The sequence below is a fragment of the Diabrotica virgifera genome, chromosome 10 (genome assembly GCF_917563875.1).
Source record: "Diabrotica virgifera virgifera chromosome 10, PGI_DIABVI_V3a".
Taxonomy (NCBI): Eukaryota; Metazoa; Arthropoda; class Insecta; order Coleoptera; family Chrysomelidae; genus Diabrotica; species Diabrotica virgifera.
This window is the reverse complement of record NC_065452.1, coordinates 105,194,448-105,338,626: the sequence shown is the minus strand read 5'-3', so window position 1 is coordinate 105,338,626 and position 144,179 is coordinate 105,194,448. Positions and strand designations below refer to the sequence as shown.

The following is a 144,179-nucleotide window of genomic DNA, read 5'->3' as shown; positions in this document are numbered from 1 at the left end:
ACCCCGGAATTGGTAGATTTAGAAAAGATTCCTCTTGAAGAATTGTTTCAAGTCGATTCTTTTCAATATGATTCATACTTGTAAAATTTGTAAATTGTATATTTTTATGTATTAATAAAACACATGTATATCAACATATTTTTTTATTTAAAACCTTACACAATTCTATTAATACCATAATTATTGAAAAAGTCGAACATAGAGCTATATATAATAAAATATTGGAGATATGACTGTATCCTTTCTAGGTCTTTCATTATAAAGTTCTAGCCATTTGGAGTCACTGCTTCTACCACTCATATGTCTAAAACGCAATTTATATTTAGTGCTATTTAATGGTATTTCAGCTTGTAAAGTTGGTAAAAAATTGTTTCCCGGGTATGATTTCATTCTTGACCATGTCTCAGGCCATGTTTCATTTAGTGTACCATTACTGTCAAAGCACACAAAAACTTCTCTAACATTGATGGGTTGCTGAATTAAAAGCAGATTTCGCAGAATTGCTTGTAAAACAATAAAGTCTAATGATACCATCTTAATAATCTCTACCAAGATTTGAACATCTATTTATAGTAAATCTAACTTTGGGCGTGGGGAGTCACATGTATATGGTGGAGATTCCATTAACCCATCACGATAACCTACGTTTCGATGAGATAACCCCATAGGTCTAGTCTCACTACAAAATACACAAAATTCAAATACCAATTTCCACCCTTTAAATATTAAGCTTCTTGGAATAAGTTTAGTTCCAGACATTTTACGACAAATAAGACAAAGCTTTTGTTGTACACAATAAAAGGGGAGTCTCGTTTCCCACTCGTCACCACTATAGTTAAATAGATCGTCAAAATTATCCACATCTTTGTATGACATATTTGAACACAACGCGTGGTTTCACGTGGCTTACAACGATCTGGTTTATGATGTAGCTTAACAAGTTTCAAAGGGAATGAGTCACGCAAGCTGATCACGTCTCGCGTATCTGGTAAAGTCTAGGAGTGGGGGATAGTGACCCACACATTTGCAACTGGTGTCAATGAGAGAAGGGAGGATATAAGAGTACAGAAACATCGATAATGTAAACAGTATGTGCTCAAGAAGGCTTCGTGAACGTGTTGAACAATTTAGTAAAGGTATTAACAGAATAAAACGTGATATTTTAGTTTATGAAAAAACAAGAAATATTAAACAGTTAGAGAAGAGTATTAACCAGTTAATAAGAAAATATAAATATAAGGAATATATGTTTAAAAACTTTTCACGACTTAGTATAAGTGATGCGTTTGCGTAGTGGAAGAGTTTATCCTCCTGAAGAAGAAAATAGACTATTTTTTGTTTCTGCAATCGAGGAGCAAAAGTGGATAGATTTGGTGTTTAAAAACATTAATCGTTTTAACAATAATGGAATGTTGCCAGAAAAGAATTGTGATGAATCAACACCCGCAAAAACCTTTATACCTGTTTACAGAAGCAGAACTACAAAACTTTACCATACCATACATTAGAAAATCTGTAGATCCATATGAACTACTTCAGTCTTGGCATCTCCTACCCCAGAAATTTGTGCAAGATTTTGAAATTCGAACTCGACTTCCGTGTTTTGTTCATTTCAATCGTCCCGAATGGAGAACAGAGGAAGGTACTGCTCCTGCTCAATCCAGTTGCCGTTTATGCAGATTTGCACTTGAAAATTTATATAACAATTATATCGGTTAAATAAAGTACTATTTTTTATTAAGGTTTTTTTATTAATAAAACAAAAATGTAAAAAAAATCTTTATTGCATCATAAAAGTATCATACAAATAAAATACGTTAGATAACGCACATACACTATTATTATTGATATGGTAAGGACATTTAGACTCCATTTTTTCCAAACCTGGTTGTTCATCAAATTCCACAACTGGAGCTAAACTATACTTTTTTATATACTGAGACTTTTCTCTTCCTTTAACATAGACGATATCGACATTACTTGTCAAGCATTGGATAATATTATGAACTTGATGTACCGGGGTAAATCCATGATCCCAGTTAAGACCATGATAATTATTCATTAACCATACAGCTTGTTTATGAAACTCTGGATTCAGCAACCTCATTGGATATGGTGGTTTGAAGAAATGATGACTAATTTTTTGACCATCATAAGTGGCCAACTCTTTTGCGATAAATTTATTTTTCTCGGTATTAAAACCTTGTACATCTATTATTAGGTGCATGTTAAAGTCTGTCTTTGTATGGTGTCTAACCTATATTTATAAACCTAATTTGACTCATGCGCATGAGAGGGTTCCCCATATAATGTCATAGCCTCATGACTTCATTATGTACATATATGTTAACTTGTCCAGCATAATATAAATATTTAGTTTTATAATTGTTTTACTATTTTAGTTAAGGGATTATACGTAAATTCTTTTTCGTGTAATATCAGACAATAAGCAGAGATATCAGAGGTTGTTGGGTCATCTGTCTCAAATTCTATACGTAACACAACAGACCCCGATTGAATGATTTCTTTTTGACGAGAGCAGTCAATATGTATAAGCGGGGCAATCATTTTAAAGTCATGTGGATTAAATATAGGTTGATTCAGCACCATGTGATAATAACTTTCTTGAAAATTAGCAAACATTTCATAAAGTTTTGCAAATCTATTTGTTTTAAAATCTATTTGTAGGTCATTATAAGGATATCTTTCAGAATTTAAAAACACTTTAATATTTTTTAAATTGCAATGATCAAATTTACTCATATCTTTTGTTAATTTCGATTTTCTGTTATTTTGGAAAGCAACAATGATGTGACGAGGTGTTTCTATTTTCGTACTAGTGCGCACAGACCATGTATGGCGGGTAGAGTTGTTTAGAGCAGGATATTCAATCATTTGCCATGAGCGAAATTTAATAGGAAGTTCTTGATTTGTATGTGAAATCTTATTAAGCCGTAACTGTTCTTGTATACTTGGTGTTACATGTGGAACCTCCCAATATAATTTATTAATATCAATCTTCGGTCGTTCGCTTTCATCTTCGCTTACTACGGCATCAATATCATCATTTGATCTAATAAGTATTAATTCCATTTTTAAATTCATTATGATTCTCGTAAAATCTTCGAAGAAACCTGATAGCAGTCGTAGAGGTATACATACGTTAAAGTTTCCATTTGAATCCACCAACACACTGTCTTTGGGGACTTCATTATTAGTTTCCAGTCTACCTCTTTTTGGAAACCATCCCGAGTTTTCCAATTGCAGGCTTTGGTTTTCGTTAAGACTAAGGTAGTTTTTAATACTTGATACTAAGCCTACATCACGTACTGAATCAATTACTACCCCATTTAATTCAAAACGTATTTCACGAAACAAGTAAGCTATAGCATTATTAATAAATTTTAGTTTTGTTGGGACTTTATTATCGTGGGTAAGAAGTTGACCTTCGATATAGAGATAACTATTTGCCGGATATGTGTATGCATCTAAATCTTGAATTGGAATACGTATTTCATCATTATAACCTAACTTTCCAGGGATGTATGGTTGATATGTGTGAAATTGATACTCTTCAATAGTGTTGTCATTGAAAGGTTGACCAGTAACATGTAGAATTTCCATTATATTAAGACTTTAAGTCCCAACGATTGCAGAAAGTGGCGATTTGATGATGTTATTGTTTTGGAAGGTAATCTCCTTTTATATGTTTTTGGTATAGATGGTTTTTTAGAAGGTGATCTCCGTTTATATGTTTTTTTTATAGATGGTGTTACTATTTTAGAAGGTGATTTCTTTATATATGTTTTTGGTATGTGGGAAAAAACTAAAACCATTATTTATATACGTTTTCTAAGATGTAAATTTACTGTTACCTCTTCTCCCCCAAAGTTAATAAGTTTACCTGCTTGGTTAATAATCTTTACTGTAAGGTTGGTGATTGTCTTGATACCAACTGGATAATACAAAATATTTTGAGGAGCATCCACTATTTTATACCCAATCGGTACTGTCGGAAAGAACTGATGGATGATGTGAACTGGATTCCCATTTAAATAGCATCCCGAAGCAATGTTACAATCAACACATAGGGTGTTTGCCCCCCATATTTCTACGGGTTTATCTGAAACATGTGTTTGGTTTGGAGCTAGTTGTCGTGATTTAAAACCAAATAATAGTCCAATGGAATTTACGGGGAGAAAAGAAATTTCTCGGTTACTCTTAATAACAACTTTTGAAGTTGATAATTGTGGAGTAATTTCTAAAGTCGCATCATTATCAATCTTTTTCATGTTTTCTTGAATAAGCTTCGTAATATCATCCAACTCATAGGCCCCCTCAGGTAACTTGTAGCTATGGGTAAAATTTTTAAAATGCCAGAGAAAAAGGTTATTGCTTTCATCAACATTTGGAATAGTATTAAAACTATAGAAACTGGTTAGACCAATTTCATAATCAAATTCATCGTCGAGGTAAATTGGAGGATTAAAATTATAGCTCAGATTTGAAGAGCTTCCAGTAAGCGTAAAGTTTAAAGACATTTTACGCAGGCAATTAACATTATTTGCTATTTATAGTAGTTGAATAGAAAATCTAATGAGTAATGACCGCACTTGTATGAATCGTTTTGGATTTTATCATAGTTGTAATATATTTGTACATCACCATTACTTAAAAAATATTTGATTACATTTTGTGGTGGAGGCAAATCCCCATACGAATCAAAGTAAATTATATGGGATTTAGATTTTGCATAGGCTACCCAGTGTGTACCCTCACCACGTTTTGAATCTAAATTTATAACACCACACTCGTTTTTATGAATATTTTTAGGTAGCATGTCTCTCATAAATACACCTCTAAAATATGGCAATGTTTTACCATACTTCATTATATCTGTATTTGTTAAAGCGTCATGAGGAAGGTTTAGTTTTTTGAATACGGTTTTAAGTGTAATCCATACCCTTTATACGGTCTTAAATACAATCCTTTGCCTTTTTGTTCCATGGCTAAATTATGGCGTTTTTGTTCTTCAAGATTCATTCGATTAGCTTTCGCATCACCGATGGCCTTGTAAATTCCTGCACCCATTCCTCCAACGGCTCCGAGTGCGCTTAATAAAGGTAAAAGTAATGGTAGAAATCCTCCCTTTTTAGGTGCTTTAATTATTCGTTTTTTTTTATTTATCCTTTTCCGAAGAGAACCACCTTTTTTGCGTTTAAGACCCATTCCCAACTTACGTTTTCCTTTCATAGCTGTTGTTATAAACCAGGCGGCTGCTTTTTGTCCAAACGGGGTGTCTTTTGATTTCACAATATTCCACGCTTTGTTTTCTAAGATTTTATCCGCTTCGTGTCTGGTTGATAAATCACTATGTTTAGAGTATTCAATATCGTGTTGTTTACAAGCCTCGTCTAGTTTATTGATTCCCTTATCCCCTCGCTCCAATCTCTGTTGTAAACGAGTTCCTGGCCCACAATATGAATATCCGGGAAGATGTAGTTCTAGAGGGAGCTTGTTAATGAGTGAGTTTAATAACCCACGTCCTTTTCTTTTAGTAGTTCGTTGAAACTTTTTTTTCATGGTCTGCCTCTTATATATATAGGTGTTGGGCTATATATACCCAAAGTTTTAAACTCATTTTCACAATGAAGATTGAACCACAAGAACTCTCTCTTCCCATTACAAACCACGATGATATTACCAAAGAGCTTCAGGTAGAACATAGTTATCTGTTCAATGGGCTCAAAAGGGTTCTAATTGTTGGACCAAGTGGGTGTGGCAAGACTAACGTATTATTGTCTTTAATTGAACATCCAAATGGTCTTAGATTTGAAAATATTTATTTATATTCCAAATCTTTGTACCAGCCAAAGTATATATACTTGCGAAACTTGATTGAGCCTATCAACGAAATTGGGTATAAAGAATATAATGATTCCATTAATGTACCACCTCCTGATGATATTAAACAAAATTCAGTAGTTATTTTTGACGATATTCCGTCATGTGATCAAAAAATTATACAAAATTATTATTGTTACGGAAGACATAAACACTTGGATTGTTTTTATCTGTGTCAAATTTACAGTGCGATTCCAAAACAATTAATTAGAGATAATTCTAATTTACTTGTAGTTTTTCACCAAGACTTTACGAATTTAAAACATATCTTTGATGATCATGTAAATATTGATATGACTTTTCAACAATTTAAGGATTTGTGCTCATTCTGCTGGAAAGATAAACATGGATTTCTTGTCATTGATAAAGACTCCCCCAAATCTAATGGGCGATATCGGTGTGGGTTCGATAAGTATATAAGGCTGTAAAGAAGTGGTTTAGAATACATAATGGATCCCAAAGTTGCACGAAAACTGCTGTTATCGCGACAAGCATTAAAGAAAAAGTATCGCAGTTTAAAAAGGGATATAGCTCAAACTCAGTCTACATTAGAAAAAAACTATAAGCCAATTACTCAACCACTTAATGAACTTTTACACAAACTCGATACTGTTCCATCTATTAAACAAGAACCAAATATTAAATACGAACCACTCACACCAAAGGACTATAAAATACGAAAATCTAATTATCGTTTAGCATTTTCATCTCCAAATAAGAGTGTATTTTTTGAAAATTCATCTCCAAATAAGAGTGTAACTTATGAACAATCGAAAACACCTACTAATTTTGGAAATGAATCTATTATTCCGAGGGAAGTAACAATACAACCAGAAGAAACTTTTGTGTCGGAAGGACAAGCAAATACCACGGATGAGGATATTAATCGGTATTTTGAGGATACACTTAGAGAATTTAATGAGATGATCAATAATCCAGTTGTAATGAAAAAATTTTATGATAATTATACTTCACCCTTGCCAAAGAATTATATTAAAGCTAACATTGAAGACACTGAAGGTAATTTCGACCACGACCTGGGAATTTACCACGACCTTGAAACTGAAAAATTTTCTATTGGAGATTCTCAAATTACTTTTGAAGGACCTGACTTAACTATCAACGACGTTACATATCGCGGAACACCTGGTTTATACGAGCTTTTATTTAAAGCTAATCCCGTATCGTTTAAAAAAGAAGATGTTAATGAGTATATTGATATATTACGTAGAACAAATGCGATACATAGAAACAATAATCCTGCATTACCTACAAAAAGTATTCCATCAAAAATAAAGGATAAATATAATTTTATTATTAAACCAGCTTTGGAGACTAGACCTCAACCACCTAGAACTCGTTTAAATTCGCTTCCTGGAAATATATCAGGAATAATAACACGAAACCTAGCTAAAGAATTATTGAATAAAAAAGGCGGTGCACTTTACAAAAAATATAGTGGCAAACAATTAGAGTATAAATACTTTGATGATTTTAATGAACTAATAGAAAGATTACAACTGCTCTTAGCATCACTGGCTGCAGGAAACGACGGAGTGGTGAATGAAATTATATCTATAATTGAGGAACTTCGAGAAGGTGGTATAATACAGTAATGCCTATGAATAGATTTGGAAGTCATTTTTTAAAAAGTTGTCAAACTCCTGATTTATCTCCATCACCATTATATTTTGTGTGTGATCCTTCTTCTTTCTATAGTAAATGTGTGTTAACTTTCAAAGGAACGAAAGAAACAAAATTGAACAAACAATATTATATGTTAGAAAGTGGTTTATTTTCATACCAATTTACACTAAGTGGTATTGTTGATCAAGTGCAAATTAATGTTTCAAGTGGAAATGTAATGATAACCTCTAAATCAGTTAATACAGAGTATAAATATGAGCAATTACCAGGAGTAAAGATTTTTAAAGGTGATACAATTTCTTTTAAACTAGATAAAGATTCTACTTTTGTAGTTTATATTACTCTTCGTTGTCCTTTAGAAAAAGATGTCAAACATTAAATCACAAGTCGTACACGAACTGCATAAACCGGCAAAAAAAAAATTTAGACGGAGACATGTAATCATCAAAGGATTAAACGATCTGATTCAAGCAGATTTAGCTATAATGATTCCTTATGTAAAAGTAAATAGTGGATACCAATATATTCTCGTTGTTATTAATGCGTTTAGTAAATTTGTATGGGCGGAACCGGTTAAAAGAAAAACAGGGACTGAAATTACTAAAGCCATGGAAAAAATTTTAAATCAAATGAAGAAGACACCAAAAAACCTTCAAACAGATTTGGGTAAAGAGTTTTACAATTCTCAGTTTCATGAGCTCTTGAAGTCACGTGGTATTAACCACTACAGCACATTCTCGACTTTAAAAGCCTCTATTGCTGAGAGAGTCATCAGAACAATAAAATCAATGTTGTGGAGGCAGTTTAGCTTGCAAGGTACTTACAAATGGGTGAATAATCTTCCTGATATAGTTAAAAAGTACAATAATACTAAACATTCAACCACAGGTGCCATTCCTAGCAAAGTTAATGAAAAGAATGCCAGGAATATAACAGCATATACTTACCTTAAAATCATTGACCCTCGAAAAAATAAATACAAAGTTGGTGATTACGTCCGAATTTCGAGATATAGAAATTTGTTTACTAAGGGTTATTTACCCAACTGGACAAATGAGATTTTTAAAATAAGAAAAGTCAAGCAGACAAATCCAGTGACTTACTTACTAGAAGACTCACGCAAAGAAGAAATTCAAGGGGCGTTTTACAGCGAAGAATTAATGAAAACCCAGCATCCTGATGTCTACTTAGTCGAGAAGGTATTGAAAAGAAAGGGTAACAAGGTGTTTGTGAAATGGTTAGGGATGGATTCTACTCATAATTCATGGATTAATAAAAATAATGTATTATAATATTAAAATAAAAAACTTTTTTTACAAAAAAATATTTTTATTTCACTTGCGTAAATAATTCAACATACATACAGTTTTTGTTTATATCTACATATTGGATCATATTTTTCTACTTACGTAGATACTTAATAGCAAAAACACAAAATGTACCACACTAAAAAGCACATTTACATATAAATTAATTTTTCCATTTGGTTGATTGTTTTCGGTTTGGATTTCTTTAGTGATCTGGTATTTCGGAAATTTGGAGTGAATTATTTGTGCAAAACTACAGTTTGGACTAAATTTGATGTGTTCTTTATACACATCATCAGTAGACAACCAATGATAAATTTCTACATGACACCAAAAGCACCTTACAATATCTTCTTTTTGTAGATAGTAAAATCCATATGCTGCTAACTCAATCGAAGGAACCAACCCCCTCCAGTTTTTAAATGTGGATAACCTTCCATAAAAACTATTCAGTTTGTCTGACTCGTCTTCTAGACACATGGTGACTATTAGTTTTTAAAAGATGTGCTCCTACATATAAAATAATTTATTTCTGTAGTGGAAGGGGTGTGGTAAATTAATATATTCAATTTTTATATAAATATTTATTTCTATGGCTTACATCTAATACAGGATTAATAATTTTAGCAAGTTCTTTTATTCTACTTTGAAATCTTACTCTGTCAGCAGCCACAAACTCCCAGTACCTTGTTCTACAGGAACAAGTTGATTCAATGTAGTGAATACGAACATTTTCATTAAATTTGATCATAGAGTAGCTCTGGGTATCTATGAATTAACTCGAGCGCCATACCATAAGTTGTTTTATTTATATTCTTTATTGGTTCCATTATTTGCATCCCAGATTCAATAGGATTATTTGAATCAACTCCCGTCTTTAGTATTTTTAACGAGCTGATAAAGTTTTCCTTTTTCAAAGTTTCCAAAAGGTAGTTAACTATTGGAAGTGTTGTCCACAGCGATACAATGGAATTGGCACCCAAAATTATCTGTGACTCACCATTGGTAACTTTCACAACTGACATGTGGGGCAGATGCATGAACTCTAGTTGTACTTTACCATCATTAATCGATTGTTGTGGATTCCCTGCCATAAAACTGTCAATTACACTTTTATGTGATAAAAAGTTTAACCACTCGGGTTCACTAAACAAAACGCGATCTTGTTTGTTACCACTGATAACAACTACCGGTTCAAAATTTAATTCATGTGCTAGGCAAACAGAAACAAATTTTGAGTTCGATAGGTTCAGGTAAAACCGGCGTTCACCCAGGACTACGTTTCGATATGTAGCACTCATTTTGGAATTATGATCCATGTCTGCACGTCTCGGGTTCTTATACACAATAACCCTCCCCCTACTCTTTCCACTACCTCTACTTCTCGATGTTGTCTAGACACACCAGATGCACCAGGTCGATGACCTGCTCATTTTGCTAGTACAATATCATATGTTCCCCCTCCCTTTCCTCAAATAGTGTTGGTGTTACCTACTTAATATTCACCCTCTTACCTAATTAATATGCACCCTCGCTAGCGGATGTTCACCTAATTAATATTCCACCAATTTGCGCATACAAATACACACTACTTGGGCACATCAGGTAATTTGATGTGTGGTTATCACCACAGTTGCAGCACTTGACTTTGTTGATTTGTCCTTTTGGTAAAGGACACAGTCTTGTGCTGTGGTCTTCTGCGCATTTCATGCACTTGGGAGCCCTGTAGCAGTTCCTGGCACTGTGTCCGAAGGACTGACAGTTAAAACACTGAGTAGCTCGTTGAGGTCTACTGTATGTATCCCACCGTACTCTAATGTTTTGGATCCCTGTCAGCCTCCTCACTTCTTTGACGTCTTGGGTTTTGGGTACTTGTACCAAATAGGTGCTGCCATCTTCTCCACTCTTTGGTTTTAGTACCGAGATTTTCGCCTCGATACCTGCTTCTTTCAGTTCGTCGGTCATCTCCTTGATATCCATTCTGGGTGCACCTCTCATGATGATCTTCTTCGTGATGTCTTCTTTCCTGGCGTAGGTGTGGAATCCTTGATTTTGTGCAATCAAGTTTTCTTTTACTTTATCATAGTCCGCTGTGGTATAGGTGAACACTCTCGTGCCACTTCTACCTGCAGGGGCTATGGAAAAGTTTTTGTGACCAAGCAGAGTGGTCAGGTTCTTCACTAAGTTAGTATAGTGACCGATTCCGTGCTGGAGCACGATTGGTGCTATTCTAACTTTCTTCTCTGGTTGCTGCGTTGGGTTTTCATTTCCCTTGTTCTGCTGATCTGGTCGTTGGAAAATCTCAAACATGTTTGAGGTCGGTATTCCTGTTGATGTTGATGCTCTTGCACGTGCGTCTGTTACGTTTTCGGTGTTGGTTTTCTTTGTTATCTTCACCATTTCGTATCCGTCCTGATCCATAATTTCGTTGGTGTTGTTTGCCATCGTGTCCTGAGAGTTGTTTGTTCCTAGTGAATCTTGATTTTCGTACGAATCTTGATTTTCGTTCCTTTCTGTTATTTTTGTCCCACCTCTATTCGAGGTTGACCTGATGTTCTTGGCTGTTTCCTTTACTAAATCTTTTCTCAGATTAGTAAGGTTATTGTTTCTAGGGGTGCTAGAAACCTTAATGATTCTGCAACGTCTTTTTGACGTTCCAAACGCTGGTCCTTTGTTAGTCTTAAGAAAGACTATTTAATTTGTGTTAATCACGGATTTCTCCGAGACCTGAATTTTTTCTAAGTCCCCAAATTCCAAACTGCTCAGTCTACCGTCCGACCAGTTTGATATACTCAAGAACTTGTCCTCGGACGCTGTTCAGTCTTTGACCAATCAGCGCGCCGGGAGCATCTCTGGCCACTTTTTCAAAACGCGATTGGTCCGATCGCTTGGGAAAATCCATCTCCTACGTCATAATCCCTTGAACAAAGGAAATATCGGGTATAAATGGAGGTGGATTTTTCTCATTTCTTCAGGATCAGTAGGAGTTCAGCGTCAGACGCTGAACAGTGCAGACGCGTACGGAGCTGTAGTACCGAGGAGAAGCCGAAGTAGTGGGGACGACTCGACCTTGCTGATCTTTTCAGATCACCGTGAGTAAGACACGGTAAGCGGGAAGAGAAATCCACGCGCTTAGGCAAAAACCGAGAGGCAAAAGCGACATCTTTGGATGTGATTAACCGAGGGAATTTCATCTTTCATTGAGTTCTCTGGGAGGTCACAATCCAGGACTAGCCAGTGAAGAAGCGAGCGGGCCTTGTGCCTGTCGGGAGCTATCTGTGCCTCCGTAGGAAGGACAATGTAAGGTGTGGATATTTCTGTATTTCACATCGGACAGACCCGGACACCTGGGCCTGATAGCTGAGAAAACGCAAGTGGAACCCTCCCTAGCGCAAGTTAGGGCGTGAACAGCCGCGTAGGTCCCTGGGACGGCACCCAGAAATTGGATGAACAGCGGTTCATCCAACCGAAAAAAAACAGAGTCTTCTAAGTGAAATAATGTCGTCTTCTGAAAGCAAAGAGCTTTCACCGAGCAATTCCGCTCAAAATGATGTCGAACCCACCCAACCCGAACTCCTCTCGAAATCAGTGCATGAGTCGTCTGACGACGATGCTTCTGGTGACGAATCCGCCCCTAGAGCCTCTTCCCCCAAGTCGGAGATGGAGGAAGAGTACTCTAGTTCTGAAGATGAACTAATGCCTGATAATAAGTTCTCCGATGAAGAGGTCAGAGTAGCATACGAAGACCTCGAAGAAACCCCTCAGGTTTCTTCAGAAAATGAAACCCGCGATTCTGAAACCCCTCAGGTCTCAGAAAAACCCCAAGCCCGTGTAGAATTCGACACTTCGAATAGCTGCAACCGACGCCCCGAGGAAAAACAGGCAAATAAAAGGCCTCGTAACCCCTCAAGCCCTACCCAAAATCCTGAGCTGAAAAAAGCCAAAGATTTAGATGCGATGCAACGATCGATCGACGAAATGATCGCTCGGCTGCATCAGTCCGAAATTGCCAGAAAGCAAGACCAACAAGCCTATGGCCAGCAAATTGATCGATTAATGGAAGAGCTACAAAAGCTCAACGCCATTAACGCTCAGAAAGACGAGGAAAACCGAGGGCTAGTCTCGAGGTTAATGAGTCTTACGCAAGGACCAAAAGCTTCCCCTGAACCCACCCACGATATAGCATCTACGAATGCGAAGATCGAGGAGCTCATCATGAATCTCCAGAACTCAGAAGCCATAAGACAGAGGGAAAGAGAGAGACATGGTAGAGAAACAGCTGAGATGATGGCCGAGCTAAAACAGCTGAGGGCCACGATCGAGCAAAAAGATCTAAGAAATCAGGAGTTAGTCGATCAGCTGATGAGACTAACTGCTGAAAAGCAAGGCCAAACCCCAACTCCCTCAGATGAAGTACCCATAGAAGTTGTTATGGAAACGGAAGAAGGTACTGAATCTGGAAATGACGGTGTCTATGAGTTTCCTAAATATCGTAAGAGGAAAAACAAAAAGACAACCAGCCAGATCTCGCAGAACGCGCGTAATAATGACATGTCCGAGATCCTTTCAGAGGCAAGCGATGCCGAAAAGGATCATGAGTCAAATAACAGAAAAAAACGACGAACTCAGCCTGCCACTGTTAAAAACACCAAGCCTGCTGAAGTAGCTCAAGTGATTATCCATCAGCTCTCTGATGATGAAGAACAAAAAGCAAAGGATAATCTTCAAGAAAGACAAAACAGAAAAAACAAGAAGAAAACAGCAGTAGAAGCCAGCAAGGCTTCAACAAGTAATGCAGTGGCAGAGACTAAGACCTCCACAAGAAAAAAAAAACCACCAGCCATTATCTTAAAATCTGTTGGTGAAAGCCAACGGATTTTAAGTAAAGCAGCGACGAATGGCATTGGCTCCGTGAATAAATTCGCGAAGTCAGGCAGGTCTATAGTTATCCAAACAAACGACAGAGAAGGTTACCTCGGGATGTTAAAACTCCTTGAAGACCACACACCAAAAGTGGAATTCATTGCATACCCGATCGACGCTGAAACAAACAGGGCAAAGAGAAAGATCATCAGAGGCCTAAACACAGGATTAAACCTGAAAGCTTTAGGTGCAGAGATCGAAAAAGAAGGAATCGAAGTTCGAAAAATCGAACGGATGATTTCAAAGAAACCGGATAAAAAAGAGCTACCTCTATACATCGTAACCATCGGTGAAGAAGACGAAAAGAAAATGGCCCAAATCAGTAACCTCTCCTACATGAAGGTAACAATAGAAGACGAGTTCAGAATTAAGAAAGACGTTCTGCAATGCTTTAATTGCCAGAACTTCTATCACGGCTCTAGGGCATGTCATTGCGAAGCGCGTTGTGTGAAATGTGGTGAAAATCATAAAACATCTGATTGCGAGAAAGACCGGGAAACCGCAGCGAAATGCGCTAACTGTGGCGAAGCTCACACAGCAAGCTACAGGGGATGCAAAAAAGCACCCCAAAAAAGGTCCAAAGCTCCAACACCACCAAAGAGCAGAGGTGCACCTAGTGCACCTACTAGACCGAACGTTAGCTATGCCAATGCGGCAAAAGGTAACGTTCCCAGCACAAGCGCTCCCCTAGACCAAAATGCAATGTTGTGCGAAATGAATGCAGCTATGCAGAACTTCGCCAACATGATGCAAAAAATGGTTGCAGCTTTCGATGTGATGAAACAATTTAACAACACCGCGTAATGTTGAACAACCAGTTGGACGAACTTAAAATTGGGTCATGGAACTCGGGCGGGCTTCGTTCGAAACTAAACACACTAGACGAGTTTTCCAACAGACTCGATATAGATGTCATGGCACTGCAAGAAACTAAACTCACCGAAAAAGTGAAAACCAAGTTCCCGGGCTATGACATCTATAGAACTGACCGGACAGGGAGATCTGGTGGCACGGCCATTATGGTGAAAAAAGGAATACAACACCAACATATTCCAACACCAGATGGCCTGGTCACCATGGAGGCTACCTTGGTGCGGATCACTGCGGCCAACCATACACTGAAAATAGCTTCGGTGTATGTGAGGCCGCTGGATCCAGTACTGGGAGAGGATCTTGATCTCATCCTGGACTCAGACGAGCCCACTGTGATTATCGGTGACTTAAACGCGAGGTCGCCCAACTGGTTCGACAGACTAACCAACTGTAATGGCAGACGGCTCTGTAACTATCTCGAAAACAAACATAACACTATTGTAACTGGACCTACAGACCCAACATGCTTTCAGGGAGATAATATCCCAACATTCATAGACATTGCAATTCTTCACCAGGTGGGATTACAACACGAGATAATAACGGCAAACGAGGGAGACTCCACACATAACGTAATAGTTATGACACTTGGGGCAATAGATTTGAACCAAGTAGAACCACGTAAAAAGAAGACAATAAACTGGCAAAACTTCAGAAGAGTGATGAGTGAGAACATTGGTGCAATACCAACAATAAATAACATAAATGAACTGGAAGAAAGCATAATAAAACTAGAACAAACAATACAAAATGCAATGGAAGTCAGCACAAGAACCGAAAACATAGCTACACAAAGAGGAAGATTCAGAGAAATATCAATCGAATTAAAAGAATTGATAAGAGAAAAGAACAGAAGAAGAAGAAGAGCACAACGAACTCGAAACAGAGAAGATAAAAGAATTGCAAATGAATTAGACAGGGAGGTCAAAAAACAGTTACAAGAGCACCGAAGCGAATGCTGGGACCAATATATCCAAAGCTTAAATCCGAATAAATCTGCATTCTGGAAAGTATCAGCAGTACTTAGAAACGATAGAAAACCGATTCCACCTCTACACGGAGAAACAGGAATCGTATATACAGACGAAGACAAAGCAGAAGCCATGAAAGATACACTAGAAAAGAATTGTGAGAAAAATTTCCATCAAAGGGAAGACCTAGACTTCACCGCAGAAGTCGAAAATAGTGCAAGAAGAATAAAAAGAAGAAAAGGCAGAATAGGCCTTGAACACACCACCCCAGAAGAAATAAGAAATATAATCAAAAGGGCTAAGGCGAAAAAAGCACCAGGCCCAGACAACATCACAAATAGGGCAATTAAAAACTTACCGACCAAATTAATAGTGTACATCACAAATATCATCAACGCAGTACTGAGACTAAGATACTTTCCAGATAGATGGAAAGAAGCTCACGTAATAATGATCGGAAAACCGGGGAAAAACGGGAGCTTTCCTCAAAACTACAGGCCAATAAGCCTGCTATCATCGATAAGCAAAATAGCTGAAAGAGTAATACTCAAAAGACTCCAAGAGGAAACCGAAAGGCTAGGAATACTCCCCGAAGCGCAATTCGGATTTAGATCAGAACATTCTTGCGAACTCCAAGTACTAAGACTGACAGAGTACATCACGAAAGGCTTCAACGAGAAAATGTACACAGCAGTTGCATTTCTCGATGTCAGTAAGGCATTTGACAGAGTCTGGCACGAGGGCCTAATCTACAAAATGAACGATTATGGATACAGTGGGGCGATGACATGTCTTCTGGCTTCATACTTGGCCAACAGGAGGTTCAGAGTTCGGATAGGGGAAACCCTGTCTGGGGTCGGGACCCTGGAGGCGGGTGTGCCGCAGGGAGCCGTGCTGTCGCCTTACCTGTACACCATATACACCGCAGATACACCTAAAAGCAACAGAACGATCCTAAGCCTATACGCAGATGACACTGCTATAGCAGCATGCAGCAGAGACCCAGACCTGGCAGCAAGACATGTACAAGGAGAACTAAACCGACTATTACGATGGTGCATAAAATGGAAGATTGCACTAAATCCAGATAAAACTCAGGCCGTCATGTTCCGTAAAAGATGGGGAACACCGAACACAGAATTAAGCTTGGATAATAACCAAATAGAATGGGAAAACGAAGCTAAATACCTAGGCGTAACGTTAGATAGAAAATTAACATTCACACAACACATAAAGCTAACGGTAAATAAAGCAAAAGCACTAAGGAAGCAACTAGCCCCAATAATAGGGAGGAGAGGCAAATTAAACATCAAGACAAAACTCAGAACAGCCAATAGCATAATTCTGCCAACCCTAACATACGCATCAGCAGCCTGGGGACACACGTGCAAGTCCAACAGGAAGAAATTACAAGTCTGCCAAAACTATATAATCAGAGAAGCCCTAAACGTGCCCAGATATGTACCACTGCGGTACATATACCGGGACACAGACCAGAAAAAAATCCTTAGGACCATGGACGAAAAAGCGTATGACATCTTCACCAATGTGAGAAATCACCCCAACAGGTGGCTAAGGGAATTAACAGATTATGACGAAAACGTTAGAACGGTACATAGACGGCCTAAACAACAACTTTTGGGATATAGACTGGTCCCAGCAGAAGAACGTGATGTCTGAGATAGTTACAGAGTAGTCAAACCACACCGCGCAATAAAGGTAGAAAAAAAAAAAAAAAAAAAAAAAAAAAAAAGATCATGCTCTGGGGCCCAATCGATGTTAGATGATTGGACGCCAGATCGTGCTCACCAAAAAAATACATAAAATACACTAACCCACAAAAAAATATATATATAAAACTAACAAAACACCCTTTATTGTCGCAATCAAGTTAACATTAAGTATACTTTGAAGATTAGTGAACGCTGACCGTACCCACTCGGCTCATACTCAACATAAAGGGTACAAGGGACCCATCAGGTCACCTTGTACAAGCCACTTAGGCTTCAGGCCCTTAAGGCAGGTCGAATGAGAGACCTAACCATCGCGAAACTCTGAGCATCGAGACCATGGGCGATAACCATGGGCTCGATGGCCAGACTCATCGGGTGCTCAGCTGCCGAGGAGAACAAAATTTATTTTGCCAAATCGGCAGCTGAGTGACCGAGCTCACTACACGGTTTCCCCGCGGAGTGACATCAATCTAGGTTGATGTCCCTCCGCGAGGAAACACACTCTTAGGGACTTCAGTCCAAACTCATGTCAATACCAAAGTAGAATCAGTAAAGTAAATAGGGAGAAAAGCTACACAGCTACCCCTACAGTGAGGTGGCCTAACCACAACCATGCTAAAGCGAAGGGTGTTTCTCTTTCCCAAATCACCCGACGCAAAGATCATAGCCTCCTCGCGTATGTCACACGTTGGGGAGGGGTGGAGGAAAAACCTGGGGGTCAGATAGGTACCGATCCAAAATGACTTGCTCTTTTGGAGCGTGACCGGTCTGATTTTCGGACATGTGGGTCCCGTTGACTAGCAGCGGTACACACATGTTCCTAGGGGGTGGGATGATCGGCGAGTGTGAGTGAGTCATTTCTTCAGTTCGAGATTTACCTCGTAATCGAAGACTCTTGGGTTCGGTGTAGTAATACATCCACCTAGAATCTGCCTTTTTATTTCTTTGCTATTTTATAAATGTGAGAAGACTTGAATATTTGTTGATATTTTTCTATATTATTTGTCTTTGGTGTTTATTCAGTGGTATCTCTGCTTGCAGACCACGCACTTGAAAAACACATTTATTGTGCCATTTTATAGTTGCACGCATTTTATTACTGTCTGAAAATTGTCTCTTATGGTATTTCTCTTGTAGATCACGCATTCGAGACGTTTTCCCATTTACTTTATCATTTATTTTGATATATGTATTTTGTTGCTCTAAGTCGGTTCCTTCCGTAAGTTAAGGAAAAACTTAGAATTATTTTGCCATTTTATAGTTGCATTTATTCTATACTTACTGTTTGAAAATCGTTTCTTATGGTATTTCCTTTGTGGATCACGCATTCGAGACATTTTCCCATTTACTTTATCATTTACTTTGGTATATGTATTTTGTTTCTCTAAGTCGGTTCCTTCCGTAAGTTAAGGAACAACTTAGAATTATTTTTGCCATTTTATAGTGCATTTTTCTATACTTACTGTTTGAAAATCGTCTCTTACGGTATTTCTCTAGCAGATCACGCGTTCGAGACATTTTCCCATTTTTACTTTATCATTTATATTGTGATATATGTATTTTGTTGTTCTAAGTCGGTTTCCTTCCGTAAGTTAAGGAGAAACTTAGAACTATTGTGCCATTTCATAGTTGCATATTATTTTTCTGATTCTTGTTTGTCTCTAAGCCTTTCTTATCGAAAGTACTTAGAGATATTTACCGTGTAAATATCCGAATATTTTTGTACCACTGCCCTAGTGATATTCCTACTACGGTAGGTCACACACCTGAGCAGTATCTCACTCAAGGCAGCGGTATTTTCCTTAAGGAATCAAGTGCTTGCCTTAAATAGCTTTCTAGTGCCAGCATACGTTCTGTACGCACTCGAAAAATTAATAACACTATGGTAGATACTCGTAGTACATCCCGTTCTAATTCTCAGGAACGGAAAACCGTCCAGGAGTCCGGTACAGCCAATTCCACGCCGTCCAGCGACCCTAGGGAACATGGCGCCCAACCCAATAACGACCCTACGGCCCACTCATCGACTGAGCAGCCGAAACCGGTATTTAAAATACCCACCACGTCATCCACCTCTGAGGAGCAACAGTTCATGAACCGACTCCTCCAGGCGATGACGACCTTTTCGCTCATGCAACCCACGGTCTGGATCTCGAAACCACCCAAATTCACAGGGAAAGACACAGAGATCCCGACAAAGTTCATCCACAAGGCAGAAGAATACCTCAGAAAACATGAAATCGATGAAGACGACTGGACAGACTTCCTGCTGGAAAAGTCACTGTACGGAGAGGCACGACGATGGGCAGAGAGTCAACTCACATTCGGGATTGATTATCGGATGTTTAAGACTCGGTTTTTGGAAAGATTCAACAACGCAGCCATCCTATCAGCCCTCACAGTCAAACTCTACGGCCAACGACAGGAAGACGAACCAGTCGACCAGTTCATTCCAAGGAAAGCTGCCCTGTTCAAACGACTGCTACCTGACATCCCAGAGGACCAACGCTGTCGAATCATAGCTGAACAGCTGGACCCCCAAATCAGAGCCTGCCTACGTCTGGGAATGCCTAAGACAGAGGACGACCTAATCTCCATAGCAAGGGAAATAGAAGGTGACGTCCAACATCTGCGTGCTAGCAACCCCAGACAAGACAGGCGAGATAACCAACCACCCAGACGCTCCGAAACAATCGACGATTGGCGGAATAGGAACCCCCACAGACCCGAACGTCACCAACAGGAGCGTCAACGTCAGGAGCAGTCGGAAAACTCCAACAGGGGCACCAACTAAACCATGTGGAAGAACTGGTGCCCCAACTAAACACGATCTACCTGCCGATTCAGCCAGAGACGATCCAGTCAACGCCCCAAAGTAAAACCGTCGAACAACTCGACGACCGTCTACACCAACCAGCCGAGATGGAGGTGATAGACGAAAGCCCAAGAAGCCAGGTCGAGGAAGACCCGCTCCGAGAAATACCCCAACCAAACACGATCTACCTGCCGATTCAGCCAGAGACGATCCGGTCAACGCCACGTTATTCGCTACACATTCGTCAATAACGGAGAAGAACCGTGATATGAAAGGAAACGGCAATTGCATTTTATTTCACCTCGACCACCACCGATATTCTACACGACGTGTTTCGAGCTCATGTCAAGCTCTCGTCAGGAACATCTAGGTGGATGGCCGAGGTGTAAGAAAATGCTTTTGGCCTTTCTGGTAATAATAAAATAACCAGACTTCAGTACACTTGGTACGACATCTATATTAATTAAACGAAAAGATTTCTCTGGTATACAGAAGAAATCTTTTCCGTAGCGGACGCGAAAATGTAAATTTCAAAGTCTTCATAAAAGACGATGAACGACAAAAGACACCTCTTTGTGTCACAGATTTGTCTACAAAGCCACGTTATTCGCTACACATTCGTCAATAACGGAGAAGAACCGTGATATGAAAGGAAACGGCAATTGCATTTTATTTCACCTCGACCACCACCGATATTCTACACGACGTGTTTCGAGCTCATGTCAAGCTCTCGTCAGGAACATCTAGGTGGATGGTCGAGGTGTAAGAAAATGCTTTTGGCCTTTCTGGTAATAATAAAATAACCAGACTTCAGTACACTTGGTACGACATCTATATTAATTAAACGAAAAGATTTCTCTGGTATACAGAAGAAATCTTTTCCGTAGCGGACGCGAAAATGTAAATTTCAAAGTCTTCATAAAAGACGATGAACGACAAAAGACACCTCTTTGTGTCACAGATTTGTCTACAAAGCCACGTTATTCGCTACACATTCGTCAATAACGGAGAAGAACCGTGATATGAAAGGAAACGGCAATTGCATTTTATTTCACCTCGACCACCACCGATATTCTACACGACGTGTTTCGAGCTCATGTCAAGCTCTCGTCAGGAACATCTAGGTGGAACATCTAGGTTTTATTATTACCAGAAAGGCCAAAAGCATTTTCTTACACCTCGACCATCCACCTAGATGTTCCTGACGAGAGCTTGACATGAGCTCGAAACACGTCGTGTAGAATATCGGTGGTGGTCGAGGTGAAATAAAATGCAATTGCCGTTTCCTTTCATATCACGGTTCTTCTCCGTTATTGACGAATGTGTAGCGAATAACGTGGCTTTGTAGACAAATCTGTGACACAAAGAGGTGTCTTTTGTCGTTCATCGTCTTTTATGAAGACTTTGAAATTTACATTTTCGCGTCCGCTACGGAAAAGATTTCTTCTGTATACCAGAGAAATCTTTTCGTTTAATTAATATAGATGTCGTACCAAGTGTACTGAAGTCTGGTTATTTTATTATTACCAGAAAGGCCAAAAGCATTTTCTTACACCTCGACCATCCACCTAGATGTTCCTGACGAGAGCTTGACATGAGCTCGAAACACGTCGTGTAGAATATCGGTGGTGGTCGAGGTGAAATAAAATGCAATTGCCGTTTCCTTTCATATCACGGTTCTTCTCCGTTATTGACGAATGTGTAGCGAATAACGTGGCTTTGTAGACAAATATGTGACACAAAGAGGTGTCTTTTGTCGTTCATCGTCTTTTATGAAGACTTTGAAATTTACATTTTCGCGTCCGCTACGGAAAAGATTTCTTCTGTATACCAGAGAAATCTTTTCGTTTAATTAATATATATATATATATATATATATATATATATATATATATATATATATATATATATATATATATATATATATATATATATATATATATATATATATATAGTGGAAGACTTGTAACGTGAAGCGATCGATATTATGTATCTAACTAGGTACTGTCTTTTCCGTAAAAATGTATATCTTGGCAACATCCTGTTGTTGCCAAAGTGATGTTTAAGCAATGTTTTTGACCTACGGGGGTCAAATTGTCGTTATAGTGTAAGGAATAAAATATATAAATAAATCGGATTACTGAAAATCCGACAACGGTGCCAAGCTTAAAGAAGTGTACTAAGCGAACATTCACGGATTATACCTAGAAAATGATAGCATTTCTAGGTGATGCCAAATGACTGCAACGTGAAAAGATGCCAGTTTAATAGCGGGATGTATATATATATATATATATATATATATATATATATATATATATATATATATATATATATATATATATATATATATAGAAAGAAATTTAGGATATTGGGTTATGCAGCAAATGAAAAGTGTACTCTTTCAAGTTTCTTTAATCCAAGCTTTCGGTTATGATTATAACCACCATCAGGGTGCTACAATGATATTTTTTCTATGTAAAAGAATATGAAAACATGTATGAATAAATAGTACTTACAAACTTATTGAGGATATTTCAAATGTGATGTCATTGAGGAGAAATGAGATGCAACTTGATCAATGGTCATGCCGATGCCTCGAATCCAATATTCTTTTACATAGAAAAAATATCATTGTAGCACCCTGATGATGGTTATAATCATAACCGAAAGCTTGGATTAAAGAAACTTGAAAGAGTACACTTTTCATTTGCTGCATAACCCAATATCCTAAATTTCTTTCTATTTACTGTCAGCAAAGACTTCTTGTCTTCTATATATATGTATATATATATATATATATATATATATATATATATATATATATATATATATATATATATATATATATAAGAAATACTGGATATTAGTGACTGTCAATATCAACAAACAAGTGGTTTATTAGGGTTGTAGTCAGAAGTTTGGCCAGGATATCAAAGAAACACTCTTTTGACTTTTTGTCTAGCTTTCGGGGTTGTTTGACCCCTTTATCAAGACTCTGTAATATAAAACAAAAATGTAAGTATTTTAAAATATTACATTGTTTTAGTAAACCTACTAGTCGTTGAGATTATTAAAAAGAAGCTTGATGATGCTCAACATTTCAAATTAACACAAATATTGAAAACAGAAGACAAAGGACACAATACATTTTAAAATTTTTGAATAATTAGCAGAAATACAATAATTATTCTGTCATGTTGACCTACTGATAATGTAAGTCAAAAACTCTGACACATAGAGAACAGAAAGAAGAAACAATCAAATTAAAAAGTATCAAATTAAAAAATTTGTCTTCTGTTTTCAATATTTGTGTTAATTTGAAATGTTGAGCATCATCAAGCTTCTTTTTAATAATCTCAACGACTAGTAGGTTTACTAAAACAATGTAATATTTTAAAATACTTACATTTTTGTTTTATATTACAGAGTCTTGATAAAGGGGTCAAACAACCCCGAAAGCTAGACAAAAAGTCAAAAGAGTGTTTCTTTGATATCCTGGCCAAACTTCTGACTGCAACCCTAATAAACCACTTGTTTGTTATATATATATATATATATATATATATATATATATATATATATATATATATATATATATATATATATATTGATGTGATCTTGATTATTGATATGAGATAATATTCTTATATGTCATTTAATTTAATCAATGCATTAATCATAATCTAATTAATTTACCAGATCACATATCAATATGTTTTCAATCTCAGGGCGAATTATAAAATTAATTACTTACTCTCGTGGCTTCTAAGTATTTCTCAATGGTTCCTAATCGGGATAGGAAAGAAAAGAGTAAAATAATACACACATATGGGTTACAATTATAATCAAAATATTGTTTATTTTATTTAAATGGCAATCACTGCTTAATATTTGCTAGATCTTTTTTTTCTTAAACATAACATTTACAAATGGGAATCTTATTTCCTTTTGGTTTCCAATTGAAAGTTTTTATTAACATTTAACTATTAGGATTTATTAGCAACAATTCTATTTAAGTTTGATGAAGCTTTTCTGATATTATTTATTATGTTCTTCAATTTATAATGTGGTATTTAATACGAAAAACCCATACATTCATGTCCAAACAAATGAGACTGACCTTTTTCTGGTGAACTGAGAATGTCTTCACACAAGACCCGTTTCCTGCTATCCTTGGCTGCGATCAAAACCTCGTCCTGGCTTTCAGTAATGTTCTCCTTTGAAAACTAGCTCGTATAGCTCTCGTACCTGCTTCTGTCGTGATGCTGTATTCTACCTTTTTCGAAACTGCAATCAGCTACCGGGACACTCTTGGCTCAAGGAGGTTCTTTTACTCTCAACCTGGCCTACCTCTCGTTCCACGATAGATACTCCACACTCACGGAACTACACCGGCTTTCTCACTCTCCGTACACTACCGTCTACTACTGGACTTCACTTCTCGACAGCTCAAAACATTCTGATCTCTATTTTCAGTCATTCACCTACTTTCTAAATATCCCTTCCAGATTCACAAATCAACCTTCCACCACCAACTCTCATTCGCAGTATTCCTCAAAAACCAATTTTTAATCTTTCTAAATATGCTTAATGGATTTCAAAAAAAAAATAGTTAATTCCCATTCTAAAATTACTTTCTACTATTTACAAAATTTAATGACCTATTATCTACTTCAACTGAGTCTTATTTAGCATAGGCTAATGATCGAACCTTCCGCGAACAACGATAATGACCTATTATCTCTTTCAACTGAGTCTTATTTAGCATAAGCTAATGATCGAACCTTCCGCGAACAACGATAATGGTACGCGCCATTCACTTTGTTTATTCTCGGCGCATTGTCCCGAGTTCCGTAAGCTTTTTCTAATCACTTCTTAAAATTAAATATAACAATTTGTTGTATACAGGTTGTTCTAAATTTATATGCCCGTGGTTGAGAAAATTGAAAATATTTTATATTAAATTGAATTCTGTTTATAATTATCAAAATTTAATTTTCATATCAAATAGAAATATAACAAATCCCCGCCTTGTATTCGATAAAATTTATCTGCATTTTTAAATAAATTTTCTCGAGGCAAAACCAACTCCCTGTATATTTCCTTACTTTAATCTACGTCTTATATCCTAACTTACTATCTACTTCATGTATCTGTCTTTTATTCGTGATATTTGTATACATCGTGAATATTATAAATTCCTCGGATCTTTTCCGAGTTCCTGTGCCTCAACTCATAACTATTTATCCCATTTTCATTATTCACGATGTACGGGCCTTCGAAAACAGGCATCAACTTTGCGCAAATGCCCCCAGGAAGATTTGATACTCGTAATGCCCTCACGAGTACTTTTTCACCCTTTTGGAAAGTCACTGGTCTTCTTTTTCTATTTTGTTCCTGTCTTTGGATATATTTTTCGTTGCTTCGCCGTAATCTTCTCTGTACGGTTTCAATCACCTGTTGATATTCTTTTGGCTCTTGGTCTTCCCATGGCCTTATCGGCAGTACACCCTTCATGATGTATTCTGGGGTCTCTTTTGTTACTGTGCTCGGAATTGTATTTAGATACCTTTCTATTTCCGCCATTTTCCTGTCCCAGTGGCGATGTTGACCATCTGTTGCAATGCGAAGAAATTTCGTCACTTCCTGTATGAATCGTTCCGACGGATTACTCTGTGGATGCCTGATGCTGACAAAATTTGTCTCTATTCCTCGTTCTCGAAGTTGTCCCTTGAAACGATCGTTTCGGAAATACGTTGCATTGTCCAGTAGAATCTTTTTTGGTGTTCCTACTATGGCTATAAAATTGTCGATTTTTCTTAATATTTCTTCCACCTTTGTGGTGCGGCAACTATATAATTTTACGTATTTTGAAAACACATCCACCATTACCAGAATATGTTTGTTCCTTTTAGTGGTCATAATTAGCTCGCTTAACATATTTATTGCTACAATGTCTAGTTTGTTTCGGGCTTCAATATTTTTGGCAACATTTTCGTTTTTGAAATTCCGACTCTTATATTTTTGACATACATCGCACTTCTGGGTAATTTCCTTTGCAATGCGGTAATCCTGTCGGCTGATGTAATTTTCCCTAAAAACGAGCCAAACTTTTCTGCTACCGATATGCCCATTGTCCTCATGTAATTTCTTTATTATCTTTTCAGCCAATGACTGTGTCACTAAATATAGTTCCTTTCCGTCTATTCTCTTAAAATATATGTTATTTTCTACTTCCGCTCTTCTTTTCTCTCTTTCCTCTAGGTCTTCTTGGTTTGTTCTTATCTCATTTAACGAATATATCCCTTCTTCTTGTATTAATCTATTTAGTCCCACCTGTAGAGTAATTGTTTCCTTTTTACCGGTGTCCTCATCCCGTGTTAGAGCGTCGGCTATTATGTTGTCTTTTCCTTTTATATATCGGAACTCAAAATCATACTCCTGTAATAATAGAATGCCTCTATGTATTCTATTATTTACTAATCTATTCTTCATGATATGTACTAAAGCTGCATGGTCTGTTTCGATTGTGAATTTTGCTCCCAATAAGTAAAACCTCAATTTGTTTACGCAATATAGTACACTGGCAAACTCCAATTCTGTAACACTATATTTTCTCTCATGTGTTTTAGTCACTCGAGATATAAAACATATCGGCACTTCTTGGTCGTTTTGTATTTGAGACAGAACTCCTGCAAATTTTTGTATGGACGCATCAGTTCGGAGTATAAAAGGTAAATTGTAAATGGGGTGGTATATTTTCGTTCCTTTTGCGAATTCTCGTTTTAATGTTTCGAAAGCTTCCTCCTGTTCTTCTTTCCAATTCCATTTTATTCCTTTTTTAAGCAATTTTATCAGAGGGATTTCCTTTTGGCTCAAATCGGGAATCAGTTTTTTAAAATAATTAATCGTGCCAAGAAAACCTCTCAATGTTTTCAAATTCGTTGGTCTTGGGTATTCATCTATGAGCTTGATTCTGTCTTCGGCTAATCTTACTGTTTTGGTGTCCAATTGAAAACCCAAATAAATGACTTCTTTTTGAAAAAATTGACATTTTTCAATGTTTAATTTCAATCCCGCTGTGTCCAATTCTTCCAGAATTATTTCTATGTGTTCCAGATGACTCTGAGTATCTTGTGAAAAAATTAATAAATCATCGATATAATGAACTATGAAATCTTCATGGCGATTCAAAATGGTATGTAGAGCTCGGACGAGTGCAGCACAAGCACTCTGCAATCCAAATGGCACTACCTTAAACCTGTAGACAATACCATCAATAGAAAAAGCGGTGTAGTTTCTACACTTTTCAGCTAACGGTATCAACCAAAAACTGTGTTTTAAGTCAATTTTTGAAAATATGTGTGACCCGGTGATTCTTCCAAAAATGGCCTCGATGTTTAGAGGTGATTCATATTGTGATACATTGTGCTGGTTTATATTCCTGGCATCTAAACATAATCTCAATTCTCCATTGCTTTTCTTTACTATCACAATCGGGTTAACATACGGTGAATCACATCTTTCGATGATTTGATCTTCCAACATTTTATTTATTTCTTCTTTCACCTCTTGTCGATACTTGTATGGAATCGGGTAAGTCTTTGATCGAAAATTTCCCAAGTTTTTCACCTCAAATGAATGTTCGTACTTTTTAGCCACTCTGTTTTCCTCATTGATCAAATTTTCGTAGTTTCTTAACATCAACCGCAATTCTTTTTCTTTCCCTTCTCCACATATCAATTTTCTGTCTTTTTTCTCAGATTCTTCACACATGTTTACCGTGCATTCTGCATCCTCGTTTGCATATACCTCCTCTTCAAATACCACTGTTTCAATCATATTCTTTTCACTTTCATTTTTTAGCTTTATTTCTTCTTCTCCTGAGCTCGTCTCTTCTTTTGAGGAATCCCAGGTTTCCTTTGTTTCTGATACTCTCAAATTTTCTTCTTCTGGGCTCAACTCTTCTTTTGAGGAGCCACAGGTTTCATTTTCTTTTATCTTTTTCTGACCTTTTCTCCTTTTTTTTCTTTGTCCTTGCTTCGCTGCCAAATTCATTTCCACTGTTTGTTCTTTACCTGATTCGTCCGTATTTTGTTTCTCATGTTCCTTGTCCTGTTCTTTTTCTTTTTCTTCTGTTAGTTTCATCGTATTATTTTTAAAATCTATCACTACATGTTTTTCTGCCAATTCGTCAACTCTTACTATCCTGTCATGTGACATGTTTGGCATTATTACACATTGTAGTGCATACATATTCTTACCCAGTCGTACCATTACTCGTATGCCTTCATTTATAGTTGCCAATGTCCGTTTGTTTGCGCCCACTAAATTTACCCTAGGTATTTTGTAAATTAAATTTGTTAAGTTAACTTCTTCTATTAGTTTTCTGTTGACCAATGTTATTTCAGATCCAGTGTCTATCATAATTTTAATTGGTTTCTCGTTGATAAATCCATCCACAAATTTTAAATTAACTCCATTTTTCTTTTCGTTGTTTCCTGCCAATTTAATAAACTCCTTGGGGTGACAAAAGATTCCTGTTTGATTTTTGGTTTTTAGTGAGCGCCGTCGTGAAAAGACGCCGGTTGCTCATCGTTGTTTATATTTTCGTCATAATGTCTCTCTCCGTCATATTCATCTGTCTGGGTATTATTTACTTCTCTTCTATTTTCTCTTGGTCTGTCGGATCTGTTTCGGTTTTCTCGATATCCCTGTTCATTTTGTCTACCATTATTTCTGTTTTCTTGATTTGAGCGTGTGGTGTTTCTATTCTGGTATTCTCGATCTCTGTCCTCATTCCATTGCCTATTTCTTTGTTCATAATTTCCTCTTCCGTTGTCTCTATTTTCGTTTTCCCCTCTGGGATTAAAATCTCGTCTTGTATAGTCCCTCCTATTTTGATTTCTATCTCTGTAATCTTGTGTTTCTCGGGGCCTGTAATCTTCTCGTGACCTTCTTGATTTTCTTTCTCTTAGACGTGATTCTCTTATTTGTAGGAATTGGCATAAACTATCTATGTCTTTGTAATTTTGCAATGTGATATGGTCTTCCAGCGTTTCCTCTAAATGTCTTGCAATCAGTTCGACTAATTGTTCCGATGAGTAATTATATTGCAAATGTTTTGCATTATTGTAAATTTGCAAAGCATATGTCCTTTCTGATACACCCATCCTATCATTGTATTTCCCATTTTGCAATTCCTTGTTAATTTCCAATTGTTGGACCTTTCCCCAGAAATAATTCAAAAATTTTTGTTCAAATTGTTGCCAATTGCCGAATTCTTCTTCTTTGCTATCGAACCATAGGCTTGCTTCATATTTGAGATGGTTTCTGATAGTTTCTTTTGCTGTTTCGAAATTTCCGATGTGTTGTATTTTCTTTTTCAGGCTATTTATGAACGGCACTGGGTGTAATCTTCTTACATCCCCGCCAAACCTTATCTTCACGTCATCTGTGCTATGTATAACCATTTCTCTTCTTTCTCCTACATTTTGTTGCGTCCGGTTTTCGGTGACTTGTTTTTCTATTTCTGTGATTCTTTTTTCCACTTCTTCTCTATCTACTTGAATAGCATTTTCCAACTTATTTTCCAAATTTTCTAGTTCCTTTTTCTGGCCATTCGTTAACTCCTTTATTTTATCTTGAATTTTCATTTCATACTTTTCTATGCGTTCCTCCATTTTCTTGTTGTTCTCTTCTATGGCTTGTTTTGTTTCCTCCTGATTTTTATCCATTGTCCTTTTTGCTTCATCCATTTTTTGTGATTGGAGTTGCATAAGTTGTAATATCTTTTCTAATTCTGACAATTCTTTTTTTCCTGTTTCCATGATTGTTGTGTCTAAAATATCTTCTTTGTCTGAATTATCCTCTTGATTTGAATGTTCTTTTTGTTTTTTATTGTCTTTGCTTTGGCTTCTTGTCACAGACATTTGTTTTCAAGAAGTACTGTCCCCGCCAAATATGAAATTTTACTAGTATGTTACCAAGACGACTTTTTCTCACCCAAATATTATAAATTGTCAATAAATATATCAAATGTAAATATCGTAAAAATAAAATATTAAATCAGTTATGTAAAATTTGTACCTAAAGAGATCTAAAATTTTATGTTATCAAATGTAAGTATCTCACTTTTTACCACAGGCATATAAATTTTCAAATACCGGCTTTACTCTTTCTATCCTTCAAATTTGCCACTAGAAATACTTTTCCATGCTTTCCACGTTGGACGACAGTTGATGTGATCTTGATTATTGATATGAGATAATATTCTTATATGTTATTTAATTTAATCAATGCATTAATCATAATCTAATTAATTTACCAGATCACATATCAATATGTTTTCAATCTCAGGGCGAATTATAAAATTAATTACTTACTCTCGTGGCTTCTAAGTATTTCTCAATGGTTCCTAATCGGGATAGGAAAGAAAAGAGTAAAATAATACACACATATGGGTTACAATTATAATCAAAATATTGTTTATTTTATTTAAATGGCAATCACTGCTTAATATTTGCTAGATCTTTTTTTTCTTAAACATAACATTTACAAATGGGAATCTTATTTCCTTTTGGTTTCCAATTGAAAGTTTTTATTAACATTTAACTATTAGGATTTATTAGCAACAATTCTATTTAAGTTTGATGAAGCTTTTCTGATATTATTTATTATGTTCTTCAATTTATAATGTGGTATTTAATACGAAAAACCCATACATTCATGTCCAAACAAATGAGACTGACCTTTTTCTGGTGAACTGAGAATGTCTTCACACAAGACCCGTTTCCTGCTATCCTTGGCTGCGATCAAAACCTCGTCCTGGCTTTCAGTAATGTTCTCCTTTGAAAACTAGCTCGTATAGCTCTCGTACCTGCTTCTGTCGTGATGCTGTATTCTACCTTTTTCGAAACTGCAATCAGCTACCGGGACACTCTTGGCTCAAGGAGGTTCTTTTACTCTCAACCTGGCCTACCTCTCGTTCCACGATAGATACTCCACACTCACGGAACTACACCGGCTTTCTCACTCTCCGTACACTACCGTCTACTACTGGACTTCACTTCTCGACAGCTCAAAACATTCTGATCTCTATTTTCAGTCATTCACCTACTTTCTAAATATCCCTTCCAGATTCACAAATCAACCTTCCACCACCAACTCTCATTCGCAGTATTCCTCAAAAACCAATTTTTAATCTTTCTAAATATGCTTAATGGATTTCAAAAAAAAATAGTTAATTCCCATTCTAAAATTACTTTCTACTATTTACAAAATTTAATGACCTATTATCTACTTCAACTGAGTCTTATTTAGCATAGGCTAATGATCGAACCTTCCGCGAACAACGATAATGACCTATTATCTCTTTCAACTGAGTCTTATTTAGCATAAGCTAATGATCGAACCTTCCGCGAACAACGATAATGGTACGCGCCATTCACTTTGTTTATTCTCGGCGCATTGTCCCGAGTTCCGTAAGCTTTTTCTAATCACTTCTTAAAATTAAATATAACAATTTGTTGTATACAGGTTGTTCTAAATTTATATGCCCGTGGTTGAGAAAATTGAAAATATTTTATATTAAATTGAATTCTGTTTATAATTATCAAAATTTAATGTTCATATCAAATAGAAATATAACAATATATATATATATATATATATATATATATATATATATATATATATATATATATATATATATATATATATATTATATTTATATATTTATATGTATTTAATACATATATCTTAGTCAATATTATAAAATTTATTATGAAATAGTTATTTTCCTAACAAGTGCAGAAAGTCATACTTTTCCGCACACGACTGCAGTTTGCCGAACGACGCGAAGCGGGAGTTAGGAACAATATTTTTTCTGCGAGTCCTTAAAAAATGACCAAATCTTAATCAATTAATTTAATTAATATGAAAATACATACACAAATTAATTTTTTGACAAGGTTGTCAAAACCAAAGTTTCAGCATAATTGGTTAGCATGACGATGATCGATGATCTTGGTTTCCATGGGTCCATGACGACGATTCAAAACCACTGTTATTCTCTACTGATTTGACTTTCGAATATTATGTCAAAATTATTTTATTTCATCGAATTCTCGCGTTAATTTCATTAAAACATGAACACAATAAGATATATTTGAAATAAATTAGTAAATAATATCTAAATATTAGTTATTGCATGTATTATAATTACTTTAAGGCCATATTAACATATCTAAATTAACACGCTTGCGGAAAAGTAAAACGTGTGCCGAAAAGTAAAACGCGTGCGGAAAAGTAACACGCGCGCGGAAAAGTAAAACTTTCTAAACTAAAATGCGTGCGCGAAAGTAGACATTTTTGCACGCTCGTAGAAAAAATTTCTAATTATCTGTCTGGGAAAAAAATTAAATCACTTGGTATGAGAGGGGGGGCCGATCGCCCCCATCGCCCCCCCTTGGATCCGCCACTGCCGTGCGAGCCGTGCGCCCGAACAGGGCGCCAAAGGTTTGGGGCGAATTTCCCCCCTCCCAAAAAAAATTAAAATGCGATAAATTATTTAAATTATGTCAATTTTTTAAGCCAATTAGTCATTCACTTATAATGAATTAGTAATATTTCAGAAAGCCTTAGTAAGTTTTAATTTTATTATAGACAAATACTTTCCATGTTCAGAATCATCCAGGAGGTCTACAATTTCTTTGCAGGATCACCACATCGTTGGGATGTTCTGAAACAACACGTAACAAACTTGACCCTGAAACCTTTGAGTGAGACTAAGCGGGAGAGTCGAATTAATGCGGTTGTGCCCAATATGATTAATCCGGTAATACTATATTATTTATCTATGGTTGTGCCACTGAGATATCAGCTTGGGGAAGTCTATGATGCGCTTTTTAAACGTAGTCAAAACCAAAAAAGGCTAGACGCATATGCAAGAAATACAGCTACAAATTTGGCCAAAAACTTGAAAGATTTCCGATTCATCTGCTGCTTAGTGACGTGGCATACGATTTTGTTTAAGATAAACCTCATAAGCAAGAAACTTTAGGAGGTTGACATGGACATAGCAAACTCTCTTGCTTTGATTTCTTCAACGAAGCAATTTTTTCAAGAAACAAGGAGTTATGCAGGATTCAACAGAATATTAGTCGATTGCAGCGAAGTGGCGGAAATGATTAAAGTTGACCCAGCATTCCCTAAATAAAGTGAAATGCTGCCGAGAAAAAAGAAGAACATGATTTCTTATGAATCAAGTGATGAAACCAGGGCCGGATCTAAGCTACTCCGTAAGGGGGGCAAGTTTAAACTTGCCGCCCCCTTTATTGAAAAAATGGATGCAGATCATAGCATAGGTGTAGGTAAATAAAAAAATAGTACATACAGTTTTATTGGAAAGAATGAATTTAATTGTACATTTTGGGTTTCAAAAATATACTTATTAGTTATTACAAATTTGCAACATTACTATATACTTCATTACGGCAAATCCACAAAAAATAGGGCTAGGTATACTAACTTTCTTGATTCATAAACCACCTTACAAAGGTAATTGTATTTTACGGCTTTTTTTAGAAACAAATACTTGTATTACGTCATCAAAACTAATGGTAGATGCACGTTTGTGCTCAATAGCTATGATGCTTTGTTGCAGTGAGCCTTTGTTGCTCCATTGAATTTCTTAGCTAGTTTTTTACTATTTTTAATTTGCTAAAACTTTTTTCTCCCGAAGCAACTGATACTGGGATAGTTCGAAATATTTGTAGTCCTGTTGTGATATTGGGATAACCCTCATCAATTTTATTTTTTAAAATTATGCCAAGAGTTACTGAAGCATTTGCATCCTTCAAGTTAGGATCTACTGCCAAATCATGGTTCCTTAAACTTTCAATTTCAAATACAAAGTCTATTTTGTTCATGTCTTTCCTGTAAGTATCCGCCAATAGGCCTGCCTTCACCTTAAGGTCAGAGATGTCCATTTCATCGATTCGATATCTATTCAAAAATCCAAACTTTTCATTGACATTTTCCAAAGCTTTGAATCTAGTACTTAACTCTACTACCAATCTGTCAATGATTTCTAGCATTGAACTTTTGAATAAGTCTTCTTGGGAACGGTTAACAACTTCATTCTCACATAGTTCGTCAAACATGGCTTTTTCTTCCTTTTTCTTTTCTCCTTAAATTCTTCAGATACGTCGTTTAAACTAGCAAGAAGCTTAGCTTCATCAAGGGCTTCTTGTGGCGAAAAATCTCTAGAAGATTTATTAAATTGCAGAAGTCCCTGCACGTGTTTTGCAGCCTGATCAACTGTTAAATCGTCGTTTTGAAGAAACTTCTGCACATAATCAATCCTTTTCAATTATTGGGAATACCAGAAACAACAAAATGCTATGAATTCAAAAGTTTTCAATTTTTCCAGTAAGGACTTGGACCCGCTTTTGGTATCAGATGTTCATAGAGGGTCGTTAAGTAGTTCTTCCAATGCCAGTATAACTTTACCAAAATGCTTATACACAGCTTCGACGGCCTCTATTCTTGCGGACCATCAGGTTTTACTTTGTGATTTGAAAGTTATGGGTACGTCCTTTAGCATAATGTTGTTTGTCGTACTACTCGAGTTATTTGAAACCGTTTAAATCTGTTTTTTTTTGTCGTTTGCAAAAAAATTTGCCGCCCCCTCAAATTTGCCGCCGGGGGCACGTGCCCTCTTTGCCCCCCCATAGTTCCGGCCCTGGATGAAACAGTTCTTGATCCTGAGATCGTGTTCAAAACTAAATTCTTCTACGCGGTCTTGGATCAGTGTATCTCTTCTCTAGGAGACAGATTTGAGCAGCTTCGAAACTATCACCAACTGTTTGGGTTTCTACATTCAAAGACCACAAGTGATGACAAAACCTCATTAAAATGCTAAAATGCTGTAAGGACCTACACATTGCTCTCACTTATGGCCAGCACAGTGACATTGATATAGTCTTCAACTATATTCTGAATTGAAACTTGTCAACAGCATGATTCAGAATATCGAAAAAGAAAACAAAGGCAAAATCAAAGGCCCAGTTGACATGTTGAGCTACTTAGCAGACAATGGATTTATGGAGAAGTTTCCTAACCTGTGTGTAGCACTGTGAATCCTTCTTACTCTCCCAGTGTCTGTCGCTAGTGGAGAAAGGAGTTTCTCCAAGTTGAAAATAGTAAAAAATTATCTGAGGTCTTCCATGGCGCAAGACAGATTGGTGTGACTAGCTTTGATGTCAATTGAGTTTGCAGTGCTCGAGAATATTGATGTTAATGCAGTTATAAATGAGTTTGCCCAGAGAAAATCTAGGAAAGTTAACTTTGTTAAACTTAACCTGTACCATAAAAACACAATGTCATGTCTCATTGCCTTACAAGGCCTACCAATTTATGTCCAAAGCTCAACATTGTTATTTTCAAGTTTAATTCATTTTCAAGTTCAATTCTTATTAATTTAAACCTATTTTTTCAATATTACGTTTGATAAATATCCATAGTCATTAAATTTGTATAACCATTTTCGAAACTGTATTCAGGACTTGTAAATAAAATCTAATTGTATAACTTGTCAACTTGTAATTCAGAGGAGCTTCTTGGAGAATATCAAAGTGGTTTTAGGCTTGGTCGATCAACAACAGACCAGATCTTCGTGCTAAGGCAAATACTGGAAAAAACCAATGAATTCAATATCGACACATACCATCTTTTCTTAGATTTTAAATCGGCCTATGATAGTGTCCTAAGAAATAAATTGTATGAAGCCATGGATGAATTCCACATCCCTGATAAACTGATAAGATTGGTTAAGGCTACAATGCGTAAAGTCGTTTGCAAAGTCGAAATACAGGGCGAACAATCACAGACGTTTGAAACGAATCTTGGGCTGCGACAGGGAGATGCACTGGCGTGTCTCCTCTTTAACATAGCTCTGGAAAAGGCGGTCAGAGATGCCCGAATAGACAACAGAGGAAATATTTTTATTAAATCATCTCAAATTTTGGCATATGCCGATGACGTGGACCTAGTTGCCCGCACAACACGCAAACTAGAAGAAATGTATACCACCTTCTCAAATGCCTCAAAAAATATGGGCCTGAAAGTAAACGAGGAGAAAACTAAGATGATGGCATCAACACCCAACAATAGACCCAGAAACATCGGTCACCAATTCTCTGTTGATAACTCTACCTTTGAAGTGGTGGACAAATTCACATACTTAGGCTCCCTGATCACCAAGGAGAACGTCATGACGGAAGAAATCAAGCGAAGGATAATCCTAGCGAACAAATGCTATTTTCGACTGAGTAGACATATGAGAAGCAGAAACTTAAGCCAAAAAACAAAAATAACCATATACAAAACCCTTATACAACCAGTTTTGACATATGGATCGGAGACATGGACCATCTCCAAGGCAGATGAAAACCTTCTGCTTATATTTGAACGAAGGATCCTGAGAGGCATATTCGGTGGCATCTGTGAAAATGGTATTTGGAGGAGGAGGAGGTACAACTACAAGATATACCACAGATATAAACATATATTTGGTGGTAAAGACGTAGTATCTCTTATAAGAATAGGAAGACTAAGATGAGCAGGACATCTAGCAAGATCACAGCATAACAACCCTCTTAGAAGAATCCTTATATCACAACCTGTGGGAAGTAGAAATAGGGGTAGGCCAAAACTTAGATGGAAGGATGGTGTAGATGAGGATGGGAGAAAAATAGGCGCAGCAAACTGGCAACGGTTGGCAATGGATAGGACTGACTGGCGTAATAGACTTGGGAAGGTCGAGGCTCTTTCATAGAGCTGTAGCACCCTTGGTGATGATGATGATAACTTGTCAACTTAAGTTCAAATAAAACATATTGTATACTACCTTACACACAATAGTACCACAATAGTAATTCACACGGGTGAAATATTACCCACGGGCCGGCTCTGCCCAAGACTGACAGAACTGGAAGAAATTAGGGAAGTCCTATGTTTAACTTTGGATGCAGAAGGCTGGGTGATGATGGTGATTGTACAAGTTTTAGATGAACTTTCGCAGAACGCACCGAATTCTAAAACCAAAACAAAAGCGTATCAGCTCTGCACGATGGCAACTACTTCAATATACCTACATAGTGACACTTTTAATAATTTCTGCTTATTCTGCCAAACTTGAGCTCGTGTGCTATTAATCATCATTATCAAGGCCTTGATGAATGTTTGCCGCTCTTACTTAGAGCTCTTTAATTCACTATTGCGGTGAATCACTCCGAATTTTTCTTGTCTGTTGTCAAAGTGAATTTTCTTCCACTCATTTCGATGTGTGCATAGTTCCCTATTCAGTTTCTCACTTTCATGATTTTAATATCTGTCATGACCTGTCCTCCCATCTCTCTCTGGATCTTCCCCTTAGTCTTTCTAGCTTCGATCTGGTGATCTTCTTAATCAGTAGGTCGTTATTCCTTCTCTCTATGTGTACCAGCCATCTCAGTCTCTGCGCTTTAATAAATCTAACTATATCTTTTCCTTTCATTATGTTTCTTAGTTCATGGTTCCTTGTTGCCTTGTTCCTCTCATTTCTTCGTTTCCCATTCTTATCGGGTCCATAATCCGTCTGAGGATTTTCCTTTCGAATATTGTAACTACTAATCTGATTACAACTGTATATCTTCAATTTTATATTTCTGGATGTTCTTATTCTTCATTAGCCTATTACTTTCTTGACCGGCTGACACGATCGTGAGCTCATGTTTACATGGCTATCAATATCAAAATAAACATACTTTTACTGGGAAAGATCATATCAATATGTTATGTCTATCATGTATTATCAGCGTAACTGAAATTATTTAACGATAGTAGTTAGTTAAAGATTATTTTGCAATAGAATACCTACTCTATAAGATGGCTGTGTATTTTGACGACAAAACCGATAAAGGTAAGTAATAGCTATTTGTATAACAAGGGAGTAAAGTGCTACTTTTCCTCCCGAGAATGAAGTTTACTGCCCGACACGTAGCGGAGGGCAGTAATCATTCAAGGGAGGAAAAGGCACTTTACTCCCATGTTATACATATGGTTTTTCTACCTTCCTCAAATAACAAGTCATTTTTTCATTTTTTACTTAATTTATTTATGTAACTAACCAACAAAATTTATTAGAACTAACAAGTAGGTACAATATAACTGTCAACTGTCAAATATAAGTCAAATTATTAATGTAAACATTGTTAAATTAGAATAACAATTTACTGTTTTTTTACCATTCTGCAAAATACAGAGTGTTTTTAAATAAACGTTAAAATGTATAGATACTTACGTAATAGAAAATAGGTATTGTACAGGGCGTCAATAAGTTATATTTCATGAATGAAATACCATGACGTCACTTTTACTTTTCCTCCCTAGGGAAGAAAAATATTTTCCTCCTTAGGGAGGAAAAGTACAACTTTACTCCCTACAATCAGGTCCGGAAAAGTATACTTTCGGTAGAGGTAAGTGGAAAAAGATATTTTGTTTTTTATAAGTACAGTAAAACCTCGATATAACATATAACGGACCAATTGGGGGGACGGGATGTCCGTTAAAGCCGAAAATCCGTTGTGTAAAAATATGTTTATGGTTTTTTCAATTATGTAGGTACTATATTATTTAGATAAAGTGTACTAATCTGTAAAAAGGAATACAGTTCTGTTCGCTACTTTTTTACTTTTCTACTCCATCTAAAAACTTTCTACAATATACTCATTTGGTTGACAAAATTATTCACTGATTCATGAGTTGAATAAGCGATGTATTTTTTAGCACAACATACAATTAAAGTTGCCATCTTCTGAATATAGAATACTTTCAGTGGGATTAGCAGGAGCTTTGTCTAAAATCAATAAACATTTCAACTATTTATTACAAGTTTCTTCTCCTGAAATTTTCTCACTGCAGGTACAAATCATTTAAAAACCAATTTTTGAAAATATCTTTGTTGAACCATGCCATCTTAGAGCTATAATATGAAACGGGCAGATCATACTTTTTGATGATTATATCTTTGACAACACTAGATTTACCAACAATTATAGTAGTCAATCCATTCGATCCATCGGCGTTAGCACAAAGCAGTGCCGAGATCCTGTCCTTGTTGTTTTTCCTTCTAGATTTTCATATTTTTTGCATTCAATTTTTTTTTACATTTGATCTGATTTTTTGTCCGTTATATCCGAAGTGCGTTAAATAGAGGTCCGTTCTATCGAGGTTTTACTGTATAATAATAATAATAATAATAATAATAATAGCGTTTTTTCGTACACATCTGGCCGTTGCGAGTAGTACTGCTTTCTGCATGGTCTTATAAAGATGTTCATTATTATTATCCAGATTTAGCCATACGGCTCACACTCCCTCTAAGGGGAAAATTGACTCATCCCAGATACCTACGGTATCAAAAGGATTGAGCTCTGGTGGGACTCTTTCCGTGTTTTCGAGCCCTAGGTGACTTGGTATGATGGAGTTTCTCCCAGAAATTTTCGTACGAAATAGAAGCGCATTATAGCGTTTATTGCCCAACAGTTACCCATTTACAGAGCAAATTTTACAATGATTTTTATAACAGCACATACAAATAAAGATACTAGAGGAACTGGTCCGAATATGGGCTATGTATTTAATATTGGCCCCCACAATATCTATGAAACAAGTAGAACCATCTGTTAGAAAATGCCCAAATATACTAGAAGGCCCCTCTTTTGTCATATATTTACAGATTCCTCGACCAGTACATATATTGTTGTTACACAGTGTAGACCAGTGGCTTAACAAACTCCGTCGGGGCCCCCCCGCAGAATTTGAAATGGGGCCCCTTTTAACCCGGGAACAGTCACGCCGTTAGAAAAAATCCAACTTTTTATCATTTTCCGTGATAACTTAATGAAAAATTTTGCAACATAACTTTCCACTTGTAAGTGCCTTGAAGAAGATTGTAGTAATGCGTATAATTTTTTTAAAATTTTTTAATTTCATTTTTATTTTTTTTTGGAATTTATGGCTTTGGTGGGAAACAATTAGTTTTAAAATTGTTAGAAATAGATATTTTTAACATAACAAGCAAACAAAAATATTATAAAATTGAACTTTGTTTTAAATTCGTATTGTTAGATTTTGTTCTACGCGCGACTGCTTACGTGACAGAAATGAGCGCGACTGCTCCCGCGTTAAACAATTACTAAAAACGACTTATTTAATAAAAACTTTTTTGTGTTAGCGTTATCATTCACTGTTCATAACAACTTACATTTCTCATCTTTATTGGTATACAGATCCATTCCAAATAAACAACTTATTTTGTTGTTTTCTGTACAACTTACCTACAATACATTTAATGACCAGCTTTAAAAATAGTAACTGTTAAAACAATTATTTTTTGATTTCTTCTACAGTGTGTTTGCGTAGCTTGGAACCTATGGGAAACTTTTTTTAGTACATATCTATATTACGAAAAAAAAGTTATTCTTCATAAAATGCTCTTCATGGTATAAAACTTAAGTTGCAATAATCAGATATTAAATTTTATTGATTTTATACTAGGTATATCAAAAAATATTAATTTCGCTCAATAGTACCTATACCACCTTTATATTTTACAATATTGAAGAATTTTATTATAAAAAGTTGTTCGCAATTAAAAACTATGTTTAAATATGCAATTATACCATTCCAGTTGAAATATTGTGAACTATAAAGGTACTTAACTCTTAGAGAGAAATTCATATTTTTCGACATACCTCCTATAAAGTTGGTAAAATGTGATATATTACGATTGAATCTTCATTTTGAGATAATGCAGAGCTTTTTATAAAGAATCTGATAAGAATTTTATAAAGAATTTTTTCGTAAAATTAAAAAAATAATAATAAAATAGTTATTATAATTGCAATAAAATGATGTTGGTTATCGGTAATTTGAGAAATATTTGGAAAAATTAATTTTTTATTGACAAGGATGTAATTACATATTAAAATTAAAATCGTATATTGTTAAATATAAAAGTACTTTATCCTTGAGTTAAATTCCTATTTTTTGACTTACCTCGTATAAAATTGATAAGCTTTGATATCTGATGGTTTATTTGGCTTATTTTGTATCTCAGATTTAAGACCATTCACAGTGGCGTAACAAACTCCGTCGGGGCCCCCCCGCAGAATTGGAAATGGGGCCCCCTTTAAAAAATTACTAAATGCGACATGTGTTGCAATAATTACCCTATTCCACGAACATACGCCTGTTTTGGATTAATTCTAAAACGAATATTTTACTGTGCAAAATAAGAAGAACGAAAGTAAATTGCAAATTACATTGTTGTTTATTGGAATAATTATTAGCGCCATTTACTTTCGTACTTCTTATGTTGCACAGTAAAATATTCGTTGTCGAAGTAATCCAAAACAGGCGTATGTTCGTGGAGTGGCCAATATTATGTGTTACAGCCCAGTAAATTAACGTAAAATATGGCGATACCCTGTAATTTTCAGTGTCACCACCGAAGTGGTTAACTCAAGACTTTTCGAGTTATTTATAAGTAAAAATGTTTATTGTTCAACAAATAAAGCACGTTTAAAGACGATTTTTCGCAAATAGTTCAAAGAGTAAGTATTGGATCGAAACGAATATTGCTAGCAAAAATGTATCTAGGTTATAAAAAAAATGAAACAAAAAGAAGTCTATCGACTCTCGACTCAGTAAAAGAAAAGTTGTAGCTCATGAAAAGTTTTTCTTATTCGTCAAATTCCAAATCGAATATTTCAACGTGAAATAACCAAAAAAATGAAATACTGTTCGGGGAAACTCATTAGAACTTTTTTAAAGTGTTTAAAAGAAGCTTTATTTTTTACAAAAGTTTCTAGCATCAAAACTAAGCCAGTTACGCTCAAAATACAGTTAATCCCATTTTTTGGTAAAATAAATATTTAATTATAAACAATATAAATATATAATTATATTTAATTATAAACAAAATATCCTCGACACCGTAGGTACAAGAGGACGGCTTAAGTAAGTAAGTAAGTATAAACAAAATTATATTATAAAACAATACATATTTAAAGTAAATGGTAAAGCGCTAATGATAAATTTTATTTGGAGTGCGAAATAGGGACAGATTTTCACGATTTTTTTTACCAAAAAAGGGGCCAACTTTATTTTGAGCGTAACTCGTATAATTTTGGTGCTAGAAACTTTTTTGGTGCTAGAATTTTGCTAATTTTGGTGCTAGAAAATAAACCTTTTTTTGAAACATTTAAAAAAAGTTTTAAGATTTTTTCCCGAAAATTGCTTCATTTTTTGATTATTTCAGGTTGAAATATTCGATTTGGAATTTGACAAATAAGAATAATTTTTCATGAGCTTCAACTGTGTTTTTACTGTGTCGATAGACTTAATGAAGAAGTACATCATTTTCTGTATTTTATAAGCTACGTTTTTGCTACAAAAATTTTTTCGATATCTAATACTTAATTCGATTAATACTTATTTTTGAGTTATTTGCGAAAAACCCGTATGAAAACGTTGTTTTTTTTTTAAATAAGCATTTTCACTCACAAATAACTTGAAAAGTATTAGCATAGATAAAGAAACTGTATAGAAGAACAAAAGTTTCTTATAATTAGTCAATTTATACATTTCCGGACTTATTTTAAACATATGTTTTTCACCCCAATGAGGGGTGTCACCCCCGAAGTAAAAGCAACCAACGCCATAAATCCAACTTTGAAGTGGAGTGTAACTAGAACCTAAATCCAAATTGTCAAGCAAATACGTTCGTCGTGAGGCTGATAATTTCACTTTAAAACTGTCATTTACTGAGCTATTGATGTATTCATGCATTGTTTATGACGACTTACATTTTTCATCTTTATTGGTATAGAGTAAAATACAACAAAAATTACTAAATGATTACGTTAGTTTTATTCTATGAGATGAACAACTGTCTTCGTGCACTATCTACTATCAGCGAATATATCTACAATTTTATTAATTCGGATGGACAACTTCATTTTCAATACTGCACTGTTTAAAAAATGCATGTATGCAAATCATATAACAACACATTTTTACATAATATATTAGACAAGATGGGGCCCATGACATATTGGGGCCCCCCGTAAGCTTCATACTGCGGGGGCCTCTGTTACGCCTCTGGATAATTGTATCGAAATACTAAACGTAGGTAAAGATTAAAGAGAAAACACATTTTTAGATTTAGAAATATTGTTCTAAAATTCGGCAAATTGCAATTCTCAAATCTTTCAATAGTCACGTAAAAAGCATTATAGTTTATTGTCGTTACCATAAAATTTCGGTAGGTCGGAAGGGATTAGGTTTCTAGATATTATGAGATGATTCACTTGGCAAATACGTCTATTTAGAAATTTACGTTTTTAATTTTAAACACGCAACGTAAAATAATATAACAATAACATATTTTTCCATAATATCAGATGACAAGATGGGGCCCCTAAGCGATTGGGGCCTCCCGCAAGCTTCACGCTGCGGGGGCCTCTGTTACGCCCCTGCTTATATATTGTAAAAGCCAGAGATACGAGATGCAGCCAGAAAGCAGTTTCTTAACGAAAAGTCTTGGATTTAAAATATTGTTTATTATTATTTTTTTTTTATTGAGAAATTCGCATCAACCCGAGGGTTATTAGCGAGGAGCAGATTTACAATATTAAATATTATATATTTACAAAATTAATAGCTTTTAAATAGTTTAACATATTTGTGAACGAACAATTTGCACCAAGTGCTTTCTCTAAGTTTGTTGGAATACCGTAAATTCTTCTTGCTGTGGAGAAAACTGGACAGTCTACAATTATATGTTTTACCGAGAGTTTAACGTTGCACTGATCACATTTCGGTTCAGGTTCTTTTGTTATTAAGAACTTGTGTGTGGCACTGGTATGACCTAACCTAAGGCGGGTTATTGTCACTTGATCCCTTCTTTTGGTGGGGAAACATGTCCATGGTTTAATGTTCGGTTTAATATTCCAAAGATTGGACACTGAAAAATTGCCACCGGTTTTGCCACTCACTTAGGATACGCGATTTGATAACACTTGAAACATCACTAGTTGTCACATATTGCACGATAGTAGAGTCAGCTGAGTTGACGGCTTCACGCGCACACTTATCTGCTTCTTCATTGCCTCTTATACCAATATGTGACGGGATCCAGATGAAGATTACCTCCTGATTACGATTTTGTATCTCGATCAGATTTTGTTTTATTTTTCCCAGAATGTAATTCTCTGGGTATATTTTTCCTATGGATTGTAGTGAGCTTAGTGAATCAGTCAAAACGATGTATTTCTGATTTGGTGAGGATATAATATATGTCAGTGCCCCGTATATGGCATATAATTCTGCATTAAAAGTACTGCAGTGTATTGGCAACTTATATTTTTGGCACATATTAGAGGATATAACTGCTGCTCCCACGCCATCTGTTGATTTTGAAGCATCTGTATATATTTGAGAGAAGTTTGTATACTTTGATAATAAGTTTTGCAGATTTTGATGTATTATACTATGGTTAGTAGTATGTTTGTCCAATGAAGTTAAGGTGGTAATTATTTTTGGTACTCCCAAATTCCATGGCGTAGCAGGTTCAAAACTAACAGGATAGCAAGGAGGTAAGGTGGTGTTAAGAGATGAGAGATCCATTTTGATTCGGTGGTAGAAAGGTTTGTGTAGACGTGGTTTATTGGAGAAAAATGTTGATAATCGGTTAAGGTGATCATATTTGAAGGTGTGGTTATTAGGATTTGCATTTGATTTAATTGCATAGGTTAACGTACATTCTTCTGTAATACAGTGATGGTTCAGCTGCTTCACAATACAGGCTTTCTATTGGTGTGGTTCTGAAAGCTCCCAAGACAATGCGTAGTGCAGTATTGTGGATTGAATCTAAAATTTTAAGAGAAGACTCAGTAGCCGATGAATATGCTATCGCGCCATAGTCTAATTTAGATCTGATTAGAGTTCTGTAGAGAGAGAGCATAGTTTGTCTATCTGCTCCCCAGTCTTTTTTTGACAATGATTTAATGATATTAAGTCTTCCTTGGCATTCGATTGCCAGTTTCTTAATATGTTCTTTCCAATTTAGATGTTGGTCGAATGTCATTCCTAAAAATTTTACAGTATTTTTCCGAACTAACGAATTGTTATATAGTGAGAGTGAAGGGTGATTAGGGCAGCTTTTCTTTGAGAATAATATAAATTGTGTTTTTTCTGTAGAAAATTGAAACCCACAACTTTGCGACCATTTCTCTAGTTGATGTAAGAACGTTTGTAGCATATTCGTGATGTTTTCCATATTTTGACTTCTCGCATAGATAACAAGGTCGTCTGCGTATAAGAGACCTTTCAGTGGTAAGTTCATATTGGTTAGGACATCATTTATTGCTACTAAAAAAAGTGTAGGGCTTAACACTGATCCTTGTGGAATACCATTCTCTAGTTTTGTTTTTGGTGATAGCATACCATTAGTTTTAAGTTGGAATGATCTATTGGTAAGGAAATTGTTAATGAACGCTAGGCAGTGTCCCCTGATATTTAAATTATGTAGTTTCTTGACTATTAGGTGTTTCCAAGTGACATCATAGGCTCCCCCGATGGCAAAAAATATAGCGACGCATTTTTGATTGACAGCAAAAGCTTCAAGTATGTCATTTTCTAATGCTAAAATATTGTCTATTGTTGATCGATTTTTACGAAAACCACTTTGATTTGGAATGATTAGGTTTCGATTCTCAAGGGTCCATAAAAGCCTTTTATTTACAATTTTTTCCATTAATTTACCCATAGCACATGTCAAAGATATTGGTCTATATGAATTTGGATTACTTTTTGGATTGTTTGGTTTTAAAATTGGTATAATAATAGATTCTGACCATTTTGGTGGAAATTTATGTTGAGTCCAGATTAAATTAAATAACCTTAGTAAGTACTGGTGAGCGTTTGAAGGTAGATTTTTTATAAATTTTACCGGAATATCATCAGGTCCCGCTGCCGAATCTTTAAATGAGTTAAGGGCTTCGTTGTATTCTTCCATTAAAAAAGAAGAGTTTATAGGACTTTTATCTATCTCATCGAAGTTAATTAGATTACGTTCTTCATGTTGCTTAAGTGTAATAAAGCTCTGGTTATACTGGGTATTACTAGATCTGTGTTTATAAGTGTTAGCCATTTCTTCTGCGATTTCGTTGTCGGAGGTAATAACCTTATCTTGAATATTTAGTGAGTTGATTTTTAAATTTAAACTTTTTCCCGATATTCGTTTTATCTTCTTCCATATGTCACTCATAGGAGTAGAGCTGTTTATTTTAGAAACATAATCAATCCAGGATTGACGTTTAGCTGTCTTTATTGTCAATCTAGTTATGGCTCGAGTTCTCTTATATTCTAGTTGGTTTTCAAGTGATTTATTTCTTTTATATTTATTAAAGGCAGTTTTACTTTCTCTAATGACCTTTTTACAAGACTCGTTCCACCATGGAACTGGTGTTGAATGTTTCGTTGGAGCTGTTTTACCGATTGAGTTTTCAGCTGCCTTAATAATTATTTGGGTCAAATTGTCTAGACATTCTTCGACATTAATTATTGTTGTCGAGCACTTGTTTATATATGATTCTATCTGTTGGGCGAAATGCTTCCAATCGGCTTTATCTATTTTCCATTTGGGAGAGAAATGGGTTGTGCGTTTATGTTGATTGTTTTCTATAATTAATGGATAATGGTCACTGTTGTATGTGTACTGCATTGGATACCAAGACAAATGTGGGTAAAGATCACTGTCACATATTGTTAGATCAAGTGGTGTAGCTTCTCCAGTTCTTATATTAAATCTAGTCGGGCTTCCGTCATTTAAGAGAGACAAATTAAGATGATCTATAATTTCTTCAATGGCGGTACCCCGTTGATCTTTATATGCTGATCCCCAGATGTGATTATATGCGTTTAGGTCACCCAAAATGATTCGAGGAGTAGGAATTTGTTTAAAAAGTTCCTCTAGTTCGTTTCTGGAAATTACTGCTCCAGGAGGTAGATATATGTTGCAAATGTTTATATTAGTTTTCCCAATAACGGTGACAGCAATGGCCTCTAAGTTAGTATTTAGAGGTATTCTTATCGAGTCATATGAATTATTAATTAAAATTGATACACCGCCACTAGCAATGTTTTGGTTAAGTCTTATTTGATTATGACAAACATAGTTTCTTAAGATTATATTTTGATTTGGTTTAAAATTGGTCTCTTGTAAACATACAAAATCTGGATTTTGTTCTGAAAGAATGATCTGTAGCATAGGTAAATTATTGAAATAGCCATTTATATTCCACTGTATTAATTTATTAAACTCCATTTTAATTTATTAAATTTATTTATTGATTTGTTTGTGAGGAGTCACTTTCTGTATCGGATACTAGGTCCTGTGGGATTTGCATCTGTAAGTGTTTCAGAAGAATTTTCCTTAATTTGGTATTTCGGGTCTTTGTAGATCTGTCTTGAGTATAGTGATATATTTTGTTTAACATATCGATGAGAGCTGTAAAGTTATCTGTATAATTTTCAACGGTAATAAGTGGATCGGGTGAACTCTTTATGTTTTCGAATAGGTCTGTTATCTGAACATAGCTTAGAACAAATGGTGGCGACTGCTGGTTTATGAATGCTTCTAGAGATTTTCCTTTATTTTGTTTTTTCTTTTTCTTGGGATTAAGTGCTATTTCTGCTGGATTGGTAAACATCGGTTTATCAGTGGTATCATTAGGTGGCGGGGGAGGACTTAAGGTATCGTCAATCGTTCTTTTTGAACTATTTTGTGAAGACTCAATATTCATATGTAAGGTAGTTGATTCGCTCTCAGTTTCTTTGGGGTTCAGTTGATTGTTTGTAGTTGGGTTAGCTGATTGAATTGAAACAGATGCTGGTGTGATGGTTGATATTTCTGGAGGATTTAATATTGGGTTTTTTTCTGCTGTGGTTGGAGCAATAGGATTTGGTTTTGGATTGATAGGTTCTGGTATGCTGGTTGATATTTCTGGAGGAGTGAATGTTGGGATGTTTTCTACTGAGGTCGAAGCGATAGGATTTGAGTTTGGATTGATAGGGTTTTTGCAGTTAGTTGCCGTATGACCATTTTGTTTACAGTTGTAACATGTCAAGTTGCCACTCGATAAGAATATTCTGTATGAAGTATTATCGTAGTTGATTAAAAACGATTCTGGAATTGTGAGGTCTGTTGGGCTGATAAAGATTTGCCTTCTGAAGCTCATTATATGACTAAATTCAGGTAACGGTGCACCAATTTTTAAAAAGGACATTGTAGATTGAATAGCAAGTCCCATGGACTCGAGTTCTTTAATTAATACATCATGAGGAATTGATGGACAAACATTAGAGAGAATAATTCTTTCGGAAGGAGTTATATACCTTCGAGCTTGTATAATCTGATTGTTAACCAAAATGTTGCCGTTATTTTCAGTCATGAATTTTTCTACGATATTTTCAGATGATAAATACAAACATATTCTATTGTTTGATAATCTAGAGCAGAATAGTATATTTTTTGGATGGATGATTTTTCCCAGCGGGAGGAGGTAATCTTGTATTTTCGCATCTTCAATGGAATTAAAAATGATTGCCTGGCGCTTAGAGGGATGTTTTTGTTGACTAAGGGCGGTAGAGTAACTTCTTGGTGTAGAATTATCCATTTGAGAATTTCCTGGTAAATTTATTTCACCGCTTTGTGACATCTTGATCGATTTTTAAACATTTCTAAGTACGGACCTGTCCCCGGCTGGGAAAAAAGCCGAGTGGACACACAGGTCGATGGTAATTAAATGTTTTTGTTTAACGTCAAGCAGATTTCGATATAAAAATTTAAAATAATGTTAAATACTAATTAGATGTTTTCTGTGGAAATTACAGTAAAACTGTACTTACAAATTTGGAAAGTTGAGATTCAATTGATCACTAATAACTTCACCAAGTTTGGTTAAATTTTGAAAACTTATTCTCACTTAATTTGAACTATTTTGTAGAGCCAAAATAAACACACCGTTCCGACATACAGTCAGGATCGGCCTCCCTTTATTATTTTTATTCCAGCTATTTTAATTGTTTTAATTGTAGTAAACTTTGTATCTAGGGCTTTTTGTCTTCCTCGTTTTAAAAATACTCTGTTACGTAGACGACGCTATATAAATATTAGCCAACAGATTTAAAATAAAAGCAAAATAATTCAATATGACAATTTCATCTAATAAAACTAAAACAATAGTAATCAGTAAAGAACCAATCAGATGTAAAATAGAAATTGATAGTATCAGTATTGAACAAGCAATGTAAATAAAATACTTTGGAATTACGCTGTCAAGTTACTAAGACCTGGACAAAGAAGTGAGAATTCAAGTACAAAAAGCAAATAGACTGGCAGGATGTTTTAATAACCACATAAATATGGCGAAACCGACATATTAACACTGAGGTGAAGTCAAGAATTTATAAATCCAGTGTCAGACCAATAATGGCATATGTATCAGAAACAAGACCCGATACCTACAGACACAATAGAAAGACTACTGGAAACGGTAGAGATGAGAGTAGGTACCGAGAAGAACTGCAGGAAATACGCTGAGAGATCGAAAGGGGAGTTAAAACATTAGGAAGACAATGTAACGTACAGTGTATAAACGACTGAACACAGAATAGAAAAAAATAATGGGATAACCACATAAGTGGAATGGGGGAGACACGTGTGGTCTACCAATCGGTAGAAGAAGTATCGGCCGACGACCGCGCAATAGATATAATGACAACCTACCATAGATGTATCAATCCGTCAATGAACAAACAGAATTGCTTATAAAGAGTAAGAAGAAGACACAACAAAGCATTTTCGCTTATGCAGCTTCAACCAGAAAATATGAAAATATTAAACAAATATGATTTGTTTGATTGACCAGATTGCCATGATGGTCGCCAACATCCGAAACGGATAGGCACTACAAAAAGAAGCAAAAGAAGATTAAACAAATCATAATTTTTATCGATAGCAGAAGATATACAGAGCCATGTACTTGCACCCCTTGTCATTATTTTTTCATGTAGAAATTACCTTTTAAAGTTTGTCGCGCTTATTTATTAACACCCGTATATTATTAGAAATATAAATCTAAAATATCAGAATATTCTTTTTTATAGAGGTATAATAAAAGTTGTCAGTTCTCATAATACGCAGCTTTTGAGTTAATAAATATCTGGTACTGAATTCTATGTTTAGTAACACTTTTGAACAAAGAGTATTTTGTTGTTTATGGACCGACTATGTTATGTATGTGTGTGGACAGCTTAACAATACTAGCGTTTAGAATGCAACTTAAACCTAGCGTCTTCACATCTAATACGATCGATTTTTTCGATTCTTTGAGCATGCCTCTCTTACGTTTCTGGATTGATGGTACCACCTAGAATTATATTGTGGTAGGTACCACTATTACGTAGATTTTTATTGTGATCGTTAGCTACAGGTTAAGTGCGAATAAAAATGGGTATTAGAGGACTCTTAAGCTATCTAAAATCCGCTGAAAGAGAGTGTCATATTAATGAGTTTAAACAAAAAACTATAGCTGTTGATAGTTTTTCATGGCTATTTAAAGGAGCCGATTTGATGAACCCCGCCAAAGATGATGGCCCCAACAGGTAAATATTAAATAATTATTTAATTGCGCCATTAAAAACATTCAACTATTTTATATTAACATTAAATCATTTCATCATCGTCAGTAATCAGCCAATCGCGCCCACTGCTGGACATATGCCTCCCTCAGTTCTTTCCAGTGTTCTCTCCACTGGTCCGCTTGTAGCAAGTATCCCGGTACTATTTTTATGTCGTCAGGCCATCTAGTCGGTGGTCATCCACGGCTTCTTTTATAGTTTCTTGGCCTCCGTTCCATGATTCGTCTTGTCCTCCTTCTATCTTATGTTCTAGCTAAGCGCCCTGCTCAGGCTCACTTAGGGTCGTGATTCTTTCGATGACGTCTTGAACTCGTGATCTTGATCTTTGCCTCATTTGTTGTTTTGTTATGTGGTCTCGGAGGCTCATGTTAAGAATTTCACGTTATAAACACATCACAAACATAATAAAATTAATAAAAATAAATAAACTATTCTAAATGGGAAATAAGCCACAATTTAACTAAAAAATGATTTTATTAACGTTTCAACGTCTTTATCGAACGTCGTTGTCAAAATACAAAATATTAATAAATTAAACAAAAATGTTGTTGCTTAAAAAATTCTTCTAATAATTTAATTTAATCGACTCATTTATATCGGCAATTCAGACATATTTTACACATTTTAAAGTAGAAGACTTTAAAATGATATTGCCAATATGTATGAGTTGCGTTCCTGGGATGACTTTACTGAAAGATAGTTCACTCGATTACATGAAATCAACCCCAACCCAAGAATATCCAATTGTGTCGCAAATTTCTCGGTAGAATGCAGTAGGATGTGGTTACCCATACTAAAAGAGGAAGGAATAGAAAGAAAATACCACGATTAGCAAGTTAATAACATATCGAGGATAGTACATATGTTATATTTTAGTATTATGTATATGTACCTATATATCTATCTATTATTAATATTATTTATAATTTAAAATAACATAATTTTTTATAAAAAAAATCAAATTTGACTATGAATTAAAAGTTTTGTGAAAAGAACCAGAGATTTAGAAAAATTAACTTTTTTACAAAAATTATTTTTTTAACAAATATTTAATTTATACGTTACTGCCCAATCAACTGATTCATTCAAACTAGAAAAAAATCAGGTCCGGCTTTAAAAAATTAGTTCGTTTTGGTCTTAGAAAAAAATTTCACCCTGTATACGGTTTTTGAAAACTCTAATAAGAATTTTACAAATTAGACAAATAGGTAATTTAAATGGTATATTTATTTTTTCCCCACACGACTACTTAATTTTTTATAAAAAAATCAAATTTGACTATGAATTAAAAGTTTGGTGAAGTGAACCATAGATTAAAAAAATAACTTTTATTACAAAAACTTATTTTTTTGACCAAATATTTAATTTATTAGTAATAATACTACCACTGCTCGTGCTCTACGTTTTAAATAATACAACCTTTTTAGCCAATTTCCAGAATTTTAAAAGGAACAGGTTGTTTTGAATAATACTAAAACATCATCCTGTATAACATTTGTTTGTCAAAAAGGAGATAAATAAATAAACCTAAATTAAACAAAAACAAAAAGAAATATTTTCCCGTCGTTTTTTGCATCACTACCTTCTCACCATGTATTAAATACTATGTGTATAAAAATGATAATTTGACATTTTAGTTGTTTGAGTACATAATTTGACTTTTCTTTCGCCATGTTATTATTTATTTGTGTTTTTTACACTGTTTGTACTTTTTTACATTATCATATTTTACAAAATAGTTTGCCGAATCTACTTGACAATGTCGCCTCCCGAGGTATGTACTTTTGCACGATGGGGCATTACCAAATTTTTCAGTTGCTGTTCGTCGGCATCTTCATGTATATCAATACGCGACAAGAACTAAGTAATTGATAAAATTATTGATTCTTGTAACATTATTAGAAATGATCCCTTAACTCTCAGGAGGTCTATTAGACAGTTGATGGTCCGACAAAGATGGATTTCATTTCGAAAATCTGATATAAATCTCAAAAAAAGTTGTTTTATTGTTTTATTTGTTTCCTAAGTTCTTTTATGTATCTATGTATACAAATGTTGTAATACACACATACATATTGTTAAATTTACTTGAACATGCAAATAAATACGTTTATGTTCAATGTTCTACCTACACAATATGTACTTTTTTTCGTTAATTTAAAAAATATATTTACTGTATTTTGCTTTTTGAAATAAAACTCTGAGAATTCAATAAAACGACACTACCTATGAATCACTAAACAAATACTATACAGGGTGATGTTTTAGTATTATTCAAAACAACCTCTTCCTTTTGAAACTCTGGAAATGAACTAAAAAAGTTTTATTATTTACAACGTATAGCACAAGCTGTGGAAGTATTAATACATACGTATAAATTAAATATTTGTTAAAAACATAGATTTTGCAAAAAAATTTATTTTTTTTTAAATCTATGGTCTTTTAATTCATAGTCAAATTTGATTTTTTTATAAAAAATTAAGTAATCGTGTGGGGAAAAAATAAATATGCCATTTTAATTGCTTATTCGTGTAATTTGTAAAATTATAATTAGAGTTTTCAAAAACCATATACAGGGTGAAATTTTTTCTAAGACCAAAACGAACTAATTTTTTAAATCCGGGCCTGTTTTTGTTCTAATTTGAATAAATCAGTTGATTGGGTGGTAACTTATAAATGAAATATTTGTTCAAAAAAAATTAATTTTTGTAATAAAAGTTAATTTTTTTAAATCTATGGTGCACTTTACCAAACTTTTAATTCATAGTCAAATTTGATTTTTTTATAAAAAATTAATTAATCGTGTGGGGAAAAATAAATACGCCATTTTAATTGCCTATTTGTCTAATTTGTAAAATTATTATTAGAGTTTTCAAAAACCGTATACAGGGTGAAATTTTTTTCTAAGACAAAAACGAACTAATTTTTTAAAGCCGGACCTGATTTTTTTTAGTTTAAATAAATCAGTTCATTGGGTGGTAATAGTGTAACAATTGACCAAAATAAGAGACACATCGATCTTAATGTTCAAAAATTATGACGAATACAAATTTCTGTAAAAATTAACAACTCGCCCTGTATATTATTAACCAATGGGAGCAGACACTTTTTAATGGTCATTTGTTATTCCTCATAGGGGCCTCCATACGAGGTAGGAGTATGTACAGTTCCTCATGACTCACCCTGTATATATGTAAAATCAGAATTTGGTATTAGTTTTGAGAGTAAACTAAATTAATGTAAGACCAAATACTTACGATGTCGGGATAGTATCACGAGGTTTTTTCCTGGTTTTTCCTCGTGATTTACTATGGAATCTCTAACGCGAGAATTTTACTGCCACCGTTGCATGTGGTTGTCTTTTTAAAGACAGATCACATTCTATGATTTTTTTGTGACGGATATTCTTGGGATGGAGTTGATTTCATGTAATCGAATGAACTATCTTTCAGTAAAGTCGTCCCAGGAACGCAACCCATACATATTGGCAATATAATTTTAAAGTATTCTACTTTAAAATGTATAATATAAATATGTCTGAATTGCCGATATAAATAAGTCAGATTAAATTAAATTACACAGGCCTGCAAAAAATATTTTTTTAAAGTTGTTTGAAATTTGATAACTGACTTTGATGTACTTTTCAGCGCTGATTTCAAAAATGTAAACCATTTTTGTCTATCACGTCAGGTTTTCTCACAAATTAGGGGGTATATTTGGGTATAATAACAAAATGTAAGCAATTTGTCACCTCTTTCCAACGTTATAAAATTTATTTTATTTATTAGTCATGTTCTAATCTACATTGCCGGTACACTTACATTTATTTTTTAAGCTCAAAAGTCCTTATAATAACGCTAACGCTTTCTGTCGAAGCTTCTTTTACTGCTTTTCCGGCTGTGGACTCGTTGAGGATCATCTCTTTTCATCACCCAGCAGTAGTCTGCTATCATGCTGACGTTTCATCTTCCTTGGTATCTTCTTTCCATTTCTTTGATGTCTCGGTGAAATCTTTCGCCCTGCTTTTCACTGACATCACCAATGCTTGCCGGGAAGTACTCAAGATGTGAGTGGAGAAAGTAAAGCTTATAATGCTCATGTTACAGCCAAACTTCTTAAAGTTGTCGATCATATCTGCGACGATTGTCTTGTAGTTTGGATCTCTTTTGTTACCGAGGAAATCGGTAACACCTAATTTAAAAGATGTCCAAGTCGCCTTTTCATTTTGTTCACAAAGTTGGGATCTCTCAATAGTTTTCTAATGTCCAGTCCGACAAAGATTTCTTCTTTTAGTTTTGCCGTGGATAAACCAGGATACTGTCCACAAAGATATCTGAAACACTCCCCTTCTTTATTCAATGCCTTGAAAAATTGTTTAATCAGCCCTAACTTAATGTGAAGTGGTGGAAGTATGACCTTTTTGGGATCCACAAAGCTTTTCCTCTCAACATTTTTAACTCCTACTTGTAGCTTTCTCTCAGGGCCCAATATTTTTTATGTAGTGTTGCTTTCTGTCTCTACTGTCCCATTCATAGAGAAAGCAAGGGAACTTTGTATAGCCACTTTGTTGACCAAGCAGCATTGAAATAACTTTTAAATCACCACATAGTGTACATTTGTGGTCTGAGTAGCAGAGTTTGCTTAACACCAGGTCATCTTCTTGGGAGAAAAAAGATACAAATTCCCTTTCCGTACATCGATACCAAGAGAAAGATGTATCCGGAACCAGCATCTGTTTATTTTTTATTCTAGATCCTAAAACTTCTGCCAATTCTTTAGAAAGGCCTAGATCTCTTACTAAATCCTTCAGCTCAAATTGTAAGAATGGAATGGGGATCGGTTGTGCCAGGATCGTAGTATTGTACAAAATACTGCTGCTTTCTCATAATTACTCTTTATTTTTGTGAAATAACTGTATTTGATAGAATGTTTTCACTATTTTTCCCGAAATCAGCGTTGAAAACAGTATGAAAATCACTTTCTCCTAATAACTCTTTATTATCATTTTGTGAAATAACTGTACGTGATGGAATTTTTTCACTATTTTTCCCGGCATCAGTGTTGAAAACATGAAAATCACTTATTAAATTTTAAACAATTTTTTGGTCGCAGACCTGTGTTATTAGAAGAATTTTTTACTAAGCAACAACATTTTTGTTTAATTTATTAATATTTTGTATTTTGACAACGACGTCCGATTTGGACGTCGAAACGTTAATAAAATAATTTTTTAGTTAAATTGTGGCTTATTTCCCATTTAGAATAGTTAATTACCAAAAAGGCCACAAGGAAATAGCTTTATAACAATAAAAATAAATTCACGTGATCGTTTAATTTCAATCAAATTTGGACAACTGCTCATCCTGTACATTTTTGTTAGTAAAATATAACGACACAAGTGATATTTTACAAGTAAAACATAAAGGCGCGTTGTTTTGGTACTTCTCTGCTTCTTCGCGTTTGAGATAATAGCTCGAATAGATAATAGCTCGAATTCTTGTGCCAACTAGAAAGTGATCTGAATCAATATTGGCGCCTCGATAGGTCCGGACATCCATCAATTTTGAGAAGTGTCTAGCATCTATGATCACATGATTAATTTGGTTGTTCGTTAATCCATCGGGCGAGGTCCAAGTTCCCATATGTATTTTTTTGTGTAGAAAACATGTGCTTCCTACGATCATGTTCTTTGCGGCTGCCAAGGTGACTGCTCGGTGTCCATTCGAATTGGTATTATTATGGAGACTATATTTACCGATGTGCGGTAGATATATTTCTTCCCTTCCGATTTTTGCGTTCAGATCACCGATTACTATTTTAATGTCACTTCTGGGACAACTGTCATATAATTCATCATAGAATTCGTCTTTTTCTTGTCATCTGTTGGGGCATGTACATTAATAAGACTAATATTTAAAAACTTGCCCATGATCCATAAGCAGCTCATCCGTGGATTAATCGGCTTAAAATCTATAATCAAATGCTTGACTTTATTATTGACTATAAAGGCTGTCCCAAATTCATGTCTAGTTCTATGGCAGCTATAGTATATGTTGTAGTAGTTTGTTTTTTGGATTATGCCATCCATGACCTGTCCATCGTACTTCTTGTATCGCAGTGATATCGGCGTTATATTGTGCTAATATGTCGCATAGTTTGCGGATGTTTCCAGGTTCGTTGAGTGTGCGAACGTTCCAGGTAAATACTCTAAGATCATTGTCCTTATTTCGTTGCATAGGTCTTAGTTGAGATTTCCGTCCGGCATCTATAACTTTAGATTTCGTAACTATGGATTTTTACGGGGTTGGGTAGTTAACCCAACGCCAAACCCCCTTTTCGGAGGACAAATTTTAGACATATTTTTGCAAATATTCTTGTTATTATGGCAACTAAAGAATTTTTAAAAATTTGTTAAAGAAAAATAATGAAACAAAAAAAAAACAGTTTAATAATAATGTATTTACTATAATAATTAATACAATTAATTACTAGATTATATCTCTTTTAAGACATAAAAACTTATTTCTCCAGGAAAAAAATATGAAATGTGTTAAAAATGTTTATAATTAACTATTTAGATGGGAAATAAGACACAATTACATTGAAAAAATAATTGTATTAACGTTTCGACGCCCAAAACGGGTGTTGTTGTCAAAATACAAAATACTACTATTTTGATAAATATTTTGATGATATTTATATAAATATTTTGACAACGACACCCGATTTGGGCGTCGAAACGTTAATAAAATTATTTTTTCAATTTAATTGTGGCTTATTTCCCATCTAAATAGTTAATTATAAAAATGCCACAAGGAAATAGCTTCAGAGCAACGTTAAAAATGTTTAACCTGATGATAGTTCGTTAAATTGATAAAAGTAATTTCAATAGCTGTACCTAATAAAAGTTAGTTTCCACGTTAACAAAAATAAACAGAGTAATTCAATTTTGACTTTATCAATTGTACCGTTACGCATATGTATAGTTACGAATTATCACCGTTACGAATTGTCGCTGTTACGAACTGTCGCCGTTACGAATTGTCCGTTACCATTTGTAAGGTTACGAACTGTCGCGTTGCGAGATGTCTTGTCACGATATTATACTACAGTATGTCCCTGATGTAAGGTGGAATCATATGGAAAACTTTTTTATTATTAATTTTACGATAAAAGTTATTCTTTATAAAAAGTTCTGCTTGGTCTAAAACCTAAGATGCAATCATCAGATATAAAATTTTATCAATAGTAGGTATACGAGGGATGTCAAAAAATATGAATTTCTCTTAAGAATAAAGTACCTTTATATTTCACAATATTGAAAATTTTTATTATGAAAAGTTGTTTGTAATTAAAAATTATATTCTAATATGCAATTTTATTCTTTTAATTGAAAAAAAAAAATTTTGAAAATTTTTCTCAAATCGCGGATACTTCAACATCATTATTATTTATGATAACTCCAATATTATTAATTTTACCAAAAAAAGTTATTCTGTATAAAAAGTTTTACATGATCTAGAAAATATGATGCGACCATAATACGTCAAATTTGATCAATCTTATACGAGGTATGTAAAAAAATATGTATTTCGCTCGAGAGTAAAGTACCTGTAATTTTCGCAATATTGAAATTTGATATTCTAAAAAGTTCTTCAAAATTAAAAACATGTATGAATATGCAATTATATCTTTCTAATTGAAATGTTGTGAACTATAAACGTACTTTACCCTTTAGCGAAATTCATATTTTTTTACCCTCGTATAAAATTGATAAGATTATATACATTATGGTTGCATTTGCATCCCACTTTCTAGACCATGCAAACTTTTATAAATAACTTTTTTTCGTAAAATAATAATATCGGAGTTATCAGAAATAAAATATAGGTATCCGTAATTTGAGAAATTTTTTTTTTCAATTAGAAGTATGAAATTGCATATTATAACATACTTTTTAATTCCAAACAACTTTTCATAATAACAATTTTAATATTGTGAAATATAAAGGTACTTCACTTTCACTCTTGAAAGAAATTCATATTTTTTTACATCCCTCGTACACTATTGATAAAATTTGATATCTGATGATTGCCTCATAGGTTTTAGACCATTCAGAACTTTTTATGAAGAATAATTTTTTTTTCGTAAAGTCAATAATAAAAAAGTTTTATAAACCAATAGTAGGTAGGTATTTGACGATGATATGATTTAAGTCATGGTAAATTTTTTTTCAGTTTGGTTAATTATTGCCTAAACAATGTCAACCTTCTCTTGAACCATGATATAAAACCTATCATGGTTTTCGACGGAAAATATTTGCCGGTAAAGAAAGAAATTAAAGAACTACAAACGGAACGGATGCAGCCAAGAGAAAAGAGGACGCACATTGGAGGTTTTAAGAGATCGATACGAAAATGTAATACAAACTTTCATCCGGCCGCAATACGCATTCTAATTAGTGAGTGCCAGAAAATGAAAGTTGATTGTATTGTGGCCCCATATGAGGCAGACGCACAAATTGGATATTTAACCAAACTCGGTAAGTACTTTTATTTGTTTTTCTTCTTCTTCAAGTGCCATCTTCGTTCCGAAGGTTGGCGATCATCAGGGCTATACGTATTTTCGAAACTGCTGACCGAAACAATTCGTTGTTGCTACAGCTATACCATTCCCGTAGATTCTTTAGCCAGGAGTTTCGTCTTCTTTCTATGGATCTTTTTCCTGCTATCTTCCCCTGCATAATTATTCGAAGCAGTTCATATCTTTCGCCTCTTGTAATGTGTCCCAAGTATTGCAGTTTTCGTTTTTGATCGTAAATATGACTTCCTTTTCTTTATTCATTCTTCTCAAGACCTCGACTTTTGTGACTCTCTCCGTCCATGATATTCTCAAGATTTTGCGATACATCCACAGTTCAAATGCCTCCAATTTTTTGATATCAATCTTTTTCAGCGTCCATGACTCCATTTCGTAGAACAGCACAGAAAGTACGTAAGATCTCATCAGGCGAAGTTTCATTTCAAGGCTCAAATCTCTTCCACAGAACACTCTCTTCATTTTCGTGAATATGGATCTGGCTTTTTCTATTCTTATTTTGATTTCTGCTGAGCTATCGTTGTCTTCATTTACAAAAGTGCCTAAATATTTGTATTTGCTAACTCGATCGATAATTTCATTGTGTAAATATAAATTTTGGACATTTTGTGTTGATTTCGATATTACCATAAATTTAGTTTTCTTTATGTTCAAAGATAGTCCATATTCTTCGCTGCAGTCTGCTATCTTATTCACCAATGTCTGTAGCTCTTCAAGTGTTTCTGCGATCAGAACGGTGTCGTCGTCGAATCTCAGATTGTTTAATCTAACACCATTTATTTTAATGCCCATGGATTGCTCAGAGAGTGTTCTATTCATTACGTCTTCGGAATAGAGATTAAACAGGGTTGGTGACAGTATACACCCTTGTCTCACACCTCGCTTTATTTCAATTTCTTCAGTGGTACTATTCTCTACTCTCACTACTGCTTTCTGATTGTAGTACATATTTGCTATTCGTCGGATGTCTCGTTTATCTAAATTCTTTTCTGCCAGGAGTCTGATTAGATGATCATGCCGCACTTTATCAAAGGCCTTGTTATAATCTATGAAACACATGAATACATCTTGATTTATGTCAAGACATCTTTGAGACATAACGTTCAGTGCAAACAACGCCTCTCTTGTTCCGAGTCCACTTCGGAATCCAAACTGGGTATCATTGATATCCATTTCCAGTTTTCTGTGTACTCTAGTGTGTATAATTTTCAGGAATATTTTCAGTACATGGCTCATCAAACTGATTGTACGGTAATCACTACATTGTTTGGCATTCATCTTTTTTGGTATAATAACAAAGGTGGATAAAAGCCATTCTTGTGGTATTTTCCCTGATGTATAAATGCTATTGAAAAGTTCAACTAAAATGTGGATCGAGTATTCTTCTATAAGTTTAAGGATTTCCGTTAGTATTTCATCTGGACCTGGGGCATTACCGTTTTTCATTCTTTTTAGTGCGTACATTACTTCCTCTTCCGTTATTTCTGGACCTTCGTCTCCTTGTATGTTACTTAGTTCCGATTGTTGTCTATCATCTGAAAAGAGTTCTTCAACATAGTTTTTCCATGTCTTCAACTGTTCTTCTAGTTCTGTTATTATGTTTCCGTTGACATTATACAGGGTATTTGGCTGCTTACGTTTTTGTGTACCTGCAAGTTCTTTCACTTTTTTATGTACATTAAAACTATCATGTTTTGCCTGCAATTGCTCTATTTCTTCACATTTTCTTTTATAAAAATCTTCTTTTGCTATTCTGATTTCCTTTGTGATTTCTTTCTGTATTTGTTTATACCTTTGTTCGTTTTTTCCTTTCATTATTCTCCGATTGTCCATGAGAAGAAGGATTTTATCAGTCATCCATCTTTGCTTTATTTTTAGTTTTTCTTTATTCAGCATTTTCTTCGCAGGACTTGTTATCGCCATTTTTACGTTTTGCCATTTTTACGTTTTGCCATTTTTTTATCTATGTTGTTCGTTGGCTGAGATGTTTCTTTTTCATGAAGTATTTTCAAATTAATACATCTTTGCAGTTCCGCCTTTACCTCCAGGTTACATAAATGACTGACGTCTATCTGGTTTGCTCTTTTTTTCTGCTCCAATCTTTTTAGTTTAATACTCATTTGCGCTATTAGAGGGTTATGGTCTGAATAGACATCTGCGCCTGAGTAAGCCTTAACGGATTTTAAGGAGTTTCTGTATCGTTCGTTTATCAGTAAAAAATCAATCTGGTTTCGAATTATTATTTGACCATTGTCCTGGGGTGATTTCCACGTATAAAGTCTTCTCTTTGGTAAGTTGAAGAATGTATTAGATACAATCATGTTATTCTCCTGACCGAATTGAAGCAGTCTGTCACCTCGTTCATTTCTTTTACCGAGTCCGTATTCTCCTTCTCCTACATGTTTGCCACTTTTTCCTTTACCAATTTTTGAGTTAAAATCACCTTGAATTACGGTAATGTCTCGTGGTTTCGTCGATTTTAATACTTGATTGATTTCTTCGTAGAATTGTTCAATTTCGTCCTCGGATTTATCCGAGGACAAAATTTCTTACTTTTCTTTTTAAATTTCTTACTTTTATTTTCTTACTTCCCATAAATACAGATAAAATATATTTAATTATGCAAGAATTTATCATACCAAGGGAATTGGTAAAGTTAGTTCAAGCCACCATGACTCACGCAAAAGCACAAGTTGAGAATCAAATGACAGATCCCGTCCAGATAACTAAAGGGCTGAAACAGGGAGATGGACTGGCACCGGCTCTGTTTAATATGTGTATGGAATATGTTATAAGAAAAATGTCAGTAAACACAAAAAAATTATTGATTAATAAGTCTAAGCAGATTTTAATGTATGCAGATGATGTAAACTTGATGGGAAGAACCGCAAAAGACATCACATTATGAGGAGCAAAGAAATAGGGCTAGCCGTCAAAGTAGATAAAACTAAAGCTAGATAAATACAAGCAAGGAAACAACGAAACATGCAGAATTTGACAATAGACGATGCTAACATTGAAGTAGTAAAACAGCTCACATACCTGGGTGCTGGGTGTACAGATAACTAAGGACGGCAGCGAGAAGAAGGAAATGCAGAAACAGATAATCTTGCTAACAAAGCATGTTTCTCTCTGTCGCAGATGTTTGGATCCAAAGACGTCCATAGGTACTTAAAGTTTAAAATATATAAAACCATAATACGACCAACATAAATATGGCGTAGAAACATGGATCATGACAGAAAAGACAATAAACCTTATTCTTCTTCCTCTACGGCACTACAGCCCAAATTGAGCCTTGGCCTCCTTTATTTTTTGCCTCCACCCTTGCCTGTCTGTGGCTGCCCTTCTCCATACACGGACTCCTAAAAGGGCTTGTGCGTCGCTGTTTATTGTGTTCCCAGCGCTTTCGTGGCTTCCCAACCGGTCTCTTTCCTTGCATTCTAGCATTCAGTGCTCGTTTTGGTAGCCTATCCTCTCTCATTCTTATCACATGTCCGGCCCATTGCAATCTTTGTATTCTAATGAAGTCTGACAGGGGCGTTTCCTTATAAAGTTGATAAAGTTCGTTGTTGTATCGACTTCTGAAGATTCCGTTTTCCCTCACAGGTCCTAGTATTCTCCTAAGTACTTTCCTTTCGAATGTGTCGAGTTTGTTTTTGGATGTTTCTTTCAGGACCCAGGCTTCACTGCCATAGCATGTTATTGGTCGAATTAAGGTTTTATAGATTCTCATCTTTGTATTTCGGTGGACACTTTTAGACCGAAATATATGGGAGAGGGCAAAATAAGCTCTGTTTGACTGCGTTATTCTCTTCCGTATTTCTCCATCTTCTGATCCGTCGGCATATATTTCTACTCCCAGGTATGTAAACTTTTCAACCGTTTTAATGTCATCTACATGTATAATGTTTTCTGGGACTATATTTCTTCTCGTCTGAGTCATTATTTTTGTTTTTTCTGTGTTAATTTCCAGACCTAGCATTTTTGTTTGTGTTTTTAACTCTGCATATGTTTCCTGTGCTCCTGTTGATGTTCTACTCATAATATTAATATCATCAGCATAAGCGGCCAGTTGAACCGTTCGGTTGGTCAGTAGATTTCCTCGCCCAGTTTGCATTTGCCTAACCGCATACTCCAGTGCCAGGTTAAACAATGTTGGGGCCAGCCCATCTCCCTGCTTTAGTCCCTGCGAAATGTTGAAAAAGTCTGTCCGGTGGTTTTGTATTCGTACACATGCCTGAGTTTCATCCATTGTGGCTTTAATGAGTCTTATTAGCTTGTGTGGTATTTCCAGTTCAGCCAAACATATAGTATAGTTTGTTCCTTTTGACTGAGTCGTATGCCTGTTTGAAGTCTACAAACACGTTGTGAATATCAACATCGTGTTCCCGTGCTTTGCTCAAGATCTGTTTGACTGTAAATATTTGATCCAGTGTCGATCTTCCCCGTCGGAAGCCCGTCTGATACTCTCCAATAATATTTTCTGCTAGTGGTTGGAGCCGCTGGTTTATAATATACGTGAGGACTTTATATGCTGTACATAGTAGAGAGATTCCACGGTAGTTTTTGCACTGGAGTGTGTCTCCTTTTTTATAGATCGGGCATACTATACTTTTCTTCCAGTCGTCGGGTATTTTCTCTTCTTGCCATACGTCTTTGATGAGCGCGTGGATGTGACTTGCTAGGTAGTCGTCACCTACCTTATATAGTTCTGCTGGTATTTCGTCAACTCCCGGAGCTTTATTGTTTTTCTGGGCCTAATGGCTTCGAAAACTTCCTCTATGGTTGGAGCTTCTACTCCATTCTCTTCTACGTATATCATACCCATTTCATCTTCCATGTCTGCTTGAGTTCCAAGTAGTGTCTGAAAATAATGCTTCCAGGTTCCTGTGACTTTCTGTTGGTCACTGATTATTTGCCCACTTTCATCTTTACATAGACTTGTTTGAGGTTTATACCCACTTTTTATCTTTTTTAGATATTCGTAAGCCCCTCTAATTTCGTTGTTTTTGAAATTTTCTTCCATTTTTTCTATTTGTCCATTTTCATAGGCTCTCTTTTTATTTCTACATATCTTGTCTGCTTTCCGTCTTGCGACTTCAAATAATGCTCGTCTTTCCCGTGTTCTTCTTGTTATGTACATTTTGTGTGCTTCATTTCTTTCCTCTATTGCTTGTCTGCACTCGTCATCAAACCATGCTGCTCTTCTCTCCTTTTTCTTGTTTTCCAGGGTGGACGCTGCTGCTGTCAGTACTGCTGTTTTGATATTAGTCCATTTGCCCTCTATGGAGTGCAGTTCTAGCGTCCTTAACTCATTTGCGACTTCTTGTTCGAACTTCTCTTTACATTCCTAATCTTCAGTTTTTCCAGGTCCAGTTTGTTTGTTCTTTGTTGTCTTTTGTTTCTTTCCCTGTTAACTCTGCATCTAAATTTGGTTTGTACTAAAAGGTGGTCTGATCCACAGCATGCTCCTCGTCGTGTTCTCACATCGGAGATACTACTGGCTGCCCTTTTGTCTATCAGAACATGGTCAATTTGATTGGTTGTGGTTCCATCTGGTGAAATCCATGTCATTTTGTGTATGTTTTTATGTGGGAAGCATGTGGAACTTATGACCATGTTTTTACTGGTGGCAAAATTTATCAAAAACTCCCCATTCTCGCTTGTTTCATTGTGCAGAGAATGTTTTCCTATTGTGCCATAGAACTGCGGTTCCTTGCCTATTTTAGCATTCATATCACCCATTATAATCTTGATGTCATTTTTTGGCGCATTATCATATACTATCTCCAGCTGTTGGTAAAAGCTTTCCTTTGTAATAATAAACCTTATTAATACCTTTGAAAGCAAGATATTCAATAGGATATTGGGACCCATTTGAGACAATGGTATATGGATAATAAGGTTCAACCAGGAGTTATAGGTATCAATATTACAAAGAAAAGAACCCTCTATAGCAAATTATGCAAAAATACAAATATTGTGCTGGGTAGGTCATCTTATAAGAATGGATAATGACAGAACACCTAGTAGACCGCTTAGCGGAACTATGGTGGGACGTCGGCCAGTAGAAAGACCAATAAAGCGGTGGATAGTGGAAGTGAGAACCAGAGTCCTGCAATGGATCTGGGTTCTGTCGTTAAAAAGTATGAAGCTCTTTCAAATTACTTTACCTTAATCATTAATCAAAAATAATTTTGCCATTTATGAAGAGGAAGCCAAAAAATTGTGCCCAAATAAAACATAAAGAAATAAGAAAGAAAAAAAAGAAAAATTCAATTTGACGAGGGGCCGATGATGACTCAAACTTTTTAGCTAGTGATGAGATGAAAATCTACACATTCTATTAAGTATTTTTATAATCGACACTCTGATAAGAGACCTGAATAGACGTCTGGAATCTTATCATCGACTTATTTATCAACGTTTTCGTAGTGTTATAACAGATTTGCCAAAATTAAACAAGTAAGAAATTATTAAAGAAGCTGAAAATCTCATACAAATTTATAAAGACGACCTAGATACATCATTCATACATGAATGCATTCACTTAGAGGGTCATTTGGATACCACAATAAAATCACCAATTGACATATCTAAATATTTAAAGAAGGGTGGATTGAAAGATATTTTCCCTAATAATTGTGATATTTCTTTGCGCATTTATTTATGCATCCAGTTGCCAACGTGCCAGCTGAAAGTAGCCCGATCAAAGAACAATATGACCAAAAAAAATAAAGGAAGGATGAAAATTGGGAATAGGTAGTTGAAATTGCCTATTATTATATAAGAAAAAGTTTATAATTCTACATCCCCTCCATTTTACAAAAATGGAGGGGAATACCCCTTCTCGGGGGTGAAAAATATACATTCAAAATAAGTCCAGAATTGCATAAAATGACTAATTCTAAGCAACTTTTGTTCTATAGAGTTTTTTTCCTAAGTCAATAGTTTTCGAGTTATTTGCGAGTGAATATGTTCATTTTTAACAAAAAAAAAAAAACTGCGTTAATACCAAACTAGACTGGCTAATTGGCTATGCCAAGGCCATAAAATAAAAAAAAAACAAGAAAAAATAAAAAAAAAAACGGTTTTGACGGTTTTTGGCAAATAACTCAAAAAGTAAGTATCTTGTCGAAAAAAATATTCTTAGCAAAAATATAGTTTATCAAAAAGTGAAAAAAATGGTGTATGCATGAGGTCTATAGAAAAAGTAGAAGCACAGTTGTAGCTAATGAAAAGTAAGTTCTTCTTCATCAAATTCCAAATCGAATATTTCAACGTGAAATAACCAAAAAACGGAGCACTGTAGGTACTCTTTGCATTTTCTCTTTGGAAACTGACAAGCAAACTATCAATATTTTTCTTTGCTTCTTTAGAGGTATATCCTACTTCTTCAGCTATCAATATCCACGCATATTTTTTTTTTATTTTATTAAATACTGCCCGTGTTTTGGATCCCATAACACAGGAGAGCGTTCGTATAAATCAATCAGATCTAAATATTGTTCTTTGTTCCATTCCATTTTTAAGTACCGAATTAATCAAAGTTCATACTTTTATATTAATATTAAATAATTTTAATAATTTGCCGCGAACCCAACAAATGCGTTGAACGTCCGTACCCACTGAGCATTAACCAATAAATGTGAACAAATGCTCGCCTTTGATCTTTCAACGGTTATCGACACTCTTCCAAAAATGATCGGCTCGTTTGGTTCGGCAGAATTTTGCTCGAGAACACTTTCTAACTAGAGCAATTTGTTACAGCGCGCTCTGCTCGTTCGGATTATTTTGAGAAATATGCTCAAGTCACCTTAAGGTGACTCACTTTAGGCGACCTTTACACGGTCAATATTATTGAAGCAATATCGATATTTATCAATATATTGAAGGTGTAAGGAGTACATTGAACCAATAATATTCATGGCAATAATATTGAAGCAAATCAAATCGGTTTGATATTTATTGAAGTCCCATCAATATATTGAGGCGGCTTCAATATTATTGACACCGTGTGAGGGGTATACACTACAGGGTGTAACAAAATATAGGTCATAAATTAAATCGCATATTCTGGGACCAAAAATAGTTCGATTGAACCTAACTTACCTTAGTACAAATGTGCAGATAAAAAAAGTTGTAGCCCTTTGAAGTTACAAAATGAAAATAGATTTGTTCCAATATATCGAAACTATTAGAAATTATTTATTGAAAATGGGCATGTGGCATTCTTATGGCAGCAGTATCTCAAAAAAAAAATTAAAGTGAAATTTTTTCACCCCATAAAAATTTTATGGGGGTTTTTTCCCTTAAACCCCCCCCCCCCAAACTTTTGTGTACGTTCCAACAAAATTATTAATGTGGTACTATTAGATAAACACAGTGTTTTTAAAACTTTTTTGCCTCTTAGTACCTTTTCGAAAAGCCAGTTTTTATCGAGATATTTTGAATATTTGTCAAATCCATCACATATTTGTATATGCTTAAGTACGATTATAGAGACCTGGTAATAATATGGAAGTTTATTTATAATTTACATTTTAAAGTATACTTTGAAATATATTAAAAAAGAAGCCTCATCTCGGTAAATGGTGGCTTATCGAAAAAATATGAAGAGGCAAAAATTTTTAAAAACACTGTGTTTACCTAAAGGTACCACAATAATAGTTTAATTGGGAACGTACACAAACATTGGAGGGTTTAAAGAAACAGAACCCCCATAAAATCGAGATATTTTGAACATTTGTCAAATCCATCACATATTTGTATATGGTACGATTATAGAGACCTGGTAATAATATGGAAATTTATTTTATAATTAACATTTTTAGGTATATTTTAAACAATATTAAAAAAGAAGCCACATCTCAATAAAAGGTGCCTTATCGAAAAAAGACAAAGAGGCAAAAAAGTTTTAAAAACACTGTTTTTAACTAATGGTACCGTAATAATAGTTTAATTGGAACGTACACAAATATTTGTGGGGTATAAAGGAACAAACCCCCCATAAAACTTTTATGTAAACATATTAAAAAAGAAGCCGCATCTCGAGAAAAACTAGCTTATTGAAAAAATAGTAAGAGGCAAAAAAGTTTTAAAACATTGTGTTTAACTAATGGTACCCGAAAAATAATTTAATTGGAACGTACACAAAAGTTTGGGGAGGTTTAAGGGAACAAACCCCCATACAATTTTTATGGGGTGTGCAAATTTCACTGTTATTTTTTTTAAGATGTTTAATGATGTTCAATAAAAAATCTTGTTTTCGATATATGGAAAAAAATCGATTTTCATTTTGTAACTTCAAAGGGCTATAACTTTATTTATGTGCATATTTGTACTAAGGTAAGTTAGGTTCAATCGATCTATTTTTGGTCCTCGAATATGTGATTTAATTTATGACCTGAATTTTTGTTACACCCTGTATATCGAGCAATAAAACGTAAGTTGTTCTTAATTTTAAATTAATTTAGTTATGGTAATAATACATACTAGGTTGCATAATACGCCAGGGAAATAAGGCAAAAAAATACCATGTTCGGGACACTTGAGCAGCGAGGTTGCAAATGGGTTTTTTGGCTACTATATACCTAATACATTATAAATACAAAAATGCCCCTCACAGTTCGGACGAGAATTTTATTAACAAATAAGGGTCAAAAATGGCAGTTTTTTCGTTTAAAGCGCTACAGGTAAAAATAGCGTAATTAAATATCTTATTTATAGTATTCTTCTTTCACAATATGAGCCAAGGTTTAAAATGACAGTTTTTGAATTTTGCTCCGATCATTTGTTGCTTCGGAAATTGCAAAATAAGACTAAAATTTCGAAAATAAAAAATTGCTATACCTTTTGCGAAAAAGACTTTCATGCTCCATGAAAAGTTGAGTCAAACAAACAATATAATGCACAAAAAATTTTAAGACGATTCGTCAATCAGTTTAAATTTTATTCAATTTGTTTATCCCAAAGAGCTTTTTTCGCAATATTATTGTTCAGAAAATAATAACGATATATCAATTATGTGGAAAACATATGAAAGAAGAATAGTCATATTTTTAAACGTACATATTTAAAAAATATATTAAAAAGTCATTTTTACCTCTCTGAAAACCTTTTACTAAAGTTGAGTCATTTTTGGCTTATAAACAATTTGAATCACTTTGTTAATATTAACTGTAGGCTAAAACTACAATGGGATTTGAAAAGCTGGTATTTTTACACGAATTAAAAAAAAACTTTTCGCCTAGGTTAATTACGGTCAAAGTTAGCCACTTTTTTATTTAATTGGCGGCTACTTTGTTTATAACAACTAAGCAACCTAACTAGTGCCATTTTGAAGTTAAAGGTATATAGTTTATGTGTAAAAGTTTAAGTAAACTTTGAACTCCAACAGAGTGGTTAATAAAACTTTAAAAATGACGTCCTAACGAAATCGATTCGTGGTCGATGGAGGGGAATTATTAAAATCCGTGCACTCAAAAAATGAAACTGATTATTTAAACATATGCTGCGATTAATATCTCCGGAGCTTGTTGATGGATTTTGATCATGATTTTTTAAATTTGTTTGTACTCGTAGTCTTATACACTACGTTATGTACACATATCCCCACCTAACATTACAAAATGTTAGGGGGAACTTCCCTTATCACTCAGGGATATGAAAAATAGATTACGACCGATTCTAAGACCTACCGAATACATATACATATATAATTTCATAAAAATCGGTCAAGCGGTCTCGAAGGAGTATGGCAACTAACACTGTGACAGGAGAATTTTATAGATGTAAATATACAGATGGCTATTAACAAATAGGTGTTGATGATAGAAGAGTGAAAATTAAGGGTTGTATGTATTTTTTAATTCTACATCATATAAAATTAAGGTGAACAATTTTGTCCCAAAAAATAAAAAAAAATGTGAGGTGGCAACTCCCCTTATATCTTATTCTCACAGATATACGTGTAAAATTTCATAAAAATCGGCCAAGCCGTTTCGGAGTAGTATGGTAAATAATACTTACAGGAGAATTGTATGTAAGTATATAGAAGTAACTGTGAATTAAATAATAAAAGTGGCTAACTTTGACCGTAATTAACCTAGGCGAAAAGTTTTTTTTTTAAATTCGTGTAAAAATATCAGCTTTTCAAATCCCATTGTAGTTTTAGCCTAAAGTTAATATTAACAAAGTTATTCAAATTGTTTATAAGCCAAAAATGACTCTACTTTAGTACAATGTTTTCGGAGTGATAAAAATGACTTTTTAATATTTTTTTCAATACTTTGAAAATGTAACTATTCTTCTTTCATGTGATTTCCACAGAATTGCTATATCATTATTATCTTCTGAACAATAACATTGCGAAAAGAAAGCTCTTTAAGATAAACAAATTGAATAAAATTTAAACTAATTGACGAATCGGCTTAAAAATTTTTCTGCATTAGGGAAGAGTTGGATAAAACGGGATAGTCGGATAAAACGGGATAGTCCGATAAAACGGGATACCTAGCCTAGAGACCCAACTAGTGGTGCTATCAATCGGACAACGACGGAAACTTGTTATCAGTCGTCATTTTAACATTATCAGTCACTATTTGATGAAAAGTTGTTGTGTTTAGAATTGTTTCAATCTATTTTGTTGATAATTTGTACTTTTAAAAGCGTTGTTTTCTACATTATACTGCCTACATGTATAAAAATATAATTCCGGTGACTATTACATTTACTTAAGCAGTCATTAACGAATATTCTCATGTGTAGTTTACCTAATTTTAGTTTCACATTTAGGCAGCAGCCATTTTTGTTTTGAAAAATGTCTGAGTTTGACAAAACGGGACACTTATACGTTGGATAAAATGGAATACAGTTTCTTATGTCCCGTTTTATCTACCTATTTATTTGTTGGTCTAATAATTTTTTAAATAGAGATATGAAGCGTTTTCTCATACCGCAGAGAAGAACAACATATTTTTATGTGACTTTTGTTCTGATATACGTACCTAGTCCTAAATAAAAGGTCTTATTTCCCATTTTACCATAAAACATAAAAAACGCCTATTTTTACGTTTCTAACTACTGAAAATATTATTCTTTCAAGAGTAAATTTTACTATACAGTTTAATGTCTACTTAATGTAGACATAAATTAGGTTTAAGATAATTTTATACAAAAAATTAAATATTATAAACCTATCCAGTTTTATCCAACCGTTGTTGGATAAAACGGGATGTGTACGACTTTAATAAATATTTTTTTTACTATTTTCCAGTTATTAAAAATAGCTAAAGATATGTGTTTTGTGTGCTGCAATAAATGTTATACCTATAAAAACTAATATTATGATAATTTCTTGAACATATTTTCCGTAGTAAAAGTAAACAAGAATGGTATCCCGTTTTGTCCGACTCTCCCCTATGGACTGTTTGACTCAACTTTTCATGCAATATGAAAGTATTAAGGCAATTTTCGTAAAAGTTATAGCAAATTTTTTATTTTCGAAATTTTAGTCTTATTTTGCAATTTCCGAAGCAACAAATAATCGGACCAAAATTCAAAAACTGCCATTTTAAACATTGGCTCATCTACTAAAATAATGATGTTATAAATAATATATTTAATTACCTTAGTTTACCTCTGGCGGTTTAAACGAAAAAACTTCCATTTTTGACCCTTATTTGTTAATAACTAAACTTCTCGTCCAAACTGTGACGGGCATTTTTGTATTTATAATTTATTAGGTATATAGTACCCAAAAAACCCATTTGCAACCTGGCTGCTCAAGTGTCCCGACAAAAACCTTATTTCTCTGGACTATAATAAGAAAAACTGAGGCTACTATATTATGCGATCTACTTCGAGGAATCGGTCTACCTGTGCATATATCTGTATATAGTGTGCGGTGTACCGATCGCAATCTGAAATTTTTTATACGCAGAGGTTGTAGAGCCATAAGAATAGTTTTCGATATATTGGAAAAAATCGATTTTCATTTTGTAACTGCAAATGGCTGTAACTTTTTTATGTGCACATTATTGTACTAAGGTAAGTTAGGTTCAATCGAACTATTTTTGGTACCAGAATATGTGATTTAATTTATGACCTGCCTTTTAGTTACACCCTGTATATATGTATATAAATATTTTCTATTCGATTATTTTGCTAAATATTAATTTGTCAAGATTATCCACCAATTTAGTTTTAACTCTGATTAGTGCAAATTCATTACATAATATTACAAATAAAGTGCTCTTGGAAAATGACAAATCAGCTAAATATTTCAAACATTGTTATCAATCAAATTAATATCGCATTGTTCTATTAATCTCAGAATGACAAACGAAAAAAACATTCATAAAGTGTTATCGTTAATTCAAGGAAATGTAAACAATGTAGGTAATCAACAAACCTAAATATACTACTAAATAGTGCAAACTATTTATTTGAAAAACTGAAAAATTTTGTTAAAAAAAACAAATTCTCCTTCAAATAGAGGGCACACCTGTATCAGATTTCTATCGATCAGCAAAAAAAGAGTTGCTGTATTATGTTTACTAATAATTATTCCCAAGTAGCACCGAACGGGTTTATTAAGTGTTTTAAGGATGCTTTAAAACTGTAGAATAAAACTAAAATTAAAACCATTTGGTTTTTAAGTAAACCTTAAGGTTGCAATAAAACCGCTTTCAGCATAAAAGGGCCCACTCTAAAAGAGGTCAATAAAACCAAAAATAAAAACCTTCTTAAAACTTTGTTTTCTTAAGCAACTGGTTTTAAAGCTGCTGTGAAGGTGCTTTTAAAACCATGTTAAAAGACACTTTAAGTGCAGGCAGTTTTATAGCAAACTTAAAAAGGTTTCTTAAATGGAGACTTTTAAAGACAATTTACCATATTAAATGATTCTTTAAACCCATATATGAACTCCATATAGGCCAACAAATTTTTACATGAGTTATGATAGAAAGATAGGTACTTATTTGTAACTATAAAATAATAAAAAGTACTTGGTTATTTCGGACTGTCAAGGTAGAAAAACACTTGGCCACCAATTTTATTGATAATGTTAACAAAAATAGGTCTAAATAACTCACGCGCCCTAAAATTTGTGACTTTTGGCGATTAAAAAATAAAAATAATAAAAAAAATTAAATCCGAAAAATATTAATTTGAAATAAAAATAATTTTATCTACAATTTTAATGCTTTAATGTTAAAATAAATCGAATTTTTGTCTTTAGGATGCTTATTTATAGTTTTATGTAAGCCTTATATTGTAATCTTTCATGCCTTTCAGTATCTCCAGAAAGCAATATGGCCGAAATCCAAATAAAGCTATTTGGTCTATCGACAGAGAATTGTTAAGATCAAATAGTTTTATTTTATATTTTTCCAAGAGCATTTATCCTACATAAAAGCAAGGTTGCCTTAGAATTAAAACCGTTTAGTTTTAATGTTGCTGTCAATAATGCCACTCGGTTTTAATGTGAATCTAACCTAAAATCGAGGCGTCGTCAGGGCCTATTTTACCACTAGGCCCATGAGGCCCCTGCCTCGGGGTCGCATTTGAATGGGGCCCGAAAAGATCACCAAAAGATTATTTTTATTGAAAAAAGAAATTAAATTTTCAAAATTATTTAATTTTACGAACAGGAAATATAACAAGTTTGGCTAGAGTTATATTCATAAACCATAAACCATTCTTATCATAAAACTGCAATAAGAGTAGGTAGATTGCCTTGTCGGCATTTAAGGTATTTATAAATGTCGGCATTTAAAAATAAGCAAAATTTAAACACCCCTACAAAGGATTAACAAGAGGTACGATTTACAAGAGGTATAGTCACGTATTTGTCATAATATTTCTACAAAATGCACTTTTAAATTTAATATATAGTTTGATGTTTGATGCCGTTTTTTGCAAAGGGCAAAGATAAAGTATTGCTTGCTTGTATTAGTTTTCAGTCCTGTTCTTTTTAAGTTAGCTCAACTAATCTATTCATTAATCATTACTAATATATTCATTAATTAGTACCTAGTAGTTTTATAAAATTTATTTGAACAGTTATTTTTCTTAACTAAGTAATCGTTTCATTATCGTAAGTTACAAACATTTAAGTGGCAGTGAAAAACGAAAAAAACCAAAAATCAAGAGAACAGGAAAGGCAGGCACAAAAAGATGCAATATTGTCATAAGTATTTTACAACCCACAACAGAGTGCAAAAAGGAAGTTCGTCCTCCCATCCTGTTCTTCTTCTTCTACGGCACTACAGCCCAAATTGAGCCTTGGCCTCCTTTATTTTTCGCCTCCCGCCTTGTTTATCTGTCGCTGCTCCTCTCCATACATGGACTCCTAAAAATGCTTGTGCATCGCTGCTTACTGTGTCTTCCCAGCGCTTTTTTGCTTTCCAACCGGTCTCTTTCCCTGCATTCAAGCGTTCAGTGCTCTTTTTGGTAGCCTAACCTCTCCTATTCTTATCACATATCCGGCCCATTGCAATCTTTGTATTCTGATGAAGTTTGACAGGGGTGTTTCCTTATAAAGTTGATAAAGCTGGTTGTTGTATCGAATTCACAGGTCCTAGTTGTCTCCTCAGTACTTTATCTTCGAATGTGTCGAGTTTGTTTTTGGATGTTTCTTTCAAGACCCATGCTTCACTGCTATAGCATTATATTGGTCGAATTAAAGTTTTATAGATTCTCATCATTGGATTTCGGTGGACACTTTTAAATCGAAATATATGGGAGAGGGCAAAATAAGCTCTGTTTGTCTGTGTTATTCTCCTCCGTATTTCTCTATCTTCTAATCAATCCATCGGCATATATTTCTACTCTCAGGTATGTAAACTTTCCAACCGTTTCAATGCCATCTTCATGTATAATGTTTTGTGGGACTATATTTCTTCTCGTCTGTATCATTATTTTTGTTTTTTTCTGTGTTAATTTCCAAACCTAGCCTTTTCGTTTGCGTTTTTAACTCTGCGTATGTTTCCTGTGCTAATGTTGATGTTCTACTCATAATATTAATAGCATCGGCATAAGCGACCAGTTGAACGGTTCTGTTGGTCAGTAGATTTCCTCGTCCAGTTTGCATTTGCATAACTGTATACTCCAGTGCCAGGTTAAACAATGTTGGGGCCAGCCCATCTCCTTACTTCAATCGCTGCGAGATTTTGAAAAAGTCTGTCAGGTGGTTTTGTGCTCATACACATGCCTGAGTTTCATCCATTGTGTCTTTAATGAGCCTAATTAGCTTGTGTGGTATTGCGAATTCAGCTAAAGTATAGTCTCTTCCTTTCGACTAAGTCGGATGCCTGTTTGAAGTCTACAAACACGTTGTGAACATCAATATCGTGTTCCCATGATTTGCTAAAGACCTGCTTGACTGCAAATATTTGGTTCATTGTCGATCTTCCCCGTCTGAAGCCCGTCTGAAACTCTCCAATAATATTTTCTGCTAGTGGTTGGAGCCGCTGGTTTATAATATACTTACGTAAGGACTTTATATGCTGTATATAGTATAAAGAAACTCCACGGTAGTTTTTGCACTTTAAACAATGTTTAATTATTGAAATGTAAATTTTATTAATTGGAATATTAAATATTAAAAATTTTATTAATTAAAAATTGCAATCTTAAAATTTTAAATTTTTGGTTTCTATTAAATAATTTTATAAAATATATTTATAAAGTTTATTTATAAATAATATTTGGTAAATATTTCTATTAAATAATTAATACATTTAAAAAAGTTATCATTATTATTACTATTTATATAAATTTTTGTTAGGGGCCCGGAAATTAAGTAGTGCCTCGGGCCTGATTTAAAGTAAAATAGGCCGTAGTGCTTTGTGTGTTGTATTTTTCTTTTAAAATGACCAGTTCATTTATATTTTAATTACTTGTTACTTATTTCTTCCATACTAACTGTACGTCCACTTTTACAACACACTACACCACTGTTTCGCTCTAAAACAAATGGCCGACCATTTTGGACATGAAAGAAGATGGCATGAGTTTAGTTTTATTATTTCTAACAAGAAGAATAGTTTAGTCTTTACGATAACCAAATTGATTCAGTTAAGAGCGTTTGGTTTTAATATAGCCTACTAATTGCTTTTAAGAAAGCAACTTTAGAAAAAACTAAAACTACAACTAAAAAAATAGTTTTAAGGCATGTTTTACTGACATAATAGTCTTGAGATCAAGTAGTTTTAATAATAGGTTTTATTAGTCATATTGGGAGAATCTTTAAAACTGCAATAAAACTAAAATGTAACAAACTAGAATCTAATAAAACCAAACAGTCTGGAAGTTCTTCATAAAACTAATTAGTTTTAAAGTGAACTGAGAATAAACCATTTTAAAACTACAATAAGACAAATTATCTATTAAGAGTAATTATTCTTATTTGATACCCTTATTAGATACTTTAAAACAAGTGACAAATGCTTAACAGTTTTAAAGTTCTGGCAGTATATCTACACGGTAACTTTAAAACCATTATCTTCTTATTTACCACAATAAAACCTTTATAAACTAAAATGTTTTTATTGTGCTACCCGGGTTGTAAGTTGGCCAACATTAATTTGTCAAAAACTGACAGTTTATCATCATCATGTTAGTTTAGTAAGCAAATCTCGAAAGTTACAATACTTCGGACCAATTATGCGAAATGAATCCAGATATGCCCTCCTACAAGCCATCCTGCAAGGAAAATTAGTTTTAAAGCGGGGTCCAGGAAGAATATTCTGGACTGTTAAAACGAAACAAGTACAGTTAACTCCCGTTTATCCATGGGGTTGAGTGGCACGGTTGTCACGAATAACGAAAATCGCGGATAAGCCGTAACTGCAAGTCAAATATTTATATCTATGCAAAAAATAAAATGTAGTTTCACCTAAAGCTTTAATTTACAATTTTCAATTTGTACATTATATTTGACATTATATTTTCCATAAGATGTGTGCGATGTCCTTTATATTTTAACACAATATGTTACCTCCATTTAACATTAAAATGTTGTCTGTAAAAAATGAACGGGTGTTTCTTTATGGCACAGTTAGAATTCCATATAAATATCGCAGAAAAACTTACGTGTCACAAAGAAACCCCCACCCATGAGCCGACTTTATGACAACTTTTTTTGACATTTTCTTAATTTCTATAACATATAACGCATTCTAGTTTTCACTGAACATAGAGAAAATATTGAGCTTTTAGGTGATATTTTTAAAATTATAATAAACCGAAAACGTATGTACTATATCATCACAAACCCTAAAAAAGTGTCACAAAGTAGCCTCACTTTACGGTATCTAAAAATGTGTTATATTATTTTGCGCATACATGCGCAACGTTTTTTAAGCAATGCAGTACCTATTGAAAATGAAGTTGCCCATCAGATAGATATAATGTATCGTATCGTATGTATGTATTGTATGTATTAATACAATTGTAGATATATTCGCTGATAGTAGTGCACGAAGAAAATGGTTCATCTCATAGAATAATACATAATACTATGTAATAATGAATTCGTTTATTAATGTTCTTTCTATTTTATTCTATACCAATAAAGATGAAAAAGTTGTCCTAAACAGTGCATGAATACACTAATAGCCCAGTAAATGACTATTTTGGAGTGTAATTATCAGAGTCACGACGTATTTGGTAGGCAATTTGGATTTAGATTCTACTTCCTTACCACTTCAAAGTTGGAGTTGTGCCGTTGGTTGCTTTCACGTGGGGGGTAAAAGTCACCCCACCCCATCTCGGGAGTGAAAAATATACGTTTAAAATAAGTCCGGAAATGGATAAATTAACTAATTATGAGCAGCTTTTGTTCTATAGAGCTTCTTTATCTAAGTCAATTCTTTTTAAGTGACTTGCGAGTGCAAATGTTTATTTTTCAACAAAAAAAACCACGTATTCAGGCGGTTTTTCGCAAATATCTCAAAAAATAAGTATTGTATCGAATTAAATATTATCGAAAAATTATCGAAACAATATTTTTAGCAAAAATTTAGCTTATAAAAAACAAAAAAAATGGTGTACCTATTCATGAAGTTAAATAACCAACAAACGAAGCACTTTTCGGGGAAAACTCATTGAAACTTTTTTTAATGTTTAAAAATGAGCTTTATTCCTATTTTTTATAGCATTTTTATCGCAATTTATAGCAAGCTTCTAGCATCAAAACTAAGCGAGTTGCGCTCAAAGTTGGCCCCTTGCTAAAAAAAAGACGTGGAAATCGCCCCGTAAGTTGAAGTTCTTATTTTTGAAAAAAATTGGTCTTATTATATTAAACTTAAAAAGTATTAGCAAGGGCGGATCCAGAGAGCCTCTGCTCGAGAATTTACAAGAATATAAATTTAAAATTTGCAGTTCAAATGTTTTTGTTTTAAACACCTATCTCGTTTCCTACGAGAAAAATGTTTTTATCTTTGTGCTGAACGGTAGTGAAGGTTGTGCTGAACGAGGTAAAGTGTGAGGTAACCTAAGCTATGCATATATCATAAAAAAAGTTCATGCCCCTCCCCCCTGATTTGGAATTTGACAAATAAGAACAATTCCTCATGAGTTACAAATTTGCATTTACTTGGTCGATACACTTCATTTTTGTATAAGCTACATTTTTGCTACTTACTTACGAATACTTACTTTTTGAGTTATATGCGAAAACCCGCCTGAAAACGTGGTTTTTTGTTGAACAATGTTGAACATTTTCGCTCGTAAATAACTCGAAAAGTAGTATTAACTGGACCACTTCGGTGGTGACATTGAAAATTACACGATATCGCCGTATTTCACGTTCATTTACTGGGCTATAATACATATAAGTTTTTGTGACCCATGTGGCATTTAGTAATTTTTTCAAGCGGTCGCCTTTCCAATTCTGCGGTGGGGGGCAACAGATTTTGTTACACCACTGCTTGTGAGGGCAAAAATTTGGCAAATATTTTTTTCGTGGAAAATTGTGTTAAATGTTTCTTGACTTATACACAAATTTGACTTCGGACCACTCTTGAAATATTTTTTTATCCATTCACCCTGTCCTTTTGTTGAAGCAATCAACAGGTAGTTTTTCTGCTCTAGTGCCCTTTAAATATCTAGGTTTTTTTGCATTGTCAGTCAGCGTCAACTTCAGTTTGTGACTTCGTGTTATAGTTGCTGCAGGACATAATCGTGAACTGTCCTTTTCTGGATATATGGCCCCTTGCTTTACCTTCGTTGCAAAAGTTAGCGTCCAAGTTTGAATGCATTTTTACACAAGGGGCCCGATTCGTCTGCGTTATTAATTTGTTTGTAGCTCAGATCATTTGAGAAAAGGAACTCTTCTAACTCACTTTTTTCTTGACCGGAAGTCTTTGTTCAAATTTCTCACCTGTAGGTCAAATTTAATACCATCCTTTGTGTATAAGTTTTCATTGGATTCCTCATGTGTCATTCTATCTGGTCTAATTACGGAGCAGTTGTGTTGACAAAGTCTCTGGGACAGAGAGACATGAACAATTCAATGTTCAATTCAATTCAATGTTTAATTTTTCAAAAGTCTTCTTCTTCTTCTTTTATATAGGCAGTACTGCCTGTTTTTCTTCAACGGTGCCTTTCATTCTGCCCCTAAGTTGTCATTCCATCTTTTCCTTGGGCGTCCTATACTTCTTCTGCCTAACGGTGACTTGTCCCTGGCTATTCTTACTATCCTTGATTCAGACATCCTGCTTATGTGCTCATTCCACTCTTCTTTTCTGTTCTTTACCCAGGTATTTATATTGTCTACCCCACATATGCGTCTGATTTCCTCACTTCTTACCCTATCCTGTAGTGCTTTTCCAGCAATCCTTCTTAAGATCTTCATTTCGTTGGTTTCCAGATGTCTTCGTGTTTTGCTTGTATCTGGTCTTGTTTCGGCCGTGTAAGTCATAACTGGCCTAATAATTGACTTATATATTCGGGCCTTTGTTTCCAATCTTAGGTGTTTGTTTTTCCAAATTGTGTCGTTTAGGCATCCGGCCGTTCTACTGGCTTTAATTATTTGGTCTTTTACCTCTTCTTCGATATTGTTGTCGGCTGATAGATTAATTCCCAGATATTTGAAAGTCATTACTTGTTGTATAATTTGATTGTCTAACTCCAATTTGCATCTTATTGGTTCTTTGGCAATTACTAAGCTTTTTGTTTTTTGGGCTTATATTTTCATATTCATTTCTTTTGCGTTAATGTTGAACTCGTGCAATAATCTTTATAGGTTGTCTTCGCACTCTGCTACTAACACGGTGTCATCAGCGTAACAGAGTATTTATTTTTATCTCTCTATTGCCCATTTTGTACCCTCTTTTTTTCTTCACTTGTTTTATTATTGCATCCAATATTATGTTAAGCAGTAGAGGGCTTAGTGAATCTCCTTGCCTGATTCCTGTGTTTTTTTTTCTATGGGTTCTGTTATTATTCCATTGACTTTCATTTCTATTTTATTTCTTACATATATGTTTTCTATCAGTTTTATGATATCCAGTGGTAAATTTTTCTCATATAGTAGGTGTATCACATCTTTTAATTGGATTCTATCAAACGCTTTCTCTAGGTCTATAAAACAGAAAAAGGCTGGTTTGTTATATTCTAATTATTTCTCCGCTATTTGCCTTATCACAAAAACTGCATCGTTACATGATCTTCCAGTTCTAAATCCTTGTTGTTCATCCGATATATTTATGCACGCCATTATTTTCTCCATAAGTATTTTTGTTGTGAGTTTCAGTATAGTGCTCAGTAAATTTATCCCTCTATAGTTACTGGGGTCTGCCCTATTACCTTTCTTAAATAACGCTATCATTTGAGTGGTTCTCCATTCTTCTGGAATTCTTCCTGTATTTATTATTTTACTTATAAGATAAGGATATTCAGTTCTTTGTGAAGTCTATCTCCTCCGTATTTTAAAAGTTCATTAGCTATTCCATCTTTCCCAGGAGCTTTTCGATTTTTCATCTTTTTTAAGGCGTTCTCTATATCTTCCTCTTTAATTTCTGTTTTCTCATCCGATTCTAATCCTGGTGTTTCCAGTTCTTTGTGATTAGCTGTTTGATAGAGGTTTTTTAGGTAATTTGTCCATGTATTTGTATCAATATGTTTTACTTCTATCAATTCCTTCATCTCTGCTCTTTGACCTCTTATCATTTTCCACATTTCCTTTTGCATCCCATAAAAGTCGTGCTCCATCTCTTTTGAAAATGCTTCCCAATGTTCTGTTTTCTTCCTTCTTACTATTGAGTTTAATTCATTTCGTACTCTTTTATATTCTTCATATGTTTGTCTCGTTGTTTTGGACTTGTATTCTAGGTAGATTTTCTTATTTTCTTGACATTTTATTTTTATCTTGGAGAGATATCTTATCTTTTTTTTTATCTTTTTATCAGAAATCTTGGAGAGAGGGAGTAACGAAGGCGGTGATCGCAAGAGATCTTAGAGAGGGCCAATGGGATGATAGAGTGTCATGGAAATTAGGCATCGGACAACGTTGCAAGACGTTTTAAAACCGATTGATATATTTTATTTTTATTTCTTCACAGAACCATGGAGTTCTTCTTTTCTTTCGTATATGTTTACTTATCTTACGTTCTCCAAGTGCTTCCGTTGCTGCCATTTTGATATTATCTCTGATCTTCCTCCAACTTTCTTCTATGTCTTCATCCGGTGTAATGTAGTTTTCATTCAGTACTTTTTGCAGTCTTCTCTGGTATAGATCTCGTGTTGACAAGTCTCGTAGCTGTTCTACATTTATTCTTGTCTCACATTCAACAGGGTCTTCTTTCCTGTTTCTTTGTAGCTCTATTCTGATTTTTCCAAGTACTAGGTTGTGATCGCTTCCAATATTAGCTACACTTAAACATCGTATGTCTACGTTATCTGCCCATTTTTTGTGTATCATCAAGGCCACACCTTCTTTGGCTCTCGTATTTTTTGGTACACCACTATAGATCAAGAAGTATTCCCCAAGCCACATCTGTCCTTTCCCTTTCTTTCCCTTTCAAAAGTCGAGGATAATATATATATATATATATATATATATATATATATATATATATATATATATATATATATATATATATATATATAATATTTAGACCTTCTACCCTCTCGGATGTAGGTACAGGTCGAGGATAAACGGGAGTTAACTGTACTGTGGGAAAAGTTATAGTTTTGTATTAATTTTTGTTAACAAATGCTGACTGTGATTGATGCTCTACACCAGGGATTCCCAACCTGTGGTACGCGGAAAGATTTCAGGTGGTACGCGTCACGTGGGTGAAACAAGCTTTTACGCTGGGCCTCTATTTGCGAAAGTGCCAGTACAGTACTTGTGCTACCATATTAAGCTATGAAGCAGTTTTTGCTGAACACTGGGACTTCAAAGGATAATGTTAAAAAATCTGAACCGCAGGCCAATCGGAAATACCACGAAAGCTACTTACAGTGTGGTTTTATAGTGAAGTCTGGCACAGAAAATAGTGACAATCCTATTCCTCAATGTATTACTTGTTTCGAAACGCTTTCGAACCAAAGCATGAAGCCTTCTATGCTGATACATCATTAACACTTAACACACAAGCACTCTGATGTGGTTGGTAAGCTGATCGAATTTTTTTTAACAGAGAATCTACCTTTTTTAAGAAAGAAAATAAATGCGTGACTAGATTTATAAATATGGTACTAATAAAGGCATCCTATCTTGCTAGATGTAGAATTGCAAAGGATGGAAAGCCTCACACAATAATAGGTGAGACCCTTTTACTACCGGCCGCTGTAGAAATGGTTCAAACAGCAGCCAAAGGAATTTAAAAAATACCATTGTCAAACTAAACAGTGAAAAGGCGAATTACTGATATGTCTTGTCTTCCAATATTGAAGAACAACATTGTTTAAAATTTCATGAATGCACATATTTTGCACTTCAAGTAGACGAAAGCACCGGTATAACAAACATAGCACAGCTACTCTTATTTGTACGATTTGATGTTTATGAAGAAGTTATAGAAGAGTTTTTGTTCTGCAAACCACTTGAATCAAACACTACAGAGAAACTCATATGTCAGGTAAATTTACAGGGCTAGCAGCAAAGAAAATTGCTCCTGAATGCCGAAGTACACATTGTGTCATCATACACCATACACCGAGAAGAATTAAAAATTAGAAATAATTAGATACTATAGTCAGTTCGCTAAACTCAGACACAACTGGCAACTAGCTAGTGATTTTAGTCGATATTTTTTTGTTTTTGGCCAATTTTGCAAAAATTGGCAAAATTACTAAATATTTAGTAATTATTAACTATTTTGTAATTATTTTTTTTGCAAATTTTACCAAATTGACAAAATTATCTTACTTACTAAAATCACTAGCAAGTTGTGTCTGAGTTAAGCGAACCGACTATAGATATTCGGGGGAGGGCTTGCTACCATTTCATGTGGGATCGTTCAAGTATTACGTAACGCAGGTTGGGGGGGTCAAAAATCTTCAAAAATTGCGTTACGCAATAGTTAAACTCCCATAAGGGTGCGTTACGTAGGGGGGGGGGGGGGTTAAAAATCTTAAAAAATCGCATTACGTAATACTTGAACGCTCCCTGTGCCCCCCCCTCCCGGTGTTTGGTGTTACGCCAAAATCTTCAAAATATTTCAGGTGGTACGCAGTTGCTTGAAGGTTGGGAACCCCTGCCCTACACAATAACTTTATTGATTCTTTCAGATGCATAATATGTCGATTCTCTTGCAATGCTATTTTATTTTTTAGGAGTCATCGATGCTGTAATTGCAGAAGATTCGGATCTGGTGCTATTTGGATGCCAAAATATAATTTATAAATTAGATGATGAGGGACAGGGTGTACTCTTAGAACGAGATAAAATACCCCAGGATGAATTGTCCTTTGATCAATTAATATATACTTGTATTTTGGCAGGCTGTAATTACAGTACACCTTTGGCAGGGATGTCTCTAAATAAGGCAGAATCTCTTGTAAAATTAAGCGAAGAGAAAGATCCTATAAAAGTAAGTGGATTACTGAATCACTGAATTATTTCCGTTGCAATTGTTAAATCCTTGTTAAAGTTCGGCATTCCAGCAGCATTTTCACCAGAAACAAGACCCCTCATACCATGTCCATTGTGATTTGCGACCTAAAATCCAGTACAATTTGCTAAGTTTTAAGCCCAGTTGTTTTCTCTTAACCTTCCGATGACCAACCTTTTTTTGTTACACGGATGACCAAGGGGGGGAAAATGACCCCAGGTCAAAAATGTCAAAAATGACAATTAACAAAAAAATGAAGTTTTTTTTAAGTTTTTTTTTGCAAGGACTTTATGTCATTCAGCCACTCACAACTCACAACATAAGTATTAGTGTCATGTGTAGTGTGTATGTTGAGTAAGCGTCCTGTTGTTTTGCAAAGTCGACGTCATTAGCGTAAAACTACTTAGAATTACACATAATAGACGGTATTTTACTACATCAACTTCAGAATATATTTTTTATTCGTAAAATATAGGGAATTTTTTTTATTTCAAAATATGAGGATATCTAGAATGATATTAAAGTCAAATAAAAAATAATGAGTTGAAAATTGAAAATACTTTTGAATTTATTTAAGAAAAACATACGTTGGGGTCACAATTTCCCCCGCTTGGTCATCCGAAGGTTAACAAATTTAAATGTTCTCCTAGTTAATTGTCGATCCAGATGGATTCCCCGATATTTTGCATCTTCTTTTTGTTGCAAGAACTAACCATTGATTGCCACAATTGGACAGGCACTTCTTCGTAGGGTGTAGGTGAGATGGATAGATTTAATTTCATTTGCTTTAAAATAAAAATGTATACCATTTTTATTCAGTTGCAATGCGAAGGCAAAACAATCTTACTTTTCAATTAGAATACGGAGTGCAATCCAGCTCTCTGAATCGCGATTTTCGATTCTTATTGGAATCTCATCGGAGAGAGCGCAGGCTTGTTCTCCATATCCTAACTGACCAGCACCGAGAGCTTCTCCCACACATTGCAACTGATACTAATAGGGTAGGTGACTAGCGTCATCTGGCAGTTGAAAGATGAAGTTTTTCAATCCTAATAGCAACATTAATAATATTGAAAATATTAAAAATATCACTAAAAGATTTTTAAATTGAAAAACTTTTTTCAATTTAAGTTTTTCAATTTAAAAATCTTTTAGTAATATTTTTAATATTTTCAATATTATTAATGTTGCTATTAGGATTGAAAAACTTCATCTTTCAACTGCCAGATGACGCTAGTCACCTACCCTATTTGTTTCAGTTGCAATGTGCGGGAGAAGCTCTCGTTGCTGGTCAGTTAGGATATGGAGAACAAGCCTGCACTCTCTCCGATGAGATTCCAATAAGAATCGAAAATCGCGATTCAGAGAGCTGGATTGCACTCCGTATTCTAATTGAAAAGTAAGATTGTTTTACCTTCGCATTGCAACTGAATAAAAATGGTATACATTTTTATTTTATAGTCGTATTACTCCGTAGAGTAACTAGGTGCATTTTCCGTTGGAACTTTACCAAGCTGCAGTCGGGGGATGTGAATTGCATAGTGTAGAATTCCTTCCCTTTGTCTTCACTGCAGCATCCATTTGGCTTGCAAATTGTAGAAGCCTTGGAGGTGTCACCAGGAAAGTGTACCAATAAGTTTTTCAATTTAAAAATCTTTTAGTAATATTTTTAATATTTTCAATATTATTAATGTTGCTATTAGGATTGAAAAACTTCATCTTTCAACTGCCAGATGACGCTAGTCACCTACCCTATTTGTTTCAGTTGCAATGTGTGGGATAATCTCTCGGTGCTGGTCAGTTAGGATATGCAGAACAAGCCTGCGCTCTCTCCGATGAGATTCCAATAAGAATCGAAAATCGTGATTCAGAGAGCTGGATTGCACTCCGTATTCTAATTGAAAAGTAAGATTGTTTTGCCTTCGCATTACAACTGAATAAAAATGGTATACATTTTTATTTTATAGTCGTATTACTCCGTAGAGTAACTAGGTGCATTTTTCGTTGGAACTTTACCAAGCTGCAGACAGAGGATGTGAATTGCATAATGTAGAATTCCTTCCCTTTGTCTTCACTGCAGCATCCATTTGGCTTGCAAATTGTAGAAGCCTTGGAGGTGTCACCAGGAAAGTGTACCAATAAGTCTTTCAATTTAAAAATCTTTTAGTAATATTTTTAATATTTTCAATATTATTAATGTTGCTATTAGGATTGAAAAACTTCATCTTTCATTTGCTTTAATTCGCTAAGTTTTTAGCCAATAGGAAACAACGTCCAAGTGAGTCTGCAAGATTTGAGAAGTAATGACAGGAACTTTGTGAGATGTCATAACAGCGGTATTATCTGCATATATTGCAATGGTTATATTTTGTTAGTAGGACGATCAGCCGTGTAAATTATATAGGGTGTCCAGAAACTCTCCTGACAAACAAGGACCGGAGATTTCTCAGATAATTTTAAGACAATTTAACCCATTCGAAAATGTTTCCTAAGGGAGCTACCGCTTTTTGAAGGTGGCGCCTTGTAATTAGTTTTCTAATATTTCCAGAACTCTTCTATTTAGAAAAATGAAAACGTAAAACTGCGTATTTCTAATACCGGTTACAGGAATCCGTTTTGGATAGGGAAACAGTTATTTTATCGCATAACTTTTTTTCCCTGGAATTTATGGTTTTGGTGAGAATCAATTAGCCAGACTATGTTAGATTGAATAATTAAATTGCGTAAAATGTTTCATAGCATCAAACTTGAACATGATGTATTAATTTGTTTTGTTAGTAATATGTAGCATTAATAAGGTGTTTAATTTTTTCACAGCGCTAGGGCATCAAACTGGTTCAACACAATTATTGGTGTGTGTGTTTTTTTCATTTTTTTATTATTTTTTTAAATATATAATAATATTTATAATACTTTTTTGATAACAGTTTTTTTGTAATCACCTTTTTTCATATAATGCTTTACAGTTAGTTTCTTTCGCAGAATTGCTTGTTAGTTTCTTCTTGCACAAAATTGGTTAGTAATTTTACAATTAGTTTACAGTTTCAGTTTATGATGTGTTGATGAAGTACCTACCTAAAGGATATTATTATTTCCTGAAAAAATAATACAATTTAGATCTATTGGAAGGTTTATCTTGTAGTGAATTAAGTTTTTATATAGTTTATTAATGTTTACATTGTTTATTTTGAGGTATTTTCAAAAATGAAAAAATTTCAAGTCGATTTTTCTAGAAAACGGTGTATCCTACAGACTTAAAGAATGAATACCTTTTAGTACTATAATATCACACAATTTAATAATCCAGTGTCAAACATGCGCTTAAAAGTTAAAGACAAAAAAATTATGCGTAAAAATAACCATTGCCCTACCCAAAACGGACGCCTATGACCAGTACTAGAAATTAGCAGTTGATGGAATCAATTTATCTCTGAAAGGTAAATAAGCGTACCAGTTTTCGTTTTCCTAAATAGAATCGATCTGGAGTTATTAAAAAAAAAACTGATTAGAAGACGCCATCTTTTCTGTAGCTCCATTAGGAAGCAGTTTCGGACTAGGTGAATTGGGTTAAATTGTCTTAAAATTATCTGAGGACTCTTCGGTCTTCGTTTGTAAGAAGAGTTTCTGGACACCCTCAATAAAACACAAAACCAAGTACACTCATCATCATTCTCTTTGCCTTATCCCTATGCGGGGTCGGCTTCCCTAATTGCATTTCTCCATACAATTCTATCTTGGGTCATATCAACATTAATCCCCTTTACCAACATGTCCTGCCTAATCGTCTCCCCCACGTCTTCCTCTCCTACTCCTTCCAGGAATCTGCACTTCAGCAATTCTTCGTATTGGGTGATTAGCGTCTCGACGTTGAACATGACCAAACCATCTCAACCTATGCTCTCTCATTTTTGGCATCAATTGGTGCTACACGTAGACTTCCCCTAATATACTCATTTTTAATTTTTTCCTTTTTTGTTACTCCACTCATCCATCTAAGCATTCTCATTTCCGCCACATGCATTCGTTGTTCCTCTTTCTTTTTCACTGCCCAACATTCAGTTCCGTACATCATAGCCGGTCTTATGGCAGTTTTATAGAATTTTCCCTTCAACTTCATTGGGATTTTCCTGTCACACAGCACACCACTCGCTTCCTTCCATTTTATCCATCCAGCCCTAATTCTACTGCATGCATCTCCTTCTATTTCTCCATTACTCTGTAATACCGATCCCAGGTACTTAAAACTATTGCTTTTTTCAATCAGTTCACCATCCAAAGATACCATTTTATTTGTAGTAATTCCATCTTTAAATGAACATTGCAAATAGGTACTATGTCTTTGTCCTACTAAGTTTTAAACCTTTTTCCTCCAGAGCTTGTCTTCACTGTTCCAGTTTTTGTTCTAAGTCTCTTTCACTATTTCCTACTAACACGACATCATCAGCATACATTAAGCACCATGGAATGTTACCTTGTAGTTTCGCTGTTATCTGGTCCAAAACTAATAAGAATAAATACGGACTAAGCACCGAGCCTTGGTGCAATCCTACTTTCACATGAATTTTATCAGTCTCTCCCACACCTGTCGACCTGTTCTAACACTAGTCGTTACTCCCTCATACATATCCCTCACAATCTTTACATATTCACCAGGTACTCCTGTCTTATTGAGTGCCCACCACAGAATCTCTCGAAAAACTCTATCATATGCTTTCTCAAGATCAATGAATACCATATGAGCGTTTGTTTTTTTATTCCTGTATTTTTCCATCAACTGCCTTATAATGAAAATTGCATCTGTTGTTGATCTGCCCTGCATAAAGCCAAATTGATTCTCGGATATTTCGGTCTCTTCACGTATCCGTCTATCAATTACTCTTTCCCATATTTTCATGGTTTGGCTAAGTAGTTTTATAGCCCTGCAGTTTGTACATTGTTGTATATCTTGTGATATGTTGTTTTTGTAGACAGGTACTAGTATACTGCTTCTCCATTCGTCTGGCATTTTTCCAACTTCCATAATTCTATTAAATAAACCTGCTAGCCACCTTGTTCCTGTCTCTCCCAATGCTCTCCATACTTCCCAGGAATATCATCTGGTCCTACCGCTTTTCCTTTCTTTATTTTTTGAAGCACTTGAGCCACTTCCTCATTTGTTATTTTGGTGACTATTGCTGCTACTGTCTCCGTTGACTCTACAAGCTGTCTGTCAAATTCTTCATTTAATAAGCTCTCAAAGTACTTTTTCCATCTCTTTTTGACATCCTTTTCGTGAACTAGTATTTTATTATTTTCATCACGGATACATCTAATCTGATTAAAATCTTTTGCTTTCTTTGCTCTCTGTTTGGCTATTTTATATATCTTCGTTTCGCCTTCCCTGGTATCAAGTTGATCGTATAGGTTTGAATACGCTTCTGCTTTGGCTTTTGCTACTGCTACTTTCCCTTCCTTTTTCGCCACCCTATAGTTTTAAAGATATCTGTCGGGTCTGGTTTCTTGCCACTTTTTATATAATTTTCCCTTCTCTTTTATTTTTTCTTGTACTTCGTTTGACCACCACCAAGTCTCTTTATCCTCAAACTTTTTTCCTGACGTTTTCCCAAGTATTTCAATAGCAGTCTCTCTAATACTACTGGCCATTTTTCTCCAAATTGTATTAGGGCTTCCTTTCATGTTCCAACATATTTTGTCTACTATTTTTCCCTGAATAGACCTTCTTTCTCATCTTTTAGCATCTACCACTTGATTTTTTTGTGGTCCTCTCCGATATCTTGGTTTAGCTTCACTTTTTACTTCAATGTCCAGAACAAGTAGCTTATGTTGTTGGCTTACTGTCTCACTAACTATTACCTTGCAGTCCATGCATTCACGTATGTCTTCTTTCCTTATCATGAAATAGTCTATTTGTGATTGATGTTGTCCACTTTTGTACGTAATAAGATGAGTTTCTCTCTTTTTAAAGAATGTGTTAACAATCGCCATATCTAGTGCTGTTGCTAATTCAAGCATATCATCTCCAGCTTCATTTGCAGTTCCAAACTCTAATCCCCATGTATTGCTTCGTATCCTGCCTTGGCTTGGCATAATTCCTCCTCTACTGATCGGTGATAAAAAATAACACTATCTGCATATTTCGTTTTTAATTTTTAAGAATAAAAAATGTAATATGTAATAAAGAAAAATAGAATATGCCGACAAGTTGAATTTGAGGGTAATACGATATTTTTATCGATCACGGTTTTAAGTAACATGAATAATTTTTCACCTTATTTTTCTAATAATATGTTTTTGTAAAGGCATAACTTTGATTATTAATTTCGTATCGCCGCTTATTTAGTCTACCAAAAGTTATCAGAATTTAATGACAAAGAAAGACAACGCAGTTTTCACTCGGGGTGTTGACTATGCTAATATTTTTATTTATCATAATAAATTGTACTTAGGTACCATCCGTATTCATTTCAGATAAGTTCATCTCGCAAACAAAAACAAGTAAAAATAAACATCTGGCGGTGAGTCACGCGTCCCACGGCCCAAGAAAACTGTACGCCGATGACAAACGTTCCCAACCAAGCGAGACCTGCTAACGAATACCTTGATCTACACACAGAACTGTCTACGCAGTTAGCCGGTGCAGGTTGTGTCTCGCTTAGGCCGATGCCACATTATGCGTTTTGACCGGATGCGTTTCCGACGCATCCGGTGAAAACGCATAGTGTGACAGATCGGTCCGGTTGCGTTGGAAGCGAATGCGTTTTGAGTCATCGGTACGCGCTTACTACCTGCACCAGACTAAACGCATAGTGTGACAGGTCGGTCCGGTTGCGTTGGACACGGATGCGTTTTCACCGCATCCGTTCAAAACGCATAATGTGGCATCGGCCTTAGGGTGTTACCAGAAAGTGGTACCACGAGAATTATCAGATTTATTGTATAGACCTGGGACTTCTCCTTTCTCTGTAATAAGATGTCCGCTAGAGCGTCCGATACGCAGAATTATTTTTATAATTCTGCTTTATTCATTGTTATGTTGGTTGTCATGATGTGGAAGGTAGTTAGATATATTAGAAACTCCAAGAGAGCCAAAAAAAAAGGCATCAAGGTTCTTGCATCCAACCTCATCCTGCGCCTCGAAGACATACGGTATCACAGAGGTGCCGTACATTCCCCATCGAAGACATACGGTATCACAACCAAATTTAAGTAAAACTTTAGAGAAAGCCCCTCCTAGATCAGTTTTACTTAATGAGCTTAGATTTAAATTAGATAGTTTAGCTCAGTGTTTCCCAAAGTGTGGGTCGCGACCCCCTGGGGGGTCGCAATGAGGTACTAGGGGGGTTGCCGGAAATTTCCAAAGTAAGACAAAAACACTACTTTGTTAAATCATGTATTTTTATTTTAATAAAGCCGTAAATAAAAATTAACAATTAATTATCAAACGAAACATAAAACTAAATATTAAAAGTCCTTAAAAAGTCCTTAAAAGTAAAAGAAAAAAATAAAGTCAAATATTACAATGTTAATGAGACCCATGCGCCTGTTTTTTTGAAACTAGTCTTTCAAATCTAGGCTGTGTATTTGAGACACACACAATTATATCGTTTTCAAGTACGAGACGATTTCTCACTTTTGTTTTAATGGCAGTCATAGACGAAAAACTTAACTCACATAAATATGATGTTACAAATGGAACCAAAGATTTTAGAGCTTCATTCGCCAACTGAGGGTATTCCTGCATCTTTTTGGTCCAAAATTTGTCCGGGTTTTGGGAAAAAAATTGGAGCTTTAACATTCCATCACTTGATATTTCAATAAGTTGTTCTTTCATGTTTATTGGTATTTCAGCATGTTGAAAGGAATCGGCTAAAAACGGATTCAGTATCCATCTGCAACTGTCGTAACTGTTTTGAATTTCTTCGGGGAAATAATCACAGAGCTGTTGTTTTAAATTAAGCAAAGTAACTTGCATGCCTGCATAAACTTGTTCAAAATTTGTAGCACTGTAACATACATTTTCTATAATTTCCTGAACGCACTGGAATGAATCGAGCTGCTTTTTGCCAAGTGAAGTTGACCATAAATCGATTTTTCTTATAAACCCCTTAATTTTATCTGTGGCTGTAATTATATTAATGTCGCGACCTTGCAAATTACTGTTCAAAATATTTAATTGTTCGAATATATCAGCAAGGAAACCTAGTTTCAAAAGCCAAATAGGATCGGAAAATTGATTTTCATATGGGGACTTCTCATCTTTCAAATACATTAAAAGCTCTGCTTTTAAGTCAAATACTCTTTTTAAGACGTTGCCCCTTGAAAGCCACCTTACTTCGGTGTGATAAAGAAGATTTTGAAATATAGCACCCATGTCTTCGCAGATTTTTCGAAAAATACGGGTCTGTAAAGCTTTTCCTTTAATGGAATTTACAACTTTAATGATGGATTTCATAACACAGTCCATTTCAGGAGGTAAAGCTTTTGACGCCAGAGCTTCTCGATGTAAAAAACAATATCTCCATGTGGCATTAGGCATTATTTCTTGTAATCTGACGACAAGACCAGATTGATGTCCTGTCATAGCTTTAGCGCCATCTGTGCATATAGCAATACATTTTCCCCAGTCAATAACATATTTACTTGTGCGTTTCACAAAACTGTCGAATTAACATTTTCCAGTGGTATTGGTCTCCAATGGGGAACAAAATAAAATATCTTCTTGAATGCCATTATTTGTATCATATCTTACAAACGTAATAAATTGGGCACAGTTAGATATATCCGTGGATTCGTCCATTTGAAGAGAGAAGTACGTGCATTTATTAAGATTTTCCACAACTTGCTCTTGAATATCTTCTGCCATATCACTAATTCTTCTTTGGATAGTATTATTTGACAGAGGTATTGTTTTTAACTTTGCAGACTCTTTTTCACCAATCATTATATGTACCATTTCAACAGCTGCTGGCAAAATCAGATTTCAGCAATTGTGTGCGGATTACTAGTTTTGGCAACGCGATAAGCAACTTTATAACTTGCTAATAATGCTTTTTCGTTAGTAGTGGTTGCCAATTGAAAAGTATCTTGCTGTTTGTGAAGGACGTTCAGCTTTCTTTCAAAGAATTCTACGGGTTTGTCTTTTTTATCTGGATGTTTGCTATTTAAATGTCGAAGTAACTTTGATGGCTTCATGCTTTCGTTTGACAATACTTCTCCACAAATAACATATTGTGGTTTATTGGAAATAATGGTAAAACCATATTTAAGATATTCATCACTGTATAGTCTGTTTTTCTTTTTATTACTGCCACTTTCAGACGTAGATGGTTCTGCACTTCTTTTTAAAAACTTATCCATAATTTGTAATTTATCGTAGACGTAAATACGTAAACGGGAATACGTAAGTCGCAAAATATTTACTCATTACTTAATACCGCTGCATTCGCCACAACGTGCTGTTTCGAACTGAGGTCTCATTGCACATCGCCGCTTATATAAAGCCAAAACGAGGCTACGAGAACGTTCCAGAGTGCCATCTAGTAGCGAAGTAAGGAGTAGAGCCTTCGCGAATATCATGGAAAAGTATTGCGATGTAGACAAAAAGATGTCGCGGTATACAATGTGAAGTCGACTTTTTATTATTTATTTTTATTGTAAATGCTAGTCTAGCAGAAGTACTACTAGTGTACTAGTGGGACAGATCGCAATTATTAAAATAATTGTTGAATTTTTGAAATGTATTTAGTTTGAATTTAAACAGTAAAGTAAAATAAAATTTGAGAAACCATCAGTTGTAAATTAGGCACGCTATTTTTGTCGCTATTTTGGTTTGGGTGATGAGTAGGGGGTCGTGAACAATTTTTTTAACAAAAAGGGGTCGCGCTTTAGATAAGTTTGGGAAACACTGGTTTAGCTGAATCATAAATTTTAAATATTCGTTATAGGTCGCACTGCTCAGGTGAGATAATAATTCAAAACCCGAGTAAATTTGTGTTATGATTATTGTTATATTATTATTATTTTATATTTATATGTGTTTAAACATTTTCTATTGGTCGTCTGTTTCTTTTAAGTGGCCAATATGTTCAGTCTCAAATTAATCCCTTAATTTGTAATCTCACATTATTCTTAACTTCTTAAACTTTTATATTTTCACCGTGTATAATTGAAACATTGGGAAAATATATCGAGTAATATTTTAATTATTAGAGTCCAGTGAACCTTTTGCAACCTAAATAAATTGCCAGATCGTGGTATTTTCAAGTGTACTTCCTAGTACATGTTGCAATAGTTTCCTCAATAAACTGTAGTTGTAAGCTTTCAAAAGATTTCAAAGTTCGTTGCTGTTGTCATGCAACTTATTGATGAACTGTATATTTTGACGAGATTATAAATTAGCCAAAGGGACTATTTTGGTTCGCAGTCTATCATAGAAAGTTACCTGAACAACATCTATAGTGTAATACTCAGTAGCTGTCAATAAAACCATATTTTTACTCCACACTTCCAACATTTATTTACCATTGTCGATCGAGAAGAAGCGGACAAAGGGGCATTACAAAACAATTCGATCCTGATATTTACATCGAATTGTCTAGCAGCTTGGTTTCGTTTCGATTCAGAGGTGTTCATGTAGCTCCACTGAAGAAGTCTGGAGAGACCGAAACGGACGTATAGGGATGGTGGATCACCTCTGAATCGAAATGAAATATAAGCTGTTTTTAATTTTTCATTTTACTCATATTTTGAGTACACGGAATCAACTTTCGTTGGAATTTTTCCTAGACGAATAGACGAAGTGTGACTGCATATTTTAGAGTCCATTTCGTCCTCTTTATTCGTCGTCTCCTTGCCTTATAAATTGTAAAAGGCAGAGATTAAGGACGTTACCAGAAAGTGGTACCACGAGAATTTTCAGAATTGTTATTTAGATCTGGGACTTATAATTTCTCTGTAATAGACCAGGGCATTTAGCACTAAAAACACCCGAATAAATAATTTTCTAAATACAGCACCTAGAGACTTGCAGTTTTTTGCATTATGTTCAGGATGACGTCAGGAAAAAGTCTACTATTCAAAAATGGGTGGAAATGCATAATTGCACTTTTAAGTGCATAAAATGCATCCAAAATTGCATAAATATAAAAATAAAGTCAAAACCAGTATACTAAGGAACAAAATTTATTATTTGGGGGGTTTTTGGGGTCACTGAATACGATTACGCCATCAGAACTAATCCTCGGATCACCTGGTGCCCAAGGTCACGGCAAGAGACGTCATCTTCTGTAGTTTCGATGGTTTTCGGCATTAAATCGATGCAAACGAACTACTCACAGGTTTTAGGGGTCGCTAAATACGAATCATGATATCAGAATTGACCTCCAGAGTACTTGGTGCCCAGAGTCGCTACTAAGGCACGTCATCTTCTGGAGTTTCGAAGGATTTCGGCACTAAATTGATTTAACTGTACTACTCGGGGGGTTTTTGAGGTGGTTAACCACGAAGATGCCATCAGGACATACCTTAGGAATACCTGGTGCCCAAGGCCAATGTAAGGGATGTCATCTTTTGGAGTTACGAGGGCTTTTGGTATCAAATTGATGCAAACGGACTACTTACGGATTTTTGAGTTCGCTAAATACGAATATGCCATCAACACCGACTACCTGTGCACCTGGAGCACAAGCTCACTGCAAGGGGCGTCCTCTTCTGAAGTTTGAGAGATTTCGGCATTAAATTGATAAAAATGGATTACTCGGGGGTTTTTGAGTCGGTAAACACGAATATGCCATCAGGACAGACCTTAGAAATACCTGGTGCCCAAGGCCACTGCAAGGGACATCATCTTCTGGAGTTTCTAAGGCTTTCGGTATTAAATTAATGCAAACGGATTACATACGTGTTTTTGGAGTTGCTAAACACGAATATGATATCAGAATTGAACTTCGGAGTATCTGGTGACCAGGATCGCTAATGGGGCACGTCATCTTCTGGAGTTTCGAGGGTTTTCGGCATAAAATGGATGCAAATGGATTACTCGGGTGGTTTTTGAGGTCGTTAAACACGAATATGCCATTAGAACAGACCCACGGAGAACATGGTGCCCAGGATCACTGCAAGGGACGTCATCTTCTGAAGTTTCGAGAAAAATCGGCATTAAATTGATGCAAATGGATTACTGAGGGGTTTTTGAGGTCGCTAAATACGAATATGCCATCAGAACCGAATCCCGGAGAACGTGGTGCCCAATATTATTGCTAGAGGCCTCATCTTCTGGAGCTTCGATAGTCTTCGGTACTAAATTATTACAAACGGATTACTCATAGGTTTTTGGAGTTGCTGAACGCGAATATGCCATCAGATCTCAAACTCGGAGCACCTGGTGCAAGAAGAAGGTCATCTTTTGAAGTTCCGAGGGTTTTCGGCATTCAATTGATGCAAACGTATTACTTACTAATCAGATTTTGGAGTTGTTGAATACGATTGCATCATCAGAACAGACACCAGAGCACCTGGTACCTAGGGCACGTCATCTTCTGGAGTTTCGAGGGTTTTCGGTACTTAATTGATACAAATGGTTTACTCATGGGTTTTTGGGGTTTCTGAACATAAATACGCCATCAGAACAGACACCGGAGCACCTGGTGCATAAGACACGTTATCTTCTGTAGTTTCGATAGTTTTCGGTGCTACATTAGTGCAAACGGATTAATCTTGAGTTTTTGAGGTTGCTGAACATGATTGTGTCATCAGACGGCATCAGACCCAACCCACGCAGCACCTGGTGCCTAAAGCACGTTATCTTTTGGAGTTTCGAGAGTTTTATGTACTTAATTGATAAAAAATTAATTACTTTTTGGTTTTGGGGTTGTTGAATACGAATATGGCTTACATGAGGAATTCTGGAGTATCTTGTGATTACGGTAATCACGAATAACGTCAAAGCATAATAACACTCATATAAAAAAGAATAAATAGATCAACATAGTAGTTTATATTCCGCAAACCCAAAAACCCATGAGCAATTCGTTTACATCAATTTAGTACCAAAATTTTTCTAAACTCCATAATATGATATACCTTAGACACCAGGTAATTTTTCTTCAGCAACCCCAAAAACCCTATGAGTAATCCGTTTGAATCTGTTTAATGCCAAAAACCCTCAAAACTCCAGAGGATAACGTACCCTAGGCCCAGGTGCTCCGGCGTCTCTTCTGATGGCGTATTTGTGTTTAACAACCTCAGAAACCCGTAAGTAATCCGTTTCTCCGTTTGCATCAATTTAATACCGAAAGCACTCGAACCTCCAGAAGATGACGTCTCTTGCAGTGACCTTGGGCACCAGGTGATCCAGAGGTCTGTTCTGATGGCACATTCATGTTTAACCACCTCAAAAACCCCCCGAATAGTCCAGTTGCATTAATTTAGTGCCGAAATCCCTCGAAACTTCAGAAGATGACCTGCCTTAGTAGCGACCCTGGGCACCAGGTACTCCGGAGGTCAATTCTGATGGCACATTCATACTGTGACCCCTAAAACTCGTGAATAATCCGTTTGCATCGAGTTAATGCCGAAAACCATCGAAACTCCAGAAGATGACGTCTCTTGCACTGACCCTGGGCACCAGGTGATCCGGGGGTCTGTTCTGATTGCGTAATCGTATTCAGTCACCCCAAAAAAACCCCCAAATAATAGATTTTGTTCCATAGTATACTGATTTTGACTTTATTTTTATATTTATGCAATTTTTGGTGCATTTTATGCACTTTACAGTGCAATTATGCATTTCCACCCATTTTTGAATAGTAGACTTTTTTCCTGACGTCATCCTGAATATAATGCAAAAAACTGCAAGTCTCTAGGTGCTGTATTTAAAAATTTATTTATTTTGTGCTAAATGCCCTCGTCTATAATAGATGTCGCTACGGCTAGAGCGTCCCATACGCAGAATTATTTTTATAAATCTTCGTAAATAGGCAGCTTCGTTTCGTTTCGATTCAGAGGTGTTCATGTAGCATGTAGCCTCACTGAAGAGGTCTGGAGAGACTGAAACGGACGTACAGGGATGGTGGATCATCTCTGAACTGAACTGAAACATAATTAAGCTGTTTTTAATTATCCAATATTATTGGTATTTATATTTTAGATATTAGAAGAATTACCAAAGGATCTAAATGTTACGGATCAATATAAAGATGAATTTATGGGTGCATTGGCCGTCTATAAACATCAGGTTGTGTTCGACCCGTTTGAGAAGAAATTAGTGCATCTGACAGAACCTGATCTAAAAGAGCCACTAGAAAAGTATTGTAGCAAAGTAGGCACCTTTTTTGACGATAGCGAAGCATATCAAATAGCCATAGGAAACCTCAACCCAATTAATAACATAAAACGAAATTATTGGGATCCGAAAAATTCCGTAAGTTCTACATTTTTGGCAGGGTTAATATGTCAAAGTATATTTTTATTTACACACACAACAGGCCGTTAAGACCAGGCATTTTTATAAAACATAATCATAAGATTAACTAATTACAATTATTTTAAACAAAACTCAAACTTGAGTATATACAGGGTGAGTCATGAGAAACTGTACATACTCCTACCTCGTGTAGAGGCTCCTATGGGGAATAACAAATGACCATTAAAAAGTGTCTGCTCCCCTTATTTAATAATATACACGGCGAGTTTGGCATTTTATATGTTTTAAATTTAAATTTAAATTTAAATTTATGTTTAAATTTATATTCGTCATAATTTTTGAACGGTTAGATCGATGTGTCTCTTATTTTGGTCAATCGTTACACTATTACCACCTAATCAACTGATTTATTCAAACTAAAAAAAAAATCAGGTCCGGCTTCAAAAAAATTAGTTCGTTTGGGTCTTAGAAAAAATGTCACCCTGTATACGCTTTTTGAAAACTATAATATGAATTTTACAAATTAGACAAATGGGCAATTAAAATGACATATTTATTTTTTTCCCCATACGATTACTTAATTTTTTATAAAAAAAATCAAATTTGAGTATGAATTAAAAGTTTGGTAAAATGAACCATAGATTTAAAAAAAATAACTTTTATTGCAAAAATTAATTTTTTTTAACAAATATTTAATTTATGTTACCACCCAATCAACTGATTTATACAAACTAGAAAAAAATCAGGCCCGGATTTAAAAAATTAGTTCCTTTTGGTCTTAGAAAAAAGTTCACCCTGTATACGCTTTTTGAAAACTCTAATATGAATTTTACAAATTAGACAAATAGGCAATTAAAATGGCATATTTATTTTTTCCCCACACGATTACTTAATTTTTTATAAAAAGGTCAAATTTGACACTGAATAATTAAAAGTTTGGTAAAGTGAACCATAGATTTTAAAAAATTAACTTTTATTACAAAAATTAATTTTTTTTTGAACAAATATTTAACTTACGTTACCACCCAATTAACTGATTTATACAAACTAGAAAAAAATCAGGCCCGGATTTAAAAAATTAGTTCGTTTTGGTCTTAGAAAAAATTTCACCCTGTATACTCTTTCTGAAAACTCTAATATGAATTTTACAAATTAGACAAATAGGCAATTAAAATGGCAAATTTATTTTTTTCTCCACACGATTACTTAATTTTTTATTAAAAAATCAAATTTGTCAAAATCGGAATTTTAACCTTAAACTGAAAAAAAAATGAAATCACGGTTTAACTCGCTACAACTCTGTTCCATTTTAATATTTTTTTTCTGAAATTTTACAGCACATATCTCTTACCATTGTGAATATGAAAAGTGTTGTAGACTTTCCGTATTCTTCTCATAAAAGTTATGAATTTTTAAAAATAAAAGGTGAAAAGGTGACAGATTCGTGAATTGCAAAGTTAAATCGCAAAAATTAAGTGAAAAAATTTAAGATTTATCTTGATCACGTCTATGTTAAACTATAGAGTCCAAAGAGAAGTGTTATGGGTTTTAGATCTAGACGTGGTATAGAAAAAAAAATGGTGAAGCTTTTAATTTTGAGAAAAACGTTGTTTAATTTTTTTTATTTTTATGGCAAAATTCCGATTTTGACAAATTTGATTTTTTAATAAAAAATTAAGTAAACGTGTGGGGAAAAAATAAGTACGCCATTTTAATTGCCTATTTGTCTAATTTGTAAAATTCATACTAGAGTTTTCAAAAAGCGTATACAGGGTGAAATTTTTTCTAAGACCAAAACGAACTAATTTTTTAAATCCGGGCCTGATTTTTTTCTAGTTTGAATAAATCAGTTGATTGGGTGGTAACATAAATTAAATATTTGTTCTAAAAAAAAAATTAATTTTCGTAATAAAAGTTAATTTTTTTAAATCTGGTTTCTAGTAAATATTGTTCACTTTACCAAACTTCTAATTATTCATAGTCAAATATGATTTTTTTTTATAAAAAATTAAGTAATCGTGTGGGGAAAAATGAATATGCGATTTTAATTGCCTATTTGTCTAATTTGTAAAATTCATATTAGAGTTTTCAAAAAGCTTATACAGGGTGAAATTTTTTTAAGACCGAAAACCAACAAATTTTTTAAATCCGGGCCTGATTTTTTTCTAGTTTGTATAAATCAGTTGATTGGGTGGTAACATAAGTTAAATATTTGTTCTAAAAAAATTAATGTTTGTAATAAAAGTTATTATTTTTTTTCATTTATGGTTCACTTTACCAAACTTTTAATTCATACTCAAAGAACATCGCACACATCTTATGGAAAATATAATGTCACTCAAATTCAATAAAATTTATATGAATATATTCGTTTCAATTTAACGATCAATTCTTATCATTGCGCCAACTCTTAATTTTCAATAATAAGAGCAGAAATTGATATAAATCAATTTGAAATCAAATGGGTAGGTACATAAGTTAGAGAGAGAAAAAATATTTTAAAATACCCAAATTATAGTTAGTTCATAAATCTTCTCGAGCTCTTAAGCATCTTATTATAATAGTTTCACTAATCCGCTTAGGCCCAGCGGGGTTTAAGCTGTTTTTAATAGCACACAGAGCAATAGTGATTATAACTGACATGTTTATAGACTCCAAAAATGTGATTTCGATAAACTTTAATTGCAATTTGCGCCGTAATTAATCATAATTAAGAGTTAGCGCAATGATTAAAATTGAGAGTTAATTTAAAACGAATCTATTCGTATAAATTTTATTGAATTTGAGTGACATTATATTTTCCATAAGATGTGTGCGATGTCCTTTGATTTTTTTATAAAAAATTAAGTAATCGTGTGGGGAAAAAAATAAATATGTCATTTTAATTGCCTATTTGTCTAATTTCTAAAATTCATATTATAGTTTTCAAAAAGCGTATACAGGGTAAAATTTTTTCTAAGGCCCAAACGAACTAATTTTTTTAAAGCCGGACCTGATTTTTTTCTAGTTTGAATAAATCAGTTGATTAGGTGGTAATAGTGTAACGATTGACCAAAATAAGAGACACATCGATCTCACCGTTCAAAAATTATAACGAATACAAATTTCTGTCAAAATGCGAAACTCGCCCTGTATATTAATAAACAATGGGAGCAGACACTTTTTAATGGTCATTTGTTATTCCCCATAGGGGCCTCTATACGAGGTAGGAGTATGTACAGTTCCTCATGACTCACCCTGTATACTTAACTACTCTGAAGGACCTGATGAATAATATTTTTCCCCATTCACTTCTATTTTGTGCTTTTGTCCCTCATCTTCACGTTTTAAGGACTTCCTCCACTTTATTATTAATCCACCTAGTTCTGGATCTACCTCTTCTTTTGGGACCGATTAGTTTTCTGGTCATAACTAGCTTAGGCATTCTGTTCCGTGCCATTCTTTCTACACGTCCCAACCATCTGATTATTTGTATCTTGACGAACCTGGCGATGATAGGTTTTGTACAAAGCCATAAATTCGTTGTTGATTCTTCTCTCCCACCCGTCTTCTGTCTTCCATCCTCCGAATACGCGTCTCAATATCAATTTCCCATCTTTTCAGAGCATCCTCTTCCTTCTTATTTAACGTTCATGCTTCGCAGACATATGTTAATGTGGGTTTAATTAGTGTTTTATATATTCGCAGTTTGCCTTGTCTAGAAACTTATTTTGAGTTCATCAAGCTCCCATCCTTCTTTTCCATTTTCATCGAATACTACACCCCGATATTCAAGATTGTCCACCCTTTTAAAACTACAGTTTTTACCACTTCCAGACCTCAAACTAAAGTCTTCTTCTTCTTTTTTTTTTCTTGTGTCCCTCCCATGATCATATATTTGGTGTTGTCTTCATTTAGCTCCACTCCGAATGTCTGTACTTGTTCAATAATATTCTGCACAACTTGTAACGTTCCGTTAACTTCTAATTATCTTTATAGTTATTTTATTTAAATCTTAATAACATTTTGTCATTAAGTTATACTTAAAAACAATAATATCTAATTAAAATAATTCTTTGATTGACGTCATACTTAACTATTAACACCACGTTAATTTTTTTATAATATCCAGGACATTTATTTTAATCATTAAGTTTTATAGTTAATCGCACATATTTTTGTTTCAAGATTTATAGTGCATATTTTTTTTTATACAGCGTGTCTACTTGAGTTGGAAACATATGGGAAACTTTTTTATTATTAATTTTACGAAAAAAAGTTATTCTTTATAAAAAGTTCTGCATGCCCCAAAACCTAAGATTCAATTATCAGATATCAAATTTTCTCAATATTATACGAGGTATGTCAAAAAATATTAATTTCGGCTAAGGGTAAAGTACCTTTATTTCTCTCAATATCAAAAATTCTTATGATAAAAAGTTGTTTGGAATTAAAAACTAAGATGAAATATGCAATTACATGCTTCTTATTGAAAAAAAAATATTTTTCTCAAATTTATGGATACCCAACATCGTTTTTAATTATTACAAATATCATAACTCGTTTATTATTCATTTTACGAAAAAAAGTTATTCTTCATAAAAAACTTTGCATGGTCTAAAATCTAAGACACAACCATGATATATCAACTTTTATTAATTTTATACGAGATGTGTCAAAAATATGAAATTCGCTCAATATTATAGCACTTTTATATTTCACAGTATTTCAATTAGAAGGATGTAATTGCATATTGACACATAGTTTTTAATTCTAAACAACTTTTTTAATAACCGTTTTCAATATTGTGAAAAATAAAGGTACTTTACTCCTGAGTGAAATTCATATTTTTTGACATAACTCGTATAAAATTAATAAAATGTCATATCTGTTGGTTGAATCTTCGGTCTTAGGATATACAGAGATTTTTATAAAGAATACCTTTTTTTCGTAAAAGTAATAATAAAAGAGTTATCGTATGTGTAATGAATAAAAACGAAGTTAGTATCAATAAATTTGAGAAAAATTTGGAAAATATTTTTTTCCAATTAGAAGCATGTAATTACATATTTGAGCTTGGTTTTTATTTCCAAACAACTTTTCATAATAAGAATTTTCGATATTGAGAGAAATAAAGGTACTTTACCCTTAGCCGAAATTCATATTTTTTGACATACCTCGTATAATATTGAGAAAATTTGATATCTGCTAATTGAATCTTAGGTTTTGGGGCATGCAGAACTTTTTATAAAGAATATCTTTTTTTCGTAAAATTAATAATAAAAAAGTTTCCCATATGTTTCCAACTCAAGTAGACACGCTGTATATCTATAATAGTTGATAGTGTTCCCCAAACCGGCAAACTCTCTGGTCAAAGAGGTTTGAGCTCAGTCAGATCATCTTTTCCCCATATGAGATTCTCTTTACCTTTATATTTATATATTATCATAAATTTACTTGTACCACTTATTATATATACTATATTATATTATACTATTTAACTGTATATTTTTATTACTAACCTTGCTTGTCTCCAGTTATCAATTTAAATTTATATTTTTTTCGCTTAATTTGATAATTTATTAACTTATTCATATAACTTTTAAATTTCTTTAGTCAATCATTATATTTAATTTAACTTATTTGCTTAACTTGTTTACTTAAATTCATTTAATCAACTTAAATTATCTCTGGACGCTATTCCCGTTGAATAGCTATCCATTTTAATTGCTATATTTTTTTGTGACTACGTGTCGAAGCAACTGATTTTTATATATCAAGTAGACCGTAGGTTCACCCATGTTCAGCTTAATGAGGCTGGTGCCTATTTAACTTCTTGAGAGTCACGGAGATTATTCATTGTGAATAATCCTCCATTAATTATATTATCTATTATAGTTCATTCGTTTTGTAGTATTTAACGTTGCTGTACGTATTACAATCGTACTATTATTTGGTGAAGGGTTGTTATTTAACCTAGATGTAAGTTGTGGGTATGCTCCATACAAGACTATATCCATATGCTACTCCAATACTAATTTAACCAGTGTTATATATTTATACTAAGATAGGTAATTATTTCCAATTGTCATTTTATAGTCACATAGTTTTCATTTATCTTAACTAAGAGGTTGTCAAAAATCTACGTAGTTATATTTAATAAATATTTATTATATCAATTATTTTTTTCCCTCATTTTTGAATTTACTGATTTAATATATTTAATATTTCACAGCAGTGTAAGATACCTGGAAGCTTGGTCCATACCAACTTCTGGCGCCCGTAACTCAGTATATTTTGACGAAGCAAGTTTTCAATCCTAATAGCAAATAATTAATATTGAAAAATATCAAAAATTACTAAAAGATTTTTAAATTGAAAACTTACTGGTACATCCCCATGTAAACGCCTCCAAGACTTCTACAATTTGCAAGTCATATGGATGCTGCAGTAAAGACGATAGGGAAGGAATTCTAAACTTTGCAATTCAAATCCCCCGTCTGCAGCTGGCTAGGAACTGAAAGATGCACCATAGTTACTCTACTGAGTAATAAGAAAATAAAATAAAAATGTGTGTACCATTTTTATTTATTCGGCTGCAATACGAAGGAAAAACAATCTTACTTTTTAATTAGAATAAGGAGTGCAGCCAGTCCCTTTAACTGCAGTTTTCTGCTCTTATTGGAGCGTCATCAGAAGGAACGTAGGCACTGTTCTCCTTAATCCAATTAAATTGCATCGAAATGTTTTCCCAAATATTGCAGCCAAAATAATGGTATTGGGTGGCTAGCGCCATCTGGCCGTACAAAGACGAAGCAAGTTTTCAATCCTAATAGCAAATAATTAATATTGAAAAATATCAAAAATTACTAAAAGATTTTTAAATTGAAAACTTACTGGTACATCCCCATGTAAACGCCTCCAAGACTTCTACAATTTGCAAGTCATATGGATGCTGCAGTAAAGACGATAGGGAAGGAATTCTAAACTTTGCAATTCAAATCCCCCGTCTGCAGCTGGCTAGGAACTGAAAGATGCACCATAGTTACTCTACTGAGTAATAAGAAAATAAAATAAAAATGTGTGTACCATTTTTATTTATTCGGCTGCAATACGAAGGAAAAACAATCTTACTTTTTAATTAGAATAAGGAGTGCAGCCAGTCCCTTTAACTGCAGTTTTCTGCTCTTATTGGAGCGTCATCAGAAGGAACGTAGGCACTGTTCTCCTTAATCCAATTAAATTGCATCGAAATGTTTTCCCAAATATTGCAGCCAAAATAATGGTATTGGGTGGCTAGCGCCATCTGGCCGTACAAAGACGAAGCAAGTTTTCAATCCTAATAGCAAATAATTAATATTGAAAAATATCAAAAATTACTAAAAGATTTTTAAATTGAAAACTTACTGGTACATCCCCATGTAAACGCCTCCAAGACTTCTACAATTTGCAAGTCATATGGATGCTGCAGTAAAGACGATAGGGAAGGAATTCTAAACTTTGCAATTCAAATCCCCCGTCTGCAGCTGGCTAGGAACTGAAAGATGCACCATAGTTACTCTACTGAGTAATAAGAAAATAAAATAAAAATGTGTGTACCATTTTTATTTATTCGGCTGCAATACGAAGGAAAAACAATCTTACTTTTTAATTAGAATAAGGAGTGCAGCCAGTCCCTTTAACTGCAGTTTTCTGCTCTTATTGGAGCGTCATCAGAAGGAACGTAGGCACTGTTCTCCTTAATCCAATTAAATTGCATCGAAATGTTTTCCCAAATATTGCAGCCAAAATAATGGTATTGGGTGGCTAGCGCCATCTGGCCGTACAAAGACGAAGCAAGTTTTCAATCCTAATAGCAAATAATTAATATTGAAAAATATCAAAAATTACTAAAAGATTTTTAAATTGAAAACTTATTGGTACATCCCCATGTAAACGCCTCCAAGACTTCTACAATTTGCAAGTCATATGGATGCTGCAGTAAAGACGATAGGGAAGGAATTCTAAACTTTGCAATTCAAATCCCCCGTCTGCAGCTGGCTAGGAACTGAAAGATGCACCATAGTTACTCTACTGAGTAATAAGAAAATAAAATAAAAATGTGTGTACCATTTTTATTTATTCGGCTGCAATACGAAGGAAAAACAATCTTACTTTTTAATTAGAATAAGGAGTGCAGCCAGTCCCTTTAACTGCAGTTTTCTGCTCTTATTGGAGCGTCATCAGAAGGAACGTAGGCACTGTTCTCCTTAATCCAATTAAATTGCATCGAAATGTTTTCCCAAATATTGCAGCCAAAATAATGGTATTGGGTGGCTAGCGCCATCTGGCCGTACAAAGACGAAGCAAGTTTTCAATCCTAATAGCAAATAATTAATATTGAAAAATATCAAAAATTACTAAAAGATTTTTAAATTGAAAACTTACTGGTACATCCCCATGTAAACGCCTCCAAGACTGCTTCGTCTTTGTACGGCCAGATGGCGCTAGCCACCCAATACCATTATTTTGGCTGCAATATTTGGGAAAACATTTCGATGCAATTTAATTGGATTAAGGAGAACAGTGCCTACGTTCCTTCTGATGACGCTCCAATAAGAGCAGAAAACTGCAGTTAAAGGGACTGGCTGCACTCCTTATTCTAATTAAAAAGTAAGATTGTTTTTCCTTCGTATTGCAGCCGAATAAATAAAAATGGTACACACATTTTTATTTTATTTTCTTATTACTCAGTAGAGTAACTATGGTGCATCTTTCAGTTCCTAGCCAGCTGCAGACGGGGGATTTGAATTGCAAAGTTTAGAATTCCTTCCCTATCGTCTTTACTGCAGCATCCATATGACTTGCAAATTGTAGAAGTCTTGGAGGCGTTTACATGGGGATGTACCAGTAAGTTTTCAATTTAAAAATCTTTTAGTAATTTTTGATATTTTTCAATATTAATTATTTGCTATTAGGATTGAAAACTTGCTTCGTCTTTGTACGGCCAGATGGCGCTAGCCACCCAATACCATTATTTTGGCTGCAATATTTGGGAAAACATTTCGATGCAATTTAATTGGATTAAGGAGAACAGTGCCTACGTTCCTTCTGATGACGCTCCAATAAGAGCAGAAAACTGCAGTTAAAGGGACTGGCTGCACTCCTTATTCTAATTAAAAAGTAAGATTGTTTTTCCTTCGTATTGCAGCCGAATAAATAAAAATGGTACACACATTTTTATTTTATTTTCTTATTACTCAGTAGAGTAACTATGGTGCATCTTTCAGTTCCTAGCCAGCTGCAGACGGGGGATTTGAATTGCAAAGTTTAGAATTCCTTCCCTATCGTCTTTACTGCAGCATCCATATGACTTGCAAATTGTAGAAGTCTTGGAGGCGTTTACATGGGGATGTACCAGTAAGTTTTCAATTTAAAAATCTTTTAGTAATTTTTGATATTTTTCAATATTAATTATTTGCTATTAGGATTGAAAACTTGCTTCGTCTTTGTACGGCCAGATGGCGCTAGCCACCCAATACCATTATTTTGGCTGCAATATTTGGGAAAACATTTCGATGCAATTTAATTGGATTAAGGAGAACAGTGCCTACGTTCCTTCTGATGACGCTCCAATAAGAGCAGAAAACTGCAGTTAAAGGGACTGGCTGCACTCCTTATTCTAATTAAAAAGTAAGATTGTTTTTCCTTCGTATTGCAGCCGAATAAATAAAAATGGTACACACATTTTTATTTTATTTTCTTATTACTCAGTAGAGTAACTATGGTGCATCTTTCAGTTCCTAGCCAGCTGCAGACGGGGGATTTGAATTGCAAAGTTTAGAATTCCTTCCCTATCGTCTTTACTGCAGCATCCATATGACTTGCAAATTGTAGAAGTCTTGGAGGCGTTTACATGGGGATGTACCAGTAAGTTTTCAATTTAAAAATCTTTTAGTAATTTTTGATATTTTTCAATATTAATTATTTGCTATTAGGATTGAAAACTTGCTTCGTCTTTGTACGGCCAGATGGCGCTAGCCACCCAATACCATTATTTTGGCTGCAATATTTGGGAAAACATTTCGATGCAATTTAATTGGATTAAGGAGAACAGTGCCTACGTTCCTTCTGATGACGCTCCAATAAGAGCAGAAAACTGCAGTTAAAGGGACTGGCTGCACTCCTTATTCTAATTAAAAAGTAAGATTGTTTTTCCTTCGTATTGCAGCCGAATAAATAAAAATGGTACACACATTTTTATTTCAGTATATTTTATTTATCTCCTATATTCTTCTATTTTATTATATTATTATATTTATTCTATCTATTTTGTGAGCATCTATTTTTATCTTCATATTTCCCTTTCTGGTTATCATCCCTATCTATTTTGATCTACTGTCTTCGACAGGCATGAAAATTGGCCGTATCCATCCTTGAGTGTTGAGTGTCAAGTTGTCGTTCACTTGCATATCTAGCTAGCCTAACTCCATTCAGTTTGCATCTGTCTATTCATACTTGTATTATCAGGACATCCCACTTTCTTCTTCATCTTTGCATCTTCGTCTACTAATACTACTGCAAAAGAAGTATTTTCTTACTTCAGCCTCTCCAATGAGAAGCTATTTTCTTTTTATTTTCATTTTTGTTCCCATTTAGTTACACATTAGTTTCTTTTTTTTTCTTACTTCTGTTGGAGTTTATCATCCTCTTTACTTTCACTCCAACAGAACTTTTTCTTGTTTGTTACCATAGGCGTAACCAGAGGGGGGTTTTGGGGGTTATAACCACCCCCAATTGGGGTCTACTTTGACCTCTATACGCTTAACACCATTATGTGTTGTTGACAAATCAAGCCATTTTGAAGTTGTAACCCCCCCTTAGGATCATCCTGCTTACGCCGTTGTTTGTTACAAACTCCTCTTAATTCTTTCGCGGTTCTTGCTAGAATCGTTAGATCATCAGCAAACACCATGCACTGGTGCTCATTTTTCATGATGGTTTCTTCCACCTTCTTTGCTGCATTTTCTGATTACAGTTTCTAACACTAAGTTGAATAATGTAGTCAGTGCCGGATTTACCATTAGGCCGACTAGGCCGCGGCCTAGGGCCTCAAGCAAAAGGGGGCCGCATTTTTAGCAATTGTAAAAAAAAACTTTTTAGTAAAAAAATTTTACTAATTGAATTGAAATCAGTAAACAATTTTTCAAATAAGAGAATGGCTATTCTACTATACACGTGGTACGGTATTTTACAACGTTTTGACAAGAGTAGCAAAACATTAACTGCTACAGACTTGAATGTGACTTGCAACATACAAATCTCTAAAGGAGTATGCATTTAATCTGAGAGACAACTTTGATTCCTATGAAAAAAGAAGAAAAGAGTTGTCTAAAAATGAAACCTATATTCTTGAAATAAAAAGACGCCCGAAAAGAAAAGCTCTCCCTGGCTAAGACAAAGAAGATAAATCCACTGAATCCCACTTTAATGGCAAAGAAAACTTAACAATTCAATGTTGTAATTGACACGCTTTATTCAGAATTGAATGAAAGGTCCGAAGTTTATTTCAGTCTTAATGAAGAATTTGGATTTAAAACAACTTATCATCAATTTCCAATGAAGAAATCGGGGTAAACGTTTCTATTTTGACTAAAAAGTATCGAATCGACATAGATGGCGACTTTGGAGAAGAGAAGAGTGTGTACAGTTCAAAGGCTTTGTTGAAGATATGTTTGATGAAGAAAGAGAACCTCTTGACAACAAGATTACCAAGCCTCCGAGAAATAGACTTTTGGAGTATCTGAAAATCATTCATGAAAAACAGTTAACAACATTATCTCGGAATATGGACACGGTTTTGCGCATTCTACTATGCATGATGACAGCTAATGCATCTGGAGAAAGATCATTCAGCGTGTTGAAAATAATCAAAAACTACTTGAGTAACTCGACTTCTGACGAAGATTCTAGATTGTCTAGTTCGGCCAATTTTGTTTCAAATGCTGAGCTTTTTCAAGCCTTAGACTTGAAAAAGCTAGAAAAGTGAGTTTTTAGAGTTTAGATATGATATTTATTATAAGAGAATAATGACTTGAACGATCTAGAAGTTTATTTGTTGTATTCTTATGCCTGGTTGCACCAACAGATCTTAAGCTTAAGGCGTGCATTAACGAAACATGCGTTGCACCATTGAGTCTTAGATCAATTTTCAGCTTGCCACAATGGATTGTCATGTGGATTGCATTGATAAGAATTGAAAATTATGGTGCAACGTATGTGACACTTAAATCGGCCCTATCTATAAGCTGAGCTGGGTTAAGCTGGATCTTAAGATTTGTTGGTGCAACCAGACATTAATATTTTTATTTTTCAGTACCGTAGACTATTACTAGTACAGTTCATATTATTTTGCTTGTTCTTTTACTTATAATGTCTTTTCAACTCGGCTTTTTTTAGTTTTTTGTTGTCATCTGTACTTTTCCCTCCGAATGAAACAAATGGTTTTTAATTTTAACAATTTCCTACAATACTAATTATTTTTAATATAATCATTTTAGCAATATTAATAATTTTATAAATAACTGCTGTTTGCTAACATTTTGAATTATATATTTTCTATCTTCTTCTTAAGGTGCCTTCTCCATTACTGAAGGTTGGCTATAACTACAGCAAATTGTTCTCTATTTTGAGCGGTTCTTAGTATCGAATGTGTGTCCATGCCTGTCCAGTCTCTCACGTTTTTCAGCCAGGAGCATTTTCTTCTTCCTGAACCTCTTCTTCCTTCCACTTTGCCTTCCCAAAAGTTGTATCTTCCTCCTATGTAGGTAAATTATTTCCTAGATAACTCGTTTTTCTGTTTTTTACAATATTTAGGAATTCTCTCTCAGTCTCCATTCTTCTCAGCACCTCGTTGCTGGTCACGTGATCTGTCCAAGAGATCACGCATCCTTCGAAAAACCAACATCTCAAAGGCTTCTATAAATATAGAATTCTTTCTGTAAATTTTCTTTTTCGAAATTTCTATAATTAATATAGAAATTGTTAGAGCTATTTTGGGGTTTTAGCCAAATTTGCAAACCCAGATTATTTAATTAGTAAATATATTTCAACATATTTATGTCCGTATTCAAATAGAACATTAGAGGCATTTCAATTCATTTTTATGTTATACTTTGTATTATGAATTTTAAAAAGTAAAATTAAAATAAACGTTTTAATTATTATTATTATTATTAAGTCTTTATGCTTTAATTACATAATCGTGAAGTTATCGGGGGCCGCTCGGGGTAATTTGGCCTAGGGCCGCAAATACCCTAAATCCGGCACTGAATGTAGTGGATAAAGGATCTCCCTGTCTCAAGCCTCTTGCAACCGTAAATTGATCTCAAATTTGACAGTGCCAAGCAATTTCACAAGTAGAGTTATTTAGTGTCATTTTTACTAGGCTGATCAATTTTCTCGGTATACCCAAATGTATTGCTCGATACATTTTGACTTTATCGACTCTGCAAAGGAATTTTACCTTCATAACAAATTGTCTGTATCTCCTTTAAGAAGAAGATTTGGTCTACAGTAGATATGTCCTTTCTAAAGCCGGCCTGATACTCATGTAGGGTTCTTTCCGTATAGCAATTCAGTCTATTTCTCAATATTTTGTAAACAGAATCTAGTAGGACTATACCTCTATAGTTTTCACATTTCAGTTTGTCTCCTTTTTATGCAGCGGGCATATACGGGCCTCATACCAATCCGTTGGCATTATTCCATCATATTTTTCTCATACTTGCACTATTAGTTGATATATCTTTCTCTGCATTTGATCTCCACCAAACTTGATCATTTCTATACATATATCATTTTTCCCAGGACTTCTGCTATTTTCCATTTCTTGTATTGCTGTCACCATGTCCTCCTCTGTATGTTGCCTTTCAACTATCTCATCTTCTCCAACTGTCCAGGCCCAGTTGTCTACTGCTTCGTGCTCCATCTCACCATTTAATAATTCTTCGAAATGTTTTTTCCACTCCGTCATTATTTCTACTGGATCGCTAACTTTTCCGTCTTTACCTTTCATATAACTACAGTAGCTTTGGTAACCTTTTCCCATTTTCTTAACTTCCTGATAGAATGACCTCACGTCTTTGTTTTTGAACTTCTCTTCTAACTATTTTAATTTCAACTCATTGTGGTATCTCTTTTTCTTTCTACGCAGAACTTTCAGTTTTCCTCAAATTATTTTATATTTTAGTTTTTGCACACTCTATTATCTGTTTATAATTGTTGTTTAATCTGCTTCGTTTCTTTTGCTATCAACAAAACCAATCTTTGTTTGTACTTCTCTTGAAGTCGCACTTAACTATGTATTTTCTCTGTGCCGCCCAAAATCCCGACAGCCAAAATCCCGACAGCCAAAATCCCGACGGCCAAAACACCGACACGCCAGAATCCCGACATGCAACAATCTTCGCATAAGTAAAAATTCCGACTTTTGTTTAATACTTTTAATACAAAATACTTTTGTTTAGTAACAAAAAATAAAAAACTAATGGCCATAAACAAAAAACAAGAAATAAATGTAATTATATGTTAAAAAGAAACTTATCAAACCTGTCGGGATTCTGGCTTGTCGGGATTTTGGCCTGTCGGGATTTTGGCCTGTCGGGATTCTGGGCCTAGATTCCGTGCACTGTAGATATCTACAGTCGCTTTCTGTCGATGGCAGTTGTCATGAAAATATTTGAATTTTTAGTTTTAATTCAAGTATTTTCTTGTTTTACTAAGTGTCACTTCAGCATCAATTAGAGTATAACCTAGCAAAACTAGAAAATAATTCAATTAAAGCTAAAAATTCAAATATTTTCATGACAATTGACATCGATAGAAGGCGACTGTAGATATCTACAGTGCACGGAATCCAAGCCCTGGCGTGTCGGGATTTTTGCCGTCGGGATTGTGGCTGTCGGGATTTTGGCTGTCGGGATGTTGGGATAGACCCGTATTTTCTAACTAGCTTCTCCTGCGGCAGATTTAATTTGTTCCCAGGCTTGCTCTGTTTGTAAATTTTGATCATATTGTTGGACAATTTTATTTATTTCTTCTTCATATTTATTTTCAACTTCTACTTCCTTAAGTTTTTCAATACTGTTCTTTCTCTTCATTTTATTGTTCGTTTTCCCTTTTCCTTCCTTGGGTACTTTCCAAAAGTACTGAAAAGAACTATAATGTATGTGCAGTGGCGTAGCGTAGTGGGGGCAGCAGGGGCGGTCCGCCCCGGGAGGCACTTTTTAGGGGGCGGCAAAATTTAACAATGAATAATAAAAATATTTTGTAAATATTTGAACCATTTTATATTTTTGATATTTTTTGACTATTTTTATATAGTATGAACACTATTTAAGTGCAAAAACAGATACCAATTGGTCTAATTACAAAAACCATCAAGCAAAGGTAAGACAAATGATAAGACAGAAAAAAAATGAATCCTGGGATCAAAACTGTCAAAAAATAAATACGTATATAGGAGGAACCAGAAGTACAGAAAGCTGGAAACTTATTAAATCTCTTAGGACCAACGACAAGAAAAAAGATTTAATCTCACCAATTTCGTTAGAAACATGGGACATGTACTTCAGTAAACTGTTACAAGAAGATCGAAGAGAATTCAAAATAAAAGAAAATAACCAAAACATACGCGTCGAAGCATCTCCTATAAGAATCACGAAAAAGGAAGTAAAGGATATCTGTACTTCACTCAAAAACAAAAAAGCACCCGGACCTGGCAATATACCCTCAGAACTAATAAAATATGGAACTGAAAAACTATATGAACACCTGACAATACTCTTTCAAAACTGCATAAACAAAGTAGAGGTTCCAGCTGAATTTAAAACCTCTACCATTTCAACTTTACATAAAAAAGGAAACAAACAAAACTGCGACAATTACCGTGGAATAGCAGTTACTAGTACCATTAGTAAAATCTATGGGAAAATGATCAAAAATAGAATAGAAAGAGAATACACTGATATGGAGGCAGAAGAACAGACGGGTTTTAGAGCTGGTAGATCGACCATAGACCACCTTTTTTGTATCACTCAACTTATAGAAAAAAAGGTTGCTGTAGATCAAGAAGTCCACTTTTTGTTTGTTGATCTAAAAAAGGCCTACGATAGCATCCCCCAAAACAAGTTATGGAACACTCTAAGACAAACGAACATCAACTCAAATCTCATAACAGCAGTGGAAAAACTATATGATAACGCCAACGCCAAAGTTAAAATAGGAACGAATGTTTCCAAAGGTTTTGTAGTAGACAAAGGACTGAAGCAGGGATGCTGCCTATCGCCGACACTTTTCAAAATATATCTGGAACAAGCATTAAAACTTTGGAAGCGGAAGTGCAGCGGCATGGGTATACAATTAAATAATAACAACCTATACACTCTATGTTTTGCTGATGATTAAATTGTGATTGCCAACGATTATGACGATCTGGAATACATGACTCGGAAATTAATCGAAGAGTACAAAAAATGGGGATTAGAAGTTAACATAGAGAAAACAATGTACATGAACATCGGTGGCAACGAACAGAATCTAGTTTTAAACGACGGACAACACATTAAGTACAACAATAAATATTCTTATTTAGGAGTAGAAATCACGGACGACGGCAAATCAGATCAGGCTATAAAAAAACGAAACACTCAAGGTAGAAGGGCCATATCTCAACTAAATAGTATTATTTGGGATCAACATATATCCAAAAAAAAATAAACATCGAATATACAACACTATTATAAAAAGCATAGTAATGTATGGAAGTGACGTGTGGCAGTTAAAGACAACTACTGAAAGAACACTACAAGCCACGGAGATGGACTACTGGAGACGTGCCGCAGGAAAATCAAAACTCGAAAGAATTAATAACGAACGTATACGAGAGATTATGGGAGTCACACATACGATTGTCGAAGATGTAAGAGTACAACAACTAAAGTGATATGGACATGTGCAGAGAATGCCAGAACACCGTCTGCCAAAACAGATTCTAGATTGGTCACCACATGGTAAGAGAAAAAGAGGCCGACCCAGAAAGAGCTGGAGAGAAGGAATAGACAGAGAGATCCGAGAGAGAGGTTTAGACGAAGACCTTTGGGAAGATGGAGATGCATGGAGATTGGGCATCGGAAGACGTCGGAGGACGTTTTAAACCGATTATATATATATATATATATATATATATATATATATATATATATATATATATATATATATATATATATATTATATATATATATATATATATATATATATATACATATATATATATATATATATATATATATATATATATATATATTATATTTTTATCGCAACTACAAATTCGGACCGATTGAAAGGAGCACGGAAGTTTTCATTACATACTTATTTTGTGACGAATTCGGGGAATTCCTTTTCTTTGAATGATATTTTGTAGCGACTAGCAACAACGTCTATACTGACTTGTGGAAATTCCCCGTTTATGACTAAAAATCAGCACAATTTTTTTCGGCACTTTAGAACGTTGCTATTCTTTTTTTTTTTTCATCGACACATCGTTGGGAAGTTCTGATAGCAGCTACAGGCAAAAGAAGGATTCAAGACACGCGGTGGAGTGCAAGAGGCGATGCCGTAAATGTGACATGGCATCATTACAAAGACATTCTCGTCACTTTGGAAAAACTGACAGAGGCAGGTGAAAGCTTATACACTAGGACAGATGCAGGTGCTTTACTAGTTTCGATGCAGTCATTTTCCTTTCTTTGTTTTTTGGGCCTGTCGCTACCGGTGCTACATGAAGTGAATGATGCAGAAAAATACAAACAAGGAGACTTGACATAAGATTGTGCGCTCAGAAAGTAAATGCTTTGCAGATGATATTGACAGAGAAAAGAGAGGAATGAGCAAATTGCGCTGTAGGGTATGCAAAAATATGTATGAAGAACTTGGAATTTCCATTAAACCTCGGAGGCGCATACCAAGAAAGCATTAATAATAAAATAATAAAAATAAAAATAATAGAAACGTTAATAAAATCATTTTCTTGGAAAAATTGTGGCTTATTCCCATTAGAAATAGTTGATCAAGAAAGCATATTTTCGATGACGGAAAAATGAGTTGAGACGAAAGCTGTTTTCTTCGTTAGATAGAGTTATTGTAGAAGTTCGTGAGCATTTTCAACAGCAACAGAATTTAACGGATAAGTTTGTTTATCTTACGCCGGCTATATTATTTGATCCAGACAACACTGAATGTAATCTAGACTACGCATCTGACGAAATTGACGAGCAGGGTTTCAAGCTGGAAAAACTTCGACTGCGGACTTTCGTTGGTGCTACAGGCAACGAAATTGATTAATGCAGACTCACTTGAATTATTTAAATTTATTGTTAAATCCAAGCTGGAAGATACTCTGCCCAATATTTTAATAATGTTCCGAATATTTCTCACAGTTGCTATAAGCAAGGCCAGCTGTGAGAGGAGTTTTTCAAAATTGAAAATGATTAAAAATTATTTAAGATCGACAATTAGTACTCTACTAACTAATTTGGCTATTTTGTCTATTGAGCAAGAGGTGTGGGATGCGATAGACATTGACGGTGCAATAAAAAAATTTGCTCTTAAAAAAAGTAGACGTATAAATTTTTAATTGAAGACGTAAGTTTTGTTTTTAATTCTAACAAATACTCATATTACTTTTCAATAGAAATAAAAATATAGCATTATAGTATCGTTCTAGTTCTAATTAAAAATTGAAAGAAGTGAAAGAAGTATATTAAAGTGTGTAAATGTATTTTAATTTCCTTAGCTAAGCGCTTTCGACATAAAAGTCATCTTCAGAGCTAATGGTCAATATATAAAAAGTACCGGCTACTTAGGAATGTATTTTCTTGCATCGCATTAAGAAATTTGTAATTCAGGTCCACTGTACAACTCCGGCTGATGAAAGCTAGTTTTAATTTTTAGTTTTTCTATGGTAAAACAATAAAAACAACCACTGGGACGATACATACATATAAAATTTTTTTCATGCTAAAGGTTTTACCCAACCATTTTGAAGTAATATGAGCTGGTGACTGACTGACAGTGGTTGATGGTACGTTGGATTTTAAATGTTTTCATTCAGGAAAACATTTAAAATCCAACGTACAATCAACCACTGTCAGTCAGTCACCAGCTCATATCACTTCAAAATGGTTGGGTAAAACCTTTACCATGAAAAAAATTTTATATGTATGTATCGTCCCAGTGGTTGTTTTTATTGTTTTACCATAGAAAAACTAAAAATTAAAACTAGCTTTCATCAGCCGGAGTTGTACAGTGGACCTGAATTACAAATTTCTTAATGCGATGCAAGAAAATACATTCCTAAGTAGCCGGTACTTTTTATATATTGACCATTAGCTCTGAAGATGACTTTTATGTCGAAAGCGCTTAGCTAAGGAAATTAAAATACATTTACACACTTTAATATACTTCTTTCACTTCTTTCATTCATTTCAAGTGTGTACAAAACCTATCAGTCTTTCAACTAATTAAAAATTGATTTTATTTAATGTTGTCGATCGTTAAGGTGTACCTAATCTTAAGTGTTAGGTACCTAAGTTATATCAATGTATCTAATTGGTTAAAGTAAAAGAATTTTTGTATTAATAAACGTGATTGTAAAACTTAGATAAACTTTTTTATTTAAAATCCAACCTGTATAATGCAAAATAATGTTGACTGTTCTCGCCGAAAAGTTCTCTACAATTAATGTATGTAATGTTATACAATAAATTAAAATACCCAAATAAGAGGGCGGCAAAATTGTCTTCCGCCCCGGGCGGCCGACACTCACGCTACGCCAGTGTGTATGTGGTATTTTTGAAAAGATGGTTAAACGACCTTTAAAATGAGATATCATTCAATCCCCCTTTCCATTAAAGATTTTGGGGCTTGTTTCCGTTCCCGCTAGAGGGTTGATGTAATGTAGTTGAAAACTGGTCTACAAAATGTCCCCCTCACAACTAAATTTGACGTGTTTTTGCATCCGAAAGGATGCAAATTATAGAGGGTGGTAGGTGGTACCTTCTCAAATTGACACACTATATTCAAAATATACGTTGTATAATAGTGGTGATCGTATGGAGCCCGTCTAGTTCCTATCGTTGTTTTGAATGCATTTGAATATATTCCATGTACTTTGACTTTGGCTGAGTTTTTATCATACAGCTTTCTTATTAAGTTAATTAGGTGGTTAGGTACTCCCATATTTTTCATTATACTCCAGAGGGGAACCCACTGGGCCGTGCGGTGCTATGATGCGGTGAGGCAGCCGCATCAGGCGGCATCACAAGGGGGCGGCATAATCAGTAAAATCAAAATACAAATTGAGCCATTCAATAATTAAAAGTATATATAGAACCAAGTGCCAGGCGAAAATATTTAACTGGTGAAGGTTTAACAGAACTTATTTTGACAAATTTGGAAAAAATAGTCCTTGATTTTAAAACGGCTCAGAGGACAAGGTTATGATAACGGGGTTAATATGAAAGGAATAAGAAAGAGTGTGCAAAACAGAATATTTGAAAAATATGCGAGGGCGTTTTACGTGCCCTGCGCATGCCACCATAGTCATAAATGACGCAGCGTCTTCTACTACAGAAACAACAAACTTTTTTTTTGTATTATACAAGAACTGTACACTTTTTTTCTGGTTTTACAAAGCGTTGGGAAGTTCTGAAAAAAAAACATGTTTCACAACTAACACTAAAACTGTTGAATACTACTATTTAGATGGTTACTTCGAATAAATGCATTGAAACCTCTAAGCTTTCAATTTTGTGAAATACATAATGCCTTATTCGAAATAATAGAAGACGTCAACAATAATTCAGAAACTAAATTCAAAGCACGAGGATTAGTAATAAATATTAAAAATTATAAATTTATATGCGGTGTAGTTCTTTGGCATGAAATTTTTATTTAATATAAAATTCTTTATTTTATATAAATTCAGTCTCGAAGATGTTGCAAAATGCGTCAATTTGATCTGTGGATTAGCTCTCAACAAAGAAAGATAAATTTAAAGTAAATTTTTTCATCTATATTTTAAACATTGCCTTTGATTCTTTGATCGATTTTCGCTTTTAGAAATTCATAATAAGAATTTGAAATTGTTATATGATATTTTTAAATTGAGGGAAATATAAGAAAAGGGAAAAATTATAAAATACTAGAAAAATACTAGAAAATATTCGTTCAATACTTTTCATAGAAAATGAATCGGATATAGAGGCAAATGATTTTCTAGTTATTGCATGATTTATCCCAAATGATATCATACTCCATGAAACCTTTAGAGGTTTTGAACTATTTGTGCCAAAATAACCTAATTTCTTTATACCCAAATATAGTTGTATCACTAAGGGCCAGTATTATCTGTTCCGATTAAAACCCGGTTAGAGGAATTTTGTCATGCGAGATGCAGAAAGTACCACCCTAAGAATTTTATTAACACTCTGTCTCGGTAGCTTGGGGAAATAAGTTTTTCAAAATTAAAAATGATTAAAAACTATTTACGAAGCTCCATAAGACAAACAAAACTAAAAAAATTAGCACTTATTTCAATAGAGTCCTCACTAGCTGCTACTTTAGACTACACCAATCTGATTGACGAGTTTGCCAAAATTAAAATCAAAAGGATAAAATTGTAATTTTCATAAATGTTATTTAGTGTTAATACATATTATTTCATTTAATTTAAAGTATGTTTTGTTTTTAAAATAAAAGTTTCCGTTCATTTTATGTAATTTCATTTAATAAAAATAAATACTAGTATTAAGTTTCAATAATATTTAGGGGGCGGCATTTCGAAGACTTGCATCATATTGGAAAGATGTACCGCACGGCTCTGGGAACCCGGGACCCATTTTACTGAATCGAAAACCTTCGTTTGTGTATGTATATTGCATATGGCTTGTGTAAAGCCATGGGCACCCATATAAAAAATTTTAGGGGGGGCAGACGTGATGTTGCACATTACATTGTGTATACTTTAGATGACAATATACACCCGAATGTATAGTTTAAAGCACCCGAAAAGCCGGGGGGGCAAGGCCCTCCCTGTCCATGACTATGGGCGCCTATGAACAAAGCAGCGTTGGTATATTGTGCTAATTCGCTTTTTCTATTATCTGTCTGCTATTCAATATCTGTTCATGCATTTCTTTTCTTGGTACGAATCCGCATTGTTCCTCGGCTATCTCAGGAATTAAATAATTAAATAGTTAATTAAATTAAATAGCTCTTTAGCCGTTCATTTGTTGATATGTAGCAGGATTTTGCTTGCATGAGGAATACGGGCAATGGTTCTGTTATTTTGATCTTTTTTTTTACATAGTGATCTTTTTTTATATAATTGCTTATTTTGTATAATATTTATTTATACACTCACCGGCACAAAAAACCGCCACCCCAAAAAATGGGTCATTTTTAATGTCTTGTATTTCCTAAACCTGATGTCCGATTTAAGTAATTCTTTTAATATGTTATAGCCTTATTCTTTAACAATATCGCTGTAATAATATTGTTGCTAGACAGGTACATTCTCATTGTATACAGGGTGTACGAATCAAACTGTGTTTTTTTTCTCAAACTTTGGAACATCCTGTGGAATGATCTAGCTTTTATAAAATACTGAAATTAAAACCCAACTATAGCCTCAGGTTTTCTTAACATTATGTTATTTGTTTTATTCGCTTATGTTGGATAATAAAAAAGTTAGGCACTTTAACAACTACCCCTGTTTTTCGTCAATATAGGGTGTTTTTAAATAAGTGCGGCAAACTTTAAGGGGTAATTCTGCATGATAAAATAATGACAGTTTGCTTTATAAACGTATGCCCGCAAATGCTTCGTTTCAAGTGCGGCAAACTTTAAGGGGTAATTCTGCATGATAAAATAATGACAGTTTGCTTTATAAACGTATGCCCGCAAATGCTTCGTTTCCGTGATAGGGGTGTTGAAATTGTTCTTACAAACTGACGATTTATTTATTGCTCTAAAACGGTTTGTGATATGCAAATGAAATTTGGTAGATTTTAAGAGGTAGTTATTGCGCATTTTTTGGCATACAATTAAGAATTTTATATTCACCATTGGCGTGTATACGGGTATAAACATTTTAGATATATCCCGTAGTCCAATAGTTCATTTCCATGGCCTTAATTTTTGATTTGTTTCTTTGGTTTATTTCACAAAGTTCGGCGCCGTACAACCCAATACTTTCTATTATATAGGCAACGGTAGTGATCTTTTTTTTGCATAGGGATAAAGACATATCGTATATCTACGACATCATAAAGGGCCTAGCCGGGTAAGATGATGAAAAATGCCCCCAACTCGATTCGAATTCTATATAGGTCACCGTTTGGCACATATAGAGAAACTCACTTTCTGAAATTTTTAGCCCCCTAGGTAGTCACGTGACCCACCTAGAGCCTAATTAGGCCTTTTATGTCTTTATTTTTTATCTCACCCGCAGAGCTAGCGAAAAACTTTAAATAAAAAAGTTGTAGCTTTCAAAAAGTTCTGTCCGAATTTTTTTTTAATTTTTGGCGGGAAATTTAAATTTTAGGACGATTTTAAAATTTTAAATGAGTATAAAAAATAACTAAGACAATTCGTTCTCACAAAAAAAATTATAACGTATTTTTGCATAATGTTTCACCCTGAATTTTTTCAACTTTTTAAAATTGGTGAAACGTACTTTAAAAAATAAAGAACCGACTTTTTTCGCTTTTTTTGCTTTTGTTACAATTTTATACGGGGTGTTTAAAAAAGGTAACACCTCACTAGGATAGGTAAAATACCGAAAGACAATTTTGGCTGCTTAATAAAAAAAGAATGTGTGTGTACTTTGTACGCACGTAAGAAGTTATACTTCTATTATATGATTTCAACGAAATAAATGTACTTAAAAGTTTATTTGTATTTTATTTAATTAATAAACTAATTTTGATATTACCACTTTCAAAAATTTTTTATTAAAACAACACCAAAAATTAAAAAAAAAAAAGGATAACAATCGTCCGTGTCAGGATTTGAACCCGGGACCTTCGCGTTATGTAGTCGAATGCTCTACCAATAACCCATCAGGCTTTTGTTTTTACGGCTTCTGGAACGTAATTACAAACGACGGTGACAAATAGATCAAGTGAAGTATTAAATATAAAAATGTTTAAAATACTTATTATCTTACTGCCAAGGAAGACAAATCCAAAGACACAAAAATTATAATAAATATATTTACTAAAAACACTAATATATTATTTTCAAACCTTAGTTGCGCTGATACATACATAAATTGGATGATTTAGCAACTAACAACATACTGTCTGTGTGCGCATGCGCCAGGGAATGTAAAAATTCACCCTCGTGCCTAAAGAAATATACCTTCAAAAATTTTTGTAATGCCATCCATTTTCAAGATACAGGGCGTTGAAGAAAACAAAATTTTACACATTTATTACGATTTTGCCGAAACTACTGGCAACATTGTAATAAAATTTGGCAGATTTTAAGAGGTGGTTATTGTGCATTTTTTGACATGCAATAAAGAATTTTATATTCATCATTGGCGCACATACGAGTAATGGTCTGAATTTTTAAAGAATAAAGATAGTACGCCGCTGACATATTTCAAATTATCAATCATTTTTGAATTCTTCGTTCCATTTGTGACAAAAAATTTATCTTCCCTTTTTTTCATACGACACGCAGTTTTCATGCAAAAAATAAAATATCTTAATACTTCCAAAGTATTGGAATTAAGTTTTTATATGGATGAGTTACGAGTATAAGTAGGTATAGAAACTTAACAGTAGCGTATAATAGTAGTAGTTCGAATACTTTGTAAGGGTTAAGATGTTTTATTTCTTGTATAAAAATGGCGTGTCGTATGAAAAATGGGAAGACAGATTTTTTATCGCAAATGGACCGAGGAATTCGAAAATGATTGTTAATTTGAAGTATGTCGGTGGCGCACTATCTTATTCTCTTTAAAAAGTTCAGACTATTACCCGTATGCGCGCCAATGATGAATATAAAATTCTTAATTACATATCAACAAATGCACAATAATTACCTGTTAAAATCTGCCAAATTTTATTACCATGTTGCCAGTAATTTCGCCAAAATCGTAAAAAATGTGTAAAATTGTGTTTCCTTCGCGCCCTGTATATTGAAAATGGATGGCATTACAAAAATTTTTTATCAAGCAAACCCCATTTGTTTTTTAGTTTTTTACCTATCCTAGTGACGGTGTTACCTTTTTTAAAACAACACCATGTATAAAATTGCATCAAAAAGCAAAAAAAAAACAAAAAAATGCGGTTTTTTATTTTTTAAAGTACGTTTTACCAATTTTAAAAATCTGAAAAAATTTAGGGTGAAACATTATGCAAAAATACACGTTATAAATTTTTTTCGTGAAAACGAATGTCTTAGTTATTTTTTTATACTCACTTAAAATTTTAAAATCGTCCTAAAATTTAAATTTCGAATTCGAATTGAGCTGGGGGCATTTTTCATCATCTTATCCGGTTAGGCCCTATTTGACACTTCTCTGTTAAATTTTATATCATAGTTCATAGAGCATGGAGAACTTGTTCTCATAATATAAACATTTTTTCAAAAACATTAATAATAAAAAGTTTTCCATATCGTTTCAACTTATTGAAGTATCCTACACAATTCTTTTAGTTCATAGTTTCAACATCGTTAAATTTTCAGGCACCGCATAGTATCTGGTCTTCGCAACGGCGTAACCAGGATGATCCTAAGGAGGGTGGCGGGTGAGGTATCGAGCTCAAAGTACATACCAGTGGGGGTGGTTATAACGGTACATGACAATTAGACCGAAATCGTTAGACCGAAAGCAGTAGACCGAACTCATTGGACCGAAAAGCATTTTACCGAAACCTCACTAGACCAAACATCATTAGACCGAAATGGTACATAAATTAAAAATGATTGAAGTAAATGTATGCTAAGATTTTTTGTTTATTGTATTATTTTATATAGACTGTGTAAATTGTTACTCTTTACCTACAGTCTGACATGAAGTAATTTTCATCCGTTAATCAAATTAGTGAAGGCAAAAATAAATTAAGGGTAGAGTGACGTTAACACCATTTTAACTGGCAGGCAACGAGGATGCTCTTTTCCACTTTTTGGTATCTTTTTTCCGCCAAATCCAGTCACAAGGGCTTCAACGTTTATATGAAACAGAACCTGATTTTTCCTTAACAATGCGACTGTTGCCTGTTCTAGCATTCGTACCTGAGGTAAATGTAGTAGATATATTTGAACAGTTGTGCGAAGAACATGTTATTCCAGATGAAAATCAAGGTATGCTAGATTACTTTGAGGATACGTGGATTGGACGCCCTCAACGCCGTCAACGAAACCCGCCTCGCTTTCCTCATGGTATGTGGAATTGTTTTGAAGGTGTGAATGAAGATTTACCGAAAACAAATATCTCCGTGAAAGGATGGCATAGAGGTTTTCAGAACCAAATTTGTGCAAATCGTCCAAGTATTTGGAAATTTTTTGAAGCACTGCACAGAGAGAACAGAGTTTGAACGAACTAAGGCCCGTATTCATAGTCGAGACTCAAGTCAGCGTCGATGCTTAAGGTCGACCTTGAAAAAATTTGTATACAAATTTGTATAAGAATTTGTTCAAGGTCGGACTTACGGGCCTTAGGCCCGTATTCATAGTCGAGACTCAAATGCGAGTCGATGCTCAAGGTTGACCTTGAAAAAATTTGTATACAAATTTGTATAAGAATTTGTTCAAGGTCGGACTTACGGGCCTTAGGCCCGTATTCATAGTCGAGACTCAAGTCCGAGTCGATGCTCAAGGTTGACCTTGAAAAAATTTGTATACAAATTTGTATAAGAATTTGTTCAAGGTCGGACTTGAGCATCGACGCTGACTTGAGTCTCGACTATGAATACGGGCATTAGAATAGAACAATATTTAGCTGGCGATCAACCACCCACAAGCCAGAAAAAATACAGAGATTCTGCTGACAGATTAAAGCGCCTCGTCGGTAACTTTGATGTTCTTGGTAACATACCATGGTAACATACTTAATTACTTAAGGGGGATTGCACATAAATTTAATTTTTAGTATTTAATTTTTAGTATTGTATTTAATTTTTCGTATTGTCCTTGTGGGATCGGTACTCACCGGAGGGACCGCAGACATTCGGATACAATTAGCGTCTCTTTGCAAAGACAATGTCGTCGACTTTGCAAAGTAACAAGATACTTACTCAACACACACACTATACATGACACTAGGTACCTAACTGCAAAAATTTACCGTACCTACCATGCCAATGGCCATTAGTTGTCGAGGCATTCGCTAAATAAAAAAAAATTGTCGTATTGTACATAATAAACAAAAATAAACAAAAAACAAAGTAAAAAAAACAACTTCTAAACTCGCCAGTACTTTGTACTGCCAGTCCCAAGCCTGACTGAAAAAAGGGTGAAGAGTGGTTGATGTTACCATTGTTACCCTTGCTCAGATTACCTGTTTGAGCACCCTGTATTATTACTCCGGTCAACAAAAGCGGACTGGACATGCAGGTCGCTTGAGGACTAGTTTCTAGCCTTTTGTGACATTTTATTAGAGTTTAACACGCGAAATTGGCGGAAGAGTCGTTTAATATAAAATTAGTGCAAGAAGTGGAAAACATCCGTGCCTATATAAACTCAATTAACTAGTTTTGATGGAAAATAAGCCACAATTTTACTAAAACAATTATTTTATTAACGTTTCGACGTTCAAATCGGATGCCGTTGTTAAAATACAAAAAATATTAATAAATTAAATAAAAATGTTGTTGCTTAGTAAAAAATTCTTCTAATAATTTATTTAATCTGACTCATTTATATCGGCAATTCACACATATATTATACATTTTAAAGTAGAAGACTTTGAAATGATATTGCCAATATTTATGAGTTGCGTTCCTGGGACGACTTTACTGAAAGATAGTTCATTCAATTACATGAAATCAACCCCAACTCAAAAATATCCGTCACAAAAAAATCATAACATGTGATCTGTCTTTAAAAATACAACTACATGCAACGGTGACAATAAATAATAACAACAATATCATTTTAAAGTCTTCTACTTTAAAATGTATAATATATTTCTGAATTGCCAATATAAATGAGTCATATTAAATAAATTATTAGAAGATTTTTTTACTAAGCAACAACATTTTTGTTTAATTCATTAATATTTTTTGTATTTTGACAACGACATGCGATTTGGACGTCGAAACGTTAATAAAATCATTCTTTAGTAAATTGTGGCTTATTCCCCATCAAAAACTAGTTAATTACAAAAATTCCGCAAGAAAATAGCTTCAAAACAACATTATATAAATTTAAACACCGCCTAACAAAGCTAATCAGTACAAAGTACAGTCAAGAAGTGACTCGTTTTATTAATTTTCAGTAGCGTAGTGTACGAGCCATAGTTGATAATCAGTTGATAATTCTAGTTACCAACTAGTTTAGTTTCTTTTTAGTAGCTGTGTGTGCGAAAGGCCTTACACATCCTAGGTTACAAAAATTACCATCAAGCTGAAAATTGGCAGGATTGTTCAAAATACCATCATAAATGAAATCTAAAAAGTCCTCATAAATCCGATCCGAGCTAAAAAATTTACGAGGGGTCAAAGGTCACCAAAACCAGTTTTTAGCGATTTTCAGCGAAACGGTAAGTTTTATCATAAAATTAGTTCTAACAAAAAATGTAGATTAGATAATTATCTATAAAAAATATGTATCTTATTATTTTTTCCCTAAAAGCCACCGTTTTTGAGATACAACGATTCAAAAAGTTGTAATCGTCATAATATGCGCACACGTTTCCACACCACCTTTGAGGTAAGCGGGCTTTCCATTTGTGCAACTGCGCATGCATAATAGCCGCATGCGGCGGCCGCACAATAGAGGCATGAAGACGCAATAAGAGAGGCATGCAGAAAATCAGTGCGCACGAGGTGGTTGCAATTGTGCGCGTGTCTTCCGATCTGATAGCGGGAGACATATGCATCTATCTGCCTCTTAGTTAGTTTTTAATCGCGGTTCGAAGCACATGTACAGCAATGGAGTGGTCAAACGAAAGATGCATTGAGTTTGTCGAAGACTATCGCCAATTTACATGTCTTTGGAAAGCATCTGACAAAGATTATAAAGACAGAATTAAAAGGGGTGACGCTCAACAATATTTGGTTGATAAATATAAATTAGGAACTAGAAAAGCAGTGAATAACAAAATAAAAAGCTTCCGGTCATACTTTCGTCGGCTTCACGCTGAATACAAAAGAAAACGAAGTGGAGATGGAAGAGATGATGCACTACCAGAGCCGAACTGGTTTCTTTATAAATATTTACTATTTATTCTGGATGGTGAGGAGAATCGGTCCGGCAAAGAAACGTTTACGACTCAACGAGAGACATCATCAGAAAAAGAATACTGTGAGGAGGATGAGGTAAGTTTGTAGTAGAGCATTTCATTGTATTATTTAAGCAAACAAACCTTTTAATGAAAGTTTTTTAATATGAATTATTGATAAAAATCTCTGTTAAGAAATCTGTATAAACGCTTTATAAAAAAACAGTAAATGTTATGGAATCGTATTTAATAGTTTAGGTAATATTTAGTGCAAATTCTACAAGGAAAATAGTTTATTACAAATATACGTTAGGGTGGGTCGAAAAAAATCGATATTTTTTTTTCGGATCGTAATACCGCGGAAAAGTTGCTAAATGGTATGACTAAATAGGGGAAAAAATATTAAAATTATCGGATGTTATCTTCCGTTCGCGCATGAGCTCTAAAGTTTGATTAAATTTTGAAAAAATTAAAGTTTTTTGGAAATTTTTAATAATTTTTTTTATTACGATATTTAATATGTAATAGGGAAAAATGTCATCTACGACACACTAATGAATTAATATAAAAATACTGGTAATGAGTTTTAACATCTTCCGTTCGCGCATGGGCTGTAAAAATAGCAAAAAAGTGTTGAAAACCTCAAAAATGTGGACTTAGGAAAAATAAATATATACAAGCTTCAACATATTATTGATGTATTATCCAATAAATACAAAGTACATATTTCACTTACGAATAGATTACATGTCTGGTAGTTTGAACTGTCTTTTGTTATCAAAGGCTGGCATCGTGGACCTTGACTTAAGTGTCGTTCTTATGTACCCGTCTCGAGCTGCAGATCCGCAAACCTTAGCAGAAGCCTCGCTCACCAACTTGACGCTTCTCTCCACTGCTTGAGTATGGACTGGCATCTTCTGTGATAGGATTTCCCACTTCGGTACTTCTTCTGTTTTGATGTAGGTTTTCAGTTCATCATCAGTGACATCTTTCAATAGAGGCGGCGAAGAAAATTCACAGTTTGTCCAATAATTTAATTCCGTGTAGTCTGTTGCGGAAAAGTTTAGCTTAGGTGCCACGTACGTTCGAATTGTTTTCCTCTTTTGGTCTCTTTCTCTTGCCTTAATGATGCGGCGGAGGCCCAGTTCTCTTATATGTTTTCTGGGATCTTGAGTCATAGTAATCATAACATGTTCTGGATGCGCAAAGAACCCATTTCTCTCTATAACTGGGTCAATTACAGCTTTGAGTTCATCTTTAAGATATCTTGAGGTTTCAATACATTGGTGCACGAGCTTAGGGCCATCAGTAAAAAGTTTGGTCTTCTTAATACAAAACCACATCGGCATATATGACTTCAGAATGAATATTACTATTTCCTGGAACTCAGCAGTTGGATTTTCTTGACTAATGTAGAGTCTTAAAGCACGGTTCGCTGTTGTTAGCCACCTTGAGTGAGACAAAGGTCCTGGATCCCTGATTGATAAATCTTTTGGGCATTCACCTGATTTAATCGCTTCTGATATTTCCAGCAAATACTTCTGATCCTTACTAAGAGTTTTTTTGTCTATCTCAGGGATTTGGCAATCAATACTTTCAAACTGCACTACTGGAAGTGTTTCACATTTGATCAATTTCCCACCAATCGGTCCTTTCAAAGAATTTGGCCCGGTCGACTTACCATCTAAATACTGAAATAAATGGCGGAAGGGTAGTTCATTAAAATGAAGAAGACAAACTGCCCATTGCAGAGTGGACAATTCGACGTAGATCTCAGGATCGAATTGCTTTGTGATGCCCCTTTTTCCGCTTCTTCTCGATCGACGATGGTAAATAAATGTTTGAGTGTGGAGTAAAAATATGGTTTTATTGACAGCTATGTAATTACACTATAGATGATGTTCAGGTAACTTTCTATGATAGACTGCAACCCAAAATAGTCCCCTTGGTAAATTTATAATCTCGTCAAAATATGCAATTCATCAATAAGTTGCATGACAACCGAACTACGGACCTTGCATTTTGAAAGGTTGCAACTACAGTTTAAAGGAAGCTATTGCAAAACTTAAAGTTCAATTGGAAAATACATTATTTGGCAATTTACTAAGTTTGCAGGTTGAATGGACTCTAATTATTAAAATATTACTCGATGTTTCCCAATGTTTTCAATTATACATGGTGAAACCATAAAAGTTTAGGAAGTTAAGAAAAAATGTGAGATTACAAATTAAGGGATTACTTTGAGATTGAACATATTGGCCACTTAAAAGAAAGAGACGACCAATAGAAAATGTTTAAACACATTATAATATAAAATAATAAGAATATAACAATAATCCTAACACTTATTCACTCGGTTTTTGAATTATTATCTCACCCGAGCAGTGCTACCTATAAATTAAATATTTAGAATTTATGATTCAGCTAAACTGTCTAATTCAAACCTAAGCTCATTAAGTGAAACTGATCTAGGTGGGGCTTTCTCTAAAGTTTTACTTAAATTTGGTTGTGATACCGCATGTCTTCGAGGCACAGGATCAGGTTTGATGCAAGAACCTTGACGCCTTTGTTTTTTGGCTCTCTTGGAGTTTCGAATATATCCGATTACCTTCCACATAATGACAATCAACATAACAATGAATATAGTGACTAGTCCCGTGGTTAAATGAGGAATCCACTGATGGTTAGCAATGGTTTTCCACGTGTGTTCGGATATATCTTGGTCAAACTGCTCTGCCTCAAGTACAATATTTGGCAACTCATCTGCCCTTATATCTATATTATGTCTGGGAATGTTGATCTGCTTCATGATTGGCCTCTGCATAAGCTCTTCAATGGGACTGACAGGAGTCTTTAGATAACTTCCAATCGCTGTCTCCAATCCATTACTGGATGTGAGTAATGTTATGTTTCGGGTCTGAGCCACGCATTTTGGTGACAGCTTTATAAAACTCGTTTGATTGATTATATGTTCAGATCGAGAACCGTCGCACATTATAGCTAAATTTATAGCGTATGGTGGAATGACTAGCCAGAGGTTCGGTGTGCTCATTTTCAACCAACTGGCTTCCTTTATCATGTACTCTATTATATTGCAGGTGGTGTTGGTAGTTCTATCATATAATTCATTTAAGATACAGTTTGGCTGGGTGTCCATATTAATGATTCCCATAGGTGAACATGCCAACTCTCCTTTGTTTAATTCTATACACCTTCCTTTATCTTCATATGTCACTTCAAAATAGTGTAAGTTATTGTAATCAACTGCAAGTAGATTCCTTGGGACCGACAACGAGCGCACAATACCACCTCTCACCGACAACGGAAGAGCTGTGACTCTCAGTAGGTTGTATCTAGTGTTGTCAATTATTAGGAAATAGCCAATAATGACGATGTCTCCTTCTTCATTTTGTACGACCGTATCTATTATTGGCTGCCTTCTTATATCTACTCCTTGTGGAAGGAATCTTGTAGCATTCGAAATAATTGACTCTATTTGTCCGGGTTTTATAATATCTATGAAGTGTCCATGATTATAATGAAGATTTAATATTTTTTCGTAGGTGTTCGTATATTCTTTTGCATATTCCATTGCACGGTTATAAGTCGCTTCCACTTTGAGTCGTATGTACTCTTTCTCTAATGTGTCAGCTCTATATGACACATCACTTAGGCCTTTTGACATTTCCCTAGTTCCGTTTATTAGTGCTTCTCGGAACCTATTTAAATGTCCATTTATTCTTTCTTCTGTAGAGTTAATCGAAGCTATTGTTTGTAACATCAGCTTTGTCTGATGTTTTGAATTTTTTATTAGATCCTTCTGATTTTCGTCCAAGGAATCTATGTCCCTGTATACTTCATCATTTACCCCAAATACTGATGTGAGGACTGTTCCTAGAAGTCCCCTCTTCGGCCTTCTTTTAACTTCCAGATCTAATGCTCGACTTATCATTTTTGCTCGTTCTTGTTCTTCTTTTAGTTGGCTCGATAGTGAATTACAATTTATTATATTGCTTGTCTTACACATTTGTTTTGAATCTATTGTTCGTTCACCATCTAAAATTTTTTTCTTTTCTAGATGAGTTTTTATTCTAAATATCCCTCGATCTATATATACATCGCCTAGATGCTCTGAATACAATCCGGGGGATGGGGTATAAATTTTGTACAAATCTGCATTTGATGGCTTCAAAAATACTAAAAATAGGATGCAAAACATAAATTTTCTCCACATGCTACGTGCTCTATTTGTCTTTCGTAAGGTGGGCTCTCGTACTATTGGTATTAACTTATGTATAGGACGAGTAGTTACTTTTCCGTTCGCCTTTTGAACTGTTGCGACTCTTGTCAAACCTTCAGCTCCGGGATGTGTTTCGATTATCTTCGCTAGTGGCCATTTCCCCGGCGAGGTGTCATCCTCCTTTATTATCACCACTTCTTCCTTTTCTAGATTTCTGACAGGTTTTTGCCATTTATATCGTTGTTGTAGATTTGATAAGTAGTCATGTCTCCAACTGTTCCAAAAATCTCTTTTTACTTTTTCTAACTGCCTCCACCTTTGTGGCATATTCGTATATGTGCTCAACTCTTCCTCCCTATTTGGCGAAATTAGTTCTCTTCCAATTAGGAAGTGTCCTGGGGTTATTATTATTCTGTTCTCTGTATCTTCCGTATCAACGCATAAAGGTCGGGAATTCATGCATGCTTCTATTTGAGCTAGCACTGTGCTTAGCTCTTCGTATGTTAACGCACTATCCCCAATTACCCTCTTCAAGTGATATTTCATAATTTTAACAGCGCTTTCCCACAAGCCTCCAAAATGTGGCCCATACGCTGGTATGAAGTGCCAATGCGTTCCCAATGTTGTTAAGGTGTCTGTTAATGATGCCTTCACTTTCTCACTATTTTGGAATAACAGGTTTGCTGCTCCTACAAAGTTTGTTCCATTGTCACTGTATATGTGACTGCATTGTCCCCTTCTTGAAGTAAATCTCTTAAATGCAGCAACAAATGCATCCGTTGTCATATCGCTTACTACTTCGAGGTGTACAGCTTTTGTGGCTAGGCATACAAATACTGCTATATATCCTTTATAGCTCTTGTACCCTCTTCCTTTGCTTGCTCTTATTTTGATTGGTCCGGCGTAGTCTACACCAGTATTTGCAAATGGGAGAGCTTGGTTTACCCTCGTTTTTGGCAAACTTCCCATTAATTGTTGAGCCGTTTCAGCCTTGTATCTTTTACATTTGACACAAGTGTTTATTTCTTCTCGCACTACTCTTTTTCCGTGCGTGATCCAAAATCTTTTCTTTATGTAGTGCAGAGTTTGTTGTGGGCCTCCATGCAACGTTTTTGTATGGCAATGTTGTATTATTAATTTACTTAATTTGCTTTTGTGAGGTATTATTAAGGGATGCTTTTCATCATGTGTGAGCTCTGAGTTCTGAAGTCTCCCTGTAACCCGTAATATGCCATGGTTATCCACATAGGGTAGTAAGTTCAATAGTTTACTCCTCCCGTTTAGTGGTTTTCCACTCTTTAGCGTTTTTATCTCTTCTGCGTAATATAATTCTTGAGTATTCTTTATTATTCTTTGCAAGGTACTCTCTAATTCTTGAGGGGTGAGTTGTTTATGTTCTACCTCTCTTTTTTTGCATTTGTCTGTAAATCTAATGCAATGAGATAGTACTCGTTGCATTCTATTCAGATTTGAAAATCTTTCGCAAATATCACTAACCTTGAAAGTTGTGTTAGCTATTATTTCTATTCTCTTTTTCTCTTCTTCGGTATCCAATCTCTCTGTTATTGGGAACCTAATATTTGTTTGTTTTAGCCAGATTGGCCCATTCCACCATATGTCCATCCTCATTAATTCTTTCGCTTTTATCCCTCTAGATAAATAATCTGCTGGGTTTTCTTTTGTATCTACTTTAAACCAGCGATCAGGTTGTATGGTGTCTACTATTTCCGTTACTCTGTTTGCTACAAACGTTTTCCATCTGTTTGGTTGTCCTTGTATCCACGCCAGAGTTATTGTGGAATCAGACCATGCATATATTTCCACATCACTGCGATTTAGCGCTTGAATTGTTCTTTTCATGAGTCTACTAAGCAGCAATGCTGCACATAGTTCTAACCTCGGCAGTGTTGTTAAACCTTTAACTGGTGCAACCTTTGTCTTGGCTACTATAAGGCTTGTTTTTACCTCAGGATATAATGTTCTAGTATATATTACTGCTCCGTATCCTTTGGTAGAGGCATCAGCAAATCCGTGCAATTCTATTTTCCCTGAATTGGTATGATTATTCCACCTAGGTATTACTATCTCTTCGAGGTGCTTTAGCTGTGAGTAATACTCAATCCATCTTTTTTTATCAGAATTATCCAATTCTTTGTCCCAACTTATCCTTTTTTTCCACAAATCTTGTATGAATATTTTTGATTGCATTATCACTGGCGCAATCCATCCTAATGGGTCATATATTTTTGCTATTTCTGATAACACCAGCCTCTTTGTTATTTTTTTATGTTCGGTTATATTTATTTTAAATGTAACTACATCTTCAACCGGTGACCAGTGGATCCCTAGCGTTTTATGTATATCTTCTTTGTCTAACGTTTTGAGATCGACACTTTTTAGTTCCTCCGGTATGGTTTCCATTAAATCTTGACTATTACTAAGCCATTTTCTTAATACAAAACCCCCTTTCTTGAACATTTCTGTTAATTCTGTTTGAGCTTGATGAGCTTCAGCCAACGTTTCTGATCCAGCTAGCACGTCGTCTACGTACATGTTGTGTTTAACAATTTCCGCAGCTAGTGGATATTTTAATTTCTCGTCATTACATAATTCCTGTATTGTTCTTAATGCAAGGTATGGCGCTGCCTTCGTGCCGTATGTTACTGTTGACAACTGATACTCCTTTATTGGTTCTTTTACAGATTGTCTCCATAATATCCTCTGGTAAACTTGATCTTCTTCCGCTATATTTATTTGCCTAAACATTTTCTCTAGATCTGCCGTATATGCTATTTTGTACGACCTCCAATTTATTAATATATTTGTAAGATCTTGTTGCAAACGAGGTCCAGAGTGCATTATATCATTGAGACTGATTCCTGTTGAACTTTTACTGGAAGCGTCAAACACGGCCCTGCATTTTGTTGTGATACTATCCTCTTTTATTACTGCATGATGAGGAAGGTAATACCCTTGCCTATTTATTATTTCGGTTTGATTCAATTTCATGTGACCTAAGTCTTCATATTCCTTCATAAATTTTCTGTACTCCTTTTCAAGGTTTGTGTCTCTTTGAAATTTCTTCTCTAATTGCAGCAGTCTCGCATATGCTTGCTGTTTTGAGTCCCCTAATAGGCTTGTATTAGAATTAAAGGGTATTTTAACTTCAAATCTTCCTTCGTTGTCCCTTTTTACGGTTCTTTTATAATATTCTTCACACTCTTTTTCTTCTACTGAAAGAGTATTGCATTGATCTACTTCTTCTAACTCCCAGTATTTTTTTATCTGTTCATCCATCTGTCGTCTAGATATCATGCTGAGTACTTGTATATTAGGGATCTTCTCTTGCTGTGCTATCCCTGACATTATCCAACCCAATTTTGTATTTTGGGTGAGCAAACCATCCTTTGTTCGATCTACTCCATCCAGTAATATCAAACTATATTCTTTAGCTCCTAAGAGGATATCTATTGAACCTGTTTCATTAAAATTTGGATCCGCCAGAACTAAATTCTTATGGTTCCTTTCTTTTATCTGTATTTCCCTCTCCGGTAGATTCTTTGTTATTTTTCGTAGTACAAGTGCTTCGGTCTTCATCTCAAATTCATTTTTGAAATGTGCCTCTAAGTTTACTGTCACGCTCCATTTCGACGTCCTTTGGTCTTCATTGCCAATTCCAGATATCTGAGCGTGGACAGCCTTTCTTTTTATTCCGAGACTTGTAGCGGCCTGCTCCGTAATGAATGATGACTGCGAGCCTTGGTCAATCAATGCTCTCATCAATTGTGAGCTTCCTTTTGAGTCTCTTACTCGTACTAATGCCGTTGCTAGTAGCACTTCTTCATTCTGATGACTCACAGAACAGCTCACCGTATTTTCTTGTCTCCTTGACGATCCGTCGTAACTGTTGTCATCTCTGGTCCCACTAGAATTGGGTCTATTTTTTTGCCTTCTGTTTTCAGAATTCCTTCTGTTGTCATAATGACCTTCTGACATGTGTAATAATGAGCTATGTTGTCCATTACATTCTGCACATCTATAAGTGGAATAACATGGTACTTCCTTTTTATGTAGTAGGCATCTACTGCACCATTGTTTTTCCTTTACGATTTTGTTTCTCTCACGTACTTGTAGACTTAGAAACTTTGGACATTTGTACAGTTTATGTTCTTCATGACATACCACACAGGTTATCTTCTTCTTTGCCTGTTGTTTGTGATCTGTTCTTTTCCTTTCTTTTTCCAACATCTCCAATGTCTGGAATCTTCTTTGTAGGAATTCCTGTGTTGACTTATATGTAGGAATCTCCCTACTGTCTTGAATTGACGTTTCATATAATCTCCTGGTTTCTGTGTCCCACTTCAACATGCTTATCCTTGCTATAAGAGGACTCCAAGACTCTGTCATTATACCTAGTCCACTAATCGCTTCTAAGCATTCGTGGATAGTATCATGTAATTTTTTAAGCGCCTTTGCTGACGCTTCTTTTATCTCCGCAGCCTGAAGTATCTTGTCTATTAATATAAATAGATTCATCCTCGGATTATCGTACCGATCTTGCAACATTTTCCACGCAGCACTGTAGTTTGCTTCTGTTGTGTTTAAATGTTGTATTATTCTACTTGCTTCTCCTCGGAGGCTTGTCTTCAGATACTGCATTTTCTCCACATTTGATAGTTGATTATTCTCATGTATCAAATGTTTAAAAATATCAAAGAATGTTCCCCAAGCCTCGTATCTTCCTTCAAAAGAGGGCAACTTCGCCTGAGGTAGTATTATTTTTTCTTTCTTGCATCCTTCCGCCTCCAATCTCTTATTTATTTTTATAATCGACCGCACCCTTCTTTTCATCGTATAAAATCTTTCTATTTCAGCTTCTAGTGCATCCTGTTCATTTTCCACAGTTATTTCCATTATTAAAGCATCTATTTTTTGTACCTCTTCTTTTAAATCCTCTTGTATATCTTCATTGTTTTCGTCGTCTTCCAATAAATTATGAAGTTTTCCCATTCTAATTTTTACTTCTCTAATTTTTATCGAAGACTTGTATGAATTTTTAATAAACTCCTCTAAAGCCTTTTTCGTTTCTTCATATTTTTTCTGTACTTGTTCGTAATAGTTAGATGTAAAATATTTATCATCTTTTGAACCTTTTCCTACAATTTCATTATGTTGTTCCGCAAAGTCATTCCACAATTCTTCAACTGTCTGCCGCCTTATGTTTAAATATTCTGTAGTACGCTTTTCTTTGTTCAGTTTTTTAATATTAGTCAAGATTTTTGCAATTTCCTGTCCAAGTTTTTCTTGTTCTGCGTATAATGTCTTCATGTTTTAAATATAAACTTGACCTATATTCAAAATAATGTCTCAGCACAAAAAACCTTTCTCAATAATAAACCAACGACCTCAAAAAATGCTGATTTGTACAATGAAATAATTTCACTTTTAAACCCGAGAAATAATATAATTCTTTATAAAAAAAAATGCATGTGCGACATAAATATATATGGAGTTGAATAAACGCAAGATTGTAGTATAAAAATAACTTGATTTATTAAATGTGTCAGTATGTCAAGATTTTATATATGTGTAGAAAATCAAATGTTTTAAAAGTTTCAAATTATAAGAATCAAAATTACCAAATATACTTAATATCCAAATAATCAAACTGTTAGATTTGAATTAGACAAAATATTACCAGTAAATATTTTAAGTAAATAGATATACAGTATACAGAATAAATATTTCAATAAAAATTAGTAAAATTCGGTGCTTAAGTTTCTTTAATAAACTTTTTACTTTATAAAAAAAAATGCACTGCCCTAAATGATAATAAATATTCAAAAACTTACAGTTCTATCCCAACGTTCACTTGTATTACACCGGGTGGGCCTGGAATCTGCTGCGCTGCCTCTTTTTTAGAACTGCAACTGGAACTGGTGAGCTGGATCTCTGGATGCCGCTAGATTTTTCACTTCCAAACAGCTGGAACCGTAGACTTAAGGACTGCTACTCAGGTTCTCTGGTGCTCAAAGGTTCTCGAAGGCTTCTACTTCTAATTTCGGTGCCTTTATATTTTCTTTTCTCCACACTTCGAATTCGATCGTCGATCTTGTACGGAACTGGGGAACAGCTATTCAGGTCGCTAAGGGTCGTCTCCTTCGAAGCTCCAATCCAATTAACGCCCTTTTGATGTTGTTTTGTCGAAGGACCAATGGACAATTCGACGTAGATCTCAGGATCGAATTGCTTTGTGATGCCCCTTTTTCCGCTTCTTCTCGATCGACGATGGTAAATAAATGTTTGAGTGTGGAGTAAAAATATGGTTTTATTGACAGCTATGTAATTACACTATAGATGATGTTCAGGTAACTTTCTATGATAGACTGCAACCCAAAATAGTCCCCTTGGTAAATTTATAATCTCGTCAAAATATGCAATTCATCAATAAGTTGCATGACAACCGAACTACGGACCTTGCGTTTTGAAAGGTTGCAACTACAGTTTAAAGGAAGCTATTGCAAAACTTAAAGTTCAATTGGAAAATACATTATTTGGCAATTTACTAAGTTTGCAGGTTGAATGGACTCTAATTATTAAAATATTACTCGATGTTTCCCAATGTTTTCAATTATACATGGTGAAACCATAAAAGTTTAGGAAGTTAAGAAAAAATGTGAGATTACAAATTAAGGGATTACTTTGAGATTGAACACAGAGGCTTACCTAAGTGTGTTTCAATACGGCGTATTATACCGTTTTTCAATCCGGTGTTAACATTGGTGCCATCACAGCCAATAACGACTAATTCGTCCAAAGAAATGTCATTGCTTGTCAAATAGGATATAATAGAGGTCGCAATATCCTCTGAACTTCCTGAATTCGGGGTCACGTGACCCAGAAATATATTACCAGGTTCTTGTATAAGCACGTAATGTTCCTCCTTTACCACTCTTTTAAATCGTTTTGAATGTGCCTCTTGTACCACAATAGTGTCGTCTTTACGGCCATCAAAATATAGCCCAATTAGCTTATTTTCTGTTATAGAACTGGACAAATCAGCCCTAACATTGTGTTTTTCTCTTCTTATTTTACACTTGTCAACTACTTGTGAATTGTCGCTATTAGTTACCACGCCAACGTCCTGCAAAACACTTGAGGCTATTGCTGCTGTAGCACGATCGGAAACACCGTAACGATCACTAGTTAATGCAGTAGATTTAAGGTTAATCCTCATTTGCCAACCGGATTTCTTTTTTGGAGATTCAGGTATGAATTCTTGGTCACTGTCACTGCAATCGTCACTGGAGGTCAAGGATTCATCACGTTGTTCAGTTTCGGAAACTTGGACATCTACTTTTGGTTTTGCACAGCTGGAACGAGATTTCCTCTGTAAAGATTTGGCACGTTTCTTTGTTTCATTTAAGTCCACACCTCCAATTTTGCCAATGCCGTGAGTGCGTAGTGAATAGATAAATTTCAGCTCAAGTAAAGGTATTTTTTTAAGCTTTTCACAAGTACAAGTTATTGAGCAGATACACTGGCATTGATCCGATGTTTTATGACAGGTACATTCAAGGGCAATGGGGCATTTGCATGCCGCAATGTCAAAAAGCAAACAGCATTTTTTCTTAAAATCATCAAGGTTTCTCTTAAAGACTTCCTTGTTTTTGTCTCGAGTATGAGATTTTCTTAAACTATAATACTTGTCATGCAGTGCAGTCAACAGTTGTACTACTCTCTTATCACTTACGGTGGGAATTGATGCTCTATTGTACAAACACACTATTTTGCCAGCTACTGTATTGGCTACTTGTCCAAAACTAACTCTTTTGTTGTTTACTTTAACTGCTAAATTATACCTCTCATTCGATATACATCGAAGAACGTCCTCTCCTATAGGGAGCTTGTTAGGCGGCAAGTCTCTTGGTGTACCGAAAAACGGACACTGGAATTCTTGTCTAGTGATCACTGTCTTTGATAATGCCATCATTCATTGCACAATTGTTCAAAAAACTACACCAAAATATGAAATTTGGAACACACACTACGCAACACATCCACCGCACTCAAGAGACAACAGCAGACTGGCACACAGTGTTCCCAGATGACTTTTTTGAGGATCAGGAGGTGTCGCCACGAACGATCAGGAGATTTCAGGAGACTCGCTCGCCTCAAAAATTGGTAGAATTCTGTAGTTTCAGTCTTTACGTTTATAGATAGGCAATTAGATGTCGCCACGAAAAATCAGTAGAATCAGTTGGTGGACGCCTCCAATCAGCAAGGGGGGGGGGTATTTTTTACGTTTATACTTATACATAGGTACAATACACAGAAAATAGCTGATTAAGTTCCATCTGTTGACTTTTGGGGGAAATGCAACTCTATAAAATCTGTAAGGGACGGCTGTGGCAACGCTAGATGGCGGCTAAAGCATAAAAATAAAAAAAATAAAATAGGATAAAATTCTGAAAAATTCAAACTCCATACAAAACCGTTCTTGAATCGTTACGCGCATGCGCAATGACGAATAATACTGCGCAGTAACACATTTTTCGTTACTGCGCATCCTCGTAATCATTCAAGAACGGTTTTGTATCGAGCTGGAACAAAACCAGATGATTTTCAGAATTTCATCACTTCATCAGGAGGTTTAAGGACGCCATCAGTAGATCAGTAGGCGAGGGTCGCCATCAGTAGGTCTCCTGAAATTTCAGGAGGTCTGAGAACACTGCTGGCACACAAAATTGCGCGGCGGACCAGTGTAATGGCTGCCTGCAGCGGAGAGGGGGTATCACGTGACGCGGCGTGGGTCGTTGACCCGCTAGTGGCGCTGACAGTAAGTTTTGTATCGCTGTGCGCGATCGAAAAACCAAGCCTAATTACGTCTGAATTTTTTTCTTTAACTATCAGAACATGTATAATCAGATATTAGGTATTACATTATTGATATCTGTAACTATACATGAAAAGAAAATAGGACAAAAATCCGATTTTCTTGTATTTTGGCTATATTTGGATGTCCATGCGCGAACGGAAGATGTTGAAGTGCAATACCGGTATTTTTATATTACTTTATTAGTGTGTCGTAGATGAAATTTTTCACTATTACATATTAAATATCGTAAAAAAAAATTATTACAAATTTTCAAAAAAAAATTATTTTTTTCAAAACTTTAGAGCTTATGCGCGAACGGAAGATAACATCCGATAATTTTAATATTTTTTCCCCTTTTTAGTCATACCATTTAGCAACTTTTCCGCGGTATTACGATCCGAAAAAAAAATATCGATTTTTTTCGACCCACCCTAATATACGTCTTGCCAAGGTACAGAACCTTCATGAGACATAAAGTATTTCATAAAACCGTCTCTTATTTCTTTTGCTTCTCTTGTGGCATTTCCTCCCGTCTTTGCAAGGTTTGTAATTCCAGTGTCGCCTGCAATGTCTTTTCTCCATTTTCCGTGTACCAAATTTCCATCTACGTCAGAGTCGAGAGTACATGGAGGGCAATAAAGGTGACGTGATTGACGACTTTGTCGCAAAAAATTGTGAATGCAAACACATGCAAGCACCACTTCTTCAATGGTATCCGTCTTCAGTTCAATCGGTGTTCGAAAAATTCTAAAAACTGATCTGAGTAATTCAAAAGCATTTTCTACTATGCGCCGAGCTCGTGACAATCGATAATTAAACACTCTTTTAGGGGATCCTTTCAGCAAATCAGTTGCATAAGGTTTTTGAATATGTTTTGTTAATGGAAACGCATCGTCTGCGACAAAGACGTATGGTAGAAGAATATCAGTTCCTGGTAAATTGAGTACACCATCTCTTATTGCTGTATACAAAGAGCTATCAAGAAAAACCCCTCCATCAGACATTCGTCCTGGTCGTCCCACATTTACGTATCGAAAACAATAATTAGCATCAACAAGTGCAAAGAGAACTATACTAAATGTTCCTTTGTAGTTGTAATAAGAACTTCCAGAATTTGGGGGGCATTGAATTACAACGTGTTTCCCGTCAAGGGCACCCAGACAATGTGGGAAATGCCACCTTTCTTGAAACTGTTGAGCAATTTCCAACCATTTTTCTTCTGAGGTAGGAAGCTGAAATAAAAACTGCCATTAAAAGATCACTTGAATATTTGATACAATAAGAAAAGTTTAACTTTAGCAAAACGTAAATCTCCTAAAATAAATTATTCTATTTACAGAGTCAACAGGACAGAGATAGTCATCGCGAAAGTGATTTTCAATCAGGACTGATCTTTGATTCGCCTCCAGGAACACCAGTAATCCGTAAAGCTGAAAATAATGATATTGTACTTAAGACTAAACTCTATTCACAAAAATTATGCCTTATATATCCTAGTCGTTATTCTCGATCATTCCGGGCTAAGCCAGCTCTCCGACTATCGTGTGACCTTCCAACAACCGCGCATCGGTTCCACGTATAGCGTGCTTCGATCTAGACTTTTCTCGGCTTACGCCTTGCGGCCGGTGACTCATTGTTTTGCTACATTGCTCCCCTCTTAAGATCTGAGCGTCCCGATCAGCAACTCTAGATGAAGGCCCAGGATGGCGGAATCTACACGACTCTCCAGCTTTGCATACACCCTTCAAGAAGAAATAACAGTCTACTGTCTTTGAAGGATCCGACATCTTCGGGTTCATGCAACACACAGTAATTCGTACGCCAGTTTCTCTAAAGACCACTTCAAGCATGCTTCTCACAATCTTCCAATCCAGATTTTCTACTGCATGGCCTATTTTTGGTAAAGCCAAATCTTTGATGTCATAATTACACACGATTTTCTTCAAATTACTTAGAGCACGCCATATGTTCTCATAGCTTGGCGTGTCCGTATAAGACTTCCTGGTCACCATATACAGCAAAGATCGAGGACCATCTTCCAATCGCAGTACTCTTCCAATTTTAGGCTGCTGATTTCTTAACTCGTCCAGGCGGCCGAACTTTCTATTGAATACGGACGAGATTCCTTTAGTCATCTCGAGGTCTTGGGCAACACAGTGGGCTAGAGAGACGTTTTCTGGAACACCAAACAGATCTTGCTGAACTTCTGTGGTCACGCCGAATCTAGCACTCTTTCTTTCTGCGTAATTTGACATAAATTCCTTAAAAGTTGGCTGTGCGGCATCTTTCATTTCCTGTTGGAGGACTCGGGCTTCTTCTGTTTCATTGGAGCCAGCATATGGTGCAAGACGATTTATGTGAATAACTTTTGGTTTACCGTTTGGCAACTTCTTAATTCTGTATATTACGTCATTTATTTTCTTCTTAACTTCATACGGACCTTCCCATTGTCTTTGTAGTTTAGGACACAAGCCGCGACGACGTTGTGGATTATAAAGCC

General features: G+C 34.7%; 3 protein-coding genes across 3 annotated transcripts in view; all 3 read left to right on the top strand.

The window, feature by feature from the left end:
- The window catches only part of LOC126893133 (uncharacterized), a 3,753-nt gene extending 3,669 nt beyond the window's left edge, over positions 1 to 84 (top strand). The window contains exon 1 of the mRNA XM_050663082.1: positions 1 to 84. This exon is cut by the window's left edge and continues 3,669 nt beyond it. Within this exon, the coding sequence (XP_050519039.1) occupies positions 1 to 84 (84 nt within the window).
- A 12,272-nt stretch (positions 85 to 12,356) lies between these two features.
- LOC126893132 (uncharacterized) lies at positions 12,357 to 19,189 on the top strand. Its single transcript, XM_050663080.1, has 2 exons — positions 12,357 to 13,529; positions 19,025 to 19,189. The coding sequence occupies exons 1-2, from the start codon at positions 12,357 to 12,359 to the stop codon at positions 19,187 to 19,189; spliced, it is 1,338 nt and encodes a 445-aa protein (XP_050519037.1).
- Positions 19,190 to 50,801: 31,612 nt separating this feature from the next.
- On the top strand, positions 50,802 to 124,930 carry LOC114332022 (exonuclease 1-like). Its single transcript, XM_028281721.2, has 5 exons — positions 50,802 to 50,956; positions 59,230 to 59,534; positions 84,386 to 84,642; positions 98,810 to 99,082; positions 124,865 to 124,930. The coding sequence occupies exons 1-5, from the start codon at positions 50,802 to 50,804 to the stop codon at positions 124,928 to 124,930; spliced, it is 1,056 nt and encodes a 351-aa protein (XP_028137522.2).
- Positions 124,931 to 144,179: the final 19,249 nt, after the last annotated feature.

Coding starts and splice junctions, on each gene's coding strand:
- LOC126893132 (XM_050663080.1), top strand. CDS start 12,357: ATGTCGTCTTCTGAAAGCAAAGAGCTTTCACCGAGCAATTCCGCTCAA. Junction 13,530..19,024: donor AGCCTGCTGAAGTAGCTCAA/GTGATTATCCAT, acceptor TTTGTCTCTAAG/CCTTTCTTATCGAAAGTACT.
- LOC114332022 (XM_028281721.2), top strand. CDS start 50,802: ATGGGTATTAGAGGACTCTTAAGCTATCTAAAATCCGCTGAAAGAGAG. Junction 59,535..84,385: donor TGGATATTTAACCAAACTCG/GTAAGTACTTTT, acceptor TTTATTTTTTAG/GAGTCATCGATGCTGTAATT. Junction 99,083..124,864: donor ATTGGGATCCGAAAAATTCC/GTAAGTTCTACA, acceptor TTAAATTTTCAG/GCACCGCATAGTATCTGGTC.